Source organism: Vulpes vulpes, chromosome X (genome assembly GCF_048418805.1).
Source record: "Vulpes vulpes isolate BD-2025 chromosome X, VulVul3, whole genome shotgun sequence".
Taxonomy (NCBI): domain Eukaryota; kingdom Metazoa; phylum Chordata; class Mammalia; order Carnivora; family Canidae; genus Vulpes; species Vulpes vulpes.
The window spans coordinates 48,348,022-48,492,200 of NC_132796.1; the positions used below are offsets into that span (position 1 = coordinate 48,348,022).

The 144,179-nt window shown below is 38.9% G+C and overlaps 1 protein-coding gene across 4 annotated transcripts; it reads right to left on the bottom strand.

Moving 5' to 3' along the window:
• Positions 1 to 7,996: 7,996 nt before the first annotated feature.
• On the bottom strand, positions 7,997 to 105,196 carry HEPH (hephaestin). Of its 4 annotated transcripts, none has more exons than XR_011998113.1 (22): positions 104,985 to 105,191; positions 96,192 to 96,371; positions 94,338 to 94,582; positions 92,434 to 92,646; positions 91,572 to 91,754; positions 90,273 to 90,527; positions 88,076 to 88,244; positions 86,472 to 86,608; positions 71,514 to 71,645; positions 63,315 to 63,526; positions 62,165 to 62,315; positions 59,441 to 59,653; positions 49,453 to 49,666; positions 47,525 to 47,664; positions 46,651 to 46,782; positions 18,735 to 18,841; positions 17,556 to 17,781; positions 14,932 to 15,071; positions 13,853 to 14,015; positions 11,064 to 11,108; positions 8,253 to 8,755; positions 7,997 to 8,162 (listed from the first exon to the last, which is right to left on the bottom strand). XR_011998113.1 is itself a non-coding variant. In XM_072743463.1 (22 exons), exons 2-21 carry the CDS (start codon positions 96,365 to 96,367, stop codon positions 8,258 to 8,260), a joined length of 3,321 nt encoding a protein of 1,106 aa, XP_072599564.1. In that variant the 5' UTR covers positions 96,368 to 96,371; positions 104,985 to 105,191; the 3' UTR covers positions 7,997 to 8,162; positions 8,253 to 8,257. The 4 variants fall into 4 exon arrangements, 3 of the variants coding, with proteins under 3 accessions (XP_072599564.1, XP_025843439.1, XP_072599565.1); XM_072743463.1 differs by having other exon boundaries at positions 8,253 to 8,325; XM_025987654.2 differs by having other exon boundaries at positions 7,997 to 8,755; positions 104,985 to 105,196.
• Positions 105,197 to 144,179: the final 38,983 nt, after the last annotated feature.

Below are 144,179 nucleotides of genomic sequence, written 5' to 3' on the forward strand. Positions count from 1 at the left end.
GGACTCCTGTGGCACAGACCCACACTGATCCTCCTAAGGTCTTTCCAGACTTTTGCTTTTTGCTGGACCCACCCAGGAAAGTGGTCGCATGGCCACACAGTTGTTTGCAGTTTATGGCCATACAGAGCAGAAAGCTGGCACCTAGACTTACTGTTTTCAACTTGTTTCTACACCCCTATGCTGAATGACAGTGAAGCACTTAGATCCCACCTGTTCTTGTGACCCAGGCGATCTTCAAACCATTGTGTCATACCTGGGATTCTGCCCTCTTTGCCGCCTGTGTGCTTTTAAGCCAGACACACTCCCTCTGTAGCAAACTTCTAAGAGCTCCAGTTTTGCACTCTGCTCCTTATAATACTTTGTGTTAGCCTCCTTAACCAGGCTTCCTCCCCTCTGCTGTATCCACAGCTATATTACACAGATTCAAGTTTCCACACCTTCTACCTTCCAAAAAGTGGTCACTTTTCTACTTGTGCCCTTGCATTATTAGTTCTCTCCAATTCCAGATGTCAAATTATACTACAAAGATGTAGTAATCAAAACAGTGTGGTACTGGCACAAAAATAGACATATAAATCAATGGAATAGAATGGAAAATACAGAAATAAACCCACTCTTGTATGGCCATATAATTTTTGGCAAAGCAGGAAATATATCCAATGAGAGATAAGACACTCTCTACAACAAGTGACATTGGGAAAACTTTTCAGCTACATGCAAAAGAAAGAAACTGGACCAGTTTCTTATACCATACACAAAAATACATTCAAAATGTATTAAAGACCCAAGTATGAGACTGAAACCATAAGAATCTGAGAAGAGAGCATATGTAGGAATGTCTCTGACACCAGCTGTAACAAATTCTTTCTAGATATGTCTCCTGAGGCAAGGGAAACAAAAACAAAAATAAACTGTTGGGCCCATTTCAAAATAAAATGTTTCTGCTCAATGAAGAAAACAATTGAAAAAACCTAAAAGGCAACCTACTGAATGGAAGAAGAAATTTGCAAATGATATATCTTATAAAAGGTTAGTATCCAAGACATATAAATAAATTATTCAAATCAATATCCAAAAAACAATCCAATTTAAAAAGGGGCAGAAGATGTGATTGCACATTTCTCCAAGGAAAAGATCTAGATGGCCAACAGACACATTAAAAGATGCCCAACATTACTCATCATTAGGGAAATGCAAATAAAAACTACAATTTGATATCACCTCACACCTATACAAGTGGCTAAAATCAACAACACAAGAAACTACTGGTGTTAGCAAGGATGTGCAGAAAAATGGACCCTCATACACTCATAGTGAGAATGCAAACTGGTGCAGTCACTGCGCAAAACGGTATGGAGTTCCTCGCAAGCTAAAAAGAGAACTTCTCTATGACCATTAGTCATATTGGTTACTTACCCCCCCCCCCAAATGTAAAAACACCAATTTGAAGGGACACATGCACCCCTATGGTAATAGCAGCATTATTTACAATGGCCAAATTATGGAAGCAGGTCACGTGTCCATGGATACATGAATGGATAAAGAAGATTTAGTGTATATACACAAGAATATCATTCAGTCATAAAAAGAACAGAAAAATAATTGACATTCTTGACATTTGTAATAACATGGATAAAACTAGAAAATAAAATGTTAATTGAACTATGACAGTATAAGAAAGAAAAATGTCATATGGTGTCACTCATTTATGGAATGTAAGAAACAAAATAAAGGAGCAAAAAAAAAAAAAAAGAGAAGAGAGACAAATGTGGAAACACTCTTCCCTATTGAGAGCAAACTGATGGTTACCAGAGGTGAGTTGGGTGGGATAAGTGACATTGGTGATGGGGATTAAGGAGTGCACTTGTCATGATGAGCACTGGGTGATGTGATAAACTGTTGAATAATTCTTGTACACTTTAATATAAAACCATGTTAACTATATAGAATTAAAAGTACAAAATAAAATTAAATAAATAAAAATAAAAACCAAATGATCAGGGAGCTGTCTTGTTTTCCTGCCTGAGTGGGGTGTTAGAAGAGACTCCTCAGCTTCCCAGGTTCTCTGGCCAAGCATGAATTGGAGGCTATGCTCAGCAGTTGGGTAGAGTTGTAAGTTTGCTTTCCTACTCAGGTGGGGCAATAGAATAAGTTCCATGGGTCAATATGCTAAACACCCAATTCAGGCAGAACTTCCAATTAAGCTCATTGGACAGACAGGGTCACCCCTTGGCTCTGTAAATGAAAAGAGCTGTTGGATAGACTCTCTACTTGAGTACTGATGCAAATAGGAACACAGTCTACCAAAATTTAAGTTTGGTTACTACAAATCCAATCCCCATTCTATGTCTGTATCTGATCCCCGGTGTTTCAGCCCTGAAGATTTCACAATGATCCTCATGAGGTGAGACCTGAGTGGGCCTCCCAGGAAACATTACAACGCTGGCATAACCAGATGTTCACCTTGGACTCTCTTCTCTCACTGCTAAACCATAGACCCAGAGAGGTCCTCTCCATGGGACACCGTGCAAGACTGGGGGAATTGTGATATGAGCAAAATGAAACTCCTCCTCCTCCTCCTCCTCCTCCTCCTCCTTCATTCCTTTTCTTCTTTTTTAAATAGGCTCTAGGCCAATGTGTGGCTCAAAATCACAACCCTGTGATCAAGAGTCTCATGCTCTTCCAACTGAGCTAGCCAGGCACCCTCTCTTTTACTCTACTAATACAGTTATTCTCCATCTCTCTGATCTAGTGTGGTACTTCTGCCTCACCTCTAGGTTCTGGGATTTTCCAGTGGCATTTTCTTTATGGGTAGTTTCTAGTTGGTCTTCTTGTGAGGAAGACTTAAATTGGAATGACCTTTGTTGCCATCTTGGTGATGTCACCAGCCGTGAATACAGTTTGCAATGATAACTCATTTCAATTCTAATAATGGTGGTTTGTATATTTTCTATTACTTTTATCTTTATCAGTCTTGCTAGTTTTCAATTTTATATTTTATTGCCTTTTTTAAAGGACCAATTTTTGTTTCATTTATTTTCTCTATTATTTTTCTGTTTTTTTTTAATAATAAATTTATTTTTATTGGTGTTCAATTTGCCAACATACAGAATAACACCCAGTGCTGATCCCATAAAGTGCCCCCCTCAGTTTTTAGTTTCATTTATTTCTCTAAGCTGTATGTTTTCCTTCATTTTGTTTGCTTCAAATTTACTTTCTCTTCTATTTATAGTTTCTTTATGTATGAACTTATTTTTATCAACTTAAGACCTTTCCTCTTAAAAAAATTATTTATTTAGACAACGTGAGTGAGGGAGGGATAGGAGAGGGAGGGAGAAGGAAAGAAGCAGACTCCCCACTAAGAATGGAGCCAATGCCAGGCTTGATCTAATGGCTCTGGGATCATGACCTCAGGTGAAACCAAGAGTCAGATGCATAACTGACTGAGCCACACAGGTGCCTCTTTTATCTTTTCTAATGCACTTTATTTCTATAAGCTTCCCTCTCAGCACTGTTATAAACGTATCCCAAACATTTTGATTTATTTTGTCTTTATGTTTAATCAAGTCCATATTTTAATTGTATTTTGAGATGTCTTCTTGGTTTCATTATTTAGAAATGTATTGCTTGATTGCTGTGTGTTTAGAGATGTTCCTGTTGTTTTTCTGTTATTAATTTCTAATATGGTTCCATTGTGTTCAGAGCAAACACAGTGTATGATTTCAATCATTTTAGACTTGTTGATATTTGCTTAATTGTCCACTATGTGGTCTATCTTGATGAATGTTCTATGATGATGTGGATAAATGTATTCTGCTTTTTTACAAAATTTTTAAAGATTTTATTTGTTTATTCATGAGAGACATAGAGAGGCAGAGACATAGGCAGAGGGAGAATCAGGCCTCTGTGGTTAACCTGATGTGGGACTTGATCCTAGGACCCCAAGATCACGACCTGAGCTGAAGGCAGATGCTCAACCCCTGAGCCACCTAGGCATCCCTGCTTTTCTTGGTGAAGTGTTATATATATGTCAGATACTTCTGACTGTATTATTCAGATCTTTTATATCCTCATTTACCTTTATTTTTGCATTTTCTATTTTTCTTTCTCCCTTTCTGATGTTCTAAGATTGTCTCTTTCATCAGTTGTCTTTTCTGTTTGAACAACTTTCTTTTAGCATATTTTAAGGGTGGGTCTGCTAGCAACAAATTCTGTTAGTTTTCTTTGTCTGAGAATGTCTTTGTTTTCTCGTCAGTCCTGAAGGATAGTTTCCCTGGTTATATAATTTGTTACTTACAGTTCTCTTTTTCAGCACTTGAAAATGTAATGCTACTTCCTTATGACCTCTAGGGCTTCAGATAGAAACCCACTGTCATTCAAATTGATGTTCCACTCTAAGTAATATATTGTTTCTTGGGACAGCCTGGATGGCTTAGCAGTTTAGCACCGCCTTTGGCCCAGGCTGTGGTCCTAGAGTCCTGGAATCAAGTCCCACGTCGGGCTCCCTGCATGAAGCCTGCTTCTCCCTCTGCCTGTGTCCCTGCCTCTCTCTGCCTCTCTCTCTCTCTCTCTCTCTCTCTCTCTCTGTGTGTGTGTGTGTGCATGTGTCTCATGAATAGATAAGTAAAAAATATATTTTTTTAAAATATAAACTGTTTCTCTTTGGACATTTTAAATCTTTTCTCTTTCTTTTCACTTTTTAGAAGTTAGATATGCTATGCCATGGCATATATTTCTTTGTGTTTACCTATTTTAGGTTCACTCAGTTTTTTGAGCCTGTAGACATATCTTTTCCAGATTTGGAAAGTTTTCCAACATTGTTTCTTTGAATAGTCTTTCAATCCTATCATCTTTCTTTTCCTCTAGAAATCCTATGATAATAAATGCTGGATCTACTGCTTTTGTTGTATAAGCTCCTGGGTCTTATCAACTCAGTCCATTTTCTCATTTGCATTGAGTAACTTATACTTATTTTCCCTCAAATACACTAATTCTATCTTCTGTCATCCCTAACTCTACTATTGAGCCTATCCAGTGAAGTTTTTATTTCAGTTATTTTTTTTACAGTTATATACTTTCCATTTTTGCATGTGCATGAAAACTTTTATTGCTTTGATGAATTTTTTATTTTTTTATTTGTCTCAGGAATATTTGTAATTGTTTCTCGAAATAATTGTATAACAGCTGTTTTAAAATCCTTTTTCAGATAATTTGAACAGCTGATTCATTTCAGTTTTTGGTTCTTGTGATCATCTCCTCATTCACATTGTAATTTTTATGGTTCTTGATATGATGGGATTTTGAAGCATATTTAAACAATCTGGCTTAGGAGATACCTACCCTGTTTATATTTAGCACACAGATCCTGGCATAATTTTTTTTCCAATTATAATGTAATTTTCAGAGACTTTACTGGTATTTTGTTTTTCTTGGTTTCTCTGGTGTCATTAGTGCTTCTGTTGATCCCTGACAGAGCCACTTATTTTCTCTGGTAGGTGAAAAGGATTCTCCAGCATGCAGCAAAACAGTGTTTCCTGGGCTGGGCAGCTTGGTATGCTAAGATTCCTCTTGCAGGTCCTTCCCAATGTTGAATGAAGGACAAGGGAGTCTCTGGCCAAAATAGATGATGACCAGCTTCTCTGGGTACTTGACATCAGCAGGGCCCAATTACTCTTTTTGCCTCTAGGCCTATCTGGGTTTGTCACTAGGGCTCCTCTTTGATCTTGGGCTGTGGTCTGCTAGGCTGGGTGCTGTGAAGATGCCCAGTTGCTTTGTTGCTCTGTTCTTTTCCAGATTGCCTTCTCCTTTCTATCTTTTTTAGCCCTTCTATTATCTTTTTTTATTATTTACAGTGTTTATCTCTAAAGAGAGATGAGTTTGTCACATTTCATCTGAACTGTAAGTCTAATTTATATTTTTAAAGCATTACTTTTCTTCATGAAGAATCAAGTGTAAAGGGCTAGAGTAGATGCAACGAGAGTGATCAGGAGGCTACCATTCTTGTCCAGGAAAAAAACTGCTGATTTTTTTAATGCTGGGGTGGTAGCAATAAAGGTGGACACTTGACGGGATGAGCACTGGGTGTTTTTCTGTATGTTGGTAAATTGAACACCAATAAAAATTAATTAAAAAAAAAAGATAGAAACAAATGAATCAGTTACAGCAATTTAGGAGACAAAATAGACAAGACTTACCAATATGTTGACTTTGGGGATTTTTGGCTTGACCAACTGAATGAATACAAGTGTCACTTAATTGTCAAAAATATGTTCTACATCCCCACTAGGAGCAACCCCCACAGAAATACATTTTTTAAAAAATACATGGGCTTGGGATCCCTGGGTGGCGCAGCGGTTTAGCGCCTGCCTTTGGCCCAGGGCACGATCCTGGAGACCCGGGATCGAATCCCACATGGGGCTCCCGGTGCATGGAGCCTGCTTCTCCATCTGCCTATGTCTCTGCCTCTCTCTTTCTCTCTCTCTCTGTGACTATCATAAATAAATAAAAATTAAAAAAAATACGTGGGCTTAAATTTACATTTCCCTATCTGGAGCAGGGTTACACACTCAGAAGAAATGTACCCCCATTCCACCTACTTCTCCTTGTTTCAGATTTATGATTGACCCTGACCAAGCTAACAACCTCCAAGTTGCATGCAAATCATAGCTATTAACTGAATATGGAATCCCCAGCGTGCACTGGGTTTTAATATCCTCCACATTAACAATAGGCCACAAAGTTTTGCTGTTAAGTGTATTGATTATGTAATGGCTTAAAAGCTCTATCATCTGATTTTATAACTAGCAATTTAAACTTTCCTTCATCTCCTTCCCCTGTTATGTGTCTGTGATTTCCATTAAAGGTCTTCAGGAAGCCAACGACCACAGTCAACCAAGATGAACAATAGGCTCTGGATTGCATTTTCTCCTCCAATATTCAACACTATATGGCAACTGAATACAAGCTCTGTGGGATTCTACATTTGATCTGCAAAGAATACTTAACTGGGCAGACAAGTTGCCTGGGAAGACAAGAATTGCAGTGAATGTAAGTTTCTGTGATATATCAGGATGAAACAGGTATCTAGAGTCAGATAAATTAAGACGTGAATCCTTGTTCAACTTCTAGCTGAAGGGCCTTGGGTTAAATTACTCTATCTGATCCTTTGTTTATTCAAGTATAAAACAAAGTATCACCCTGATAGACCTAAGGTAAGTCAAATGCAATCAGGTATTGGATGCTTTGTAAAGTGTAAAGCACTACATGTTTCAGTTATCTTTATTCTGCCTCTTATGTCTTCTGTTCTCCAGCTGCTAAGTAAAATGGTATTATAGATACTATAGTGAGGATGGGTAATCTTATCTCATCTCTGCTTTATATATTGTCTGTCTGTGGTCTCTGACTAAAGTTTCAGAGAGGCTTGAACTTAGAGTTGACAAAGGAATACTGCTTTAAGGTACCAGAAAGAAGGATTCTTTCCTATTAAAAATATTCCAAAATTGCAAGTAGACTTCTAATACTCCTAATTGCCAAGGAGTCCACAAGATCTGTGACCACCTCTCCTTGCCCAGTGGACAGGTTTAAGCCTTGTCTCAGTCCTCTATTTCTCTCTGGAAAATTTTCTTAGAATACAAATGTCTTTTGGCACCTGTGGGTTAAAAGGTGATACCCACCACTCTAAGACAGCTTTTTCATTCTAAAACACAAACGTGTAGGCTCCACAAACAGGATAGGCAGACCCATATTATACTCCCCCAGTGAGTGTTATTTGTTCCTATCATGGTCACAAACTCCCAGAGGATACAGGGATCATTAAAATCACCATGTTCACTCTTCTACCAAATACTTGAATGTACAGGATTCCTTGCCTAAAATATAGAAAGGATACCCAACATTCCCTTTAGTACATCTGTCCCAGAAATTTGGGGGACTGACTTCCTGAGGAGCTTCTGGCTCCAGTGGTTGCAGGTACTCATAACAACAATATTACATCTACCCACTTCTCCAAAATAGTTTATTTTCAAAGAAAATCAAAATAAAATTTGGTCTTCAAATCCCAGCCCACCCATTCTCCATCATGCTCATTTTCTTAGTCCTTAGTATAGATGTGGAATATCTTCACAGCTCACTTAGCCTTGGATCAAAGTGAACTTGCCTAGGTCCTGAAAAGCAATAGAAATCTAATCAATGATTTTTATCTTTGGTATATACTTTGTGAGAATAATCAGTTATTAGTAATTTCTAGATCTTACTAGTGTCAGTGGTTGATATAATCCAGCTGTTGAAACTTGTGATATAGGATTTGAGGGGACTCCCTTGCCCCAGCTGCCCAAGTGAAGAAAAAAAAAGAGAACGAGAAAGTATATAATTTCCATGTAAATAAATAAGTGAAGAAACTCCCAGATGAGTTTGATTCCCTCCTTTGCATCTCTACTACCCATGCCCCTTTAACAGTGGGGTCAGTTGCCAAAGCATGGCCTTCTGGGACTGAATTCAAGATGTGAAGTCACAGGATGTAGCTGTTACTGCTTGAGGGACAGAAGCTTGAAGCTGTCATCCAGGATGGACCTCCTGTTGCGTCGTAGCTTTCTTTGCCGATGCTGATACCAGACCACACCACCAAGAGCCAGAGCAATGAGCAGGAGAATGGCACTCATAGAAATTAAAACAGAAGCCAACATATCAATATTCTTTATGGAAATATGCATGCCCAGCATCCTGACATTGCCTTCTCCAATGTCTCTGAGGAATGTTGCTGAAATGGAATAAGAGAAAAATGGGAAACCTGAGCTGAAGAGTATTATAATGGGATGCCATTTGCAACCAACTCCTGGGAAAGAAGAAGTAACTCCATCAAAACTGAACAGAGGAACTGCTCCTATCCCTAAAAAGACCAGCTGCTAAACATGGATTTATAGGTTACAGAGAATTAGTCTGGCAGGATGTCACAGCTGAGAAAGCCCTTAGGAATCACTGAGGTCTGGATACACAACCTCCCCCCCCCCCCCGCCCCGCAAGGAAAGAACTAAAACAGAGTAGAAAGAACCTTGATGTATTTCTTCAATTATATAAAAGCTTGTAATGTAAAAATAATAATAGTAAAAGGAATTGGATTTTACATGTGTGTTTCCAGGGGATAGAATCAGGAGTAATGAGTAGTCTCCAGAGAGGCGGTTTGATTCAATCATCTAGCTTATCAATGCTCAATTTGATTATTAGACCATAACAACTGCCTCTCATTGTGCTGGTCTCACTTCTTTGGGTCATGATAAAAACACTGATGTCACATTGATCTTCCTATGTGAAATGATCTGATTGTCTTAGTTCCTGGCATACAGACTTTTGCTGATTTCCAATTAACCTACAAAGTAAAGCTCAGAAACAATGTAGACATTCCAACTCTCACAGTCAGGCTCTAACTTACCTTTTTAGTTTTCTTTTCTAACTAGCCACAGGATCTCATTCTTTGTTTCCCAGAATAAGTGACTCTCTTTCCAAGACTTTCTGAACACCCTTTCACCCTCTTCATCTTTTTGTCCCCATCTTAAATGTTATACAGTTCTCTGCAAACCTTTCTTCAATTTAGCTGGTCAATTATTGGTCCTTTCTTCTGTGTTCTCAAAGTATTTCTAGTTTGTATTGCCACGATTTACCTGCCTGGGCCAAGTGAACTAATCCCCCTCACTTCTGGGCTTGTCTCCTGTTTTATAAATGGTGAAAGACCATAGTTATCTAAGAGTTTTATTGTGAGATTTAAGTGAATATATTTATAGGATATTTAGCATAGCACCTGGAAGATACCAAATGTGCAATAACTGATAGCTGTTTATTTTTGCCCCCTTTTACAATGTACGCCAGCAGTGTATTGTTTTTGTGTCTCATTACATTTATAGACACAAATCTCCTGGAGAGTAATGAGTGTGTCTTATTTGTTTTGGTGTCCCTGGAACTCAGCACATGTTTGATAAATATATAAATGGATGAGTGAACATCTTAAAGAACTAAGAAAAGATGAAATATGATGAGTTCAAATGGAAGCTGGAAAAACAGCCTAGCTCTGAGTCTGCATTCTACCAGTTACTCTTCTTGTGACCTTGGACAAATTACCTTCCATCTCTGTTTCTCATGTAGAAAATTACTGGGTTTTATTAGACCAACAGTTTTTGAAATTTGTTTTATCCCATTGCAGAACCTTTCTAACAAGTAAAAGTTTATGAGTATGTATGTACACAGAGATATGTATTATGTATATCCAAATATATACACAAAATATGTATATACACACCAAAATATGTGTGTATATATACAAATACACTCATATGTATGTTCAACATTCCACTTTTTCAGCTTTAATTTACTTTTACCCAATCCTTCCAAGACATACCCTAGTCCTCTGGTTGACAATTTATAGGATACTTTGGGAGATTATTAGTACTTTTGCAAATGTAACTGAAAAAATCTCCAGACTAAAATGATGATCTCTAACATCTCTTCTAGTTCTCATAACTTTCTGTGTCTTTCTCAGTCCAGGTACAAATGGTATGAGGGAGAGTGAAAGCGCTGTTTGGATCTAGTTTAGGTAGGACAAGAATTTTTACTTTTTTGAAGGGTAGAAATGGTTGGTTCCAAAGAGTCAATTATTTGGCATTCTATAGATGCAAGAATAAAAATAGCTGATGCATACTGGTATGTGTACTAGTTTCATACTGTCTCTGTAATTTATGTCTGTTTATAGCTCCTTCATGTCCAACCCAGTGAAACACTGAATTTTCTTCCCCTTCACACATTACATGGGAAGCTAAGATAGCAAACCTTTAACTGGAGATGAGGCTGTTTTCCTCATCATAAGAGGCTGTTTTTAGGGGCCAGAGACAATAAACCTGCTTAGGGAAGCTGAACTTTGAGTTCTTAGCTTGTAAGATTTCTTTTAGAAATCTCAGAATGCTTCTTGCTAGTACTGTAGTCCACCTTTTGGTTAGTGAATCTCATCTTCTAGAAGTACTATCTCTCCCCTCAGGTACATACTACATATAACTACCCAGTTTATGCATTATTCTTCTTACCTTTTCCAATCTCTTTGGTGGTGGTGGTGATAGTGCTTACATGTTCTGGAAAAAAAATAAGCTCATTAGTTTGTTATTCTTCCTACCAATCCACAGATTTGCTGTGGGCATTGGCATTGGTTACAATAGTTTTCTGAGGTATCCTAAGAAAAATGAAGGTACCTGGAATTAACTACCTTATAGTCAAAGTCAACATTGGTATATAGATTTGATTTTGAGTAGTGACAAAAATATAAGCAAAAACATAGGCTTACAAGTCCGTAAGTCATCCTTCTGCCATTATGTAAATATTTCTTGATATTTCCTATCCACATTCTTATTTCTTTGTCATCCATTCCCACCCTCCATTCAGGAAAGCTCCTTGGCAAAACTACATCCCTACATATTAAACCTTTTCTCAGAACACTTCTTCCTCTTCTGTTCTGGTTTTAATGAGGCTGAGCACTCTCTGAGGACTATGTTTCTTTTATATCCTCTCAATACTGCTTTGAGATCATTGTTACTCCCTTTTTTGGTAAATATATATATCTCTTTTGAGGCTTATGTTATTTGGCTAGAAAACCCACAACCATTTTTTGTCACTGTTACCTAGTAGTTCTTTTCATTCATGGAAGTCTTTGGTACCTGGCTTAGTCTTCCTCTTCCTCAATTCCCACCATTCACCACTTAAGCTTCATAGTTTCAGGATCTTTTAACTCCCAATAACTTTTGTATCTATTCTTATTCTATCAAAGACTACCATGGCAACATGGTAGTTGGACTTGTTATTCAGAACTGTTCCATCTCAGAAATATAAAATCTAGTAACAGCCTCCTATTCCTTCAATGCTTTACTGCTATTTATTCCATTTAACCAGTTATACTCATGTCTTAAAGATCTCTAGCTCCTGGATCCTTCTATTTTTTCCCAAACTATTAGCTTCATCCTGTCTTTTTTCCCCCATTCCTGGTCTGGCTAGACTCTATGGTCTATCACTTCAACTACTAACTTACCAAGAATGTTAGAATCATCTACCAAAACCACAGTAACTGTGCTTTCCCTGTGTTTTCTGATTTACTGAATATTGTTGGAGAAAAATCATGTAATTGTATCAATATTCTTTGTGTCCAACTTTAAGCCCTCAATGCTGCCTGCCAATAATTAATTTATTTTTCATCACTCAGAGTAAACTTTGTTTTCCTATCTCCCAGAATGGTTATTTCAAACCTTAGCCCACTATCTTCAAGTTCCTAATCCTACCAACTATCCTTCACTCTCAGCAGATGACTCTGTCTCCTCTCTTACAAAGGAAGCAGAGACCATAAAACTGAAATATTCTTTCTGACAAGCGCCTCACCCTAATTTAAATATTGATCATTTTCTTTTCTCCCCTTTGAATAAACAAACAAATGTAAAACTTACTCCAGTCTAACTTTTTCATTTTAGCTCCAGTTTTCATCCCCTGTTTCCTCATCAGGAACTTTGTTTCAATAATTAGTCCTTTATTCCCTATCCATTTTCAACTATTCCCTCTGGTTGGCCAGTTAGTACATATGTAGCTGGAGCAATATTGAATTAGACTATTGTGAGGTATAAACAAACAAAAATACAAATAGCTGAGCTTTATGGGTTGGCTCATTGTCAGAGGTATGAGCTGTCCTTTTCCATGGAGATTCTCTGATGATATGTATTGTGAGTCTATTATCTATTAAATCATCTAGATTTTGGATGGCTCGTTATTATACATAGATAAAAACCTGTTGTCCTGAATCTATAGCATCTCGACAACACATCAATTAATCACTTGACTTTGGTTCTAAGGACTGACAAAACACAACAAAGAATTCTGTGAACCTGTCTGTGTAGTAAGGAATAGTACTAGAGTAATAAGTTGAAGCCACATTTTAGCACTATGGGTTACTAGAGAACAAAATTTTTCTAAGATACAGGGTATCATAATGGACAGTTTCTCCTTCCCTGAGGGTAAATAGCAGAGTTGTATTCTCTATACTGGTTTGATAAGCTTGTTTGAATGCCCAAAGACATTTTCAAACTTTCTATTTCTGCTCGTAGAGTTCCAATGACTGGAAATCGTAGACTCAGGTCAAGAGGCTCTTAAACAATTAATGACCCAAAGACACAAAGTCCATGGCAGCCTAACCTTCTATGTTCTTGGTGAACAAAATTGTTTGGTAAATAAATTACTCCAGCCATTCACTCTCCATATAAAAATATAAGGCAAAAATGTTTTTTCACCCTTGGTAGCAACTCTTTCTAGGATGAGATGTAATTGAAGGCCAGTATATTCACGTAGCATTAGACCAAGTTGTTCTAAGACAGAAAGAACCTTTTCATAAGCCCCACAAAACAAATCAATTAAGAGATGACTATTAGAATTATATTTATTCTTTTTTTAAAGAAAGGACTCATTTGTCAGATCTCTTGAAACAGTACTTCTAATGAATCTTACAATAACAAATTTATTGTCAAATGAAATATATTTCAAAGGGAGCATATCTATGCTAATAATCAATGCATAGACCCTAGTGATGGGTCTACCTACGTAGACCCATCAGGTTGGGTTAACCTGTGTAAAATCAATAGGTGTCAAAATAATTAGGAGGAGGCAGGAGCAAGGGGACAATGGAAAACGAGAAATGTGAGTTGGGAGAACACCTGGGTGAGGTATCCTCTGTCTTATATCCTGGTTCTTCTGGGATCTGAAAGAAAGGTGCAATTGGTTTCTGGGGATTAATTGTAGGCTACATAAAGTGCTTGAAGTTATCCAGTCTTGGGAGGTTAGACCTTACCTTTTTGGGACAAGACAGTAAAGAGGGTTTCCATGCCAGCATGGACATGATCAGAAACATGGCAGTGCATCAGCCATGTCCCGGGGTTGCTGGCTACCATTTCCACAACCTCAAAGGTCCCTGGGAACAGATCCACCACATCTGCCCGGTAGCTCTCTCCATTCTGCCAAAAGATTGGGGGTGAAGGAGAAGAAATGAAAGGTAAAGAGATAATCTCAGGGTTTATAGAAGCTAAAAAGCTTAAATATCACAATCAGGGACATGGGACTCCAAGATTCATAGATTCATAGATTCATAGATTAGATTACTGCTCTCTAGAACAGCTTAAAGAGCTGACTTTATTCACCATCCCTATAAACCCATCCACACAAACTGAATCAACAAAAGAGACCCTCTTCCTACTTTTCCTTAAAGTGTTTCAAAGTAAAAACATTCCAGTTTCCTCTGGGAGCTAAAATTAGTATCTCATACTTTTCAGCAGGCTGAAATCTGGGGAATTTGGCTTAAGCCTTGACTCCTAGGAAGGAATCAAATATTTCCTTTAGAAACTGAACTCAATTTAGATTCCCCTCCATGCTATTACCTTTATCATACTTCTATATCTTTAATTCTATATCAGTGCCTTCAACTCTGTCCTCTTCCCCTAAGACTAAATCTTTTTCAAAACCTACATGTTGTTCCATGTAGCTCCTGAACTGAAGTTCTTCTTATAATGGATTAAGAAATTTCATAGATTCTGAGACATCACTCTGAACTTTCTTGCCCTTAGGAGCATTGTTCACTATCTCTTCAGTCCTTGTCTGAGATCCAATTACATAAAGATTTCTTCAATCTACTTATACCGTAAATGAACTACTCATTTTTTTTCTATACTAGAAGGGAAAGTTAAGGACTAGAGGGAAATAACTGACCCTGGAATACACGATCAAACTAGAATTCCCAGCACAATTCTCCATGTACAAGACCTTTCTTCTTTTAACTAATATCTTGTTCCTTAAGAAGCTGTTACCTTCTTCCTTAATGATATTCAAAGCATTCCTCTAATCACCTTTGAGGTACTCAGCCATTTTCTAGCTCACCCGATATAGGAAGCTCTCTGCATGGAAGTGGACAGTATGTAGGTCAATATCTTGGCCCATGGCTAGCATATACCAGGCCACTCGTTCTCCTTGGTACATGGTGAGCCCCCTGAGGTTGCTGTAGAGCTTTCCATTAATGGCTGTAAAAAAAAAAAAAGTCTTATATCTCTCATTTTTACACCCCATTTCCACTAGGAAGTCCCTATCATGCCTGATGATAGCAATAACTTCTTAACTTTTCTAATCTCTATTTCCTTTTGTCTCCCTAGAGTCTATCTTACACATTGGGGTTATCAGAGTGGTCTTTCTAAATAACTAATCTGACCAGGTCGTTCTACTGCTTAAAACACTATAATAGTTCCCTCCTGCTTAAAAGATCAAGACCATGGCTCCTTACTTCAGCCAATAAGGTCCTTGCAAATATAATCCCAAACCACCTTCCCATACTCATTTCCCATTATCTCACACATTTATTCAAATTAAAGTGTTTTATTCACCATCCTCCATATGTCCCCATATGCATGTTCTTTGTGTCCTTCCTCATGCTTCTGATCTTTCCCCCTAGAAATACTGCCTTCTTTCATTCATCTTTTGAAAGCCCAGTCACCTTATCCAAGAACACTTCCTTCATCTTTTTAGTACCTTTCATTCCCTGCATCACCTACTACAGAACCCCTCCAATATTGTTTGTGATACTATTTGGAACTCATCAGAAACTCCTTTCTACACTTACTTATCTTTCAACTTGTGGAAGCTTATATCCCCAACTAGACTATTGATACCATGCATAGTAAGCAGGAAGTGAATGTATGTACTATACTAATATAGTTTCCTTATATTCTTCATAGCACCCAGCAGACATCTTAGCCTATAATACATCCTAACTAAAAAAGGATTTGTCATGTTCTTGGAATTAATAATGATATTAATGCATTGTCTGTTTCTTCCCAGGCCACATCCGATGCTCTAAAGACAATGAACTACCCATAGCTATGTTAATTCACATTATCAGGACTATGTCCAGGACACGTTCTTGTTCCCCTCATGTTTTCATGGAGGAAAAGTAATTTTTATTCTACACTCCAAGAGGGGAAATAGTGAAAGGAACATTTGTAGCCTGTCTCTGTGTTTACCCCAACCAAATTGTGAATTTGATAAAAAGGAACTAAAATTGCTCAACTCCACCCCCTCCAAATATTTTGTCTCTTAAATCAGTCTGACCACATAAAAGAATACAAATGGATTTACTACTCCATTATAGAGAAGATTCTACCCCTGCAAAGGGGAGGGAAGGTGTTATTTATGTCAATGTCAGGGTAGAAAATCTATCCACTGCAGGGGCAGTATTAGCAAGTCCATTTAGTTTCAGAAATAATTCAGTTTTCTAATTAACCTTCTTAGTAACCTCATATTTGATTTCAGAATATCTATCTTTTAAAAAAATTAATTGCTCTAGGAATCTGGAAGAGAAGGGAAGGATATATTATTTATTTTCCCTCAGACCCCAATATTGCCTTTCTGTCTCCAGTACCAGCATTCAGAAAGTGCTAAACAAATACCTGATAAGTAAGTAGATGGACTGATACCTGAAGAGTTTGGATGAATGAACACATAAACAGATAAAAATTGGCATTAGCCAAACAAATGGTTATGTGTAAGGTGTAATTGTGCTCTAATTCCCTTTTACTCCTGAGAAACTTATTTCTCTGATTTGACAGGAGCTAAAAAGTTCACATTGTCATTTGTGACAATTGAAAGCTTCTATTCCAACATGAATCACTTACAACTCCATCAAGGGGAAATAGCTAAAATCTATGTGACAATGAGATACTAATTTTGAGTTCCTTTGGAGTCACTATCAAAGCTGCACCTTATTCTCAGTTGAGGTCAAAGAAATATTGCACTAGAAAGGATGGTGAGAAATCACTTTATACATTTCAATATATTTAAGTTCTCACTCTTATTTGAGATTTTCTCTTGTTTGTGAAATGATACACAGATCTCTGAAACAAAGGAAGGCATGGATGTAAAATTTCCTTCCCAAATCCATTCATGCATCAAAAAGCTCTTCATTGTATGTAGTATAAATCCAGCATTCTATTCTATGAGGCTGTCTCCTCCAATGCTTCCATTTGTAAATTGAAACTTTGTTTTTAATATCAACTAAAAGACAAGTTGTCCTTCATCTATCTATATTGGAATCTATTGAGAAAGTAGATCCCAGATCCAGAGTGGTAAAGAAATACTATGATATTGAGAAATTAAACTCAGGATTTTAAAGCAAAGGAGTCATTAGCAGCCAACTCACAAGGTACATTGAAGGTCATAAATGTCCATCTTCCTTTTCTAGTGTGTTAAGATATGCTGGTATCACCACAATAACTTTACAGAGTTAGCCTCTTACTTTATGGGCAACCTGATCCAATATGGACTACTTATCTGCTTTTTGTATATAAATGCACAATAATAGGAGACACTTCTTTTAATTTGTCACTTATCACCTTACTACTTTCCTTCCATCCTTTCAAGAATTATGCTGCCTTAGGTAGTGATGGGCCTATCATATACCCCCACGCAACCTATGGGGAGTTCTTTGGAAGAGGGATAGGTTCTTTTCTACAGACCATGCATTTTATTGCTCTCCAGAAAAGTATCATCCTGTAGGTTAACATGGTCTGGCTCCTGGGGCCCATGGGTTGCTACATTCTCTTCCAGATACCAAGACTGGTTCTCATCAAAGATCAAGAATAACAAAGCAAATTCTCGGTCCATGTCATTCCGTCCTCCATAGGGCTCCAGGGTGCCCTTTCGGCAGATGGTCAAGGGTCCAACCAAGCCACTATACATGTCCTGAAAATGGGAGAAAGGAGGATATAGTAAACAACATGGAGTTACTGCTGAATAGCAGTGCTTTATAGGGTGCCAGGCTGGCATCCAAGTCTACTGTGCTCAGTAATTTTTCATAACGTCTTACATTTTTAAGGATCTCCACTATATAAAGTACATGCACATTCCATTGTGGTGCCTTCCCTAGGTACCCTTTTTTTTATGATAGTTACAGAGAGAGAGAGAGAGGCAGAGACACAGGCAGAGGGAGAAGCAGGCTCCATGCACCGGGAGCCCGACTTGGGACTCGATCCCGGATCTCCAGGATCGCGCCCTGGGCCAAAGACAGGCGCCAAACCGCTGCACCACCCAGGGATCCCCCTAGGTACCCTTTTATCATCTCCTCCAAGGAGAAGTAATCACTCTATCATAGATCTCCCATAGCACTTTCTATTATATAGCTCTCTCTCTCTCTCCCTCTCTCTCTCTCTCTCCATAGAGAGTGTATATATATATATACTCTTTGAATATATATATTTTTTCTTTATCATCTAAAACACCAGGTAAAATGTCTAAAATATAGTAGTCTTTCAATAAATGATTGCTGACAACTGGCTGTGAAGAGTTGGCTAGGTAAATAAATTCATTTTTCAGATGAGTAAACAGGGAGATAATGACTCATCTAAAGTCACTCCAAAGGCAAAAGTGAACCAAATTTGGGGCTAAAACTTCAATCTCTTGACAACCAATCTTAGACTTTTTAAATGAGAGCATACTGACTTACAGGATCCAAGAAAAAGAAACTAAGAGGAAACCTTTAAGACAAATATGCGGTGTTACCTATTCCCTTCATCCCTCCCTCTATTAAAATAAGCCCCATATTTGAGAAATTTTCCCCAAACTCTGGGATCCAGTATTTCAGGACTGGGCTCTGCCATTTATGAGACTCACCTCCAGGAAACCAATATTGTCTTTACCTTGATGGGATCCACTGCAGAATAATAGATCCAGGAAACACAAGCAGAATCATTGGGCCCTGGGCCAGATCTTTCTGGGATGTTCCATTGGTAAGTGAGAACCTCACCTAGGAAGGGTAATAGGGATCTCCAGTTGGGCCACATCAAATTTTTTCCCAACTTTCAGGTCCCCCAAGGGCCTGTGGTGGGTAAGCCTCAGGATCTTAAAGATCTTTTTCCATTATTTTCATGCCAAGTCTCCATTTTATTTTTGTGACTTTGCTTTTCTTCCTCCTGAGACACTCTCAGCCTCTATTCTACCATCCATATCTGTAAAAGCCCAGATCCAATCCTTTGGTAAAACAGTTCTAAACCTCTTCTCTCTGCTTATAATGTCCTGCCTCCTTTCTTTTTTTGGCTCTGTTTCGTTATCCTTTTCCTGTTGCTGCCTCCTACGTTCAACTGTTTCCCCAAGGCTCTGTGTCTAGTCCCCTCTTATCTTTTCATACTCTCCCCATGGAAATTTTTAATTACCTTCTGGTGTTAATTATGATTTATACATTGATGACTCTTAAATACTTAACCAGACCTCCCTTGCCATTAAGCTCCGATCTGAAATTTTTAATTAGATACTGGGCATCTTTTGAAGATTGTTCTGACAACATATCAAAAACTGAATTTTTTCTGAATTCACCTCCCTCCTTTGAAAAAAGAACCTGTTTACTTAATCTGTGCTCCCAGTATCTAGTACCCCATCAATACCTTCCTACTTATCCAGACTCAAAACTTTAGTCTTCTTTGTCTTCCCAGGTTTGCACACTCCAAATGCAACTAAATAATAAATTCCACTGATTATACCTCTACAATATATTGTATTGCCATGCTCTCCTCTTTCCAATTCCCAATAATACTACTCTAGTATATACCCTTATTTTCTCAAAGGGACTATTACAAAACCTCCTAACATGTTTCTCTGCCTCCAAATTTTGTCCTAATTGTCTTCTAACTGATGCCACATTAATTTTTATAACAGTTTGAGATATACTTTTCATACCATGCAGCTCACACATTAAAAGTGTACAATTCAATGAGTTTTAGCATATTCACAGGATTTTTTAAATCACCACAATCAATTTTTGAAAGATCATTACCACTAAAAAATAAAATCTCTTCACTCTTTAGCCGTATTTAAAAAGTGTAGGAAGTATCTTACCTATATCATCCCAGTCTGGCACAGATGGCACCAAGGGGGAACACCCATGGTGGAAAAGAAAAGGTGGACCCCAACAGCCCTCACCACCACCAGGGAGTCTTTTCTTGGCACTGACCCCAGCCAACTGAGTTACATGGAGTCCATGCCATTCTGCCATTTCTACAAGAAAGAATCATTACCACTCAACCCAAGAGGTTGTAGCTTATCTGTCCCGCCAGAGGAGCTGCAATCATCTTGTCTCCCAAGAAGGAGCCTCCATTGCCCTACCCTTAAGGAGCCACTGCCAATCTTCCTTCCTCACAAGTAGTCACAGGCTATTTGCTTCCAATTCCACAAGGAGTAATTGTTGCTGTGTTTCCTTAGAGAAGGAGCTGCTACTGCTATACTCCCCTAGGAGACACCAGCATTGCATACCCCCAAGAAGAAGCTGCTACCATTCTAGGACTCACACCCAGAAAAAAAATGCTGCTCTTCTGGTTTATCCCTCGGAGGAAGAACCATCAGTTTTGCATTTTCCAGGAAACAGAGCTGTTGTTTCTCTGTCTTACCCTAGAAGGAGCTTCTAGTGCTCCACAAACCCCACCAAGAAGAAACTGCTTTAACTCCCCACCTTAAGAGCCATAGGCACTGTTCTCCCAGAAGGAGCTACTAAAATCCTCAAAACACCTAAGAAGGATCCACTTATGGCCTGTCTCCCCACAATGAGACACTATCTCTGTGTTCTCCCAAAGTAGGAGCCACTACTGCCCTGATCCTCTACAAAAGGAGCTGCTATTTCTGAGCCCCCAAAAGTAGCCAGCTCTGCTACGGCTACCTTACTCAGAAGGAACCATTGCTGCTCCACTCCATCTAGAAGTAGTTGCCACTTTTCACTTTCTTAATGGTGCACTGTGAAGCAGATTTTTTTTTTCAATTTCGAGGAAGTCCAGTTTATTTATTATTTAGTCACTTGTGTTTTTAGTGTTGTATCTAAAAAATTATTTTCTAATCAAGGTCACAAATTTTCATGTTTTCTTTTAAAATTTTTGTAGCTTTGGCTCTTACATTTAGATGTTTGATCCATTTTGAGTTAGTGTTTTTATATGGTGAGAGGTTGGGGGTCCCACTCCATTGTTTACCATGTATATATCTATGTCTCAACACCATTTCTTGAAAAGACTATTATTTCTCCATTAAAAAGTCTTGGAACCCTTGTTAAAAATTGACCATAAATAATAGTGAAAGGGAATACAGGGGAAAGGAGGAAAAATAAGTGGGAAATATCAGAAAGGGAGACAGAACATGGAAGACTCCTAACTCTGGGAAACGAACTAGGGGTGGTGGAAGGGTAGGTGGGCGGGGGTGGGGGTGACTGGGTGGCGAGCACTGAGGTGGGCACTTGATGGGCTGAGCACTGGGTGTTATTCTGTATGTTGGCAAATTTAACACCAATAAAAATAAATTTATTATTTAAAAAAATAAAAGTAAAACAAATAAAATAAAATAAAATCTTTAACAGGGAAAAAAATAAAATAAAAAAATAAAATAAAAATTGACCATAAACAGACGCTGGGACACCTGCACCCCAATGTTCCTAGCAGCAATGTCCACAATAGCCAAACTGTGGAAGGAGCCTCGGTGTCCATCGAAAGATGAATGGATAAAGAAGATGTGGTTTATGTATACAATGGAATATTACTCAGCCATTAGAAATGACAAATACCCACCATTTGCTTCAACGTGAATGGAACTGGAGGGTATTATGCTGAGTGAAATAAGTCAATTGGAGAAGGACAAACATTATATGTTCTCATTCATTTAGGGAATATAAATAATAGTGAAAGGGAATATAAGGGAAGGAAGAAGAAGTGTGTGGGAAGTATCAGAAAGGGAGACAGAACATAAAGACTCCTAACTCTGGGAAACGAACTAGGAGTGGTGGAAAGGGAGGAGGGCAGGGGGTGGGGGTGAATGGGTGACAGGCACTGAGGGGGGCACTTGACAGGATGAGCACTGGGTGTTATTCTGTATGTTGGCAAATTGAACACCAATAAAAAATAAATTTATTATAAATAATAAATAAATAAATAAATAAATAAATAAATAAAATTGACCATAAATACAAGGGCCTATTTCTGTACTCTCAATTCTATTTCATTAATTTATGTATCTTTGTGCCATTTCCACACAGTCTTGATTATTGTAGCTTAAAAATAAGTTTTGAAATTGGTATGTGTAAGTTCTCCAACCTTGTTACTCTTTTCGAAGGTTGTTTTGCTGTGTGATATCAATCTTTCCCAAACCTGTCTTTGTTCATGTAATTATTCTGTTCAAAATTTTAATGGGTCCCTTAAACCTAAAGAATGGAGTCCAAACACTTTATCCAAGCAACCAAGCCCTTTCTAACTCAGCCCTGGCTTATCTTTTAGTCTTATTTCTTACCTTTCCTACTTCTACAAAACAGACACTGGACAAACTTTACTAATTATTTACCTTTGAGCATATCCCATACTTTCACAGCTCTGTACTTTGATCATGTTATTCTCTTTACCTAAATCATCCTCCAATCTCTCCATTGGGTTTTAGACTACTTCATTCAATGGTCTACCTGACACTTAAATTTGTCTAATTTTCATCTCAAACTCATAAAAATGTATATCTTTGACTTCTTTCTCAAATGTCCTCCTCTTATATCAGTAAATAATGAAACCAGTTGTTGAAGCCAGAAGTCAAGATCTATCTTTTATTATTTTCTTCCATATCCATCATCAAGTTCTGAAAGATCTACCTAAGAAATATATCCCTTATCCATCCATTTCTATTTGTCTCCATTGCTACTATCCTAATCTAGACCATTATCTTCAATCACCTAAATAGATATCACCAGTAGATATCTAAATGGTTCCTCTCATAACAGATGCTCCACATAAAAACAAATGTAATATTTTAAAATATAAAGTGGACAATGACACACCCTGTAAAAGCTTTCCATTATAATCAACAATGAAATAAAATCTCTTGATTACTATGGATTGTAATGCTTTATGTAATATTTTCGTTGATCTCTCCAAACTCATTTCCTACTTTTATCCATATTACTCAGTATTCTACAACTATAATACCTCCTTCTTACTCCTCAAACATACTGAAATTATTCCTATATCAAGCTATTTTTACATGTGGTTCAAGCTGTTCTGAACTTTTCTTAATATGTCTCATTTCCATGTATCATTCAAGTATTAGTCCAAACATCACTTCTTCAGAAGGGCCTTTTCTGACCATAGTAGCCAAGCTTTCACCTTTGTAACCAAAATACATAAAGAAAACTCAAGTCAACAATATGGAAACAAAGAACCTGGGCAGCCCGGGGTATGATCCTGGAGACCCGGGATCGAGTCCCATATCGGGCTCCCTGCATGGAGCCTGCTTCTGCCTCTGCCTGCATCTCTGCCTCTTCTTTCTCTCTCTGTGTCTCTATGAATAAATAAGTAAAAAAAAAATCTTTAAACAGAAAAAGAAGAAAATAAACAACCTAATTAAAAAATGGGAACGTTTTTGAAAAGAAACTTGACTCCTTTGAACTTTAAGGAGCAGGAAGGTGGTGGTGGAATAGGAGAATCAGCCCATGAACACAATGAGATAACTATCAAATCAACATAAATAACCCAGACAATGACCTGAAGTCTGACATAATAGAATCCACAACTAAAAGGAGAGAAGAGGCCACATCAAAGAAGGTAGGAAGTGTGGAAATGAGGTTAAGAGGAAAACTGGATCACCGCTGCTGTGGAGGTGGGAGAAGGATAAGACAGAGAGGAGCACATAGGGAATTAAAAGGAGAATATTTCCCCAAAGCCATTGACTTGGAAAATGAAAAGGGTTGAATTTACTTATTTATTTATTTATTTATTTATTTATTCATTCATTCATTCATTCATTCATTCATGAGAGACATAGAGAGAGGCAGAGACACAGGCAGAAGGATAAGCAGGCTCCCTGTGGGGAGCTGTGGAAGCCGAAAAAACTTGGAGCCACTCCACTATGAGTTTAACATTGGCACGAGCACAGCCATTTTAATTTCAGCAGCCATCTCAGGTCACAATGACCAGGAACTGAACTCCAAGCTACTCTAGTTACAGACAAAATCACAAAGCACGCCCTTATCAGAATAAGGAAGCAAGAGCTTGTGAAACCACTTTACTGGAAATTCTCACACCCCCTCCGTTACTTAAAAACCCCACCTTACCCCTAGACCAGCCCATAAAAAACGCCGCTGTAACCCCCCTCAGGGTCCAAGTCCCTGCTCCGCTGTGATGGGTATACTTGGACCCAAGCTCGAGCTTGTTAATAAACCCTTGTGTGCTTGCATCAGTGTCAGCTCCTTGGTGGTTTCTCAGATTTGCAATCTTGTACACAACATTTGGGGGCTTGTCTGGGATCCAAGATACCCCCAGGGCTCCATCCGGAGGGTCCCACGCATGGTGAGTGCACTCAACTTTTTCCACCTTTTGTGCACATATTTTCTGAGAGCTCTATATTGTATTTTCACCTGTAGGGATTCCAATCTGTATTAGGTCAACATTGGCTTAGGCAGACGTGCTGGTAGGCCATCGACTGGAGGTCTTGAGGAAACATCCCTTGCCACCGCCAGGACAGAGTTCTCATCTGTAAGGAGGGCTGACTGCCAGCCCTTTGGTTTACATTCTGTTTTGTTTCCGCAGCCACACTGGAATGTTTGTGTTATTGTGTCTTTGTTAACTGTCATAACTGTCTGTGCCTTGGTGTGGACTGGGGACATAATGGGGCAGACACAAACCACCCCCGTCTCTTATGCTCTCCCACTTCTCAGACATTAGGGAAAGAGCTCATAATCTGAGCATAGATATAAGGAGAGGGAAATTTCAGACTTACTGCATATCAGAATGGCCAACCTTTGACGCAGGATGGCCCCAAGAAGGAAATTTCTACCTACCTATTATCTTACAGGTTAAGGCCGTGATCTTCAGGGATAAACCAGAGGGCCACCCTGACCAGGTGCCCTACATCTTGGCTTAGCAGGACATGATGGAGAATCCCCCTTCTTGGCTAAAACTATTTTTACCCCCTAAAGCAGGACCTACCAAGATTCTAGCCCCGTGAAAGGCCGAGAAGGAGACCGACTCTAAGACCAAAAAGCCCCTTTTTCTGGTCTTGCAAGATTCCTCCCTGAAGGACCTGATTCTCCCACCATCCTACCCAACACCCTCTCGCCCTTCCACCACCCCCCCATCAGAGGCACGGGGGGCTTGCGAAGGGGCGCCACCCCTCCCTGACGAGGGAGTTCCTGTGTACAGCCATCAGCAGGGACTCGCAGATGGACCCACTGGGCAGCCCCACCCCCTAATGTGGGGCAGCGGACTCCACCGCCCTTCCCCTCCGTGCCATGGGACCCCCCAATGAGACTGGAAGACAGCCATTGTTATATTGGCCATTTTCCACCAGTGATTTATATAATTGGAAAACCCAGAATGCAAAGTTCTCTGATAATTCAAAAGATCTAATCGGGCTTTTAGATCCTGTTCTCTTTACCCACCAGCCTACTTGGGATGACTGCCAACAGCTCCTGCAGATTCTCTTCACCACCGAAGAGAGAGAACAAATTCAGTTGGAAGCTCAAAGTCTGTCCTGGGAGAGGACAGACAGCCAACTCAAAACCCGGACCTCATAAATGCTGTCTTCCCCTTATCCCGCCCTACCTGGGACTACAACTTGACTGAAGGTAAGGAGAGACTCCGGGTCTACCACCAGACTAATGGCAGGTCTCAAGGCTGCCACGTGCAAGCCTACAAATCTGGCCAAGGTATATGATGTAAGACAAGGAAAGAATGAGAGTTCAGCAGCCTTCTAAGAGAGAATCATAGAGGCTTTTAGGCAGTACATCCCCATGAGCCCAGAAGCCCCAGAAACAAAGGCCGCAATTATCATGGCTTTTGTTATCCAGGCCACACCAGACATCAAAAGAAAATTGCAAAGAGTAGAGAGACTAGGAGAAAAGAACTTGCAGGACTTAATAATAGTAGCAGAAAAAGTTTATAATAATAGAGAAAGTCCTGAGGAGCAACAAACTAAACTAAGCAACTGGCAGACCTGAAGCCTGGCCAAGATCCTGCTGGCCACAATCATGGATGACCCACAGGAAAAACAAAGGCACCTCAAGAAGCTAGCTTCAGGGACAGCTTGCCTTTAGCACCCAAGAGCCAAGACCTTTTCACCTTTGAATGGACGGACAATCACCTGGACAGCTCACCTGGACTCGACTGCCACAAGGATTCAAAAATTCACCACCCATCTTCAATGAGTCCTTACATGAAGACTTGAGTGAGTTCCGTTCTGAGCACCCTCATTTGACCTTATTGCAATATGTAGATGATATCCTATTGGTGGTGGAGGACCAGGACACATGCCTATGAGGCACCAAGGACTTGCTCCAGAACATAGCAGCTCTAGGATACCAGGCCTTAGCTAAAAAAAAGCCCAGATCTGCAGAACAGAGGTGAGCTACCTAGGATACAAATTAAAGGATGGACAAAGATGGTTGATGGATGCACGGAAGGAAACCGTCCTAAGGATCCCAGAGCTGCAAACTGTTCACCAGGTATGTGAATTCCTGGGGTCAGCAGGGTTCTGTCAATTATGGATTCCGGGTTTTTCCAAGATGGCCAGACCCCTCTATGAGGCCACCAGGCATCAGCAAAATTTTAAATAGACAGAGGCCATGAACAAAGCTTTTAATGACCTTAGACAGGCATTGCTGTCTGCCCCGGCTCTCGGGTTGCCCAACCTAACCAAGCCCTTCTACCTGTATGTGGGCAGGAAAGACGGGGTGGCAAAAGGGGTCCTTGTCAGTACATAGGTCCCTGGAAGAGACCCATAGCCTATCTCTCAAAAAAGGTGGTCACAGTGGCTGTTGGATGGCCCCCATTCTTAAAAATTATTGCTGTGGTGGCCACTACGTTCAAGGACGCAGACAAGCTGGCCATGGGGCAAGAACTGCATGTTACCACCCCACATGCTATTGAAGGGGTACTCAAACAGCCCCTAGACCACTGGATCAGCAATGCCTGTCTGACCCATTATCAGAACCTACTGTTAAACCCCACCAGAATTTTATTCAAACCACTGACAACCCTAAATCTGGCAACGCTACTCCCTAACCCAGAATGGGATCCCCCTCTGCATGACTGTCAAGAAATTTTGGCACAGGTACACGGAATCAGAGCTGATCTCCAGGACCAGCCACTGCCGAATGCAGATGACACGTGGTATACAGACGGCAGCAGTTTTGTCCGAGAAGGAATCAGATAGGCGGGGGCAGCCATAACCATGGAAACGGAGACCATCTGGGCAGAGCCATTGGCAGCCAAAACATCAGCCCAACAGGCAGAAATGATCACACTGGCCAAAGCGCTAACCATGGGAGAAGGTAAACAAATAAACATTTACACAGACAGCAGGTACGCTTTCACCACTGCTCATATCCACAGAGCCCTTTACAGAGAGAGAGGGCTTCTGACAGCAGAAGGAAAGACTATTAAAAACAAAACAGAAGGGATTAGACTTAGTCTTCCAAAACAGGGAGGGTTATATGCTGTTTTAAATGAAGAATGCTGTTTCTACACTGACCACTCAGGGATAGTCCGAGAATCTATAGCAAAGGTCAGGGAAGGTTTGGCTAAGCAAAAACGAGAACAAGAACAACAACAAGGTTGGTTCGAATCCTGGTTCAATCATTCCCCCTGGATCACTACCTTGTTGTCCACCTTAGCCAGGCTCCTCATAATCCTATTCCTTCTCCTCACTTTCAGGATCTGCATTATCAACAAGTTAATAACATTGGTCAAAGACAGAATCAGAACAGATCAGCTAATGATACTTAGGAATACCTACCACTGGACCTTGATACTGAAACCAACCTGGACCCATGATTGGGTCCTTCCTTAGGTTCCTCTGAGAGGGGGAAATATGGAGGCTAAAAAAATTGGAGCAACTCCACTAGGAGTTTAACATTGGCACGAGTACAGCCATTTTAGTTTCGGCAGCCATCTCAGGTCACTGTGACCAGGAACTGAACTCCAAGCTACTCCAGTTACAGACAAAATCACAAAGCATGCCCTTATCGGAATAAGGAAGCAAGAGCTTGTGAAACCTCTTTACTGGAAATTCTCACACCCCCTCCCTTACTTAAAAACCCCACCTTACCCCTAGACCAGCCCATAAAAACCCAGCTGTAACCCACCTCAGGGTCCAAGTCCCTGCTCCGCTGTGATGGGTATACTTGGACCCAAGCTCGAGCTTGTTAATAAACCCTTGTGTTCTTGCATCAGTGTCAGCTCCTTGGTGGTTTCTCAGATTTGCAATCTTGGGCACAACAGAGCCTGAGGCGGGAGCTGATCCCAGGACCCCAGGATCATGACCAGAGCCGAAGGCAGACGTTCAACCACTGAGCCACCCAGGTGCCCCAAGAAGGGTTGAATTTTGTGAGCTTCAGCAATCACTCAGGCATACAGCCTTGTGCTTCAAAGGTCAGTGGGCTTAGTGGGGGTAGAGCCTGGAGGGCACTGCACTGATCCTGCAAAGAAAGGAAATTAGCGGAGGCGGGGGCAAGATGGTGGAAGAGTAGGGTCCCCAAGTCATCTGTCCCCACCAACTTATCTAGATAACTTTCAAATCATCCTGAAAACCTACGAATTTGGCCTGAGATTTAAAGAGAGAACAGCTGGAATGCTACAGGGAGAAGAGTTCACGCTTCTATCAAGGTAGGAAGAAAGAAAAAATAAAGAAATAAAGAAGCATCCAAAAGGGAGGGGCCTCCACAAGGAAACGGGCTAAGACCGGGCGGTGAGAGCCCCCAGGACAGGAAAGCCCAGTCCCAGAGATGCAGGAACTTTACAAATCTTCCCAGAAGGAAAGGCGCTCACACAGAGCTCGGGCAGGATCCCAGGAGGGGCAGTGATGACCTCAGGCTACCAGGGGAACTAACAGAGGAACTGCGCCCTGGGGAGAGCACCTGCAGGCCCAGCTCCCTAAAGGGCTGAAGTGCAAGCCCAGCAGGGCCTAGGGAGCAGCTTGGGTAGTGGCCAAGGCGGCAGCTCCCCGTGGAGGGAGCTGTGCTGCCCCAGGAGCAGCTCAAGCAGAGGCTCCCTGCACAGGGAGCTACACGGCCCCAGTAGCACGATTTCAGCAGTGCAGGCCCCTGAGCCAAGGGTGCCAGGGGACACAGCCCAAGATCCGGCGCTCCCCCCGGGATAGGCAGAGGCCAGGAGGACACAGGGCAGCAAGGATGCTCCTGCCACCTGGCGGGCCCAAGCTGTGTGAATCAACCCCCCTGCCCTGGGAGCATCCAGGCCCCTGCAGACTGGGAGCTGAAGTAGTTACTGTGGGAGCTGACTCTAGGGATGGAGAGCTGGCCACCGTCACTGTTATTGTTCCTCCTGGTGTCACCTTCTACCTGGGACTGAGCAAGGGCCTTACAGGATAAACAGCTCCCACTGAGCTGTGCACCTGGTAGGAGGCTGGGCAGCTCCCCCAGGTGCACACACCTGAGAATCAGCACAGTAGGCCCCTCCCCCAGAAACCAGCTGGAAGGAGAGGGCAAAAGCAAGTTATTGACCAAGCAGCCCAGAAACTTCCAGAGAAAGTCCAGGGATTTACAGTATATAGAATCAGAGGATACTCCCCCTTGTATTTTCTGTTAATCCCCCCGCCTTTTTTTCCTCTCTTTTTCTCCTTTTTCCAGAACAACATGTTTTGGCCACTCTGCACTGAGCAAAATGACTAGAAGGAAAACCTCACCTCAAAAGAAAGAATCATAAACAGTCCTCTCTCCCACAGAGTTACAAAATTTGGATTACAATTCAATGTCAGAAAGCCAATTCAGAAGCAAAATTATAAACCTACTGGTGGCTCTGGAAAAACGCATAAAGGATTCAAGAGACTTCATGACTGCAGAATTTAGATCTAATGAGGAAGAAATTAAAAATCAATTGAATGAGATCCAATCCAAACTAGAGGTCCTAACGACGAGGGTTAACGAGGTAGAAAAATGAGTGAGAGACATAGAAGACAAGTTGATGGCAAGAAAGGAAGCAGAGGAAAAAAAAGAGAAAAACAATTAAAATATCATGAGGATAGGTTAAGGGAAATAAATGACAGCCTCAGAAGGAAAAATCTATGTTTAATGGGGGTTCCAGAGGGCGCTGAAAGAGAGAGAGGACCAGAAAGTGTATTTGAACAAATCATAGCTGAGAATTTCGCTAACTTGGGAAGGGAAACAGGCATTCAGATCCAGGAGATAGAAATCCCCCCCCTAAAATCAATAAAAACCATCATCAACATTTAATGGTGAAACTTGCAAATTCCAAGACAAAGAGAAGATCCTTAAAGCAGCAAGAGACAAGAGATCCCTAACCTTTATGGGGAGAAGTATTAGGTAAACAGCAGACCTCTCCACAGAGACCTGGCAGGCCAGAAAGGGCTGGTGGATATATTCAGGGTCCTAAATGAGAAGAACATGCAGCGAAGAATATTTTATCCAGCAAGGCTCTCATTCAGAATAGAAGGAGATATAAAGAGCTTCCAAGATAGGCAGAAACTGAAAGAATATGTGACCACCAAACCAGCTCTGGAAGAAATATTAAGGGAGACTCTGTAAAAGAAAGAGGAAGTCCAATGGAACAATCCACAAAAACAGGGACTGAATACGTATCATGATGACACTAAATTCATATCTTTCAATAGTAACTATGAATGTGAATGGGCTTAATGACCCCATCAAAAGGCGCAGGGTTTCAGACTGGATGAGAAAGCAAGACCCATCTATTTGCTGTCGACAGGAGACTCCTTTTAGATGTAAGTACACCTAGAGCCTGAAAATAAGAGGTTAGAGAATCATTTACCATTGAAATGGTCCTCAAAAGAAAACAGGGGTAGCCATCCTTATTTCAGAAGAATTAAAGTTTATCCCAAAGATGGTAATAAGAGATGAAGAGGGACACTATATCATACTTAAAGGATCTATCCAACAAGAGGACGTAACAATCATGAATACTTATGCCCCGATTGTGGGAGCTGCAAGTATATCAATTAATAACCAAAGTTAAGAGAAACTTAGATAATAATGCACTTATACTTGGTGACTTGAACAGAGCTTTTTACAATCGACAGATCTTCTAAGCACAACATCTCTAAAGAAACAAGAGCTTTAAACAATACACTGGACCAGATGGATTTCACAGATATTTACAGAACTTTATATCCAAACGCAAATGAATACACATTCTTCTCAAGTGTACATGGAATGTTCTCCAGAATAGACGACATATTGGGTCACAAATCAGGTCTTAACTGATACCAAAAGATTGGGATTGTCCCCTGCAAATTTTCAGACCAGAATGCTTTGAAACTAGAACTAAATCACAAGAAGAAGTTTGGAAGGATTTCAAAAACATGAAGGTTAAGGACCATCCTGCTAAAAATGAAAGGGTCAACCAGGAAATTAAAGAAGAATTAAAAAGATTCATGGAAAGTAATGAGAATGAAGTTACAACCATTCAAAATCTTGGGAACCAGCAAAAGCAGCCCTGAGGGGGAAATACATCGCAATACAAGCATCCATCCAAAAACTAGAAAGAACTCAAATACAAAAGCTAACATTGAACCTAAAGGAGCTAGAGAAAAAACAGCAAATAGATCCTACACCCAGCAGAAGAAGAGAATTAATAAAGATTCGAGCAGAACTCAAAGATACAGAGGCCAGAAGAACTGTGGAACAGATCAACAAAACCAAGAGTTGGTTCTTTGAAAGAATAAGAGATAAACCATTAGCCAGCCATATTAAAAAGAAGAAAGAAAAGACTCAAATTAATAAAATCATGGATTAGAAAGGAGAGATCACCACCAACACCAAGGAAATACAAACTATTTTAAAAACTTATGAACAGCTATACGCTAATAAATTAGGCAACCTAGAAGAAATGGACGCATTTCTGGAAAACCACAAACTACCAACACGGAACAGGAAGAAATAGAAAATCTGAACAGGCTGATTACCAGGGAGGAAATTGATGCATTCATCATAAGCCTCTAAAGACACAAAACTCCAGGACCAGATGGCTTCCCAGGGGAATTCTATCAAACATTTAAAGAAGAAACAATAGCTATTCTAGTAAAGCTATTCGGAAAGATAGAAAGAGATGGAGTATTCCAAACTCATTCTATAAGGCCATCATCACCTTAATTCCAAAACCAGACAAAGACCCCACCAAAAAGGAGAATTATAGACCAATACCCATGATGAGCACAGATGCAAAAATTCTCAACAAGATACTAGCCAATAGGATCCTACAATACATTAAGAACATTATTCACAATGACCCAGTTGGATTTATCCCCATGATGCAAGGCTGGTTCAACACTCCTAAAGCAATCAATGTGATTGATCTTATCACCAGATAAAAAACAAGAACCATATGATCCTCTCACTAGATGCAGAGAAAGCATTTGACAAACTCAGCATTCTTTCCTGATCAAAACTCTTCAGAGTGTCGGGATAGAGGGAACATTCCTCAGCATCTTAAAAGCCATCTACGAAAAGCCCACAGCAAATAGCATTCTCCATGGGGAAACAGTGGGAGCCTTTCCCCTAAGTTCAGGAACACGACAGGGATGTCCACTCTTACCACTGCTATTCAACATACTACTAGAAGTCCTAGCCTCAGCAATAAGGAACTAAAAGAAATAAAAAGCATTCAAATTGGCAAAGAAGAAATCAAACTCTTCCTCTTTGCAGATGACGTGATCTGTACATAGAAAACCCAAAGCCTCCACCCCAAGATTGCTAGAACTCATACGGCAATTTGGCAGTGTGGCAGGATACAAAATCAATGCCCAGAAATGAACGGCATTTCTATACACTAACAATGAGACTGAAGAAAGAGAAATTAAGGAGTCAATCCCATTTACAATTGCACCCAAAAGCATAAGATACCTAGGAATAAACCTAACCAAAGGATCTATACCCTAAAAACTATAGAACACTTCTGAAAGAAATTGAAGAAGACACAAGGAGATGGAAAAATATTCCATGCTCATGGATTGGAAGAATTAATATTGTGAATATGCCCATGCTACCCAGGGAAATTTACACATTCATTACGATCCCTATCAAAATACCATGGACATTCTTCAGAGAGTTGGAACAAATCATCTTAAGATTTGTGTGGAATCAGAAAAGACCCCTAATACCAAAGGAATATTAAAAATGAAAACCAGAGCCGGAGGCATCACAATGCCAGATTTCAGGTTGGACTACAAAGCTGTGGTCATCCAGACAGTGTGGAACTGGCACAAAATCAGACACATAGATCAATGGAACAGAATAGAGAATCCAGAAGTGGACCCTCAACTTTATGGTCAACTAATATTCGACAAAGAAGGAAAGACTATCCACTGGAAAAAAGACAGTCTCTTCAATAAATGGTGCTGGGAAAATTGGACATCCACATGCAGAAGAATGAAACTAGACCATTCTCTTACACCATACACAAAGATAAACTCAAAATGGATGAAAGATCTAAATGTGAGGCAAAAATCCATCAAAATCCTAGAGGAAAACACAGGAAACACCCTTTTTGAACTTGGCTACAGCAACTTCTTGCAAGATACATCCATTAAGGCAAGAGAAAGAAAAGCAAAAATTTGGGGGACTTCATCAAGATAAAATGCTTCTGCACAGCAAAAGAAACAGTCAACAAAACTAAAAGACAACCTACAGAATGGGAGAAGATATTTGCAAATGACCTATCAGATAAAGGGCTAGTATCCAAGATCTACAAAAACTTATTCAAATCAACAGCAAAGAGACAAACAATCCAATCCTCAAATGGGCAATAGACATGAACAGAAATTTCACAGAGGAAGGCATAGACATGGCCAACAAGCACATGAGAAAATGATCCGCATCCCTGGCCATCAGGGAAATAGAAATCAAAACCACAATGAGATACCACCTCACACCAGTGAGAATGGTGAAAATTCACAAGACAGGAACAACAAATGTTGGAGAGGATGTGGAGAAAGGCTGACCCTCTTGCACTGTTTTTGGGAATGTGAACTGGTACAGCCACTCTGGAAAACTGTGTGGAGGTTCCTCAAAGAGTTAAAAATAGATCTGCCTTATAACTCACCAATTGCACTGTTGGAGATTTACCCCATAGATACAGATGCAGTGAAACTCTGGGACACCTGCTCCCCGATGTTTATAGCAGCAATGTTCACAATAGCCAACCTGTGGAAGGAGCCTTGGTGTCCATCAAAAGATGAATGGATAAAGAAGATTTGGTGTATGTATACAATGGAATATTCCTCAGCCATTAGAAACGACAAATACCCACCATTTGCTTTGACATGGATGGACCTGGAGGGTATTATGCTGAGTGAAATAAGTCAATCGAAAAGGGCAAATATTTTATGGTTTAATTCATTTGGGGAATATAAAAATTAGTGAAAGGAAATAAAGGGAAAGGAGAGATAATCAGTGAAAATATCAGTGAGTGTGACCAAACATGAGAGACACCTAACTCTTGGAAATGTACAAGGGGTAGTTGAAGTGGAGGTGGGCAGGGGGTTGGGGTGACTGGCTGATGGGCACTGAGGGGGCACTTGGCAGGATGAGTACTGGGTGTTATGCTATATGTTGACAAATTGAACTTCAATAAAATAAATATGCAAAAAAGTAAAAAAGAAAGGAAAACTTTTCTGCGGCAGCCATCATGGAAACAGATATCTGAATAATGCCTGAGGCACATAGTAGGGATATAATTCGCTCTTCCTAGAGTGTGTCACTGAGAGGCAATGTTCAGGGAGACACCTCTCTAGGAACACAGGCGCTGGCCAGCACCATGTTCCTCTCCTACCTCTCAGTATAAACCCAGAGCCACCTGTGGGAAGCAGCATAGTACCATTATTGGTTCTCTACATGCTTACAACAAGGCCTATCACCTGCGCTCTAGTGAAACTTCCCTCCTTCACAGTCACGTGTGCCTCAGTCCCAGTGTGGTGTGCACTTGCCCAAGAAGAGTGGCACAAGCACCTGCACATACCATGTCTCTGGACCAGAAAGTTTGCAGGGCCTCACTTCCTGCAAAGGTGATGACAAGGTTCATTTCACAAGCAGAAGATTGCACCCAATTAAAACTCACCACATTTAGGCCAGAACCAATCACTGCCCACAACAGGCAAGGAGAACCTCTATAGACTGGCCCGAAGGAAAGAACTGCCAAAACACAACAGCAGAGTGTATGCAGCACACACCAGAGAAACTCCCTGAAGCACCAGGCCCCAGGAAATACATAACATCTTCATAAGGACATTACTTTTAGAGGCAGAAGACATAACTGGCTTTTCCAAAACACAGAAGAAGGCAAACAGACAAAATATGAAGAAGAATTTATCCCAAATGAAAGCAAAAAATAGGCCACAGCCATAGGTCTAAGTAACATGGTGGATGAAGAATTTAAAATAATGATTATAAGGGTACTCACTTGGCTTGAGAAAAAAATAGAAGACATCAGTGAGACCCTTACCACAGAGATAAGAGTTAACAAAGAATCAATCAGAGATGAAGACTGCAATAAACAATGTTTCATTTTTGATGCATGAACAGCAGGCTAGAAGAAGCAGAGGAATGGATTTATGACCGAGGAAACAAAGTAATCAGAAGTAATGAAGCTGAACAAAATAAGAAAAAGAATAATTATGAACACGAGAATGAACTGAGGGAACTCAATGACTCTATCAACTGTAATAACATTCCTATTATAGGAGTCCCAAAAGAAGACAAAAAAAGGGTGCAGAAAAATTATTTGAAGAAATAATAGATGAAAACTTTCCTCATCTAGGGGAAATAAACAGATATCCTGAGAACTCCCATCATAATCAACTAAAACAGGACAACACCAAGACATATTGTAATTAAATTGACAAAATATAATGATAAATAAAAATGTAAAAGCAGCAGGACAAAAGTTTTTACTTACTAGGGCAAACCCATATGGCTAGCTAGAGGTTTTTCAACAGAATCCTGGCAAGCCAGAGGATGTGGTATAATATATTCAAAAGGATGAATGGGGAAAATCTGCAGCCAAGAATATTTTATCCAAGAAGGTTATCATTCAGAATAGAAAGATATATGTATGTCTTCTTTAGATAACTGTTCATGAAATGCTCAATACTATTTAGCATCAGGGAAATACAAATCAAAATGAGATAATCACCTCAAACCAGTCAGAATTGCTAAAATTTACAACTCAGGAAACAACAGATATTGGCTAGAATGCAGAGAAAGGGGAACCCTTTTACATTGTTGGTAGGAATGCAAATTGGTGCAGCCACTCTGGAAAACAGTACAGAAGTTCCTCAAAAAGTTAAAAGTAGAACTACCCTATGATCCAGTGATTATACTACTAGGTATTTACTCAAAGGATGGAAAAACACTAATTAAAGGGAAACATGCACCCCGATGTTTATAGCAGCATTATCTATAATAACCAAGTTATGGAAAGAGCCTAGATGTTCATCGACAGATGAATGTATAAATAATTCTACTTTATGGTATTCTGTATTATTCAGCAATCAAAAATAATGAAACCTTGCCTTTTTCAGTGACATAGATGGAACTAGAAGGTATTATGCTAAGTGAAATAAGTCAGAGAAAGACAAATACAGTATGATTTCACTCACATGTGGGATTTAAAAAGCAAAAGATATGAACACGGGGGAAGGGAAGGAAAAAATGAAATAAGATGAAAACAGAGAGGGAGGGAAACCATGAGCGACTCTTAACTATAGGAAACAAACTAAGGGTTGGTGGAAGGGAGGTGGCTGGAGGGATGGGGTAATTAGGTAATGGGGTAATAGGGTAATGGGAATTAGGGAGGGCACTTGAAGTAATGGGTACTGGGTGTTACAAGCAACTAGTAAATCACCAAATTCCACCTCTGAGACTAATAATACAGTATGTTACTTAAATTACATTTAAATTAAAATTTAAAAAAAAATTAAATGCAAAAAAACTTTAAAAAATAAAATGAGAGATAAAGAGCTTCCCAGACAAAAATTAAAGGAGTTCAAAACCACTAAACTAACCCTGTAAGAAATATTAAAGGGGACACTCTGAATACAAAGGAGAAACCAAAAATGACAGTGTAAAGGCAGGAAACACAAAAGCAGTAAAAATGAATATTTCTGTAAAAAATCATTGAAGGAACTGACACACACAGAAATGATATAAAATACAATAACACTTACCTGAAATGTTTGGAGAAGAGGAGAAATTAATGGGTTCAAACTTGAATGACCATTACCTTAACATAGACTGCTATTTCCAGAAAAGGTTATATACAACATAATGGTAACAATATATCAGAAACCATTAATAAACTTGCAAAGAATCAAGAGAAAAAATCCAAAAATATAACTAAATAGAAGCAGCAAAACATGAAAAAGATAAAGACAAAAAAGGATCAGAGAACATCTCCAGAAACAACAAAAGAAATAATATAATGACAATAAACACATATCTATCAATAATTACTTTGGATGTCAGTGGACTAAAGACTCCAATCTAAAGATATAGGGTGCCAGAATGGATTAAAAAAAAACCCAAGACCCATCTATATGCTGCCTACAAGAGATTCATTTTAGATATAAAGACATCTATAGATTGAAAGGGAGGGGATGGAGAAACATTTATCATAAAAATTAATACAAAAAGGAACCAGGGGTAGAAATACTTCTATTGGACAAACTAGACTTCAAAACAAAGACTATAACAAGAAATGAAGAAGGGCAGTATATCATAATAAAGGGGGGAATCCAACAAATATATGTAACAATTTTAGATATTAAGCACCCAACACAGAAGCATCCAAATGTATAAAACAATAACAAAAATAAGGAACTAATTGACAATAATACAGTACTAATAGGGAATTAACACCCACTTAAACCAATGGAGAGATCATCTAAACAGAAAAATGAACAAGGAAGCAATGGATCTGAAGGACACACTAGACCAGATGGCCATAACAGATATATTCAAAACATTCCATCATTAAACAGCAGAATACACATTATTTTCAAGTACACATAGAACATTCTCTGGGATATATCACATATTAGATTGCAAATAAGGCCTCAACAAATACAGAAAGACTGAAGTCATACCATGCAATTTTTCTGACCACAATGCTATGAAACTAGAAGTCAACCATAAGAAAAAATCTGGAAAGACCACAAATACATGGAGGCTAAACAATATGCTAATAAACAATGAATAGGTTAACCAGGAAATCAAAGGATAAATTTTTAAAAATACATGGTAACAAATGAAAATGAAAAACATGATAATCTGACAGCTTTGGGATGCAGCAAAAGTGGTCCTAGGAGGTATCTAAGAGATCCTAAGAGGGTCTATAACAATACAGGCCTACCTACCACAAAAAACAACCAAAATGTCAAATAAACAACCTAACTTTGCACCTAAAAGAATTAGAAAAAGAACAGAAAACAAAGCCTAAAGCCAGTAGAAGGAAGGATATAATAATGATTAGAGTGGAAATAAATGATATAGAGACAAAACAACAAAAAGAACAATTAACAAACAGTTGAACAGATGAATGAAACCAGGGGATGGTTCTTTGAAAAATTAGCAAAAGTGATAAATCTCTATTCAGACATATCAGAAATAAAAGACAAAAGAACCAAGTATTTAAAAATCACAAAGGAGAGAGAAAAAGTAACTAACACCACAGAAATACAAATAAATATAGGAAAATATTATGAAAAACTATATGCCAACAAATTGGACAACCTGGAAGAACTAGATACATTTCTAGAAATATATAAATTATAAAAACTGAAAAAGGAAGAAATAGAAAATTTGAACAGACTGATAACAAAAGAAATTGTATCAGTAATCAAAAGACATCTAACAGAGTGTTCCTGGATGGCTCAATTGGGAAAGCATGCAACTCTAGATCTCAGGGTTGTAAGTTAGAGCAGCACATTGGGTGTAGAGATTACTTAAAAATAAAACCTTGAAAGAAAGAAAAAAACTCCCAAAAAATAAAATCTGAGGACCAAATTGCCTCATAGGCAAAGGCAAATTCTACCAAACATGTAAAGAAGAGTCTATATCTGCTCTTCTGGGGCAGCCCGGGTGGCCCAGCAGTTTAGCGCCACCTTCAGCCCAGGGCCTGATCCTGGAGACCCGGGATCGAGTCCCACGTTGGGCTCCCTGCATGGAGCCTGCTTCTCCCTCTGCCTGTGTCTCTGCCTCTCTCTCTCTCTCTCTCTCTCTCTCTCTCTCTCTCTCATGAATACATAAATAAAATCTTTAGAAAAATATCTACTCTTCTGAAACTATTCCAGAAACTAGGAAAGGAAGGAAAACTTCTCAATTTATTCTATAAGGCCATTATTACCCTGATACCAAGCCAGATAAAGACACCGCTTAGAAAGAAAACTACAGGCCAGTATCCATGATGAACACAAATGCATAAATTCTCAATAAAATACTAGCAAACTAAATCCAGTAATACATTAAAAAAAATCATTCACCACAAGCAATTGGGATTTACTCCTGGGTTGCAAGGGTGGTTAAATATTCACAAAGCACTCAGCGTGATACATCACATTAATGAAATAAATGATAAGAGCCACATGATCATTTCATTAAATGAAGAAAAAGCATTTGACAAAGTACACCATCCATTCACAATAAAGACCCTCAGCAAAGTTGAGTTTGAGAGAACAAACCTCAAAATAATAAAGAGCATATGTGAAAAATCCACAACTAATATCCTCATTGTGGAAAAACAGAATTTTTCCTCTACAGTCAGGAACAAGATAGGGATGTCCACTCTCACTGCTGTTATTTAACATACTACTGGAAGACCTGGCCTCAGCAATCAGACAACAAAGAGCAATAAAAAAGCATCCAAATCAGTAATGAAGCAGTAAAACTTCCACTACTTGCAGATTTCATGATACTACACATTAAAAACCCAAAAGTTTCCACCAAAAAACTTCTGGAACTGATAAACAAATTTGGTGAACTCATAGGATTCAAAATCAAGGTACAGAAATCTGTTGCATTTCTATATGCCAATAATGAAACAGTATAAAAAGAAATTAAGGAATTAATACCATTTACAATTACACAAAAACAATAAAATATTTAGAATAAATCTAACCAAAGTGGTGAAGTACTTTACTCTTAAAACTATAGAGAAATTGAAGATGACACAAAGAAAGGGAAATACTTTCTATGCTCATGTATTGGAAGAATAAGTATTGTTAAAGCATCTCTACTACCCAAAGCAATCTAAATGTTTTATGCAATTCCTATCAAAATTCCATGAGCATTTTTTCACAGAGCTAGAAAAATCAATCCTAAAATTTGTATGAAACCACAACAGACCCCAAATAGCCAAAGCAACCTTGAAAAAGAAAAGCAAGGCTGGAGGCATCACTATTTCTGACGTCTATATTACAAAGCTGCTGTAATTCAAACAGTATGGTACTGGTACAGAAATAGACACACAGTTCAATAGATTAAACTAGAAAGCCCAAAAATGACCCCACAACTATATGGGCAGTTAATCTTCAACAAAGTAGAAAAGAATATACAATGACATAAAGAATGTATCTTCCAAAAATGGTGTCGGGAAAATGGATAGTAACATGTCAAAAATGAAACTGGGCCACTTTCTTAAACCATACACAAAAATAAATTCAAAATGAATTAAAGACTTTAATGTGAGATCTAAAACCATAAAAATCCTTGAATCCAGAGCAAATCTATATTGGCTGTAGCAACTTCTTTCCAGATATATTTCTTCAGACAAGGAAAGCAAAAGGAAAAATAGACTATTAGAACATCATCAAAATAAAAAGCTCCTGCACAACAAAGAAAATAATCAACAAAACTAAAAGGCAACCTGCTGAATGGGGTAAAATATTTGCAAATAACAACTGATAAAGGGCTAGTTTCTAAAATATATAGCGAACTTATAAAACACAACACTAAAAAAAATCCAACTAAAAATGGGCAGAAGACATGAATAGGCATTTTTCCAAAGAAAACATCGAGATGACCAACAGATACATGAGAAGATGCTTATTGTCACCTATTATGAGAGAAATGCAAATCAAGACTACAATGAGATATCATTTCATACCATTCGGATTGGCTAAATTCAACAACACAACAACAAATGTCAGCAAGGATGTGAAGAATGAGGAACCCTCTTAAACTGTTGGCAGGAAAGCAAACTGGTACAGCCAATCTGGAAAACAGTATGGAGGTTCTTCAAAAGTTAAAAATAAGGGGCACTTGGGTGGTTCGTTTGGTAAAGCATCAGAATCTTTCTTTTGGCTTAGGTCATGATCTCAGGGTTGTGAGCTCAAGCCTCATGTCAGGCTCTGAGTTGGGCATGGAGCCAGCTGAAGATTCTCTATCTCTCCCTCTGTCCCTCCCTCTCTCCCAAATTAATTAATCAATCAATTAATTAATTAGTTAATGACGTTAAAAACAGAACTACCCTAGGATCTTGCAATTGAGCATGGATCTCACAACTGAGAGATCATGACCTGAGACAAAACCAAGAGTCAGATGCTGACTATGCCACACAGGTGCTGTTTGTTGTGAGATTTTTGATTACTGATTCAATTTCTTTGACGGTTATTCTAGTGTTTGAATTTTCTATTTCTTCCTGTTTCAGTTTTGGTAGTTTATATGTTTCTAGCAATTTATTTATTTCTTTCAGGTTGTCAATTTGCATATAATTTTCCATCAATATTCTCTTATAATTGTATTTCTGTGGTGTTGGTTGTTATTTCTCCTCTCTTTTTGTGATTTTATTTATTTGGGTCCTTTCTCTTTTCTTTTCGATAAGTCTGGATAGACTTTTATCAATTTTATTAATTATTTTAAAGAATCAGTTCCTGGTTTCATTGATCCATCCTATTGTTTTTTTCAGGCTTGGTTTGGTCTTTCATTCTTGTTGTTTTATCTTCTATGTAATTTATTTTGCTCTAATATTTATTATTTCATTTCTTCTGTTGGCTTTAGGTTTAATTTCTTTTTCCTTATATGTAATGTTAGGTTGTTTATTTGAGATTCTTTGTTTTGTTTTGTTTTGTTTTTTGTTTTGAGACAGGCCTCTACTGCTATATACTTCCCCTTTATGAGTACTTTTGCTGCACCACAAAGTTTTTGGAGTGTTGTGGTTTCATTTTTATTTGTTTCCATGTGCTTTTTAAAAATTTCTTCTTTGATATCCTGATGATCCACTCATTCTTTAGTAGCATGTTGTTTAACTTCCATGTATTTGTGGCTTTTCCAAATTTTTTCTTGTGGTTGACTTCAAATTTCATAGAACCATGATAAAAAATATGTATGGTATTGTCTCATTTTTTTCTACAATTATTTGTGATCTAGTATGTGGTCTATTCTGGAGAATATACCATGTGCATTTGGAAAGAATTTGTATTCTGCAGCTTTATGATGAAATGTTCTGAATATATCTGTGAAGTCCATTTGGTCCAGCGTGTCATTCAAAGCCATTGTTTCCCTGTTGATTTTCTTCTTAAATGATCTGTTCATTGCTGTAGGCGGGGTATTAAAGTACCCTATTATTATTGCGTTATTATCAGTAAGTTCCTTTATATTTGTTACTGTTTAATATATTTGGATGCACCCAAGTTGGAGGCATAAATATTTAGTTTTTAGATCTTCTTGTTGGATAGTCCCCTTTATTGTGACATAGTGCTCTTCTTCATCTCTTGTTACAGTCTTTGTTTTAAAGTCTAGATGTCTAAGTATTGCTCCTCTAGTTTTCTTTTGATATCCATTTGCATGATAAATGTTTCTCCATCCCCTCTCTTTCAATCTGCAGGTGACTTTAGGCCTAAAATGAGTGTAGGCAGAATATATATATATATAAACTATATATATATAGTTTTTTTTCCATTCTCACACCCTATGTCTTTTGATTGAAGGTTTAGTCCATTTACATTCAGAGTTATTATTGATAGATATGTGTTATTGCCATTTCTCTGGAGATTTTCTCTGATTATTTACTTTCTTTTCACTTTTGGTCTTTTCTTCACACCCAAAGTGTCCCCTTTAATATTTCTTGCAGGGTTGGTTTAGTGGTCATAGTCTCCTTCAGTTGTTGTTTGTCTGAGAACTCTTTATCTCTCCTTCTATTCTGAATGATAACATTGCTGTATAGAGCATTCTTGGCTGCAGATTTTTTTTTCATTCAACACTTTGAATATATCATACTCTCTGGCTTGCCAAATTTCTGCAGAGAGATGTGTAGCTTAGATGAGTCTTCCTTTTTAAGTTACAGATTTCTTTTGTCTTTCTGCCTTTAGGAGTTTTTTCTGTATTACTATATTTTTTCAAATTTAATTACAATGTATGTTGATATTGGTCTACTTTTGTTTATTTTAATGGGAGTTTTCTGTGCTTCTTGGATTTGGATGTCTGTCTCTTTCCCTAGTTTGGGGAAGTATTCAGCTATAATTTCCTCAAATAAATTTTTCATCCTCTTTTTCTTTCTCTTCTCCTTTTCCTTCTTATGATATAAATTCTTTTATGGTTGATGGCATCACTGATTTCTGTAATCTATTCTCATGTTCCATAATTATTCTTTCTCTCTTTTGTTCAGCTTCATTATTTTCCAATATTCTATCTTCTATATCATATATTTGTCCCTCTGCTTCTTCTATCATTGTGTTCATTACATCCAGTCTGTTTCAAATCTTAATTATTGTGGTTTTTTTTTCATTTCTGGCTTATTCTTTGTTAACTCTTTTATCTCTGCCTCTTTAATCCCTCTCTTTAATCCCTCTTAAGGGATTCCCTTAAGTTTTCCATTTTTTCTCAATTCCAGAGAGTATCCTTGTGGTTGCTTTAAATTCTCCATCAGGCATGTTAATTTTTTAATTAATTAATTTTACTTTTTTAATTTAAATTCAATTTGCCAACATATCGTATAACACCCAGTGCTCATCCCATCAAGTGCCCTCCTCAATGCCCATCACCCAGCTACTCCATTCCCCCACCCACCTCCCATTCTGCAACCCTTTGTTTGTTTCCCAGAGTTAGGAGTCTCTCATGGTTTGTCTCCATCTCTCATTTTCCCACTCAGTTCCAGGCATGTTAGTTATATCTGTTTTGATTAGATCTCTGGCCATGATCCTATCTTGTTTCATTTGGGATAAATTCTCTCATCTTGGTATTTTTGTCTAAGTTACTATCTTCTCTGTGCTATAAAATCCTGGTATGTTTCTTATTTCTGAGAATAATGGCTTTATGAAGAAGAGGCCATATAGTGTCCATGGCCTGGAACTTCAGAGTGTCTCTTGTGTGTGCTGCGTTCACTCTGCTGGTGTGTTTTGGTTGCTCTATTCTTCAGGACAGTCCTCTGCAGAGACTTTCCTTGCCTGCTTATGGCAGTGTTTGGACCTTAGACAGAATGCAGTGAGGTTTATCTAGGTGTGCACAGATCTGCGTGTTAAATGAGACCTAATACTTCTTCTGCTAGCATTGAAGTCTTGCATATATCTCCATTTGGGAGATATGGTGTGGTTGGGGGTTTCTGCTGGTCTTCTGGGGAAGGGTCCTGCTCACTGGGAGTTACTCAAGCTTGACCAAGAAGGGCAGTACTGGCAGAATGCATGGGTATGAGACTTGGTGTAAGCAGGTTAGGCAGCCAGTGTCAGTGCTGTGCTCTGTGTAGACACTACTGCAGGTGGTTCTGTGCTTATGTTGAGGTAGGGCAATGGCAACAGCCAGTTCCTTTGTCCCAGCAGAGGTGTTTATTTTCTTGTTGCTTTCAGGAAATCACTTCCAGAGGAGAAAATAATTTCCTCCTGTGCATTCCAGGTGTTTTTCAGATTGCTGTCTTCATGTTGTATGTCTCTAGGTTTTTTTTCCCTGACTTCTCTCTAGGAGCATCTCAGTGCCTTCCAGGCTCTATTCCATCCATGCCTGCTGACATTTAAAACTAAAAACTTTAGGAATGTGATATGGGGGCAGGGGGACCTACACTGGTTCTTCTTGGAAGGGTCTTCTTGTGCTGGAACTAATGCAGATTTACTCAAGACAGGCAGTTGCACCAGAACACAGGGGCATGGGACTTGGAGCAAGCATGCTAGGCAGCATGTGTTGGGCCAAATTGCCCTTGGCAGGTGGCTCTGTGCCTATATGAAGGGGCAGGGGAGGGATATGGCACCTGCTGGCTCTTTTATCACCAAAGAGGCATCTCTATGAACACCATCTCTTACAGATGTGCTCCAAGAAGAGCAATCTCCCCCCTGAATGCCTTAGTTGCCTGTTGACCTTTAAAACTCCAGTCTTCAAGTCCTGCTTGTTACAAAAACTCATGAAAATCAGCTCTTATAATTTTTCCAGCTCATGGCTTTGAAGACGTGTTCTCCTTTTTCATTACCCTCTGTGCCCCACTTTCATGTGTCTTTTCTTGTGACCAGGGCTCCCTCCCCTCTGCAGCACCCACAATCCATTTCTCCCCTAAACTATGTCTCTATATTTCTTGACTTCCTCAGTGTGGCTCTTCTCTTCCTCTATTTGTGGAATTTGTTTTGTCCATTCATAGGCTGATCTCTTAAGTATTCAGAATGATCCAAATGTTATCTATTTTTGTTCAGTGGACAAGAGGAGTCCTGGGTCCACCTACTATGCTACAATTTTAGATGTCCTTTCTAGGTACCCTTTTTAAATACCTTTCCAGCACACATTAAGAACTGCTACTAACACGTAAGACACTGCATTACAAAAATAAGTTTACTTGTATCTCGATCATAATAGCCTTTTTTTTAAAAAAATAACATCCATTTGTTCATGAGAGACACACAGAGACATAGTTAGAGGGAAAGGCAGGATCCCCATGGGGAGCCTGATGTGGGACTCAATCCCAGGACCCCAGGATCATGCCCTGAGTAGAAAGCAGACATTCAACCACCGAGCCACACAGGCATCCCAATAGCCTATCTTTTTAAAAGTAGGAACATGTATTATTTCTCACTACATCCATAACTTGTAAAATTGTCTCTTCACCAACTAGGCTGCCAGTAAGCATTTATCCAATAAATAAATGGATGGAAATCAATGTGATCCAGATTCTGTCCATCCTACGTTTCAGTATTAAGAACTCAGTATATGACTGGAGTTAAAATTTAGTCTGTAATAAGAGGACAATATCCTTATCAATAGCTGAGGTTAAGGATCAATTTGTGGTCTGGGACAGGTCACTCTCTAGCCATGATTAGATGCTCAGACCATAGCCAAGGTTAACTTCATATCTAGATTAGAATATCAATCTATATCCAGGTTTAAGTCCAGGATAAGGTTCCATGTGTGACCAGTATAGCGATGTCTGGTAAAACTAAAGACCTAAGTTATGTACCCTATTGTGAGATTGAAAATGAGTATTTCATAGACATAAACTCAGGCTGTTAAAAAACTAATAATAAAAAATAAATAAATAGACTCAGGCTGTGATTAATATCCTTGTTTAAGCTCTCTAAGAGCAATGAAAAAAAAGGGACAAGCCAGAGGGCTGAGGCAGAGGTACTACATATCCTTTGTCCCTTCAGCTAAGTGTTTTCACTCACCAGGTGCAGCGGCTAGTGGCCAACCAGTGCTAGATTCTAGCACTCCATGGGCATGCACAGAGTAGGGGCGGCTGGCATTATTCTTGAACACCACAGTTAGGATATCACCAATCTCTCCTCTGAGAAGTGGACCTAATATATGCAAAAAAAAGAGGAAAGTCTTTTGTGGGGTAGTGGGAGAAGGATACTAATGGCATTAAAGAAAAGGACATTCATAGGAGCTCCCTTTTTTAAATTCAGAGGCCCTTAAACTGATACTAGTACCTACAGGATGAGGGTACTTCAACAAGAAGATTGTGCTTCTAATTATCATTATTTTTTCACACCAAATCTATCATTTATCTATCTACATACCTATCTATCATCTATCTAATATCACAAGGATATCTCAGGAATCTGTGGAATCACTGTCAGTAAGGACTGAGAGTTTCGCACAGAGTTAAAAAAAAATAAAAACGGGCTCTCTGCAAGGGCCAATATAGGTTTCTTCTGTGTGAAAAAAGAGTGAAGAAACTCATTGGCCCCTACAAAATGAAGAAACTGCATCAATAATTAAACTGGGGTACAAAGGTAATAATGATTCCTTGTAGTTTATTTCTTACTCTTTCATGTTCCTGAGTTCCCCTGACTTCAGTATTTTTAAAAAATCTATCACTGTCAGAGATCCCTAGAGAGATCCTGGAAAAAATATGGTTCACATTGCAGCAGAATCCTCCCCCACTTTGATTGCTTATTTTATGGCTGAGTTTTTTAGATTACTATAGTTCTATTGTATCATAAGGAAAAACTAATAGAAATAAAAATGCCCTCTTGATATTACATTGCCTTTCTAAGAGAAACATAAATCTCTAGATTCCAGGAGGAACTCACTTACCTAATATTCCTAAGTGTTCCTCTGGTCCAGTTCTTGGCCGAGGGATCTTGAATGTACCATCAGTATATTCTCTGAATACAGCTTTCTTGTATCTGGAACCAAGGAGCCCATTCTGGTTGCTCAGGAAAATGTGACCATAACTAGAGGAATCCAAATAGTGGTATCAGCATCTGGTCCTTGACCCCTCATTTTCAGGTATGAGAAAGCTAAGTCAGACCAAACATATCACAGACAGAAGAAAGAGAAGACATATTCCTTCTAATGTCAGATTTCCCACCATATTAGCTATATAACCACAATAAAGATGCCAGATTTAAATATCTACTTATGTAATTAATATGACCAGAACACTGGAATAAGAATCAGAAGCCCTGATCTTTAACTCTAGTCTTAGTGATGTCTCATATGGAATTAGTTTGACAAAAGGACATGGTATAGGGTAAAAGGAGAGCACTAACTGCTGCTGCTGATGGAGAGTAAGGAATGGGAAGAGGTAAGGAGGAAATGGAATTTTACAAATTCCTCCCTGGAGATTATTTCTTGTTTACAAAAACCCTTATTATTTATTTTATTATTTGACATCTCCAACAGGCTAATTAGTTAGGTAGAGGTAGAATCAGTGGCCCAGAAGTGACAACTTATCTTTATTGATACTGTCAGCTAGAAAGGGAACTAGCACTTGGACGCAACTGTGCTGCTTTTTCCTTATTTCCTTCTAATCAATTTATTTCAAGTGTACAACATCACTTTAAAGATAAATAAACTAAGTCCCAGGGAAGAAAATTCACTTTCTCTAGGTTTCAGAACAAGTTCGCAAGAAGACTTCAACATCAACAACCAACATAAAAGACAAGAATTGCTAAAGAGTTGTAAGAACAACAAAAATAAATTGTAGTGGAAATTGCTAAACTGTTCTTCAGTTTCCATTCTCCTTCTCTCTTGGTAGTAATATAATCATGTAGATTTTAGCTGAGTGCATGGCCACCTAACTGTGGATTGTAGATTATATTTTCCAGGCTTTATTTTTTCTTAGAGTAGACATACAATGTTACATTAGCTTCACGTGTAAAACATAGTGATTTGATAAATGTATACATTTGTGCTATGTTCACCACAAGTATAGCTACCATCTTCCCCAGTACATCTCTATTACAAAATCATTGACTTTATTCCTTATGCTGTGCCTTTTATTCCATGACTTATTTATTGCATAGCTGGAAGCTTGTATATCCTACTACTCTTCATTCATTTTGCCTAACCCTCAACCCCCTCCAAGTCTCAGGGTTTCTTGCAGCTAGGCATGGACACATTAATAAGTTTAGGATAATGGGTTATGAAAGAAAGTGGTTTTTTTTAGGTTATGTCTTTACAGATACTGCTGCTTGCCCTGGACTGAGTTTCTCTTTTGTAATTGCTGGGAATGACTAGAATAGGCATCTTAGTTTCAGAGATGAAAAAAAGTATTATGAGTGATTAGTTTACCTACTATCCCTGGGCTGCTCATATATATACTATTATTTGAGCAAGAAATAAAATTCTAACTCACTCAAGCTACTCTATTTTTTCTGCTATACAGATTAGCCTATACATTGGTGACATTTTTCAAGTGACAGGTAAGCTTGGGTGTTTAGTCCTTTGAGTAAGACCTCTGTAAAATTTAAGTTCTGCTGTAGGTGCTACTGGCAACCAGAGGAAAAGAGGCAAAGATAAAGACCATGAAGATGTGGGTAAGGTCTTTTACTTCAGACCCACAGTACAACAATATAGAAGAATCACCGAGTTCCAGCTTATCTGCATTCCAGCACCTGTTTCAGATTTGCTGGTATCTTATTAGGTTCCTTTAGATAAGTGTTTCCTTTTCTCAGTATTTCAATATCTTCCTTATCCATGAAATGGTCCAGAGTCTCTGAATTTTCTTTAAGCCTTACCTGTCCTTCTCAGACTGGTTGTGCCATTCCAGTTCCCAGCTCCTGTCAGGGCAATAGTCCCACTCTACCTCTTCTGCCATGATGTAGTAGATTCTTGCAGCCTGGTATCGTTGGTGATGGTTGGCTTGGTTGCCAGGACACTGGGAGACATTATAGACTGCCTTCATCCCTGATTCTCTATGGCTGCCTGCCTGGCAGTAAATCTCAAACATCCCTGAGGAAGGAATAGAGAGAAAAAACTGAATCTGAATATCCCTGTGTAGTATCTGGAGTATTTCCTGTATCTTTCTCAGCATACTGTATAGAGTGGATAATTTCAGATAAAGATGTTTTATGCATTGGATAAAAAATGATTACAAGTTTATTGAGAGCAGTGAGCACAGAAGTTAACAGCTCTGGCTCCAAACCTACATTGTTTGGATTTAAAACTAGACTCTTGCCACTAGGATGGCCAACCATTCCCTGTTAACCTAGGACTTTCCTAGTTTTAGCACTGAAAATCCCATATCCCTGTGGAAACTGCTCAGTTCTGAGCAAACTGGGATAGTTGGTCACCATATGACACTTGTTAGCTATATGATCTTGAAGTAATTTTTAAGCCTTTGTATGTTTCAGTTCCTTCATGGTACAATGTGGATCATTTTACTTGTTTCACTGGGTTGCTTTAAAATTAAACACAATAAGATGTACACATTGCTTATCATAATGCATAGTGAATTGTAATAAGTAAAATTATAAATAAGTAAATCATGCTGTAATAATTATTATTCCAAAAAATGCATTGACCAGTTGTCTCTCATTTCTACCAAGTGCCAAATAAATAAAGGCTTAAGTAGATTAAAAAAAAAACTTGACTATCAGGATGCTAATATCAGAAGGCTTTGAGATGGCTTTCCCTCAGTTTTTACAATGAGATTTTTGGATATCAGTCTTAAATATCAGAGTTGTGGAGCTAGCTGCCTGGAACTGACATCAAGCTACAGGATTCTGTCAAGGACATTAAGACATTTGGAATGTGGATCAGGAGAAGCTGACTTTCCTAGGACATTTATTTTCATCATTCTTTCACTTGATGCCCACTGCCTATCCCATCACTACAAACATTTTATTGGCTTTTAAAGGCCTCTATGAGCTGGCTCCAAACCATGACTCAGTCCCAAATTCAACCAGTGATCCAACTAAATTTGTCCCTTGCTTTCCTTATCACATAGCTCATTTCTATCTTGGAATTTTCATTCATGTTATTACTCCCTTTTGGAATGTACCTGCCCATCCCTCCCACAAATATCTACAAGAGTTCACTCATTCTCCAAGACCAAATTCAGATTTAATATCTTCCAGAAACTTCTCTATGACTATTCTGGCTCATACTGACCTCTACATTCTTGCCTATCTACTCTTAACACACTACATCTAAACCGCATGATTAAAGAGTAAGTGATCCTCTTTACAAAACAGTCTTTCCCACTACTTTATAGACTTCTTGAAGGAATCTTTTCCTTTCTTTCCACAAAAATTTCCCAACTCTTCTATTTCCCCTACCCTTCTACATCTGTTCCATCAGTAAATCCTATCAGCTCTTCCTTCAAAATTATCCTTCATTTTCACTCTTCTTCCCTAGTCAAAACCACCATCATCACTAAAATGGATCCTGACTGTCTTCTCTGCTTCTTCTCCTTCCATCTTCAACCATTTGTCACACAGGATTCAAGGCCCTCTTTAACAAATATGATCCAGAGCACATTGCTACCTTGCTTTAAATGCTTCATTCATACTCAGAATGCAATCCAAGCTTATAACTATGATTATAAGGCCTCACATAATATGAATCTTGCCAACCTCATTTCATGTCACTCTTTTTCTTTGCTTACTACAGTCCAACCCTACTGACTTTTCACTCTGACTCTTGAAAAACCATGCTTGTTCCCATATTTGGACATTTGCACTTATTGGCCCCTCTGTTTGAAATGTTCTACTTAGAAATCTTTATATGGCTCATTGATCCTCATTATTTAGGTCTCAATATAAATATCACATTCTTGGATTGGCCTTTCCCAAACATCCGCTCAAAATTAATGCCCTTTTCATTTTATCACATCACCATATTTTATTTCCTTCATGATATATATCACAATAAAAATTATCTTATTGTTTTTTGAATGTGTTTTGGTGTGTTTTAATGTGTCTACTGTGGATCTTTGCAGAGAATAAGAATCATTCTTTCTTTTCACTTTTCTCCAGTCTTAGCACATTGAAGATGTGCAATAAATATATTTTGAGTGAATGAATATGTGTGCAAATGAATGGCTCCATATGCTGCTCAAAACTCATAGCTCAGGGGTTGGTGTGGATAATAAAGTCTGATGGTTACTGAAGAGGATAGATAATAAAAAGAAGACATTCTGGGAAGTCATGTGCCTTTGGACTAGTACATCATCTAAATTTTCTCATATGGACATTATTATCCAAGCCACTCTCTCAATGCTCTTTAATACATTGCTTAGCATAATGCATATCCAAGCCACTCTTACAATACTGTTCTTGGAATCATAGTATCCTCCTAACTCTTTGACCAATTCTTTTCTGTTTCCTTATTTTGACTTCTCTTCTTCCTTGTACCTCTTAAATGTTGATTTATGCTTTACGTTTTCTTTCCTATCACTTTACAGCTTATGAACTTGAACTATGAGAACACTCAAACTTGCTAGCCTGGACTACTTCTCCTGTCTTTACATTTCTACCTAGTTACCTACTGTGAAATTCATACCACCTGAATTTCACCAGGAGCTTAAAAATTGACATACTCTAAAATGAGTACTTTCTACCCAAATCTTACTACCCTGTCCTTGTTTTTATACTTGCTAATTTGGTTAAACATATATATACATATATATTCCTGAAGTTTCCAGTTTCTATATATATTACAGAAACTGGAAACTTCAGGAATATTTTCTTCTTGCTCAGCCCCTCAGAAAAGTTCTGTAATTTCTCTCTCAAATATCCCTCATTGCTACCCCTTCTCTCTATCCCTATTGCTTCCATTCATTGGCAGGCTCTTATTGCCTCTTGCAATAGCCTCCTACTTTGCCTCCTCTTAAGCCTTACTTCTCATTATTCCTTCACAGAGATGCTATTAGCATTTTGTGTGGGACTATTCTTCATTGTTTAAGACTGCCCTACACATTGCCCCACCATCTAAATAATAGTATCACCTCCTCTATATCACCAGTCATTGTGACAAGTAAAAGTACCTCCACACAGTTCCAAACACTTTTAAGCATACCACCTTCAGTTGAGGGTCACTGAATAAAATCAGTTTGTGTTAACTTCTTCAGGCAAATTCTGCTTTTTTAAAAAATTATTTATTTATTTATTTATTTATTTATTTATTTATTTAATGGAGAGAGAGAGCACAATCAGGTAGAGTGGAAGGTAGAGGAAGAGGGAGAAGCAGGCTCCCCACTGAGCAGAAAGCCCAATGTGGGGCTCAATCCCAGGACCCTGGAATCATGACCTGAGCTGAAGGCAGACACTTTACTTATGGGGCCACCCAGGAACCCCCAGATGCTGCTTTCAAGTCACTACCCATAAGCGTCCTATTGCCTATAATAATGATCTCTTCACCACCCATTCCATTTCTGTGCCTGGTGACAGTTTACTCTTCTTCAAATGTTCATTTTGAATGCCTGCTTCCCTATAAGAGCTTTACTACACAAGTCAGGCAGAAATTGTTAGTTTTCTGTGTGTTACTTTAGCTCTTGGCAAGACGGTACCATCATCTCTCCTTCATACTAACTGTGAGCTGCCTAATTCATCCTCGTATCCTCAGTATCTAGACCGCTTAGTGGAAGAAAACAGAGATTTACTGTTTTGTGAAAATGTTATTGTAAAATGAAGGGAAAATAAAAAGAAGTGAGGAATAAAAGAGAAGGAAAACCAGAGAAAAAGTCAAAAGAGGAAAGAAAAGATACAGATTGAAGGAAAAAGTAAAAGAAAATAAGAGGTAGGGAAAAGGAAAAAATCTAAAAAGAGAAAGGAAGACAAAGAAAGAAAATTAAAGAAGTGATGGAAATGGAGAAAAGGGAAACCAAAGAAGAGGGAAAAATTAAAGGAAGAAATAAAAGGAAAAAAAAAGGAGAAAAGAGAGGGGAGAGAAGGAAAAGGAGAAAGAGAAAAGGAAGATAAAAAGAAGAGAGATAAAAGAATGAAAGAAGAAAATTAAAAAGAAGAAAGGACAAAAATAAGATGGAGAAAAAAATAGATGGAAGTAAAAGAAGGAAAGAATGAATGAATAAAGAAGAAATGAGAGATAAAAGGAGATAAGAAGAAAAGGAAGAAGAAAAATGAGAGAGGACAGGAAAAAGGAGTGGTGGAAAGAAAATAAGATTAAAAGGTGTGGGGAGAGGGGGATAATGAATAAAGAAAGCTCCAATGGTGAAAAAAAAGAAAAAAACCCTGAGAGACTAGGGCAATAATAAATAATAAATGCTCTCTTGCTTGTTGAGAACTCTAACATGAGTTTCATGGAAAATAACACATTACAAGCCCTAGTTCTTTTCTGTCGCTTTTCCTATCCATTAAAGCTCTAGAATCATTAGTTCTACTGGAAGAACTGAGGTATGTAAGATAATATTTTTAAATACAGTTGTTCATTTCTATTAAGTGTGGTATAAACTTATTAAAATCTAAAACAAGGGAAAAGAATATTAAAGCAAATAACCAATAAACCCATAGGATTCAAAATTCTTAACACTTTGCTGAATTTTTCTGGACATTTGTTTTTCTAGTTTGTTAAGCATAAATGTAGGCATTCAGTACACAAACTGTTGAATATTCATGGTGATTTTTAAAAAGATTTTATTTATTTATTCATGAGAGACAGAGAGACAGGGGCAGAGAAAGAGGCAGAAGGAGAAGCAGGCTCCATGCAGCGAGTGGGACTCGATCCCAGGACTCCAGGATCATGCCCTGAGCCAAAGGCAGACACTTAACCTCTGAGCCACTCAGGCGTCCCCATGGTGATGTTTTTAGGTCATCTGCAAAGCTGCTTAATTACATATGTGTATTTACCACCTCTCATCACTAGTTACTCTAAAGAATTCCAATGCCAAATTCTGGTCCTGGCTTTTCCATTAACTCAATAATTTTGTCCTGTGTTTGGAGACTACTTCTGAGGGTTTCTCTCTATCTTAACTGGAGATCAAGTGCCCAAGGGAAGAATGAAGGAGACTTCAGATCCAAGAATCATCTAAGGAGTAAGAATAAATAGGACTTAATGGGGAAGGGTCAAGATAGTAAGAAAAAATTGAGAGCCAAGATATTTAATCTGGGTAAATCACACACACACACACACACACACACACACACACACACACACACACACTTCTGTCTTTTCTTCCCATTAATAAAGTAAATTGACATTATCTCAAAGGGGCTCTACCACTTCCAACATTCTAGTATTCATGAAATCTTTATAGAAAAAAGAGTTTACATGTGGATGTCCATACATTTCAGGGTCCACAAACTAAGGGGGATTTGAAATATTAAAAAAAAAAAGAAAAAAAAAAGAAAAAAGAGTTTGAAAGGCCGGAGAAATGCAAAGGTAAAAAGAGTCTGGGCTTTTGCTAATAAAGAAATCCAGGAATCTTTAATGGGGGAACAGAAGACTAGCTGAGGACAAAGCACAATCCCAGGGCAGCACATTGACAAGTCCTTGAAACAGGCAGAAGGACATTCCTCTACAGACTCAAAAGCCTCGATGGTAATACTTTGCTAAGGGCAAAAGGCAATCTTAGCCCGACCCCAGGATCCTGTAAGTCTACTTTATTTTTTTCCAATATTTTACTCATTCATGAGACATACACACACACACACACACACACACACAGAGAGAGAGAGAGAGAGAGAGAGAGAGAGAAAGAGAGAGAGAGAGAAACAGAGAGGCAAAGACACAGGCAGAGGGAGAAGCAGGCTCCATACAGGAAGCCCGATTTGATACTTGATCCTGGGACTCTGGGATCATGCCCTGAGCCAAAGGCACATACTCAAACTGCTGAGCCACCCAGGCATCCCTCTGATCATCTTTAAAATAATATTGCTTGCCTAAGCTAGACAACTTGAGGTAACCCTCAGAGAAATTTCCACAATAGCTCATGTATAGACAATCTTCTTGTTATTCTGTGGGGATAACAAGAGCCCGTGAGTATATGATTATTTAAACAACCAAAGAATGGAATTCCCCAGCAATTGCATATACAACTAGCACTTTGAAAATTCTGTATGGCTGGGATGACAAAATTGTTCCCCTTTTTAAAGAAAGATATTTTATTTATTTATTCATGAGAGATACAGAGAGAGAGAGAGAGGCAGAGACACAGGCAGAAGGAGAAGCAGGCTTCATGCAGGGAGCCCAATGTGGGACTCGATCCGGGGACTCCAGGATGATGCCCTGAGCTGAAGGCAGGCGCTAAACCACTAAGCCACCCAGGGATCCCCCAAAATTGCTCCTTTAGAGCCAGAGCATACCCTACCACATGGGGTTAAATATGGACTTAATGGAGATGACCACACTTTCTTTATGATTGGATTGGATGATACATTTAGGGATGCCCAACATTGTATGACTGTCTTCTAATGTGATCCCAATGGCTATGCCACTCTGATTCATGGTCACGGCTTTGATAGACCATGGCTGGATAAGTCACTGTAATCTGGGCTTTGCCTGGATGCACATATATATCATTACCATTACCAACTCAGCCAACCTTACACATTTAAAACAGTGGACATGTTTTATGTTTCATTGTTATGATTGCCTAGCATCCATTTTTCTTCCCTCTTTGAGACCAGATGATGTTGTTTGGAACATGGAACCTCTTCGTAAGTACATGGTCAAAGCCCTAAATGACACTCAATGTAGAACGTCTCTATTAAATACTAAAGCAACACAAATGTGTTGAAGCATTTTTACAAAATGGAATGACATTAGATGTTTTAACTGTTACACAAGATATGTTATCATTTAAAAATGCTGTATATACATTCCAGATGACCACAAAAATATTTCTGGGTTTCTACCTAACATAAATACTCAAATTGGTGCTTTAAATGATCTCTCTCTAGCAATTGCTTTGAACTCCTGGACTAAAAGAAAATTACCAAAGTTCAGCTATCAAAGGTCTTCACTTTCTCATTATAATGTTAACCTTAATTTTCTTATTTCTGGTGTCTCCCTGCCTACTGAGACTCCTTCATTGCCATAATTTTCAGCTGACAGATGATCCTGTCTACTCAAGAAGGTTCATGTGTTGTCCTCATTGGATTCAGCTGCCTTCTCCTTTTTATAATTTCCCAATATGTTCCCCAACTGACCAACATTGACCCATTGGTATGGACATCTCTACGCCCCTACTCAGCAGGAGGAAGTTACAGAAGATGACACCTTCCACCTTCAACAACCTTAAAGATTTAAGGGTCAAAATTGTTGGGGGGTGGGGAATGCCTGTGTGGCTCAGCGGTTGAGCGTCTATCTTTGGCTCAGGGCATGATCCCGGGGTTCTGGGATCGAGTCCCACATCAGGCTCCCTGAGAGGAGCCTGCTTCTCCCTCTGCCTGTGTCTCTGCCTCTCTCTGTGGGTCTCTCATGAATAAATAAATAAAATATTTTTAAAAATTGTTCAGGGGGGAAGTGTTGGGGGAACAGAGGATTAGTTGAGGACAAAGCAGGATCCCAGCACAGTACATTGACAAGTCCTTGAAACAAGCAGAGGGACATTCCTCTACAGATTCAACTGCCTTGATCATAATACTTTGCTAAGGGCAAAAGGAAATTTTATCCCAACCCCCAGGATCCTGTAAGTCTACTTTAATACACAAAAATTCCTTTAGAAATTTCCTTTATCTCTAAACCCCAAAGATATGTGTTGGCAATCATTCTCCAAGCACATAGCCCACCATACATCTGAAGGGTCTCATTACTCAGGTTTTATTAGACGGTAATAAGTGACCTTTTCCCAACAATAGATAGCCCCCTCAAGGTCCTGGAAACCTTGCTTCCAAAATTCCTTAGAGACTACACTATCCTTACCGCCCCCCCAATCCCATGTGTATAATCAGCCACTGCTCACAGGCCCAGGGCAGCAGCTCTTTCTGCTTTAATAAAATCACCATCTTGCATCAAAGACATCTCAAGAATTCTTTCTTGGTTGTTGGCTCCGGACCTCACCCCACCAAACCTCACTTATATTCCAAAACTTCATCAATCTTGACCAAGAGTAACCTTTCAAATCTTTACTCTAATAAACCTATCACTCCCGCTTTCCCCATATCACCAATCAGAATGTTTTTAAGCCATCTACAGCAACCCTCTTTGGGCCTCCTTTTGAGTGGCACAAAAATAATTTCATTTATCCAAAGTAAGAGTGAGCATGTGGAGGCATATAAACTTGACTGAGGAGGCTAATTTTGCAGGAAGAAGAGTAAACAAACCTAGGGGTATTTTTGTGACCAAGGCTAGAGAAGAGTGTCTTTTTTTCTTCCTCTTCTTTTACTTCCTCCTCTTCCCCTACCCCTTCTCCTCCTCCTCTTCCTCCTTCTCTCCATCCCTCCCTCCCTTACCACCGTCCTCTGCTTGCTTTCTTTCTTTCTTTCTTTCTTTCTTTCTTTCTTTCTCTTTCTTTCTTTCTTTCTCTTTCTTTTTTCTTTCTTTCTCTTTCTTCTTTCTTTCTTTCTTTCTTTCTTTCTTTCTTTCTTTCTTTCTTTCTTCTCTTTCTTCTTTTTCCTTTCTTTATTTCAAGACTTTCTCATCTAGAAGTTCCCTACCTTATGCCCAAGAACTTGTGTCTGTTGTTATTTTAATCTCCATAAACTGCTGTTCCTAATTTGCTAACAATAACTCTGTCTAACCAAGAAAGTATCCCAAGTAGATGGACAGAAATGAAGTCCCAAGAAGTCTGTGGAGACCAACTTTATGTCAAATATTTTTCAAATCTAGTGCCAAGATGTAATTATTAAGTTGTCAAAGAGACTTGTTTGGTTTGCAGATTTATTTCTAAATATGAATGGAATTTAAAGAACTAAAATAAAAGCTTAGTGGAGACTGCATGGAACTGCCAGATTTTTCTGACAAATACTATTGCCACCTACTACCTGAAATAATAAGGCATCCTAGCGATTGCAAAAAAAGAAAAATACTGCTAAGTGATAAAATGTCAGACAGTAATGGAATTTAAAGAAATGTTCTAGTCAAATTTTTTCATGAAATAAAAATAGGGAAATTAGAGGAAGGGAGACAGAAAGGGATGAGGGGACGGGGTGGGAGGGTGGGAGAGACAGAGGGAGAGAAAGGAAAGGAAAGGAAGAGGAGGGAAGAAAGGGGAAAGATAGGAAAGGAAGGAGAGGGAGGGAGGTGGGGGGTGGGACAGAGAAATAAAAGAAGGAAGAAATCTAGCCATAGAGTGGGGGTTGGTTAGACCAAAATTAAATAGCAAATTAATGAAAGAACTTAAACTAAAAGCTTTTATGCTCGATTCCTGGGCTGAAACTATCACAGTACATCCCCATTCTGTTCCCACCAGCAGTTTGCAGAAATCCTCACAAAATATTAGAGTTGAAAGCACTTATAGGTGTATCTTATGAACCTCCCTCCAATGTAAGGACTATATCTATAAAATCTCTACATAGCCATGGGACTACACATCCAAGTCCACCCTCTACCTATATAAGAATTGCCTTGACGCTGGGCAGCATCCTTGCTTCTTTCCTGTTGCTCCAGAAAAGATCTTCTCCAGATCTTTACTTTATATCTGCAGCTAAGAAAAAAACCCAAATAACCAGAACATAGGAGTACACATTGAGGAGAGAGAAGAAAGAGTGTTTTGAAAACTTCCATGTACCCTCAACATGTCTTCTTTTCTTTTCACTAGCCCCCCTCACCCAGTGCCATGCCCAATAGAGCTCTAAGCCTAGGGCCAGCCATTAAGGCACTTACCAGCATTGTCAGGCTGCATGATGGCCATGACAAAGGTATGAGGAAAGAGCATGGCTGCGCTCTTCCTCATGCCCTGAAGCTTCACTGTGTTGCCCTGGAATATGACTCCATGCACGTCAGTCTCTGTGCCCAAACCAAGCAAATGCCAGGCCACTGTGTCACCCTTGCACATGTTTAGGCTGGGCAGGTTAGAGAAAAGAAACCCATTAATGGCTGGAAAACAAAAACACAAGACAGAACAGGAAGATGAGATCAGACTACTCAGGCACTGACCAGAAGCATAGCATCATCTCTGTACTATGGTTTCCAACAACTTGAAATTTCTGGGTTACATGAAACTCTTATGCCTTCTTCTCTAAACCAATTTAGTTGTCCTTATGAAGATATGCCTCTTTGGAATGAGGGTCCAACTTGTCTTTCTGACCTCCCCTCCTGCCCCTCCTCTACTACACTTCAAATTCTTGTAAAACTGAACTACTTTCCACTACCACAACTCCTTCACATATACACATACACAAGGATATCAGCCTCTACTAATTCCACTCTCCTGAAACTCTCCTCCCTTAGCTTCTATACCACCACACTTTCTTGGTTCTCTTACATTCTCTCTGATTGTTCCTCCTTCGTCTTGTTCTTTTTCTCCATTCCTCCATAAATTACTGGGGTCCCCCCAAATTTCCATATTCATCTTTCAATCTGTCTCTTTTTCTTCACTTCACTGTTACTGCCTAGGTTCTGGCCCTCACCATTTCTGGTCTGAACTTCTGCAAAAACCCTCACTCTGGCACCCCTGCTTGCAGTCTATCCTCCCATGCCTCCTCACACACAGGTACACAACATTGTTGCGAGTTCTATTTGTTTCTGCATCCCCACAGCCTTAAACATGCTAGATGTCTACAAAACATATGTTGAGTTTTCACATGCTGTTCTTTCTGCCTAGAATACATTTTTCCTCCAGTCTTTCTACAGAAAACTACTACTCATCCATCATGCTCCAGCTCAAATGTCACCTCCCATGTGCAGTTATCTCTCTCTCTCAATCTCTCTCTCCCTCCCTCTCCTCCCTCTCCTCCCTCTCTTTCTCTTTCTCTCTCTCTCATTTCCATGAAACATCCCCCACACATACACAAAATTCTTCCATATCACTTACCACAGAGTCAAATGATTTACTTAAAAGTCCATCTCCCACACTAGATTGCCCTAGCAGGACAATATCAGTATGACTGCCAAATCACCTGGCATGTATGCTTGTACTACTCAGGTGCTTCATTAAGTTCAAAACTGAAATGAACTTGGTTCTCAGGATTGGTTTCCTAGTTGATATAACTTACTGGTGATGAGAACCAAGAGATGGAGTCATAAGACAACACATTCATGACTCCCTCCCATCCTCCACACTCCTCTTGAAAATACAGGGAGACCTGATTAAAGCTGACCCCTTTTCAATGTCCCCACACCCACTAGAACTATCTTTAATAAGTAGCCCTGTTTGGTAATTCCCCAAAATGCTTATGAGAACATTGCTAATCTGATTCTGCTTCCTTTGCCTGTAATGTTTAATTGCAAACCTATTTAGCCTTTGAACCCTAGCTCAAGCTCTCTCTTCTTCCAGGAATCCTTTAATTCGATTGTTCCTCATTAATGTTCTCCTCCTATGAACTCCATATCACTTGAAAGCTGTTTCACACAATTAAGCATTTAATTATAGTTGATCTTGGATTGTTCTATAATTATTTCATGTGTGTTAATAGTCTCATTGCCAGCATGGCAAAATGCTGGGAGCTCTTTGCAAACTGGGGACCATGTCTTCCCATTCACTCACTCACCCATCCACCTACATGGCTACTCATTAATTTGTTAGTTCGCTTGTTCAATAAACATTTGCTATGTATTAGAAAGTGTAGACAATACAGAAATAAGCAATAAACAGTACTCACCTTTAAGGAGACTACACTCTAGCAGAAGTCAAAAACCATGCAACAAATAACTATATAGAACATGCTATTAAAATAGTCTGATAAATTGCAACAGTGGTTCAGATGAGGGTGTCATCATCCTGGGGTTGGGTGACAAAGAATGGTTACATGGATGAAGTAGCTTTTGAGTAGAATGTTAGAGAATGAAAAGAATTTCAACAGGCTAAGGGCGAAAATGTAAGGAGAGGCCTTTCTTTTTGTTTTATTTTATTTACTTATGTTTTTTAAATTTTTAAAATATTATTTTAATTCAAGTTGCCAACATATAGTATAACACCCAGTGCTCATCACATCACATGAGGAGAGGCATTTCAACTAAAGGGCAAAAACATTGTAAAGGCATGAAGTCAGAAAAGTACAAGATATATCTATATAAGAGAAAAATAGCTCCATTTGGATGGAGTATGGAGTTGAAGAGCAAGGGTAGTGGTCAGTAAGGAAGAAGGAGATAAGACAGGAAAGGTATCATTCCAGCTTTCTCTCCTCACTTTCTAGTGGATTCCTTGTCTGCAATCATTTCGCAGCACATTTTTCCAGTGTCCCCCATTCTGTGTAACATAGGACACAGCACAACCAGGTGTTAAATATAAGATCTGTTGCCTTAGATTTAATTCTTCAATCTAGCTCATGTCTTGGGTAGAACTGACCAATTGGGTCAGTTCTTTCAAGGATGGAACATGATTAATGTTAGGTTAGATTTTTACTTGTAACCTCCCAACTGCAGCTGGGGGCAAAAGCCTTCCCATACCATGCATCTGATTGGAATCTTGGAAACCCTTGACATCCTCTGAGAGCAGTCGAGAATCCAACATAGCAGCTGCTTGATTGGCATTGCTGTACCAGCTCTTGTTCTCATCCAACACAGTAAAAAGGAGAAAAAATTCCTTATCCACTCCTTTCTGTAGATCCATGGAAGAGAACATAGGAAAGAATGACAATGGTTTCAGCAGTTGTGGGCTGTGCAAATCCAGACCCAATGAGCTCTGATTCTTTCCTATTTATTTTTTTAGACACAGAAACAAGCCCATACCTCCTCTCTAGAGTTGTAGTTGTTGCTAGGCAGTTTTTCCTCAGCTGATTTCAAATTGAAGGTGGGTGAAAGAGGTCAGAACTATGTGACAAGACAAGAGAGGAGGAATGCATGAAAGGGGACAGGGAAGAAGCACAAGGTGGGGATTGTGGAGAAGTACAGAGAGTGATAGAAGAGACCTTAGAGTTAGCTGGGGAAAGGAGTGGGGAAATGTGGCTAGCAGATCAGGAAAGGACTCTACATGGAGGGGATTAAAAAATAAAAGAAAGGATGTGTAATTGCTATTGATATATTATGCAATTGCTATTAATATATTATTTTATTATTATTTATTATTTTCATTATTATTATTACTTCTAACTTTTACTGAGTGTTTACTATGCAATCTAGACACTATGATAAACACTTCATATGGATTATTTTAATTAATCATCATAAAAACCAAAGATACTTCTTTCATTGTCAACCCTTTACTACAGATGAAGAAACTGAGGCAAAGAGAGCTTAAGCAACCTTCCCAGGGTTATACAGCTAGAAATGGTGAGCTGTACATGAAAGAATACAGACCAATATTAAAAGAGATTTAAGAACATAATCTCAAGTGTTAGGGGGCATTGAAGTTTTTTTTTTTTTAAGAGATGATGAGAAGATACAAAATAGAAAGGAATGGAGACTAAGATATTTATGAGTGAAAGAATAGTATGCAAAATAGCATGAGATCACCAACTGTTAATTTCTGATTAAATACCTTGGTTATTTTTTTCTGTTCCCACATCTCTTGAACCCAGTTCCATTTTCAACTCCTATTTAGTAACATAGCCTTCTCTTCCTCCCAGCAGGCTTTCCAGCTAAAAACCTTTGTAATAACCTGTTTGCCATCTGCATCCAAGGCACCCGCCCTGCACACCAACAGGGGGCCCACCAGACCGGAATTTGTATCTCTTATGGGATCTGCAGCAGAGAAGTACATCCAGGTGAGACAGGCTGGATCCTGAGCAGCAGGTCCAGCATGGGAGGGGACTGTCCAGCGGTATATTACTTTCTCAAAGGGCCTGGCCACCAAGCCAGTGTAGGACGAGCCTGCAGGGGGAAAAAATAGGACTCGTCACATTAGCTAGAATGAGAATCATCAGTTCCTAACTGTGAGGTACATTGATAAACTACAAGGCATTTGGAGCAGCAGCAGTATGCAATACAGAATATGAAAAAGTATCCCAGAATACGAGTGAAGACATCTAGGTGGTTCAGGGGTTGAGCATCTGCCTTTGGCTTTGTTGTGATTCCGGGGTCCTGGGATCAAGGCCTGCATTGGGCTCCACACGGGAAGCCTGCTTCTCCAACTTTTCCTATGCCTCTGCCTGTCTCTATGCGTCTCTCATGAACAAATAAATAAAGTCTTTAAAAACGTAAACTTCCCAGGTTTCAGTTTTCTAAGCTCATAGCACCTAAGGATTAAAAGGGCCTTTAAAACTTATTTGTAGAGGGAGGGGCAAGATGGTGGTAGAGTAGGGTCCCCAAGTCACCTGTCACCACCAGAGTACCTAGATAACCTTCAAATCATCCTGAAAATCTACGAATTCGGCCTGAGATTTAAAGAGAGAACAGCTGGAATGCTACAGTGAGAAGAGATCACGCTTCTATCAAGGTAGGAAGGTGGGGGAAAAAGAAATAAACAAAAAGCATCCAAGGGGGAGGAGTGCCACAAGGAGCCAGGGTAAGGCCGCGGCGAGTGCCCCCAGGACAGGAAAGCCCCATCCCGGAGAAGCAGGAGCTGCACCGATCTTCCAGGGCAGAATGGCACTCGCAGGGAGTTAGAGCAGGACCCCAGGGGGGGCGGGGATGCCGTCAGGCTCCCTGGGACACTAACAGGCACCTGCACCCCAGGAGAGTGCGCCGAGCTCCCTAAGGGCTGCAGCACGCACGATGGGACCCGGGAGCAGCTTGGAGGGGCTCTGGCGGCGGCTCCACGTGGGAGGGGATTTGCGACCCCCGGAGCAGCTCGGTGGGGCTCAGGTGGCACCTCGGCAGAGAGAGGGCTGCAGGGCTGGGAGCACGAATCCAACAGCACACGCCGGGAGCACAGGACGCCAGGGACACAGCCCAGGCTCCGGCCTCCCCCCAGGACAGGCAGAGGCCAAGAGGGCACAGAAGAGCAAGGACACTCCTGCCCCAGCTGAGCAGATCAGCTGACCCACACCTGGAGCATACAGGCCCCTGCAGACTGAGAGCTCCCTAGTTGCTGCAGGAGCTGAATCCAGGGCTCCAGGGCTGGCCGCCTCCACTGTGGTTGTTCCTCTTGGGGCCTCACGGTAAACAAGCCCACTAAGCCTCACAGTGGCCTCATCAGATAAGCAGCTTAAACATCACTCATGGAGCCCTGCAATAGGCAGGGGGGTGAGCAGTTCCCCCAAGTGCTAACATCTGAAAATCAGCACAACAGGCCCCTCTCCCAGAAGACCAGCTAAACGGATAGGGGGAAAACAAATTATTGACCAAGCAACACTGGAAAGTTCCAGGAGAAGTAAAGGGACTTAATACAGAATCAGAGGATACTCCACCTTGTTTTGTTTTTGTTTTCTTTAATACAGAATCAGAGGATACTCCACCTTGTTTTGTTTTTGTTTTTTGTTTTGTTTTGTTTTGTTTTTGCTTTTTCATTTCTGTTTGCTTCCCTTCTTTTTTTCTTTTTCTTTTCTCTTTTTCTTAACTTTTTTTTCTCTTTTTCTCTTTATTCTTCCTTTTTTCTTTTTATCTTTTTATCTTTTTCTTTCCTTCTTTCTCTTCTCTCTTTTTCTCCTTTTCCCAATACAACTTGTTTTTGGCCACTCTGCACTGAGCAAAATGACTAGAGGGAAAACCTCACCACAAAAGAAAGAATCAGAAATATTCCTCTCTCCCACAGCATTACAAAATCTGGATTACAATTCAATTTCAGAAAGCCAATTCAGAAGCACTATTATACAGCTACTGGTGGCACTAGAAAAAAGCATCAAGGACTCAAGAGACTTCATGACTGCAGAATTTAGATCCAATCAGGCAGAAATTAAAAAACAAATATCAGATTAACAGCAGACTTCTCCACAGAGACCTGGCAGGCCAGAAAGGGCTGGCAGGATATATTCAGGGTCCTAAATGAGAAAAACATGCAACCAAGAATACTTTATCTGGCAAGGCTCTAATTCAGAATGGAAGGAGAGCTTCCAAGACAGGCAGCAACTGAAAGAATATGTGATCTCCAAACCAGCTCTGCAAGAAATTTTAAGGGGGACTCTTAAAATTACCCTTTAAGAGGAAGTCCAATGGGACAATCCAAGGAAACAGGGACTGAATAGATATCGTGATGACACTAAACTCATATCTTTCAATAGTAACACTGGACATGAATGGGCTTAATGACCCCATCAAAAAGCACAGGGTGTCACACTGGATAAAAAAGCAGGACCCATCTATTTGCTGTCTACAAGAGACTCATCTTAGACAGAAGGACACCTCCAGCATGAAAATAAAAGGTTGGAGAACCATTTACCATTCAAATGGTCCTCAAAAGAAAGCAGGGGTAGCCATCCTTATATCAGATAAACTAAAATTTACCCCGAAGACTGTAGTGAGAGATGAAGAGGGACACTATATCATACTTAAATGATCTATCCAACAAGAGGACTTAACAATCATTAAATGCTCCAAATGTGAGAGCTGCCAAATATATCAATCAATTAATAACCAAAGTTAAGACATACTTAGATAATAATACACTTATACTTGGTGACTTCAATCTAGTGCTTTCTACACTCGATAGGTCTCATAAACACAACATCTCCAAAGAAATGAGAGCTTTAAATGATACACTGGACCAGATGGATTTCACAGATATCTACAGAACTTTACATCCAAACTCAAGAGAATATGCATTCTTCTCAAGTGCACATGGAACTTTCTCCAGAATAGACCACATACTGGGTCACAAATCAGGTATGAACTGATACCAAAAGATTGGGATTGTCCCCTGAATATTCTCAGACCATAATGCCTTGAAATTAGAACTAAATCACAACAAGAAGTTTGGAAGGACTTCAAACACGTGGAGGTTAGGGACCATCTTGCTAAAAGATGAAAGGGTCAACCAGGAAATTAAGAAAGAATTAAAAAGATTCACGTTAACTAATAAGAATGAAGATACAACCATTCAAAACCTTTGGGATGCAGCAAAAGCAGTCCTGAGAGGGAAATACATCGTAATACAAGCATCCATCCAAAAACTGGAAAGAACTCAAATATAAAAGCGAAACTTACACCTAAAGGAGCTAGAGAAAAAACAGCAAATAGATCCCACACCTAACAGAAGAAGAGAGTTAATAAAGATTCGAGCAGAAAACAATGAAATCGAGACCAGAAGAACTGTGGAATAGATCAGCAAAACCAGGAGTTGGTTCTTTGAAAGAATTAATAAGTTAAATCAACCATTAGCCAGCCTTATTAAAAAGAAGAGAGAGAAGACTCAAATTAATAAAATCATGAAAGAGAAAGGAGAGATCACTGCCAACACCAAGGAAATACAAACGATTTTAAAACATATTATGAACAGCTATACACCAATAAATTAGGCAATCTATAAGAAATGGACGCAGTTCTGGAAAGCCACAAACTACCAAAACTGGAACAGGAAGAAATAGAGAACCTTACAGGCCAATAACCAGGGAGGAAATTGAAGCAGTCATCAAAAAACTTCCAAGACACAAAAGTCCAGAGCCAGATGGCTTCTCAGGGGAATTCTATCAAACGTTTAAAGAAGAAGCCATACCTATTATACTAAAGCTGTTTGGAAAGATAGAAGGAGATGGAGTACTTCCAAATTCGTTCTATGAGGCCAGCATCACCTTAATTCCGAAACCAGACAAAGACCCCACCAAAAAGGAGAATTATAGACCAATATCCCTGATGAACATGGTTGCAAAACTTCTCAACAAGATACTAGCCAATAGGATCCAACAATACATTAAGAAAATTATTCACCATGACCAAGTAGGATTTATTCCCGGGACACAAGTCTGGTTCAACACTCGTAAAACAATCAATGTGATTCATCATATCAGCAAGAGAAAAACCAAGAGCCATATGAATCTCTCAATAGATGCAGAGAAACCATTTGACAAAATACAGCATTGATTCCTGATCAAAACTCCTCAGAGTGTAGAGATAGAGGGAACATTCCTCAACATCTTAAAAGTCATCTACGAAAAGCCCACAGCAAATATAATTCTCAATGGAGAAGCACTGGGAGCCTTTCCCCTAAGATCAGGAACAAGACAGGGATGTACACACTCACCACTGCTACTCAACAGAGTACTAGAAGTCCTAGCCTCAGCAATAAGACCACAAAAAGACATTAAAGGCATTCAAATTGGCAAAGAAGAATTCAAACTCTCCCTCTTCGCTGATGACATGATACTCTACATAGAAAACCCAAAAGCCTCCACCCCAAGATTGCTAGAACTCATAGAGCAATATGACAGTGTTGCAGGATACAATATCAATGCCCAGAAGTCAGTGGCATTTCTCTACCCTAACAATGAGACTGAAGAAAGAGAAATGAAGGACTCAAGCCCATTTACAATGGCACCCAAAAGCATAAGATACCTGGGAATAAATCTAACCAAAGAGGTAAAGGATCTATACCCTACAAACTGTAGAACACTTTTGAAAGAAATTGAGGAAGACAGAAAGAGATGGGAAAATATTCCATGCTCATGGATTGGCAGAATTAATGTTGTGAAAATATCAATGTTACCCAGGGCAATTTACACGTTTAATGCAATCTCTATCAAAATACTATGGACTTTCTTCAGAGCATTGCAACAAATTATTTTAAGATTTGTGTGGAATCAGAAAAGACTCCGAATAGCCAGGGGAATTTTAAAAAAGAAAACCATAGCTGGGGGCATCACAATGCCAGATTTCAGGTTGTACTACAAAGCTGTGGTCATCAAGACAGTGTGGTACTGGCACAAAAACAGACACCTAGATCAATGGAACAGAATAGAGAATCCAGGAGTGGACCCTCAACTTTATGGTCAACTAATATTCGACAAAGGAGAAAAGACTATCCACTGGAAGAAAGACAGCCTCTTCAATAAATGGTGCTGGGAAAATTGGACATCCACATGCAGAAGAATGAAACTGGACCACTCTCTTTCACCATACACAAAGATAAACTCAAAATGGATGAGAGATCTAAATGTGAGACAAGATTGCATCAAAGTCCTAGAGGAGAACACAGGCAACACCCTTTTTGAACTCAGCCACTGCAACTTCTTGCAAGATACATCCACGAAGGCAAAAGAAACAAAAGCAAAAATGAACTATTGGGACTTCATCAAGATACGAAGCTTTTGCACAGCAAAGGATACAGTCAACAAAACTAAAAGACAACCTACAGAATGGGAGAAGATATTTGCAAATGACGTATCACATAAAGGGCTAGTTTCCAAGATCTATAAATAACTTATTAAAGTCAACACCAAAGAAACAAACAATCCAATCATGAAATGGGCAAAAGACATGAACAGAAATCTAACAGAGGAAGACATAGACATGGCCAACATTGCACATGAGAAAATGCTCTGCATCACTTGCCATCAGGGAAATACAAATCAAAACCACAATGAGATACCACCTCACACCAGTGAGAATGGGGGAAATTAACAAGGCAGGAAACCACAAATGTTGGAGAGGATGCGGAGAAAAGGGAACCCTCTTACACTGTTGGTGGGTTGTGAACTGGTGCAGCTACTCTGGAATACTGTGTGGAGGTTCCACAAAGAGTTAAAAGGAGACCTGCCCTACAACCCAGCAATTGCACTGCTGGGGATTTACCCCAAAGGTAAAGATGCAATGAAACCGCAGGACATCTGCACCCCGATGTTTCTAGCAGCTATGTCCACAATAGCTACACTCTGGAAGGAGCCTCGGTGTCCGTAGAAAGATGAATGGATAAAGAAGATGTGGCCTATGTATACAATGGAATATTACTCAGCCATTATAAATGACAAATACCCACCATTTGCTTCAAGGTGGATGGAACTGGAGGGTATTATGCAGAGTGAAATAAGTCAATTGAAGAAGGACAAACATTATATGGTCTCATTCATTTGGGGAATATAAATAATGGTGAAAGGGAATAGAAGTGAAGGGAGAAGACATGGGTAGGAAATATCAGAATGGGAGACAGAACATGGAAGACTCCTAACTCTGGGAAACGAACTAAGGGTGGTGGAACGGGAGGCGAGCGGGGGGTGGGGGTGACTGGGTGGCGGGCACTGGGTATTATTCTATATGTTGGCAAATTGAACACCAATAAAAAAATAAATTTATTATTAAAAAAACTTATTTGTATTACTTCTCACTTGAAAACATATTCCTGATTACTGTTTAAAATGTACAGAGAGGGGCAACCAGGTGGCTCAGCATTTTAGCACTGCCTTCAGCCCAGGGCCTGATCCTGGAGACCTGGGATCAAGTCCCACCTCGGGCTCCCTGCATGGAGCCTGCTTCTCCCTCTGCCTGTGTCTCTGCCTCTCTCCCTCTTAAAAAAAAGAAAAACACAAGCACTAAGGTTGAAATTCCTTAAGTGGACACAAGCTATGGTCAAGAGATGCATAGAAATTATATTTAAAAAATTTAAACCTCGTTGTAAAATTTCTGGGTCATAAGGTAGTTCCTTTTTTCACTTTTTGAGGAACCTCATACTATTTTCCATAGTGCCTACACCAGTTTTCATTCACACTAGAGGAAAAGAGGGTTCCACATTCTCCATATTCTTGCCAACACCTGTTGTTTCTTGGTTGCTAATTTTAGCCATTCTGACAGGTATGAAATGATATCTCATTGTAGTTTGCTTTGTATTTCTCTGATGAAGAGTGATGATGAGCATCTTTTCATATCTCTGTTGGCTGTCCAGATGTCTTATTTGGAGAAATATCTGTTCTGCTCATTTCTTAACTGGATTATTTATTTTTTTGGTGTTGAGTTGTGTAAACTGTATATATTTGGGATACTAACCCTAAAGGCTATATATGAAAAAAACCCACAGTGAACATCATACTCCATGGGGAAAAACAAAGCTTTACACACAAAGTCAGAAACAAGATAAACATATCCATTCTCAAAACTTTTATTTACCATAGTACTGGAAGTTCTAGTCACTGCAACTAGACTACAAAAGGAAATAAAAAGTATGCAAGTTGGTAAAGAAGAAGTAAAATTTTTTCTATTGCAGATGACATACTATAGCAATATTTATATTTATATTTATATTTATATTTATATTTATATTGCAATACATATAACATCAAAATCTACCGGAACTGATCAATTAATTCAGTAATCATAGGATGCAAAATCAATGTGAAGAATTCTAATGCATCTTTATACGCTAATAATGAAGCAGCAGAAACAGAAATTAAGAAAATAATCCCATTTATAATTGCACCAAAAATAATAAGAACCTAGAAACAAACCTAACCAAAGAGGTGAAAAAAAAACTGCTCTCCAAAAACTATAAAACACAAATGAAAGAAATTGAAGATGACACAAAAAAATGGAAAGACATTCCATGCTCATAGATTGGAAGAACAAATATCATTAAAAGTCAATCAGGACTGCACCTGGGTGGCTCAGCTGGCTAAACATCTGACTTTGGCTCAGGGCATGATCTCAGGGTCTTGGGATTGAGCCCCATGCCAGGCTCCTTGCTCAGTGGGGAGTCTTCTTGTCCCTCTGCTCCTCCCCCACTCATGCTCTCTCTTTCTTTCAAATAAATAAATAACATTTTTTAAATGGTACAACTTAAAAAAATAACATAAAATGTCAATCATCATATATTTAAATATATTTAAAGAATGTGTCTCTTATTGAGCCCAGTTCTGCTTCATTATATCATGCATTCATTTAATAACATCCTTGCAGGACAATCAATTCTGTTTCCTCTCTCATTCCTCCCTTATTTATTTTTCCTCTAGAGCTACCTGTTATTACCTGCAGCTCACATTAGTTGGAAACCCTGCTTGCTCACCATCATTGTAAACAGTTCCCTCGTAGTCTTTTTCATAGAAGACTCCATGAGGCTGTATGCTGAATGGTTGGGAAGCACGGTTGTAAAAGATCACCTGGATGGTGTCACCCACCTCAGCCCGGATCACTGGCCCTACAAGATAGGAAGGAGAGACAATGGAAATAAAAACAGGGATGACCAGGGAGGATGGAAACAAAGCAGGAAGGAGGGGAAGAAAGGGGAAGATAAAAAGATAAAGAAACCCTCTCTTTGCAATAATAATAATCCCTTCCAAGTGTATTACAATTTATGTTTATAAAAAGCACCTTAAAATTCATTATCTCATTTTGATTTTCAAACATCATACACAAGGCAGGAGATATTTTTATTTTACAAATAAGGAAACTGCAGCTCAGAGAAGTGGAACTGATTTTTCCAAATTCAAATAGCTGGTTGGGAACAGACTCAGGACATAAATCCAGGGCTTTCTCCCACCTCTCTCTCAGGTTCAATTCCATTTCCCCTACATTTATTTATCCTCGCCCCATAGCTACATTTTCTGATAGGATCCACCTAAATATCTGATATTGCCTCAATCTTAAATCAATTCTGAACACATAAAATTATTATGTCTATATACAGTTCCTGAACTCGGTAGTTGAGCCATGATTCCTGGAGTTATCTTTGTTCCACAACTCAGCACTTCTGACCTATTTTGGGTCACCTTTGAAATTAACCAGAAATATTAAGACAATACAATACCCTGAGCATTTATGCTGGCCCAAATCCTACTTCAGTTTTTTTGGCTTGTTTTCTACTCAATTTCCATACCTAATGCTTTACCTCTGATCCAAAAAGCAAATGAAAATGAAAACATAGCATAGCAAAACATGAGATGTCATAGAAAATGTGTTAAGGGAGAAATTTATAGCTATTAATATTCACATTAAAAAAGATCTCAATCAATAACCTAACTTTAGGACTTAAGGAATTAGGAAAAGAAATACAAAGTAAACCCATAGATGGAAGGAAATAATAAAGACTAGCACAGAGATAAATAAAATACAGAACAGAAAAACAATAAAGAAAATCAATAAAACCAAAAGTCGGTTCTCTGAAAAGATCAACAAAATTGATGAACTCTCAGTGAGATGGACTATGAGAAAAGAGAGAAGATTCATATTACTGAAATCAGAAATGAAAAGGAGGACAGTACTACCAATTCTACAGGAATAAAAAATAAGATAGTTTGAAAAACTATACACCAACAAATTGGATAACCTAGATGAAATGGACAGAGTCCCAGAGTAGAAAACCTACCAAGACTAAAGAATAAAGAAACAGAAAATCTGAATCAAATTGTAACTAGCAAGGAGATTTTTTCTTTATTTTAATATTTACTTCATAACAGTGTAGGTAACATACAGAGTTATAATAGTTTCAGGGGTACAATATAATGATTCAACACTTTCCTACATCTAGAACTTATCACAATAAGTGTCCTCCTTAATCCCATCACTTATTTCACCCATTCCCCACCCCCAACCTCCCCTATGGTAACCATCAGTTTGTTGTCTACAGTAAAGAGTCTGTCTTGTGGTTTGCCTTTCTCTTTCTCTTTTACTTTTCCTTTGCTCCTTTGTTTTATTTCTTAAATTCCACATGAGGGAAATAATATGGTATTTATCTTTCTCTGACTGAACCTTTTTCATTTAGTATTATTTTCTCTAGCTCCAACCATGTTGGTGCAAATGGCAAGATTTCATTCTTTTTTCTGGATGAGTAACATTCCATTGTGTATATATACCACCTCTTCTTCCATTGATGGACACCTGGGCTTCTTCTTTAATTTGGCTATAATAATGCTTCTATAAATTTACAGGTGTGTGTAGTCCTTTGAATCAGTGCTGTATTTTGGGGATAGATACTGAGTAGTGTGTTTACTGGATTGTGGGGTAGTTCTATTTTCAACTTTTTGAGGAAACTCAATAGTCTCTTCCACAGTATCTGCACCACTTTGCATTTCCACCAACAGTGCAAAAGGAGTACCTTCTCTCCAAATCCTCACCAACACTTGTTGTTTCTTGTGCTGTAAATTCAGCCATTCTGACAGGTATGAGTTGCTACCATATTGTAGTTCTTTTTGTTACTGTTTTGCCTTTTTACTTTAATTTTTTTTAGTTTTAAATTTAAATTCATAAATAAATAAATAAATTTCAATTCAATTAACATATAATGTATTATTAGTTTCAGATGTACAGTTCAATGATTCATCAGTCTTTCATATAATTCCCATTGTTCATTATATCACTGTAGTTTTTAAAAAGATTTTATTTATTTATTCATGAGAGACACAGAGACAGAGGCAGACATAGCCAGAGGGAGAAGCAGGCTCCGTGCAGGGAGCACAATGTGGTACTCAATCCTGGAACTCCAGGATCATGACCTGAACTAAAGCAGATGCTTAACTGACCAACCCAGGTACCCCTATTATGCCCATTTTTAATTGGCATCTTTGTTTTTTGAGTTTTGAATTGTATAAGTTCTTTATATATTTTGGATACTAATCCTTTATGGGATAAATCATTTCCAAATATATTCTATCATTCTATGAGTTTCCTTTTAGTTTTCTTGACTGTTTGCTTCATTGTGCAGAAGCTTTTTATTTTGATGTAGTCCCAATTGTTTATTTTGCTTTTTTCTCCCTTGCCTGAGGAAACATATGTAGAAAGAAGTTGCTACTGGAAATGTCAAAAAGGTTACTTCCTGTGTGCTTCTTCTAGGATTTTTATGGATCTAGGTCTCACATTTAGGCCTTTAATCCACTTTGAATTTATTTTTGTGTATGTTGTTAGAAACTTGTCTGGTTCCATTCTTTTGCTAATACCATTTGCTGAAGAGATGGTCTTTTTAAATGGGGAGAGTCCTTTAAGCAAATGGTGCAGGGAAAACTGGGTTTCTACATGCAAAAAAATAAATAAATAAAGCTGGACTCTAATTTAATACCACATACAAATTTAACTCAAAAATTATTAAAAACCTGACTAGAAAGAATTCACCATAAAAGAAAGAATCAGAAACAGTACAATTACAGTTACAGAATTTGGATTACAATTTGATGTCAGAAATCCAATTCAGAAGAACAATTATAAAGCTACTTGTGGCTCTGGAAAAAAGCATAAAGGAATCAAGAGACTTCATGACTGCAGAATTTAGATTTGATCAGGCTGAAATTAAAAATCAATTAAATGAGATGCAATCCAAACTGAGGTCCTAACAACAAGGGTTAATGAGGTAAAAGAAAGGGTGAGTGAATAGAAGACAAGTTGATGGCAAAGAAGGAAGGTGAGGAAAAAAGAGAAAAACAAATTAAAGACCATGAGGAAAGGTTAAGGGAAATAAATGACAGCCTCAGAAGGAAAAATCTACATTTAATTGGGGTTTCAGAGGGCGCCAAAAGGGACAGAGGACCAGAAAGCATACCTGAACAAAATATAGCTGAGAATTTCCCTAACTTGGGCAGGAAAACAGGCATTGACATCCAGGGGATAGAGATATTCCCCCATAAAATCAATAAAAAACCATTCAACACCTCGACATTTAATAGTGAAACTTGCAAATTCCAAATATAAAAAGAAAATCCTTAAAGCAGCAAGAGACAAGAGATCCCTAACTTATATGGGGAGAAATATGACTAACAGCAGACCTCTCCAAAGAGACCTGGCAGGCTAGAAAGGGCTGTCAGGATATAGTCAGGGCCTAAATGAGAAGGACATGAAGCCAAGAATACTTTATCCAGCAAGGGTCTCATTCAGCATAGAAGGAGATATAAAGAGCTTCCAAGATAGGCAGAAACTGAAAGAATATGTGACCATCAAAACAGTTCTGCAAGAAATATTAAGGGGGGGGATCTCTGGGTGGCTCAGCGGTTTAGTGCCTGCCTTTGGCCCGGGTGCGATCCTGGAGTCCTGGGATCGAGTTCCCCGTTGGGCTACCGGTGTGGAGCCTGCTTCTCCCTCCTCCTGTGTCTCTGCCTATCTCTCTCTCTATTTATATCCTGAATAAAAAAGAAATATTAAGGAGAACTCTAAAATACAGAGGAAGTACAAAGAAATAATTTACAAAAACAGGGATCTGAATAGGTATTATGATGACACTAAATTCATATCTTTCAATAGTAACTCTGAACATGAATGGGTTTAACAATCCCATCAAAAGTTGCAGGGTTTCAACTGGATAAAAAAGCAAGAGCCACCTATTTGCTGTCTACAAGAGATTCCTTTTAGACCTAAGGACACATATAGCTTGAAAGTGAAAGGTTGGAGAACCATTTACCATTCAAATGGTCCTAAAAAGAAAGGAGGGGTAGCAATCCTCAGATCAGAAAAATTATAGTTTATCCCAAAGTAAGAGATGAAGAGGGACATTATATCATACTTAAAGCATCTATCCAACAAGAGGACCTAACAATCATCAATATTCATGTCCCTAATGTGGGATCTACCAAGTATATCAAGAAATTAATAACCAAAGTAAAGAGATACTTAGATAATAATACATTGATGCTAGGAGACTTTAATACGGCACTTTCTGCAAATGACAGATATTCTAAGGAAAACATCTCCAAAAAACAAGAGCTTTAAATGATACACTGGACCAGATGGATTTCACAGATATTTACAGAAATTTACATCGAAACGCAACTGAAAACACATTCTTCTCAAGAGCACATGGTACTTTCTCCAGAATTAGACCACAGACTGAGTCACAAATCAGGTCTTAACCAATACCAAAAGATTGGGATTCTCTCCTGCATATTTTCAGATCATAATGCTTTGAAACCTGAATTCAGTTACAAGAAGAAATATGGAAGAAATTCAAACACATGGAGGTTAAAGGCCATCCTGCTAAAAATGAAAGGGTCAACCAGGAAATTAGAGAAGAATTAAAAAGATTCATGGAAACTAAGGAGAATGAAGATAAAACCCTTCAAAATCTTTGGGATACAACAAAAGCAGTCCTCAGAGGTATATATATATCACAATACAAGCATCCCTCAAAAAACTGGAAACAACTGAAATACACAAGCTAACCTTGCCCCTAAAGTAATGGGAGAAAGAACAGCAAATAAACCTACATCAAGCAGAAGAGAGATAATAAAGATTCAAGCAGAATTCAATGAAATAGAGACCAGAAGAACTGTGGAACAGATCAAGAAAACAAGGAGTCGGTTCTTTGAAAGAATTAACAATATAGATAAAACATTGGCCAGCCTTATTAAAAACAGAAGAGAAAGGCTCTAATTAATAAAATCACAAATGAAAAAGGAAGGATCATCACCAATACCAAGGAAATACAAATGATTTAAAAACCATACTGAGGGGGGCACTTGATGGGATGAGCACTGGGTGTTATGCTATATGTTGGCAAATTGAACTCCAATAAAAAATATGTATAAAATAAAAAATTAAATTAAATTAAAAAAATAAAAACCATACTATATGCAGCTATATGCCAATAAATTCGGCAATCTAGAAGAAATGGATGCATTTCTGGAAAACTACAAACTACCAAAACTGGAACAGGAAGAATAGAAAACTTGAACAGGCCAATAACCAGGGAGGAAATGGAAGCAGTCATCAAAAACCTCCTAAGACACAAGAGTCCAGGGCCAGATGGCTTCCCAGGGGAATTCTATCAAACGTTTAAAGAAGAAATCGTACCTATTCTACTAAAGCTGTTTGGAAAGATAGAAAGAGATGGAGTACTTCCAAATTCGTTCTATGAGGCCAGCATCACCTTAATTCCGAAACCAGACAAAGACCCCACCAAAAAGGAGAATTATAGACCACTATCCCTGATGAACACAGATGCAAAACTTCTCAATAAGATACTAGCCAATAGGATCCAACTGTACACTAAGAAGTTATTCACCATGACCAAGTGGGATTTATCCCTGGGATGCAGGGCTGGTTCAACACGCATAAAGCAATCAACGTGATAGATCCTATCAACATGAGAAAAAAACAAGAACCATAAAATACTCTCAGTAGAGGGCAGAGAAAGCTTTTGACAAAATACAGCATACATTCCTGATCAAAACTCTTCAGAGTGTAAAGATAGAGAGAACATTCCTCAGCATCTAAAAAGCCATCTATGAAAAGCCCACAGCAAATATCATATTCAATGGAGTAACACTTGTTGCCTTTCCCCTAAGATCAGGACTATGACAGGGATGTCCACTCTCACCTCTCCTATTCAACATAGTACTAGAAGTCCTAGCTTCAGCAATCAGGCAACAAATTAGAAATAAAGTGCATTCAAATTGGCAAAGAAGACGTCAATCTCTCCCTCTTTGCAGATGACATGATTCTGTACATAGAAAGCCCAAAGACTCCGCCCCAAGATTGCTAGATCTCCTACAGCAATTTGGCAGTGTGGCAGGATACAAAATCAATGCCCAGAAATCAGTGGCATTTCTATACACTAACAATGAGACTGAAGAAAGAGAAATGAAGGAGTCAATCCCATTGACAATTGCACCCCAAATCATAAGATACCTAGGAATAAACCTAACCAAAGAGGTAAAAAATCTATACCCTAAAAACTACAGAACAATTCTGAAAGAAATTGAGGAAGACACAAAGAGATGGAAAAATATTCCATCCTCATGGATTGGAAGAATTAATAGTGTGAAAATGTCAATGCTACCCAGGGCAATTACACATCGAATGTAATCCCCATCAAAATACCATGGAGTTTCTTCACTGAGTTGGAACAAATAAACTTAAGATTTGTGTGGAATCAGAAAAGACCCCGAATAGCCAGAAGACTATTGAAAAAGAAAACCATAGCTGGGGGCATCACAATGCCAGATTTCAGGTTGTACTACAAAGCTGTGGTCATCAAGACAGTGTGGTAGTGGCACAAAAACAGACACATAGATCAATGGAACAGAATAGAGAATCCAGAAGTGGATTCTCAACTTTATGGTCAACTAATATTCAACAAAGTAGGAAAGACTATCCACTGGAAAAAGGATAGTCTCTTCAATAAATGGTGCTGGGAAAATTGGACAGGCACGTGCAGAAGAATGAAACGAGGCCATTCTCTTACACCATACCCAAAGAGAAACTGAAAATGGATGAAAGATTTAAATGTGAGACAAGAGCCCAACTAACCTCTAGAGGAAAACACAGGTAACTCCCTTTGTGAAGTTGGCCACAGCAACTTCTTGCAAGATACTTCTATGAAGGCAAGGGAAACAAAAGTGAAAATGAATTACTGGGACTTAATCAAGATAAAAAGCTTCTCCACAGCCAAAGAAACAGTCAACAAAACTAAAAGACAGCCTACAGAGTGGGAGAAGATATTTTCAAATGACTATTAAATAAAGAGCTAGTATCCAAGATCTATAAAGAACTTATTCAACTCAACAGCAAAGAAACAAACAATCCAATCATGAAATGGGCAAAAGACATGAACAGAAATCTCACAGAGGAAGACATAGACATGGCCAACAAGCACATAAGAAAATGCTCTGCATCACTGGCCATCAGGGAAACACAAATCAAAACCACAATGAAATACCACCTCACACCAGTGAGAATGGTTAAAATTAACAAGCCAGGAAAGAACAAATGTTGGAGAGGATGTGGAGTTAGGGGAACCGTCTTGCACTGTTGGTGGGAATGTGAACTGGTGCAGCTACTCTGGAAAACTGTGTGGAGGTTCCTCAAAGAGTGAAAAATAGAACTACTCTATGACCCAGCAATTGCACTGCTGGGTATTTACCCCAATGATACAGATGCAGTCAAACGCTGGGACACCTGCAACCCAATGTTTATAGCAGCAATGTCCACTTTAGCCAAACTGTTGAAGAAGCTTCCAGTGTCCATCGAAAGATGAATGGATAAAGATGTGGACTATGCATACAGTGGAATATTCCTCAGCTATTAAAAAAAAAACAAATACCCACCATTTGCTTCAACGTGGATGGCACTGGAGGATATTATGCTGAATGAAGTAAGTCAATCAGAGAAGGACAAAAATTATATGTTCTCATTCATTTGGGAAATATAAAAAATAGTGAAAGGGAATAAAGGGGAAAGGAGAGAAAATGAGTGGTAAATATCAGTGAGGGTGACATAACATGAGGCACCTAACTCTGGGAAATGAACGAGGGTTGGCGTAAAGGGTGGTGGGCCCTGGTGGGCAGGGGGTTGGGGTGAAGGGAGAAGCAAGCTCCATGCACCGGCAGCCCGACATGGGATTCAACCCCGGGTCTCCAGGATCGCGCCCTGGGCCAAAGGCAGGCGCTAAACCGCTGCGCCACCCAGGGATCCCAACATCTAACAGTTGTAAATATTGATGCTCCCAACATGGGATCAGCCAAATATACAAACAAATTAATAAGAAAATTAAAGAAACACATTAATAACACAGTGATAGTAGGGGACACTAGCACCCCACTCACAGCAATGGACAGATCATCTAAACAGAAGATAAACAAGAAAACAAGGGCTTTGAATCACACACTGGACCAGATGGACTTAACAGATATATTCAAAGTACATCCTAAAGCAGCAGAATATATATTCTTCTTGAGTGCCATGGAATATTCTCCAGAAAACATCACATACTGGGTCAAAAATCAGGTCTTAACCAGTATAAAAAACTGAGATTATACCATGCATAAATTTCAGAACACAATGCTTTAAAATTTGAAGTCAATCACCGAAAAAAAAAATTGGAAGGAACACAAATATATGGAAATTAAATAGCATCCTACTAAAAAATGAATGACTCGAGCAGGAAATTAAAGAAGAATTTAAAATATACATGGAAGCAAATAAAAATGAAAATCTGATAGTTCAGATCTTTTGAGATGCAGCAAAGGCGGTCCTAAGAGGCAAGTATATAGCAATATAGGCCTTTCTCAAAAAACAAGAAAAGTCTGAAATATACAACCTAACCTTACACCTAAAGGAACTGGTAATAGAACAATAAAGTCTAAACCCAGCAGGAGAAGGGAAATAATAAAGATTAAGGCAGAAATCTTAGATAAATAATTTTTTTAAAAAGTAGAACAGATCAAAGAAACTAGGAGCTGGTGCTTTGAAAGAATTAATGACATAGATAAAACTCTAATGAGCCTATCAAAAAGAAAAGAGAAAGGGCCTAAATAAAATCATGAATGAAAGAAGAGAAATCATAACCAACACTGCAGAAATACAGATAATTATAGGAGAATATTATGAGTTATTATGTACCAACAAATCAAATATGGAAGAAATTTATTCATTCCTAGAAACATATAAACTATGAATGCTGAAACAGAAAGAAATAGAAAATCTGAACAGACCCATAACCAGCAATTAAATTGAATTAGTAATAAAAAATCCCCAGCAAATGAAAGTCCAGGGTTGGATGGTTTCCCAGGGGAATTCTAACAAATACTTAAAGAAGAATTAATATATATTTTTCTGAAGAGTTTTTAAAAAATAAGAATGGAAGGAAAACTTCCAGACTCATTCTACTTGATCCCAAATATCCCCACCAAAAATGACATATCCTCTGTCCATATCCCTTATGAACATGGATGCAAAAATTCTCGACAAGATACTGGCTAATAGCATCCAATAGTACATTAAAAGGACTATTCACCATGACCAAGGATTTATTCCTGGGCTGTAAGGTTGGTTCAACATCCACAAGTCAATGTGATTCACTACATTACTAGAAGAAAGGACGGAAACACGATCCTTTCAACAGATGCAGAAAAAAACACTTGACAAAATACATAATCCTTTATTTTTTAAAAATGTATTTATTCATGAGAGAGAGAGAGAGAGAGAGAGAGGCAGAGACAGAGGGAGAAGCAAGCTCCACACAGGGGGCCTGATACAGTACTCGATCCTAGGACCTTAGGATCACACCCTGAGCCAAAGGCAGATGCCCAACCCTGAGCCACCCAGGCATCCCTACAATTTCCTTTCTTGATAAAAAAACTCTCTGCAGTGCAGGGATAGAAGAAACATACCTCAATAACATAAAAGCCATATATGAAAAGCCTACAATGAATATCATTTTCAATGGGGAAAAATTGAGAACTTTTCCCCTGATGTCAGGAACACGACAAGGATGTCCACTCTCACCATTCTTACTCAACATGGTACTGGAAGTCCTAGGCTTAGCAATCAGACAACAAAAAATAAAAGACATCTAGACTGGCAAAGAAGAAGTCAAACTTTCACTCTTCACAAACAATATGATACTCTATAGAAAACCCAAAAAACTCTACCCAAAAATTCCTAGAACTGATACAGGAATTCAGCAAATCACAGGATATAAAATCAGTGCACAGAAGCCAGATGCATCTCTATACAGTAACAATGAGGCTGAAGAAGGAAAAATCAAGGAATGGATCCCATTTACAATTACAACAAAATCCATAAGATACCTAGCAAGAAACCCAACCAAAAACGTAAATGATCTGTACCCTGAAAACTACAGAAAAATTATGAAATATTTTGAGGAAGACCCAAAGAAATGGAAAAATATTCCATGCCCATTGACTGGAAGAACAAATACTATGAAAATATCTATGCCACCCAAAGCAATCTACACATTCAACGCAATCTCTTTCAAAATACCATCAGCATTTTTCATAGATCTGGGGCAAACAGTTCTAAAATTTGCATGGAACCACGACAGACCCCACAGAGTCAAAGCAATATTGAAAAAGAAAAGCAAAGCTTGGGACTCCTGGGTGGCTCAGAGGTTGAGCGTCCATCTTTGGCTCAGAGCATGATCCCAGAGTCCTGGGATCGAGTCCCACATCGGGCTCCTTGCATGGAGCCTGCTTCTCCCTCTGCCTCTCTGTCTCTGTCTCTGTCTCATAAGTAAATAAATAATCTTAAAAAAAAGAAAAGAAGAGTTAGAGGCATCACCGTTCTGGACTTCACATTATACTACAAAGCTGTAGCAGTCAAGACAGTATGATGCTGGCACAAAAATAGACACATGGATCAACAGAATAAAAAATCCAGAAATGGACTCACAACCATAAGGTCAACTAATCTTTAACAAAGCAAGAAAGAATATCCAATGGAAAAAAAGACACTCTCTTCAACTAATGGTGTTTGAAAACTGGACAGCAACATAAAAAAGAGTGAAACTGGATCACTTTCCTAAACCATACACATAAACAAATTCAAAATGGATGAAATATCTAAATGTGCATGAGGAAACCATCAAAATTCTAGATGAGAACACAGGCAGTAACCTCTTTGACAATAGCTATAGAAACTTATTTGATGTGTTTCCTGAGACAAGGGAAATAAAAACTAAAATAAGCTATTGGGACTTCATCAAGATAAAAAGTTTTTGCTCAGTGAAGGAAACAACAAAACTAAAAGGTAACCTATGGAATAGGAGAAGACATTTTCAAATGACATATCAGATAAAGGGTTAGCATCCAAAAATCTATAGAGAACTTATTAAACTCAACACCCTAAAAAAATCCTGTCAAGAAATAGGCAGAAGACATATAGATATTTCTCCAAAGAAGACATACAACTGGCTAACAGACACGTGAAAAAAGGTTTAATACCACTTGGCATCAAGGAAATATAAATCAAAACCACAGTGAGGTACCACCTCATATCAGCCAGAATTGCTAAAATGAACAACTCAGGAAACAACATCTATTGGTGAGGATGTGGAGAAAAAAACCTCTTACACTGAATGCAAACTTGTGCAGCCATTCTGGAAAACTGTGGACATTCCTCAAGAAGTTAAAAATAGAGCTACCCTATAATTTATCAACTACACTACTAGGTATTTATCCAATGGATATAGACCTAGTAGTTCGAAGGGGCACATGCAGCCCAACATTCATAGCAGCAATATCCAGAATAGCCAAAATATGGAAAAGCCCAGATGTTCATCAATGGATGAATGGATAAAGAAAAAGTGGTATGTAAACAATGGAATATTGCTCAGCTATCTAAGGAATGAAATCTTGCCATTTGTAACATTATGTTTGGAACTAGAGGGTATTATGCTAAGTGAAATAAGTCAGTCAGAGAAAGACAAATACCATATGATTTCACTCATATTTGGAAGGAATTTTTCCTTCTGGAAAAATAAAAGGAAAGCAGAGAGGGAGGCAAACCATAAGAGACTCTTAACTTTAGGAAAGAAACAGGTTTGCTGGAGGGGAGGTGGGTGGTAGAATGGGATAATTGGGTGATAGGCATCAGGGGAGGCACTTGAAGTAACAAGCATTGGGTGTTGTATGCAATTTATGAATCATTAGATTCTATCTCTGAAACTAATAGCACAGTATATATGTTAATTAAACTGAATTTAAATTAATAATATATTAAATACCTACACTTAAGACCTAAAACTATGCAACTCTGATAAGAACATATATGGCAAAATCTTTCCAACATTTGCTTTGGCAGTGATTTCTTGGATATGACTCTAGACACACAGGTGATAAAATAAAAATATAGACATAATGAAGTTCATTATTTTTAATTGTGTATCAAAATACACTATAAAGGGAGTTAAAGGACCACCCACAGAATGGGAGAAAATATTTGCAATTCATAGGTTTGATAAGGGATTAATATCCCAAATATATAGAGAACTCATACAACTCAACAACAAAAATTAAACAACACATTTAAAGATGTGCAAATGACTTAAATAGGCATTCCTCCAAAGAATAAACAAATGACCAGTAGGTACATGGAAGGATGTTCAACATCACTAATTATTAAGGAAATGCAAATAAAAAATACAATAAGATACCCCCTCACCCCTATTAGGATGGCTACTATCAAACAGAAACAAACAAACAAAAAAAAAACAGAAAACAATGGGATGCCTGGGTAGCTCAGCAGTTTAGTGCCTGCCTTTGGCCCAGGGTGTGGTCCTGGGGTCCCGGGACTGAGTCCCACATCGGGCTCCCTGCATGGAGCCTGCCTCTCCCTCTGCCTATGTCTCTGCCTCTCTCTGTGTATCTCTCATGAATGAATGAATGAATGAATGACAGAAAACAAGAATTGGCAGGTATGTGGAGAAATTGGAACTGTTCTGCACTTTTGGTGGAAATATAAAATGGGACAGCTACTGTGGTAAACATTATGATGTTCCTTAGAAAATCAAAATAGAGTTACCCTATCATCCAGAATTTCCACTTCTGTGCATATACTGAAAAGTATCCAAGGCATGTGTCAAAGACATATTGCATGCCTATATTCATAGCAGCATTATTCCCCATAGCTAAAGTGTGGAAGCAACCCAGGTGTCCACTGATGGATTTGTGGATAAACAAAATATAATATATGCATAAAATGGAATATTATTGAGCCATGAAAAAGAATGAAGTCTTGCGATTTGCACCAACATAGATGGAGCTAGAGGGTATAATGCAAAATGATATAAGTCAATCAGAGAAAGACAAATACCTTATGATTTCCCTCATATGCAGAATTTAAGAAACAAAACAAAGGAACAAAGGAAAAAGAGGAAGAGAGAGAGAGAGAAACAGACTCTTACCTATAGAGAACTGATGGTTACCAGAGGGGAGGGATTCGGTGGATGGGTAAATAGGTGATGGGGATTAAGGAGTTGCCTTGATGAGTACCAGATGATGTTGAATCACTATTGTACATCTGAACCTAATATAACACTGTATGTTAACTATATCGGAATTAAAATTTTTAAACTTAATAAAAAAGAAAGGCATAGGAATGAGAGATATCAAGAAAAAAAGGAAATTCTGTGTAGGCTGCAATATGATGAAACTTGAAAACATTATGCTAAGTGAAATCAGCTGGTCACAGAAAGACAAACATTGAATGATTACTCTTATATGAGATACTTAGAGTAGTCAAAATCATAGAGACAGAAAGCTGAATGGTTTTTGCCAGGGGCTAGGATAAAGGAAGGATGATAAGTTATTATTTAATGGGTATAGAGTTTCAGCTTTATAATATGGAGTTATGAAGATGGATGGTGGTGATAGTTACAGAGTATTATGAATGTATTTAATACCACTGAAGTGTACACGTAAAATGATTAAGATGGCAAATTTTATGTTATGTGTATTTTACTCCAATAAAAATATTGAAGAACAGAAAAGACTGATACTCATACTGAACAACAGCTAATGATAGCTTCTTTAATACTCAGTGCCTGTTGTCTTTCCGAAAGTGGTTTCTGCTCTTTGTATCTTCCTGTCCAGCAGATGTAAGGCCTATTACCCATATGCAGATCTCCTAGAATCAACTTCACACACTTATCCCCAGAACATGGTCAATTGCATTACTTTCATTACCAAAATTTTCTTCCTAAAATCTAACCTATTTTGTTTCCTGGCTCTACCAAGTGGCTAACCCACACTGAACTTTGCTATATCATTTCAATACTGTGCTTTACACAAATTTGTGCTTCCAGATACTTTATCCAAGATCAGGTTTTAAGCCTTGTACTGAATCCTTCACCGTAGCAAGCATGTCCATGTGTAATATCAATCTGTTCCTGGCCTCATATTACCAAGAACCTAGACAGTCTTACTGCCCTTCAGAAATACATCTTTAGAAGCACTTCTAAAAGTGTGATCTATATAACAGTGCTACCAAAAGATGTTCACTAATAAAAGGTTCAGTAATTAAGCATGATAAATTCTACATACTCTATTCCTGTCTTGGATATTTTTGGTAAACAAAAAGAAATACAAGGCTCTGAGAAGCTCTGTAGCAAAGAATACTATTTGACCATGTTTAACCTAGTGTTTTGCAAACACATTCAGACTCATGACCACTTTTTCACCAAACTGGGACTCAGTTTGAGAGATGCTTGTTTTGAGTACCTCTGAGGCACCCCCCAGCCTCCATTTTCTAAGTCCTCCCCAGTTCTCAGGTTCCAGTCAATGAATTTCATAAGTTAAGGATTCCTCACCCAGTATTCCAAGATGCTTATTTTCTTCCAGCTGCACCTTTTCCTGGAATGTCTCATCTTGGAAGGCTTCATATCGGACTTTCCAGTAAGTGCCCCCAATCCGACTGGAGCCCTTCTGGAAGAATTTTTCTGAGCCACTGGCATATAAAAAGGCAAATGTCACATGATTTAATTGTGTATCAAATAGATCCCCATCTCACCCTTGGTCTCATCAAGTTATGGATACTTATATTTAGGAAGAATCTCAGAGATCATTCAGGTTAAATTCCACCCAGTGAAGGTATCTCCTTTGATGACAGCACTAATAAATTAAATACAGCTTCTGCCTGCTTGAGTCTTTCAAAGGTCAGGGGACCTACTTTAAGAGAAAACAATTCCTTTTACTGTTGGATAGTTTTAATGGTTGGAGTTCCTCTATATAGTAGGCTAAAATCTTCTCTTGTAAGTTTCAGACAATGGGACTAGTTATGCCCTCTGACTTACATCTTTGCCCATAGACTTACATCTTTCCTAATCATTCTCAGGTACTTAAGACTCATTCTGACCTTAATCAAAAATATTCTTTATTTTGGGGAACCTGGGTGGCTCAGTCAGTTAAGCAACTGACTTTGGCTCAGGTCATGATCTCAGGGTCCTGGAACTGAGCTCTATGTCAGGCTCCACACTCAGCAAGGAGTTTGATTCTCCTTCTCCCTCTGTCTCTCCTCCTGTTTGTTCTCTCTCTCTCTCTCTCTCAAATAAATAAATAAAATATTTTAAAAAATATACTTCATTTCAAAGTGAAAGCCCACTAATTTAGCAAGCATAGTTGGAGATTCAAGAAGCTATGCTGAGACTCAAGTTCCTATTTTCTTATGGTTTCTGCAGATTCATTCCATTATTTATTACTAGAAGAGTAAACATGACAGGTGCCCTAGAACTCAAAACTCTCCTAGTCATTTACTAAGTATCTCTTCTGTAAAAGACCTGGAATCATGATAGCCCAGTGAGTCAATATAACTAAAGACCTAGAATCTGAATAGGGAACTAACCTTCTGCCCTATTTTGCCTATACCTGAGATATGAATGAGGCAAGAGGACTTTGAGAAACTCTTCCAAAGGGATAAGAATGGAATGGCTACAAGGTAAGTTGCCCCCACTCTTCTATATTTCTCTGAGTGCTTTTTACACTCTAGCTCAAATGCCTCCTTCAGACTATAGAAGAGAAAGGAAGGGACAATGAGGTAAACAATGAGTAAAATAAAGAAGAGTTGGATAAATGTCATTTCAAATGTTCTGGGTTTTTTTTGGGGGGGGTTCATTTTCTGAACACAGATTGGGATCATAGCAGAAGCAATCTCAAACTCTGCTTGGACCCTTTGCTGAGTATGTGACACAACCCAACAAAAAGCTTTGTGGCTTCCCAAGAGTGAGTTCTCCAGGGGACCACAAGAATTTGGCTAACAATTGTGTCATGTAATTTTAGCTAGATAATGATTGTAACCCCCAAGTGAAGTGAGAGATTTCTGAGAGAGAGAGAGAGAGAGAGAGAGAGAGAGAGAAAGAGAGTAATAGGTGTTAGCCTGATCCCAGAAGCTGTGGGGGGGGGGCTCACTGCCTCTTACCTGCCTGGTTCCCTCAAATTCTTCCCAGTACTTCCATCATGCCCCATCGGGCCATAGTCCCATAGAATCTCATGGGCCTCAATGAAGTACTGCCGAACTTTGCCTGTGAGTTGGTTCATAGGAGGGGTCATAGAGCAAGACTTGACCTTGTAGAGTGCTTGCATGCCATCTAGAGGAAGAATATCATAGCTGACTTGTAGGCAGATGACCCACCTTCCTCCCTTCTAATGTTTTTCCCTCCCACCTTTCACTAGGCCACTTTCTCTCACTCCTCAAGAACCTGGCTGGAAGAAAGGGATCCTATGTGAGAATTCAAGTACCTTCACCTGTTAACCGCAACTGAATCATTTACTAGATCCTCATCCCTGCTTCTGCAAAAGGCTTACATTATAGCAACATCACAGAGTTTGAAGTCAGAATACTTGAGTTCCTGTCTAATCCTTATCACTTTCTGTAGGGCTTTTTGGCCAGTCACTTCCTAGATCTGAACTGTAACCCCTGTTTTGTAAATGAGAATAGGGGTATCTAACACACTGGGCTGGTGGGAGCATCACATTTTTAATAAGAAGAGTAAGCACTGGGTGTTATACTATATGTTGGCAAATCGAACTCCGATAAAAAAATATACAAAAATTAAAAGAGTAAGAGAAAAAGGAGGAGCAAGTTATGTGTAATGTGGGAAGATTCCAAAATAACGGAATATCTATATGTGGAGATGAAGCTTCAGACTTGGAAAGGTCCAGAAAATTTAAATTCTAAATAGTATCTCCAAATGTGGAAGAATTTACACTGAGGCATAGTAATAATGGATGATATTGCTTTATATTTGCTTGACAACTTATAGAGGTCATTCAGGTATACTATCACATTTGAGCCTCACATCATCCCAAGGAAATTTGAAATTTGTAAATTAGAAATTTGAAGTAAGAAAAAGGGGGAGAAATAATATTAATTTTAATATGTATTATATCCAAGCTTTGTGCCAAGTGCTTTAAATATGTTACATCCTTCAATCTTCATAACCACCATGTGAAACAGACTTTTAATGTCCCCTTTGCACATGAAAAAACTAAAGATCAGAGAGGTTAAGTAACTTCCTCAAGATTGCACAGCTAGTCAGGGGTGAAGATAAGACTAATCTATCTTTTAACTATAAATTTGAATGTTCGTTTTATTCTTTCAGAGAAGTTATATGAATTATCAAAGTTAAATAATTGGTAGAACCAAAATTTGAATTCAGGCTTATCTGGTTGGCCCTAATGCCCATACTTATTTCATTCTTATGCTGCATCCATAACTTCCATCCATATTCATTCGTACTCTCTTATTCAGGTAACTTTGGGACCAAGGGCAGGCCCTGGATGATGGAACATGGGTAAGTGGCCTCTATTGGTCAAACCTATCACCACAGACTCATTATCCTATTAGTCTATAACTCAAATATACTTTCATATACTCATAATACTTTCCTGACATCTACCTAATTTATCATATATCAAATAATTCTAGAAAGTTAAGAGCTGACAAGGACCTTAGAGACTATTTAGATTAAACCCCTCAATTTATGGATGTGGCAAATTAGGTCTATACATGGGAAGGGACTTTTTCAAAGCCCTATTTTTTCACAGAGCTGAGACAATAACTCAAATTTTCTAATCACTTGTCTAGTACTCTCTTCATTGCCTCATATATTCCTCCTCTCTTCTGCTGCTCCTCAATATACTATGCTATTACTGCAATAATTTTCCCTCTAAAAACCAAAATTTCTACCTCAGTTACTATTGGGTCCCAACTGGAGTGTCACTACTTGCCCACAATACTCTATGATCTCCCAAATAAGCTTTATACTTTAATATCTCCTTTACGTCCTGTTAAATAAGCTGCAAATACCTCCAGGTCTTAATTCCTTAGAATTTGGAGCAAAGAAGGACAATTTAAAAGTCTGCTTATCCATCTCTATAACATCTTATGTTAGAGATGGGGAAGATAAAACCCAGGGAGATGTCCCTGAGGTCACCCTGAAAATTAACAGCTCAGCTGGGAAAAATCTGGCTAGGTCCCAGAATTCCAAACTAGTATTTGATACCTTATACCTAGGTGTCTCATCTGAAAGACATATCTTATGGCTCCAGGCTCCTGATGATCATTAATGTCATCTCCCTTCTCTACCTCAAGGGTCAAAGATGTTGGATCTCACCTCGAAAGTGACTATTCACTTGACAGCTAATCAACCAGGTGCCAGGTTCCCGGGGCACCATCTCAGCTGTCACAAAAGTGGCTGGAAAGATGTGAGCCACATCAGTGCGGTGGCCCCGGATAGTTAGGATCTGTCCATGGAAGAAAGCTGTGTGGACATCTACTTCATTGCCCATGCCAAACAAGTGCCAGGCCACACGCTTCTGTGCACACATGCTTAGATCTGGTAAGTTCCCAAACACAAAGCCATTGATTGCTGCAAAAGAAAATCCAAAGAAAATATCAGAATTAGAAAAGTAAAGTGTGATGAGAGAAGATTTGCCATCTGACAATATTAATAGGTGACATTTAGATGAATTTTTTAAAAGCACACTGTGCTGATCATATACCTTATTTTATTTAAGATGCCATAAACAGCCCTGGAAAATAAGCAGATGTCATTTATCTCAAGCAAACAATGAGAAGACCAAGGCTCAGAGAAGTGAAGTTACTTCTCTCCTAAGCTCACAGAGCTGTTAAGTAGAAGAATCAAGATTCCAACCCAGTAATCTGAGGAAGCTTTCTAATGAATGGGGTCTATTTTGCAAGCAATTCTTTACTTCCAGGCCAAGTTCCTTCTGAAATTTCCACAGGACAATTTTCAAGTTAGCTAATTACCATGGTTATCAAAGGTAATTGGTGTAAAACCTAAGAGAAATTTTAACTGTCCAAGCCATCCCTACATCTTCCCTCTGAGTTTCCACATTCCCTTGGAACTGCCTGGCTTTGAGACCATCTCTAGCACCAAAGGGCATTAAATCCTTTTCTTAATTAAGCAAAAATAAAATTTACTTGATTTTATTACTGAAATCAGTTATCTGCTCATGCCTCAGGGCTTTTATGTTCTTAGTTTTTTTTTTAATTTAATTAAGATGATCAACTTCCTTATAGCCAACCATTTTTCCTCACAAAGTGGGTAGTTTTCCCATCCTTTTAGGACAAAGAAATGTTGACTAAATATATCAGTGGGCAATCCTCACCCTGAGAGACAGCATAAAGTATGTGGCTTTAGAATCAATAACTTAGACTATTACACATTAGGAGGCAAAGTACCTAATGGCAAGAGCACAGCCTGTGCGGTTTATCTGTTATGTAATCCAGAAGCCTCACTTCCCTCATAGGTAAAACAGAGAAAAGGTATCTACTACTCTTAGTTCTTCTGAGATACATGAAATTACTCACCAAATGCTAAGCCCAATGGAAACCCTTCATCACTCTTTACTGTCATGGTGTGACATGTAAGTCAGCTCCCCCAGCTTACCATGCATCCTATTGCTTTCCTGAAAGGCCTCATCTTCTTTATCTACCGAGGTAGGATCTGAGCAGTAAGTGGCAATGTTCTCATCAATATGCCAGCTAAGGTTCTCATCTACCACACTGAAGAACAGGAAGAAATCATTATCCACATCCTTCCGCTGAGGAGGGGAATTCCCATCCAGCGTTCCTAGAGTAAATAAGAAAGGTGCCCTTGAGAGCCTTCTCTCCTTAACAACAGTAACCTGCAAGGTGTACTCATAAAAAATAAATAGGAAGAGAGGATTCCTTAAGAGTCTGTTGGCAACAGCAAAGAAAATAAGGCCTTATGCTCCTAATTTCTATTTCCAAATGTTTATTTCCCCAGTTAAACCCAATTCAGTTGAGCCTAGGACTAGAAGATTGGACATACGGGATCTAGAATAATTCCCTCCCCCCATCTTTGCTTGTGTCATCAACCCAGAGCTTTAATGGGACCACACTCTTGTAACACCCAGGTCTTCCAGGTCTGACAATACTTAAACATACCATATTTCGAAGAAAGTCCCCAATTCTCCCCAAATCCTGATGGGTACACTTTTGATCCTAACCACACTTAAACTCCAATTATATACCTTATTTTTTTGTGATTTGACTCCCATCATTATTAATTCAAGATTTTAAAATAAGAAAATATTAAAGTTTTAAAAGATAATGAAATAAAAAAATAGTGGAAAAAAGTTTAGCAGGGTTTATTCCTCCTAATAAACAAGGGAGCTGAATGAATACCTCTTCAGGTTGTTGCTTAATATGTAGGTGATTCAATTATATCACTTTTTCCTGTAGATATCCCACCCTGCATCTCAATAGCTCACTCATGGGGCCTGTACCTCTTTTACAAGTGATAAGGGGTCCAATGAGGCCAGTCGCAATGTCTCGTGGAGCATCTACATGAGAATGGTAGATCCAGGTGAGGCATGCTGGGTCAGCATCAGTGGGTGCATGGCCTTCTGGAATGGTCCAGTTGTAAATGTGGCTGCCTCCCGGGGGAACAGAGTCATCAGCTTTTAGTTGACCAGAGGAGCCATCTGGGTATAGGGAGCCTAGAAAGTGAAATTGCACATGCTCAGTCTGAGTTAGTGAGAGGGAGTCTGGCAGACAGAGAAGCCAAGAGGAGGCTGACATGTGGCATAGTGTTCCTCACAATCTGAAGACAATGCAGTCAGGTAATATCCAGCCAAAGAACCCCAGACTCACATCAATAATGGGTGGAGAGGTGACAGCCATTGGAAGAGCTGTGGCCATGGAAAATGCGTCAATAGCCCAATCTAATAGTATGCTAGTACAAAACCAGTGGCATAGAAGTGAGAAAGAAAACAGAATTCCCCCCTTCAAGCACTAACTTTGGAAAACAGAAAGCAGACAATTATAGAATTCCAATCTAAAGCCAACTTAGTTCCTCTGAACAGTAAAAATACAACTACCCTGTGATTCAGTAATCATATCCCTGGGTATCTATGCCAAAGAATACAAAAATACTAATTCAAAAGATACATACAATCCTATGTTATAGCAACATTATTTACAATAGCCAAATTATGGAAGCAGTCCAAATGTCCATTCCTTGATGAATGGATAAGGAGATGTGATCCATCAATGAATGGATACTTGGGCTGCTTCCATTATATATGTGTGTGTGTACATTATTATTATGTACACACACATATATAATGTTTATAATAATGTATATATACATATGTATATAAAATGTGTATAATAATGTATATGTATGTGTGTGTATATATATATATACACACATTATTCAGCCATAAAAAAAGAATTAAATCTTGCCATTTGCAATGACATGAGTGGAGCTACAGAGTACTATGCTAAGCAAACTAAGTCAGTCAGAGAAAGACAAATACCATATAATTTCACTCACATATAGAATTTAAGAAATAAAACAAATGAGCAAAGGGAGAAAAAGTGACAAACAAGAAACAGACTCTTAGCTATAGAGAACAAACTGATGGTTACCAGAGGGCGGGTGGGTAGGAAGATGAGTGAAATAAGTGGTGAAGATTAAGGAGGTCACTTATCAGCACCGTGTGAGGTATGGAATTGTTGAATCACTATATTGTATATCTGAAACTAATATAACATTGTATGTTAACTATATTAGAATTAAAATTGAAAAAAATGAAACCAACTTAATGATCAATTGGTCCATGTATCCATTTTATGGAGGAGAAAACTGAGGAAAAAATAACTTTTCCAGGGCTATTCAGGGAATTAGTGGCCCAGTCAAAACCTGGATTCCCTTTCTAATCCTGCCACTCACTGTTGTGTCATTATTATAGGCCATTGGATGGGAGATACAAATTAGTAAACTGAATTTCCTCTTAAGGAAAGAAATGGAGTGTCAGAAGACTGTGACACTAGAATAATATTTCCTTACATTCATAGCACACTCTTCTCTTTCCAAAGCACAATCTAATATTTTATGGAAATGTCTTTCAAGTAATTCTTTGTGATAAAAGGCAGATTAAATCTCCATATACCTATTGAAGAATATGAGGCCCAGAGAGGGGGAAGTGGCTTGCCCAAAGTCACAGTGGATGAATAGCAGGAGTGATAACATTAGTTACCCGTTTTTCTGGGAGTGCCCCTGCCACCTCAGATCAATAAGGAGAAAAAAAGACTATTCTCATTCCCAGCTCCTCTCTCTCAAATTATAGTAAAAGAAATGTAATATTTGTTGCAGACAGGAGGAAAAAAGCCTGATCTGATTTACCTTCTGAGTCCTTTTCATAGAAAACACCATGGGGATGGATGGTATAGGGACGAGTGGCAAAATTCTTCAGGTGGATAAGGATGACATCTCCCACCTCAGCCTGCAACACTGGCCCCAAGAAGCCCAACCAAGCAGGCTGGACCATTTCATCCATGTATGAGCCATCTCTGTATTCCTTGTAAATGGTCTTCTTGTAGTTGCTCCCTATCCGGTTCTTGTCAGATTTTAGGAAGCTGGAAGCTACTCTAGGAAGGAAGAAAAGAAAGACTGACAATTTTCTCACAGTCTTCAAACCTTTGGAGAGCTATTTTTCTAGAAGCTGACAAAAAATATATATTTTTGTTTAGGGCAGAACAAAGGAAAATGAAATTGTACTGATCAAAACACAAAAGTTTAGAAGCTGTTAGAAAATGAGAAGAATTAAATTAAGGCATATAAAATTGCTGATATTTGACCACTTTTCACCTACAAAAAAGACAATTTTACACAGTTCAATCTAATATATAGTAATGGGGAGACAACCAAATATGGACTGACTCTTTTTAAGTGATCAACTTCCAACCCATATAGCCTGACCTTGTATCATCTTGCTATATATGAGAGATCTTATAGCATAGTGGTTGAGATCACCAGTTCTGGAGCCAGGCAGACTTGATTAAATGCCCATATTGTCACTTCCAAATCTGTGGGACTTGAAGCAAGTTACTTAACTTCTTTATGCACAATTTCCCCATCTGCAAAATGGACATAATCATGGTACCAAGTTCAGATAATTGATACTGGTGATTTAAAAAAATTAAAATACATAAGGAGCTTAGGACAGTGCCTGGAAAATAGTAAAAGCTTAAAAATGTTAACTATTATTTCAAAGTATTAGAGATGGAAGATAATTAAGTTATTCCTCAAGGACACCTTTAATAAAAAGACTCTGTTACTCCAAAATAGATGGATAGGAAGGTAATTTGTCAATAAAAGATAGCTGCTTTCCTACTCTAATTCTTCCTAGAGAGCTCTGAGATACTATAGTCAACTTTGGAAAATTCTGAGGCTTTAGGGACCAAAGTAATTCAATATCTCAAAAGATCCTTTAATACATTATTTTTGTTTTCAACAGACATTTGTGGAGCACCAGGAAGGCTCTAAGATTAAGAAAGGTTGAACTTATGGAATCTGTGAAAGGTAGAATGGTGAGGACAGTACCAGCTTATCAACATTACCCAGGTTTAAATTCCAGCTTTTCCATTTACTAGCTGTAGGACTTGGGCAGGTCATTTGATCTCCCTGAATCTGTTTTCTCATCTATAAGATGAGGATATCATACTCACCTCCTAGAGCTTTTGTGAGAATTAGGCAAGCCAAAATATACGAATTTCTAATATGGTGACTGTCACGGAGAGAATATTATGTAAGTGGTGGCTATTACTGTTACTTCCTTGATTCTGAGGCTTACCATATTTTTTCACATTTTCACATATCCAAAATCAATGTAGTTCCACTCAACTATGAGAGCATGGCTCCATCACACACATCTTATAAATACTGTATATATTTCACATTTCTTTCTTTTTTGAAATCATTGTAGATAACATTTTAGAATCAAGATAATATGGAATTACCTTTAGGACTCTAAAGATGCTAAGGCACCTCAGTTGGAAAAGTAGACTCCAGGAAAAGTTGCTGTCTCCTGAGTTGACTATCCCTCTTACCAGCAAGTGTGCCATTGGATAAATGGCCATGGAGATCAAGAGCTGGCTGCTAACACATGCTGAGAAAAGGTCTTTAAAACGCTACCCTCTGACCTCAAGAGTGCCCCCCTCCAACTCCGGTTATAGTTCTACAAATGATTAAACATACGTGTCATTGTCCAGAGGCTTGTCCATGATGACATTTCTTCCCTTGGGAGCATAGTTCCACTGCACATCCTGGATGCCCAAGTAGTAGACTCGAGTGGCTCCGTCTGTCCATTGGGGCCACAAAGGTTGCATCAACAAAAGAGCCCAGAAGAGATGTCCTGGTTCCATGGCCCACATTACCCTGGGAAACAGGGAAATGAATAGCTGCTGATATGAAAGAAAGAAAACAAAAGGGCTTTGCATATGTCTGGAAAACTAAAGAAGCAAGAGCCAAACCAAGTGCCTGAGAAAGAAAAAAACAATTAGCCCAGAATCTCTCTCTTACCTGACCCCTTTCAGTTCAAGAAACATTCAATTATCTGTACATTGGACTTTGGAGAGCAATGTTAAAAAATCACTTATAATTATGCATCATTTCTTTCAGATTAGAAGTGTGGATATAGTTCCTTCAGCATTGTAAAAGTGAGAATGTATTCTGGGAGCACTTGGGTGGTTCAGTCAGTTAAGTGTCTGCCTTCAACTCAGATCATGATCCCAGGGTCCTGGGATAAAGCCCCCGGTTGAGCTCCCTGCTCATCAGGGTAGTCTGCTTCTGCCTCTGCCTCTGCCTCTGCTCCTGCTCATAATTGCTCTCTCTCTCTCTCTCTCTCTCTCTCTCTCTCTCTCTCAAATAAATAAATGAATAAAATATTTTCCTTTTAAAGGAAGAATGTACTCTGACCCAAGAATCAGGAAACAGGTACCAGAAACCTGATAAGGCCACTGACTCACTCGGTGCCTAAAACAAGTCACCAACTCTTCCAGTGCCTCTTTTTCCTTTGTTGTCACTTTCCATGCTCTATGAATTAAAAACAAATGAGAGCTCACTGAAACATATTTATCAGACTGTTCATAGACCTAAAATGGAAATAGCCAAAATGTTCATGAACACTAGGATGAATGACTAAAATGTATTTTATTCATACAATGGAATGCTATATATCAATGATGATGAACAAAGTACAACTACAAATAAACATATAGATGTCTCTCACAAATGTAATATTGCAGAAAGAAACATGCAAAAGAATACATACATACTGTATGATTTCATTTGTGTAGAGGACAAAATCAGGCAAAACTAATCTATGCTATTAGAAGCCAGGATAGTGTTTGCCCTTTAGGAAGGGATTAGTGACTGAGAAAAGAAGAGGATAAAGGCTTTTAGGTAATGTTATGTTTCTTGATCTACATACTGGTTACATGGTGTATTCAGTTTGTGGAATGTATTGGGCTATGAACTTAGCATTTGTGCAATTTTCTTCATGTGTTTTATGCTTCAAAAAATGAATAATGAAACAAAAAAAATGAGAATATGTGAGGGAAATATTAACTTCTCAGAAGAAATATTCTCTGCCGGCTCTCTGCTATGCACAAACCCATTTTATTAGGCCAATCCTGAGTCAGAGTCAGAATTAAGTCTCTAGCCTCTCACTCCAGTACATCAGCCAAAAGGTTAGATCTGTTGGGGATGGGATGAAGTATTCAGTCAATCATACACAGAGTCAAACCCAGAAACATGGACTATTATATAAATACACATATACATAAGTGCATGTAGTCTTATCTAAAAGCAGACATAAGTTCATGTAGTCTTATTTAAAAGCAGAAATGCACACACCTGCATCCACACATAAAAACACACTGTCACACAGAGCCTTATTACTTTAGTCATCATCATTGTAATGATAAATCAATATTACTGTGTGTGCATGGAAGCCAGACACTATTCTATGTGTTTTATATAGATTAAATCATTTAATCCTCATAACCACACTATGAAACATTGGCCATTATTATCCCTATATTACAGAAGAAGAAACTACAGAACAGAAGTGTAAAGTAATTTTTCTAAGGTGACCACATTAACAATCAGTAGAATTGGGTTGTTGCCCAGAAGGTATAACTTCAATGTCTATGTTCTTGATCACAGTACTACGCCACCTTCCACAAAATAAACTTGCACACTCACATACATATATACACAGAGAACATGCATATGCATAACCTTAGCTATATCTGGGAAATCCACATACACTCTGAAACATGCAATCACATGTAGTTATAATCACTTCTAGAAACAGACATACATACTTATATAGGAAGAGATACACCAAATTGATATTATCCATGATGGTGATAATAATTATGGAAGCTACCATTCATTGATAGATCACTATATACCAAATACCATGTTCAGTGATTTATACAACTTATTTCACTAAATCCCAGTCCTAAACACATGAGATAAGAGACTATTAATCAAAAATAGAAAGTCAAAGATATGCATAGACTCACATATGGATAAGAAATTCCCGGATATTTATCCTGGCTAGGTCTAGATATTTACCTTGGTGAATAAATAGACTTCCCTACAAAGCCTCAGGCCTTTCTACACACACAGCAGTGGCCCAAGTACTAATCCCCTGTCTCCAGATGACATTTGGTGGAAAGCCCTTGGTATAGAGGAGGACCCGTGCCAGGGTTTTTCTTTCCAAACCTGGATCTCCAATTGACCAGATGTGCAGCCTTGGGTAATACTTAACCACTCTAAACTTGTTTTCTTACTTATAAAATACATATAATAATGTCAATCTTGGAGAAGTAAATTAGAAAACTTACATGAAAGGATCCCAGTACAATTAGTGTTTAGAACATAACAGAAAATAACTGTTGATTTCCTTCTCCTTCTCCGACCTGGCTAGAGTTTATTTATCTTTACTGTCTCCCCACATTGTATGTTCTATATTTCTACTCTAAGAGCTAACTTAAATCCTAACTGCATCAGAAAAGCCCTTGTAGGTTCTCCATACCAGTATCCTCTGAAAGACTACTTACTCTCTATAACACCCAATTACATTAAGTCAGATTTTGTATTTTTGTTACCTTTTTGTGAGCTGTCTTATGAACTGTCTTTATTTCCCAGATTGGACTATAAACTCTTTGAAGTTGTATGTCTTAACAGTCTCTGTGTATCTAATGCCAAAAATGGTTATGGGGGCTCTGTAGGTATATCATAAACAGCTACTGCTTGGAATGCCATAAAGTGACATAAACATACATTTTCTCACCATTTGACTCTGGTTCAAGTTTGTCACTGATTCAAAGAGTGACTTTAGGCATTCACTTTAGTGAGCCTGAGTTTCCCTACCTATAAAATAATAGAGCTGCCCTATAGAGTTCTTACTTTTGGGGGGTTATGAATGTTTGAGAATATAATGAAATTCAAGAATGCAGAACTACAAAAAATGTTTTATATAAAGAGCTCTCAAAGAATCCATTTAAGTTTCAAAACCTGTCAATATTCACATTCAATGATGAAACACAGGTGCATTTATTTACATGCATCTTCATAGAGTCCCACATAAAGTAACACAAATGCCTTGGAACCCTCGACAGGAAAGGGATGTCCTTGATTCAATAGAAGTCTGGATATAACATAGACCTTGTTTAAGCTTCCCTTTCAGAAAGATGCCAGAAAAGTCATTGTGCCTTAAACTCACTTAATTAGAGAAAAATCTGTCCCAGGTAAGAGTTTCGTTATTAGAGAAGCTCATAATAAATGTGAAAATATTGTATAAATAAACCAGTATGGACCTTTAGCATACAATGAACAAGCATTCAAAAGCGGTGAGTAATGACCAGAAGAGCTAGACAATAAAACCTGGGAAAAAATACTACCTAGCATTTTCCTAGTACTTCCCACTATACAGTATGATTCTGCCATCTTTTTAATTCTTAAACCTTTGGGAGATAAAGATTGTCTTCTCCTTTTTGCATCCAGGGCACAGGGTTTGAAATCAGACTACCTAAACCAGTCCTGGCCCCACTATTCTTGTGTGACTTGATAAACTGCTTCATTTCTCTAGACATAGTGTTTTCATCTTTGAAATCAAATTAATACTATTAGCTATATTTCATAGTAGTTTTGAGGATTAAATGAATATAAATCTATAAGTGCATAGGACACAAATAAGTGCCCAAGTGCCCGAGTGAGCGATCAAAAAGTATTAGTGGCTATTATTATAACAGATGGGAAAAAGATTTAGAAATGAAACTTGTCAGGAATACAAAGCTTTAACATTTTATAGATAGCCACATGTACACACTCACAAGTTCCTATATACAGTAACGCATACTAAGCATACAGGTACATGTATATAGCTGAGTTTAGTCTCTTTGGAAGCAACATGATATAATGAAAAAAAATCATAACTTTTAAGTCAGATAAACTTAGGTTTGAGCACTGTTTTCAGTTGTATTTTAATGAGATAGCATTGAGGATTTAATAGCCCCCTGATAAATATTAGTTTTCTTTGTTTCTAATTACTGACTTTCTCTTTTTCTTCCTAAACCTGAATTTGTTGTTGCTATTATTGTTATTATCGTCATTTTTTATTTGATTTTACAATACACTATAAGAACAGAAGAAAAGGAAAGCCCATAAAATTCCTTAAGGATCACTTGGGTATTTAATGGTAAAACTGAAAATTTTCAGACCATAGGAAAAAATGGGTTCTAGTTCTGGAATCATCATGTATTAGTTGCATGTCATTGAGCAAGTCAGCTAATAGCCTGAGCTATACACGGAGACGATCTCTTAAATGGTGTAATCTCTGCTTTGGGTCTCTCATTAGTTTGCTATGAAAATTTGATGAGCTAAAGGATGTAAATCCTTATGTAAACTTTTCATTTGGGCAGGGCTATTTTCTTTCAGCTGAGTCTATAGGAGGAATTCTTAAAAGGCAGACTGAAATGGAAAAGATAAAAAATAATAAAATAAACAAAGTAGGTAAGGTAAGCAAGAGTCCTAGAGGAATGTAAAAAAAAAAAAAGGAAGAAAAGAAAAAAAAAGAAAAAGAAAAGAAAGGCAGAATGAAAAGGTGCCCAAAGGAGGAGAGGAGGAGATAGAGATAGAGAGGGAGAGATGGAGATGAGAAAGGGAGAAAGAAAGGGTGAATGAATTTATGGGCTACTTGAAATTAGACATAGTTTAATTATACTTGAAAATAACCTTAGCAAGGTCAGTTAGCAGCCAGTCAAGCCTCTCCTTCCTTTACCTCATCTTCCTCTCATCAAAATGTCACTTTAGCCTGGCCTCCATTACCCATAACAATTTGCATTTGCTGTTTTCCCTAGAATTTGCAAGTTGTTCCTTTAATGCAACAATGCTCTTTTCTCTCCTTCCATCTCTCTTTCTGCATTGAGCTACACTGGGCTGGACAGGCTCATTCTAGACAAAAGATCCCTCAACTGAACATAAGAATGCTGAGCTAATCTTGGGATCCAGTATCTAATTCTGGCAGCCTTTCTAATAGAACTCTTCATCAAGATTGACCTTTTGGTTCTCTGTTTTCTTAATGATTTTATGCTCTGTGACTCAAAACAAAATAAGCAAAGAGGAAGAGAGAGAGAGAGAGAGAGAGAGAGAGAGAGAGAGAGAGAGAGAGAGAGAGAGAGAGAGAATAGCAAACCATGATATAGACTCTTAACTATAGAGAACAAATTTAGTGGTTACCAGAGGCGGGGTGGGTGGATGGATGAATTAAATGGATGATAGGGATTAAGGAGTGCATTTGTGATGAGCACCAGGTGTTGTATGGAAGTGTTGAATCCTTATATTGTAAACCTGAAACTAATATAATGTATGTTAACTAACTGGAATTTAAATAAAAACTTTAGAAAATAGATTCCATATAGGGATTTTCTCACCGTCAGTAGGTATAAGCCTTTCTTTTCTGGGAGGGAAAATGGAGAGTGTTAAAAGCCCCAAAGGGTTCTAGATAGTACAAGTACAATTTATATTATTATTTAATCATTATTACTGTGTCTTAGCATGCCAGAGGTGAGAAAATTGAGGCCCAGAGGGGAAGGGGCTCACCTGAGGTCCTGAGAGCTAGTACTAGAACCTAAGATTCCTGATCTCTTGGCTTGGCAATAATGTTCAGCATAACACCACCATGTCATTCCTGAGACAATATGATTCCACTATATATTGGTATTTGTAGTAATAAGAATGCTTTATTTCCTCATACCCCAATTGTGGTATCAATGAAAGCAAACTGATTTCAGATTAGAATACCTGGACTTAAATCCTTCTTCTTGCCTGTAATAGCTATGTGATCTTTCAATAAATCACTTTTACCTAAGTGAGCCTCAGTTTTCTCATCTAAATGCAAATATTTATCTCACAGGATTGTTTGAAGTTCAAACAAAATGACAGATTTGAGCCCATAGCAAAGATCTTGGAATACAATAGATGCTTAGTGTAAAGATCGAAAGTGTTATAGATTCATACATCCATAAAGACTTTCAGAAATCATCTTTTTTCAACTCCTTGATGTGACATATAGAAAACTGAGGCAGAGAGGTAAAAGGATTTGCTCAAAGTCAATCAGCCAGTTACTGGCAAAGCCAGAATATGAACCCATGTTTTCTAAAATATATCTGCTATTTAGACATTAAGCATGATAAATAATTTAGATTCTAAGCTGATAGTTTGGTTCAGCTATCATTTATTGGCTTATTCTATGCCAATTTGGATCTTAAAACATGAAACCAAGTAGTTGTTTCTAAGTGTTTGAGGTTCTCTTTTATGTAGTCCTCAGATCCATAATCTCAATAAATTCTTCAATTTGTGAGGCAGAAAATGAGCACATTATTTCAATAAGAAAATTAACTACTGAAAAAAAAAATTAACTACTGTACACAACTCCATGAGTATCTGAAGCAGTTAAACCAGTGTGGTCCTGGGCATTTTGGTGAGAGGAATGAAAGGAGCCTATTGTTCTGTTCACTTTAACTTCCCTGCACACCCAGCCAAGCTTCCTCCACCCTCTCTGACACTCACTTTCCCAGTGGCCTAGGACTCCCCTAAGCCCAGCCAAATACAGGTTTTCTTTTCAAAGAAATGAAAGCAAAGTAGGGCTTGGAAAGCAAGGTTAACTTTGCTAGAATAAACACTTCCTATTTATGTCAGCAGCCTAGTGATGCTGATCTGCAGACCACAGCATGAGTCAGCCAACCCTGCTCAGTCAGTATCCTGAGTTGCAGAGTCTTTCTCATAAAGCCCAACGTTCTAATCTGATTGGTGTTACTGCAGTGGAGTGAATAGAAGAGGGTGGTACTGGGTGCCTTTTTTTCCCCCAAACCAAACTATTGGAATACCTTGTTTGGCCTGGTTTGGTACAAAACCTGGGATGGTTCTTTTACCATATCCAGGTATTTTTCAAATCCCTGTTACGATCTCAGGAGGAATTACAGGGGGGTGGGCTACATTTTTGCTTATCAAAGCTTGATAGTTGGTCTTTGCTGAAAGGGGAAGGAGAATGTACTGTCAGTGTGGTCAGCCAAAGCTCACAGACAGATTCCAGCAGCTCTGTTTAAGAAATGGGGCCCTTTGCAAGAGTTATTAGATGTGGGAAGGGCCCTCACCCCCATCAATTTTTTTTTCCTTTTGCTGTGAAGCACAGTTATCAGTCCTTCCTGTTATTCTAAGGCCATGGTTTCTTGGTAATAGAGAAGGATGAAACTGGCAATAAAATGAAGAGCTTTCAGGCAGCCAGCATGGCTCAGTGGTTTAGTGCCACCTTCAGCACAGGGCGTGATCCTGGAGACCCCAGGATCAAGTCCCATGTCGGGCTTCCCTGCATGGAGCCTGCTTCTCCCTCTGCCTGTGTTTCTGCCTCTCTCTCTCTCTCTCTCTCTCTCTCTCTTTCTGTATCTCATGAATAAATAAATAAAATCTTTAAAAAATGAAGAGCTTTCTACATACCAGGCCCTATGCTATAAACTTTACATACATTCTTTAAGTCTCATGACCACCCAGTGAAACAATTATTCTAATTCTTCTTATTTTACACCTAAAAAAAGCAGGCTCTGAGACAGAAGGAAACTTATTCAAGGTCACATTGTTAGGAAGTAAAAGGGGAGGGGGCATTTTACTGGATCCATCTAGACTTTTAGCCACCACATTACCATACTGTGCTATAGGGAGACATAGAGAAATTTTTTGAGATAAGGAAAATGACTTCAAAATTATGTGCCCATTGTGTGCCAGTCGCTGCTAGATTTTTTTTAATGTACATTAAATCTAACTCTGCCATTTCTAGCAACTCCTAGAGTGAAAACCCAGGACTGTATTCCCAGCATTTTACATCAAGGAGACCAAAGCTAAAAGATAGTCTGGATTAACATAGGTCAGTAGCCTAAACCTAAGAAGACCCAGAAGAATTGGAAATATTAAATTAAAAAATAAACTGAAAAAAAGGCAAATGGGCCCTAAAATTTCTGAGTAAAACTGGAGTCTGGATTTTTTTAAACCAATGTTTTTCCTTATTCTTGCTGAAAGAGAAGGTAGTGAAAAATGACTAGTCTGAGTCAAATGACCTAGATGCCAGCCCTGGTTTGCTCTGGCAGTAACCAACCATGTGCCCTTGACCCAGGCTCTTCTTTTTTCCTGTCTTCAGTTTCTCCATTTGTACAATGAGGGCCTTGAACTAGATATTGACCTTCTCAGATCTATAAATTTACATAACTGGTATTCCATGGAAACAACATATTATTTACATGAAGAGTAGAAGAGAAAGAGGTTTCAAAACTTATACCAAAGTATAAGTAAAAAATGGGTACAGACTAATTTTGGAGAAAAGGTATAGAACTCTATACTTCTTTGGAAAGGACTGCATCTACCCACCAGACCCAGGTATAGGAAGGAGACAGGTATGATAGCGGTTCCACCACCTAATATCCTTACTTTGTGATGAGATCTTGGCTAGAAGTGAATGCTCTTCTCTAGGCAGGCTTGATACATTTTTCTTTCCTGGATTTAAAGTGTCTGGAGCAGGGTCCAGAGAGGAGAACCTTCAAAGACTGAGCTGGTGGGGCAAAGTCTGGGTTATAAACCAGTGTAAGTACTTAAGGGTGCCTAGACACAGGAGCTTCCCCCACAGACTGCACCCCAGGCTTAGCCAAGTAGAAGCAACAAACAGGGAGAAGGGAGGAGCCACAAGCTACAGTTTCCTCAGAAATGCTTAGTGATCAAAGGAAGCTGGATCAGGCCACAGCAGCCCTTGGAGTTATCTCCCTCTTCCCCTACTTGGCACAGATGTAGACCTTGAAGTTAAAGGGGGAAGGTGGGGATAAAATCCATTAAGCTGAGATCTAAGTCCAGGCTCTAAGGCATTTATGACAGGGAGTGGAGGGGATAAGGTCTCTGTTCTGACTCATAAAAGACAACAGGAAACAAGTCATATAGTCACTTAAGTCAACACAATGAAGGCTTCAGGAGGCCAGTGAGGCTAGGTTTCTTAGCTTGTATTATTAATTCAGCAATTTTAAGAGAGCATGCAATACCTACCTCTTCTACAAATCCTGGACATATTTCTGGTGCCCTTCCTCAGGAGTCACCTAAGAAATGTTTAAGTCAATGCCTATAGAACAGCAGTTGGTAAACTATTTCAGTAAAAGGCCAGTTAGTAAATATTTTATTTGGGAACATATAGCCTCTCTCTGTCATATCCATTAAAATACGCCATTGCAGAACATTAGGTGTATCTATGAACAAATGAAAGTTAATTTAAAAAACAAGAAGCAAGACATATTTGCCCCACAAGCTATAGTTCAAACACCCCTGCTGTAGATTGTTTTGCAATATAAATGCTGGCAAAATGGCAACTTATCAAGAGCAGAGAAACTAGAATCAGACATCATGGATACAAATTTCAACTCTATGACTTCCTGAGACAATGACCTTGGAGAAATCATTAAATCCTTCTAAACCTCAGTTTTACCACTGTAAATTCCAAAAATAAGTTATTATTTCAAATTTTTCAATAAAGAAATTAATCTAATTTCTCCTTTCTCATTCTTAGAAAACAAGTTGTAATAATTCATGTTTAAAAAAAAAGAATATTTCCAGAATCTTGGTTTTAAGTTCTACTTATATTACTAAAGTAAGCACAGATAATATTGGGAAAGCCATTTTGCCTTTATGAGACTCAATTACTTCAAATGTAAAATTAATAAGGTGATCTACATTTATAATTTTTCAAAATTATTTTTGACAGCAAAACTGTTTCCCAAAAAGAAACTTATGATAAACCCTCACTATCTATGGAAGATGAAGGTGGAGCTTTTCTGGTAAGGCTAGGAGAGAGAGAGAGAAACTGTGCAGGGTTAAGGGCACCCACGAACCCGTCCACTTGTATGGCTGCCCACCCAGGCAATATGGTTAACCCTGGAACACCAGCAAAGAATTTTGATGGCTCTAAAAGCACTTTGGAGAAACACGGGACCAGAATGTATTTGTAAGTACTTTAAGACTCAAAACAAAAAGGCAACCTCCTGAATGGGAAAAGATATTTACAAATGATAAGCCCAATAATGGGTTAATATCCAAAATATATAAAGAATTTATACAACTCATGGGGTACCTGGGTGGCTCAGTTAGGTGTCCAACTCTTGATTTTGGCTCAGGTTATGATCTCAGTGTTCTGAGATTGAGCCTTGTATGGGGCTCTGTGCTCAGCAGGGAGTTTCCTGGAGATTCTGTTTCTCCCTTCCCTTTGCTCCTCCTCCTCCTCCTTCTTCTTTTTCTTCTTCTTCTTCTTCTTCTTCTTCTTTTTCTTCTTCTTCTTCTTCTTCTTCTTCTTCTTCTTCTTCTTCTTCTCTCTCTCTCTGTAAAATAAATAAGTGAACCTTAAAAAAATTTATAGAACTCAAAACCAAAACCCAAAATCAAACAAATAATGTAATTAAAAAATAGGCAGAGCACCTGAATAGATATTTTTTAAAAGAAGACATATAAATGGCCAAAGACACATGAAAATATACTCAACATCACTAATCATCAGGAAAATGCAAATCAAAACCACAATGAGATACCACATCACACCTATCTGAATAGTTGAAATAAAAAAAAAAACACAAGAAACAAGTGTTGGGGAGGATGTGTAGGAAAAAGAACCTTCATGCACTGTTGGTGGGAATAAAATTGGGTGCAACCACTATGGAAAACAGTATGGAGGTTCCTAATAAAAATAAAAATACTGTATGATCCAGTAATTTCACTACTGGGTATTTACCCAAATAAAATGAAAACACTGGGGATCCTTGGGTGGCTAAGCGGTTTAGTGCCTGCCTTTGGCCCAGGGCATGATCCTGGAGTCCCAGGATCGAGTCCTGCATCAGGCTCTCTCTCTCTCTCTCTCTCTCTCTCTATCTATCTATCTCTCTCTGTCTCTCATGAATAAATAAATAAATAAAATCTTTTTAAAAAGAAAATGAAAACACTAATTTGAAAAGATATATTCATCCCTATGTTTATTGCAACATTATCTACAATAGCCTAGATATGAAAACAACCTAAGTGTCCATCAATAGAAGAATGGGTTAGAAAAATGTGTTATGTATATACAATGGAATATTATTCAGCCATAAGACAACGAAATCTTGCCATTTGCAGTAACATGGATGGACCTAAAGACTATAATGCTAAGTGAAGTAAGTCAGCCAGAGAAAGATAAATACCACATGATTTCTTTCTTACGTGGAATTTAAGAAACAAAACAAAGGAAAATGATTTTTAAAAATAAGCTCTTAAATACAGAAAAGAAACTGGTGGCTGTCAGAGAGGAGGTGAGTGGAGGGAAGGATGAAATAGATAAAGGAGATCAAAAGTACACTTATCTTGATGAGCATTGAGCAATGCATAGAATTGTTGAATCATTACAGTACATTGAAACTAATATAACACTGTATGTTTTTTCAAAAAGATTTTATTTATTTTTTCGTGAGAAACACACACACGGAGAGAGAGAGAGAGAGAGAGAGAGAGAGGAGCAGGCTCCATGCAGGGAGCCCAACGCGGGACTCAATCTCGATCCCAGGTCTCCAGGATTACACCCTGGGCTGCAGGCAGCGCTAAACCACCGCACCACCAGGGCTGCCCTATAACACTGTATGTTAATTACACTTCAATAACAATGACAAAAAAGAAAGAATCCTTCTTGTTTCAAATTCTGTCACTAATTTATTCCTTTATTAATTCACCTAATCAACATTTCCAGGTTATAACTGTGTATGGACAACCACAAGGGCATGGCCCTGGGATGGCTAGATGAGAGATTCACAGAGTTCCTCACTATCTAGTGTGGGAAGTATATTGTTTGAAGTCAGATAGACTAGATATTTTATCATGTCCAGCTTTTTCTGAACTATGTTATTACTTAAGCTTTCTGATCCACTGGTTTCTCATCCAGTGGATGAAATTGGAACAATAAAACTTCCATGACTGAAATATTTTGAGGGTTAAATAAGCTTGTATTGGCATGAACCTTGAGCATGGTGCTCAATACCTAAGGAAACTTCAATAGATGTTTTAATTTTCCTTCCCATCTTCCTTACAATGAAATTTAATGACAACATAAGGTACTTAGTGGAAATAAAATCCATGGGCAGCACCCTGGCATAGCCAGCCTGCTTGCTTTATCTCAGGGTCATTTGATGAGTTTGCCCTTATTCTTTCTTTTTAAGACCTATGGGGAAAAGTGGAGAGGTGCAAGGAGGAAGGAGTTCTCCCCTAGAGACCACATCTCTTCTTTTTTGTATATTTTTTATTGGAGTTCAATTTGCCAACATATAGTATAACACCCAATGCTCATCCCGTCAAGTGCCCCACTCAGTGCCTGTCACCCAGTCACCTTATTCCCCCACCCACCTCTCCTTCCACTATCCCTTGTTCATTTCCCAGAGTTAGGAAGAGACCACATCTCTGAAGCCACTGTCCTCCCTTTATATTCCTCCTCACCACTTCTGTCCAGCAGGCTTCATCATGCTTTGAAAGGATTTATCTACATGTAACTGTCCTGGGCTCTCTCAAGGAGCGCTGTCTGGTCCTTGAGCTCTGGTTCTTGAATTTTACATGCTGCTTTATCAGTCCTCCGAAGCAATGGATCTCACACTTGAGTATGCACCAGATTTCCTTGGAAGGTTTGTTAAGGAGTGTTTACTTCAGTAAATATCAGATGAGGCCTGATAATCTGCATTTTCCACAAGTTGCCAGGTGATGCTGATATTACTGGACTGAGGACCACGTTTTGAGAACCACTGCTCAAATATAAGGGACTCTTGGTTTGAAATTCACCCCAGTCCAGCTAACTTGAATATGCAGACTGATTCTTAGGCTCTTGACACTCCTGGTCTTCAATACCCATCTATGTATCCAGACCAAAGATATATTTCCTTTAGCTTTTTCATAGTTTATTCATGTAGAGTTTCCCTGAGCATCCTCTCAACACTTATTTGCCCATTCCCTTTATCCCAGATACTTCCTGCCTGCCTTGGTGAACCTCTCTTTTCCCTTCATGCTCAGTTAACATGTCTTATTTTCTGGCTGCTTTCCTTGAACAGCTCTATGAATGGCATCAACTCCTACTTTACTATTTTTTACATTATCATATGGTTTCCTGATCATGGGTTTTGGGTGTGGACTACTCTGGTTTGAATTTTGTTTCTGCCTCTTCCTGAAGTGTGTGTGATCTTGGGGAAGTCACTTGAATTCTCTGAGCCTCAATTTGTCACCTGTAAAACAAGGTTGTAAAAAAATGGAAAAATGTCTATAAAAAGGACCAGTACAATAAAAAATAAATTTATTATAAAAATAATAATATTGCACTGTATGTAACCATCTGGAATTTAAAATGTGGAGAATAAAATAAAATAAAATAATTAAAAATAAAAAAAGGACCAGTAGAGCATCTATCACAAAATAAGCTATCAGTTAATACTAGTCTCTTTTGCTTCACTCCTTCTACTTTCCTTATCCTATCTATCCCCCTCTACTAAGAAGAGGGCAGTAAATAAGGATTGAATAATGCAGGAATAAAGTGTTTCATTAGTATAAAAGAACATGGTAAGTGAGAAAGGGAGGCCCATACAAAGTAACATATCATTTAAGAGAAAGGAGAGGTCATTTTCAATAGATGGGAATCAGATTAAGCTTCAGTAAGATGATAGCATATTCCCTCCCACTCCTATTTCTCCAGCTAGAAACCTGAATGTCATCCAAAATTCTTCTTTTCTCTCTCACTCTCCACACACATTCCATTGACAAATCCTGTCATATTTATTATATTCTAAACATATTTTTATGAGAGAGAGAGAGAGAGAGAGGCAGAGAGAGAGAGAGAGAGAGAGAAAGGGGTGAGGGTTAGAGGGAGAGAGACAGAATCTTCAACAGGCTCCACACCCAGCATGGAGCCCAATGCAGAGCTCAATTTCATGACCCTGAGATAATGGCCTGAGCCAAAATTGAGAGTTGGATGCTTAACTGACTGAGCTACCCAGGTGCCCCCTAAATATATTTTGAATCTAATTACTTCTCTATTTCTCCACTGTCATGGGCTTGGTCTGAGCCATGCTCATCTCTTAATTGGATCACTGTAATAACCTCCTCACTGTTCTTTTTGCCTTAATTCCTGCCCTGCACATTCTGCTCTTCAAATAACAGCCAAAACTATTTCCCCAAATCACAGAAGTGATTATATTTCCTCCTTACTTAACACCCTCCAGCAGTGTTTGCTGTATTGACTGAAATTGGAATATAGAGTGCAGCTAGGACCGCAAGGTAAGGGTGATATTCAAACTGGCAAAATGTGTGTGTATACACATATATATGTATATGTGAGGGCACATATGGAAATATTCACAAGATATACCATTAACTAAAATGCAAGGTACAAAAGAGGGAACATTTTGTGTTTGTTTTTTTTTACAGTGGGGAGGGGAAAAGGGGGGAAAAGAATCTTAAGCAGGTTCTACAACTAGGGTGGAGCCTGACTCAGGGCTCTATCTCACAACACTGGGATCGTGACCTAGCCAGGCAAGGGTCAGACACTTAATGATTGAGCCACCCAGGTCATCCCTCACATTTGCTTTATAGATACACACTGGCACACATCACTCACACACATCTATGTGTTTGTATATACTTATATGGTAAAATAAGGAAAATTTTTTTCTGGAAGTCATCACAAAAAATATATATTTTTATTTTTTTATATTTTTAATAATAAATTTATTTTTTGGGATCCCTGGGTGGCGCAGCGGTTTGGCGCCTGCCTTTGGCCCAGGGCGCGATCCTGAAGACCCAGGATCGAATCCCACATCGGGCTCCCGGTGCATGGAGCCTGCTTCTCCCTCTGCCTGTATCTCTGCCTCTCTCTCTCTCTCTGTCTCTCTCTGTGGCTATCATAAATAAATAAAAATTTATAAAAAAAAAAAATAAATAAATAAATAAATAAATAAATAAATAAATAAATTTATTTTTTATTGGTGTTCAATTTGCCAACATACAGAAGAACACCCGGTGCTCATCACGTCAAGTGACCTCAGTGCCCACCTCCCAGTCACCCCATCCCCCACCCTCCTCCCCTTCCACCAACCCTAGTTCGTTTCCCAGAGTTAGGAGTCTTCCATGTTCTGTCTCCCTTTCTGATATTTCCCACCTATTTTTTCTCCTCTCCCCTTTATTCCCTTTCACTATTATTTATATTCCCCAAGTGAATGAGACCACATAATTTTTGCATACGAGAAAATGCTCTGCATCACTTACCATCAGGGAAATACAAATCAAAACCACAATGAGATACCACCTCACACCAGTGAGAATGGGGAAAATTAACAAGGCAGGAAACCACAAATGTTGGAGAGGATGTGGAGAAACGGGAACCCTCCTGCACTGTTGGTGGGAATGTGAACTGGTGCAGCCACTCTGGAAAACTGTGTGGAGGTTCCTCAAAGAGTTAAAAATAGACCGGCCCTAGGACCCAGCAATTACACTGTTGGGGATTTACTCCAAAGATACAGATGCAATGAAACGCCAAGACACCTGTAACCTGATGTTTCTAGCAGCAATGTCCACAATAGCCAAACTGTGGAAGGAGCCTGGGTGTCCATCGAAAGACGAATGGATAAAGAAGATGTGGTTTATGTATACCATGGAATTTTACTCAGCCTTTAGAAACGACAAATACCCACCATTTGCTTCGACATGGATGGAACTGGAGGGTATTATGCTGAGTGAAATATATTTTTTTAATTTTTTTCTTATTGCACTTCCTTTATTGCACTTTGCAGATATTGTTTTTTAAAAAATTATTTATTTATTTACAAACTGAAGGTTTTATTTCTTTTTTTATAATAAATTTATTTTTTAATGGTGTTCAATTTGCCAACATACAGAAAAACACCCAGTGCTCATCCCATCAAGTGCCCCCCTCAGTGCCCGACACCCATTCACCCCGACCCCCCGCCCTCCTCCCATTCCACCACCCCTAGTTCCTTTCCCAGAGTTAGGAGTCTTTATGTTCTGTCTCCCTTTCTGATATTTCCCACACATTTCTTCTCCCTTCCTTTATATTCCCTTTCACTATTATTTATATTTCCCAAATGAATGAGAACATACAATGTTGGTCCTTCTCTGATTGACTTACTTCACTCATCATAATACCCTCCAGTTCCATCCACATTGAAACAAATGGTGGGTATTTGTTCTTTCTAATGGCTGAGTAATATTCCATTGTATACATAAACCACATCTTCTTTATCCATTCACCTTTTGATGGACACCGAGGCTCCTTCCACAGTTTGGCTATTGTGGAAATTGCTGCTATAAACATCGGGGTGCAGGTGTCTCGGCGTTTCATTGCATCTGTATCTTTGGAGTAAATCCCCAACAGTGTAATTGCTGGGTCGCAGGGCCGGTCTATTTTTAACTCTTTGAGGAACCTCCACACAGTTTTCCAGAGTGGCTGCACCAGTTCACATTCCCACCAACAGTGCAGGAGGGTTCCCCTTTCTCCATATCCTCTCCAACATTTGTGGTTTCCTGCCTTGTTAATTTTCCTCATTCTCACTGGTGTCAGGTGGTATCTCATTGGGGTTTTGATTTGTATTTCCCTGATGGCAAGTGATGCAGAGCATTTTCTCATGTGCATGTTGGCCATGTCTATGTCTTCCTCTGTGACATTTCTGTTCATGTATTTTGCCCATTTCATGATTGGATTGTTTGTTCCTTTGCCATTGAGTTTAAGAAGTTCTTTATAGATCTTGGAAACTAGCCCTTTATCTGATACGTCATTTGCAAATATCTTCTCCCATTCTGTAGGTTGTCTTTTAGTTTTGTGGATTGTAACCTTTGCTGTGCAAAAGCTTCGTTTCTTGATGAAGTCCCAATAGTTCATTTTTGATTTTGTTTCTCTAGCCTTCATGATGTATCTTGCAAGAAGCTGCTGTGGCCAAGTTCAAAAAGGGTGTTGCCTGTGTTCTCCTGATGATTTTGATGGAATCTTGTCTCACATGTAGATCATTCATCCATTTTGAGTTTATCTTTCTGTATGGTGAAAGAGTGGTCTGGTTTCATTCTTCTGCATGTGGATGTCCAATTTTCCCAGCACCATTTATTGAAAGGACTGTCTTTCTTCCAATGGATAGTCTTTCCTCCTTTATCGAATATTAGTTGACCATAAAGTTAAGGGTCCACTTCTGGAATCTCTATTCTGTTCCATTGATCTATGTGTCTGTTTTTTTGTGCCAGTACCACACTGTCTTGATGAACACAGCTTTGTATTACAACCTGAAATCTGGCATTGTGATGCCCCCAGATATGGTTTTCTTTTTAAAATTCCCCTGGCTAGTTGGGGTCTTTTCTGATTACACACAAATCTTAAAGTAATTTGTTCTAACTCTCTGGAGAAAGTCCATGGTATTTTGATAGGGATTGCATTAAATGTGTAAATTGCCCTGGGTAACATTGACATTTTCACAATACTAATTCTGCCAATCCATGAGCATGGAATATTTTTCCATCTCTTTGTGTCTTCCTCAATGTCTTTCAGAAGTGTTCTATAGTTTTAGGGTATAGATCCTTTACCTCTTTGGTTAGGCTTATTCCTAGGTATCTCATGCTTTTGGGTGCAATTGTAAATGGGATTGACTCCTTAATTTCTCTTTCTTCAGTCTCATTGTTAGTGTATAGAAATGCCATTGATTTCTGGGCATTGATTTTGTATCCTGCGACACTGCTGAATTTCTGTATGAGTTCTAGCAATCTTGGGGTGGAGGCTTTTGGGTTTTCTATGTAGAGTATCATGTCATTGGCGAAGAGGGAGAGATTGAATTCTTCTTTGCCAATTTGAATGCGTTTAGTGTCTTTTTGTTGTCTGATTGCTGAGGCTAGGACTTCCAGTACTATGTTGAATACCAGTGGTGAGACTGGACATCCCTGTCTTGTTCCTGATCTTAGGGGAAAGGCTCCCAGTGCTTCCTCATTGAGAATGATATTTGCTGTGGGCTTTTCTTAGATGACTTTTAAGATGTTGAGGAATGTTCCCTTTATCCCTACACTCTGAAGAGTTTTGGTCAGGAATGGATGCTGTATTTTGTGAAATGCTTTCTCTGCATCTAATGACAGGATTATATGGCTCTTGGTTTTCTCTTGCTGATATGATGAATCACATTGATTGTTTTATGAGTGCTGAATCAGCCTTGTGTCCCGGGGATAAATCCTACTTGGTCATGGTGAATAATATTCTTAATGTACTCTTGTATCTTATTGGCTAGTATCTTGTTGAGAATTTTTGCATCCATGTTCATCAGGGATAATGGTCTGTAATTCTCCTTTTTGGTGGGGTCTTTGTCTGGTTTTGGAAATAAGGTGATGCTGGCCTCAAAGAACGAATTTGGAAGTACTCCATCTCTTTCTATCTTTCCAAACAGCTTTAGTAGAATTGGTATGGTGTGTCCTTTAAACGTTTGATAGAATTCCCCAGGGAAGCCATCTGGCCCTGGACTTTGGTGTCTTGGGAGGTTTTTGATGACTGCTTCAATTTCCTCCCCGGTTATTGGCCTGTTCAGGTTTTCTATTTCATCCTGTTCCAGCTCTGGTAGTTTGTTGCTTTCCCGGAATGCGTCCATTTCTTCTAAATTGCCTAATTTATTGGCCTATAGCTGTTCATAATATGTTTTTAAAATTGTTTGTATTTTCTTGGTGTTGGTAGTGATCTCTCCTTTCTCATTCATGATTTTATTAATTTGAGTCTTCTTTCTCTTCTTTTTAATAAGGTTGGCTAATGGTTTATCTCTCTTATTAATTCTTTCAAAGAACCAACTCCTGGTTTTGTTGATCTGTTCCACAGTTCTTCTGGTCTCGATTTAGTTGAGTTCTGCTCGAATCTTTATTAAATCTCTTCTTCTTTTGGGTGTAGGATCTATTTGCTGTTTTTTCTCTAGCTCCTTTATGTGTAGGGTTAGCTTCTGTATTTGAGTTTTTTCCAGTTTTTGAATGGATGCTTGTATTGCAATATATTTCCCCCAGAGGACTGCATTTGCGGCATCCCAAAGATTTTGGACGGTTGTATCTTCATTCTCATTAGTTTCCATGAATCTTTTTAATTCTTCCCTAATTTCGTGGTTGACCCTTTCATCTTTTAGTAGGATAGTCCTTAACCTCCAAGTCTTTTAGGTTCTTCCAAACTTCTTGTTGTGATTTAGTTCTAATATCAAGTCATTATGGTCTGAGAATATGCAGGAGACTATCCTGATCTTTTCTATCGGTTCAGACCCGATTTGTGATCCAGTATATGGTCTATTCGGGAGAAAGTTCCATGTACACTTGAGAAGAATGTGTATTCAGTTGAGTTTGGATGTAAAGTTCTGTAGATATCTGTGAAATCCATCTGATCCAGTGTATCATTTAAAGCTTTCATTTCCTTGGAGATGTTGTGCTTAGAAGACCTATCGAGGGTAGAAAGAGCTAGATTGAAGTCACCAAGTATAAGTGTATTATTATCTAATTATTTCTTCACTTTGCTTATTAATTGATTTAAATATTTGGCAGCTCCCACATTCAGGGCATATATATTGAGGATTGTTAAGTCCTCTTGTTGGATAGATCCTTTGATTATGAGATAGTGTCCATCTTCATCTGTCACTACAGTCTTCAGGGTAAATTTTAGTTTATCTGATATAAGGATGGCTAACCCTGCTTTCTTTTGAGGACCATTTGAATGGCAAATGGTTCTCCAACCATTTATTTTCAGGTTGTAGGTGTCCTTCTGTCTAAAATGAGTCTCTGGTACACAGCAAATAGATGGGTCCTGCTTTTTTATCCAGTCTGAAACCCTGCGCCTTTTGATGGGATCCTTAAGCCCGTTCACGTTCAGAGTTACTATTGACAGATATGAGTTTAGTGTCATCATGATATCTCGTCAGTCCCTGTTTTGTGGATTGTTCCACTGACCTTCTTCTTAAAGGGGAATTTTCAGAGTCCCCCTTAAAATATCTTGCATAGCTGGTTTGGAGGTCACATATTCTTTCAGTTCCTGCCTGTCTTGGAAGCTCTTTATCTCTCCTTCCATTTTGAATGAGAGCCTTGCTGGATAAAGTATTCTTGGTTGCATGTTCTTCTCATTTAGGACCCTGAATATATCCTGCCAGTCCTTTCTGGCCTGCCAGGTCTCTGTGGAGAGGTCTGCTGTTACCCTAGTACTCCTCCCCATAAAAGTCAGGGATTTCTTGTCTCTTGCTGCTTTAAGGATCTTCTCTCTATCTTTGGATTTTGCAGGCTTCACTATTAAATATCGAGGTGTTGAACGGTTTTTTTGATTTTAGGGGGGGATCTCTCTGCTGGATCTGAATGCCTGTTTCCCTTTCCAGATTAGGAAAATTTTCAGCTATGCTTTGTTCAAATACATATTCTGGACCTCTGTCCCTTTCGGCGCCCTTGGGTGCCCCCATTAAACGTAGGTTTTTCTTCCTCAGGCTGTCGTTTATTTCCCTTAATCTATCTTCATGGTCTTTTAATTGTTTGTCTCTTTTTTCCTCAGTTTCCCTCTTTGCCATCAACTTGTCTTCTCTGTCACTCACTCGTTCTTCCACCTCATTAACCCTCATTGTTAGGACTTCTAGTTTGGATTGCATCTCATTCAATTGATTTTTAATTTCTGCCTGATTGGATCTAAATTCTGCAGTTATGAAGTCTCTTGAGTCCTTTATGCTTCTTTCTAGAGCCACCAGTATCTGTATAATAGTGCTTCTGAATTGGCTTTTTGACGTTGAATTGTAATCCAGATTTTGTAACTCTGTGGGACAGGGGACTATTTCTGATTCTTTCTTTTGAGGTGAGGTTTTCCTTCTAGTCATTTTGCTCAGTGCAGAGTGGCCAAAAACAAGTTGTATTGGGAAAAGGAGAAAAAGAGAGGAAAGAAGGAAAGCAAAGAGGAAAAGAAAAAACAAAATAGGAAGAAAAAAGAAAAAAGAGAAGAAAAAGAGAAAGAAAAAGAAAGAAAGGAAAAAAGGGTGGGAGAAGCAAACAGAAATCAAAAAGCAAAAAATAAAAATAAAAACAAAAAAACAAAAATAAAACACGGGGGAGTATCTTCTGTTTCTGTATACTTTAAGTCCCTTGACTTCCCCTGGAACTTGTCTGTCTAGCTGGTCTTCTGGGGGAGCGGCCTGCTGTGCTGGTTTTCAGGTGTTAGCACTTGGGGGAGGTGCTCTGCCCCCAGCCTGGTGCAGGGCTCAGTGGAGGTTGTTTACCCCCTGAGGCCCCAGGAGGAACAACCGCAGTGGCGGGGCCAGCTCTGGACCCCTAGATTCAGCTCCCACAGTAACTACAAGAGCTCTCAGCCTGCAGGGCCTGGATGCTCCAGGGGCGGGGTCGCTGATCTGCTCAGCTTGGGGCAGAAGTGTCCTTGCTGTCCTGTGCCCTCCTGGCCTCTGCCTGTCCCGGGGGGAGGTCAGATCCTGGGCTGTGTCCTGGCGCCCTGTGCTCCCGGGGCCTGCACTGTTGGATTCGCGCTCTGGCCGCGCAGTCCCCTCTGCGCGAAGCCTCTGCCCGAGCCCCTCTGAGCTGCTCCTGGGTCAATGCGTGCGCGCTGCAGCCCTTAGGGAGCTCAGCACACTCTCCTGGGCGCGCAGGTGTCTGTTAGTGTCCCAGGGAGCCTGAGGGCATCCCCGCCCTCCTGGGGTCCTGCTCTAACTCCCTGCGGGCGCCTTTCCACCTGGGAAGGTTGGTGCAGCTCCTGCTTCTCCTGGATGGGTCTTTCCTGCCCTGGGGACACTCACCCCGGCTTTAGACCCACTCCTCGCGGGGCCCCTCCCCCTTGGATGCCTTTTGTTTCTTTAATTCTTTTTTCCCCGTCTTCCTACCTTGATAGAAGCATGAACTCTTCTCACTGTAGCATTCCAGCTGGTCTCTCTTTAAATCTCAGGCCGAATTCATAGATTTTCAGGATGATTTGAAGGTTATCTAGGTAATTTGTTGGGGACAGGTGATTTGGGGACCCTACTCTTCCGCCATCTTGCCCCTCCCCTCGTGATTGCTTATCTTTTTGTTAAGAGTCTCACTTATGTCTTCCATTATTTTGTCAAGTCCAGTGAATATCCTTGTGATCATTGTTTTAAGTTTTCTAACAGGCATATTACCTATATTTGTTTTACTTAATTCTCTGGCCATGTCCTTGTCTAGTTCTTTTCTTTCTGATAAATTTCCCATCTCTAATTTTGTCCACCACTCTATGCCTGTTTCTGTGTGTCAAAAAAATCAGAAGTCTTCTGCTCTTAAAAGCAATGACATTTATTATCATCATCATTATTATTATTATTATTAAGATTTACTTGTTTGGGGCACCTGGGTAGCTCAGTCAGTTAAGCATCTGCCTTTGGCTTAGGTCATGATCTCAGGGTCCTGGGATGGAGCCCCACATTGGGCTCCCTGCTCAGCAAGGAGCCTGCCTCTCCCTCTCCTTCTGCACTCCTCCTGCCTGTGCACTCTTACTCACTCTAATAAATAAAAAAATATTTTAAAAAGACTCATTTTAGAGACAGAGTGTGTGTTTATGAATGAGGGGAAGGGCAGAGGGAGAGATTCCTTAAGCAGACTCCCCACTGAGTGTGGAGCCTGACACAGGGCTCAATTCCACAACCCTTGAGACCATTACCTGAGCTGAAACCAAGAGCTGGATGCTTGACCAACTGAGCCACCCAGGTGCTCTGAAAGTAGTGGAGGTCCTAGAGTGTCCTGCAATGCAATGTTCTCTGTTACCAGAATCTGGCACTTCAGTAAAGTATTCTATATGTTTTGCTTATGTCCCTGTCTTCTGTCTACGTCACTTTCCCTTTAGTGCAGTCATCTGCACTTACTCATTGTCAGTTGTGGTCTATAGTGCTGTCTGTGATTTTAGTGAAATGCTGGCAGGCTAGCTCTGTGGGTACATAACTGTCCTGGTATTTGGGAGAAGGGTGGTGGTGTTTGCAAAGTTTTAATTGAACCACTAGTCCCATGCAGATTACCCTGAAGTATTGCAGTGGCTGTGGTCTGTGTGCTGGGCCAGCCAGGGCATGAGGCTCAGCATGGAACAGGATGATCACAGAACACACATGGGCTTATTGCACAATGGTGGCTGTGTGACTGGTTGTTGTGCTACAGGTGGCAGAATGTAAGGAGGCAGCTGTGCACCTACCTATTGGTTGGGAAGGGCAAGCATGCAGCATTAGCAAAATTTGCCTGAGTCCTGGCCAGAGGCTACAAGTGTCTGTGTAGTCCCACCTCCTTCAGGTGGCTCTGTATTTATGCTTGGGGGTGAGGAAAAAAAATGGTGTCTGCCCTCTCTATCATTTTAAACGAACCCTCCAACACCTTCCAAAATCATTATGAACTGATATGCGCCATATTCTCCAGCATTGTATAAACTGTTATATTTATGTTGCCTCACTATGAAAGCTGCTGTCTCCTTAAGGACAGCCACCCAGCTATGACTTGTGCACTAGGTTGACTCAAAGCTGAATCAGCTGACTTTTACAGCTTCAGGCTCCAAGTCTACCTGGCTTTATACAATCACAGAATTCAGAACCTCTGGTTTTTAAAGCCAAATGTTATGGGATTAGTCTTCCTTTTGTGAAGTCCCTTATGTGAGAACCCATCCCTCTGCCCTCTTTGGGCTGCAGCTCCGTCCTTCCTGTAGGAAGCCTCCCTCTGCCTTTCTGACCTTCTTAAATTTTCACATGAAGCTTCTTTTCTATATTTAGTTGTGGAGTTTGTCCTGCCAATCTTTGGATCACTCTCTGGTTTATTCACTTAGATGTGATTGATATACAGTTGTAAATTTGGGATTGGGTGAGTTCAGGATCCTTTTACTATGCCATCTTCCCAAGATCCTCTACAAATTTATTTTTAAAAAAATACTCACTCTTGGGACAGCTGGGTGGCTCAGTGGTTGAGCATCTGCTTTTGGCTCAGGTTGTGATCCTGGGGTCCTGGGACCGAGTCCCACATTGGGCTCCCTGCAGGGAGTCTGCTTCTCCTTCTAACTATGTCTCTGCCTCTCTCTGTGTGTCTCTCATGAATGAATAAATAAATAAAGTCCTCTAAAAAATTACTCTTTTTTTTCTATTTTAAAAGACTTATTTATTTATTTTGGAGAAAGAGAGTCACGAGTGGGAGGGGCAGAGGTAGAGGGAGAGAGAATCTAAAGCAGACTCCATGCTGAGTATGGCTCAGACACAGACACTGAGTGCCTGGGGCTCAGTCTCATGACCGTGAGATCACAACCTGAGCCAAAATCAAGAGTTGGATGCTTAACTGACTGCACCACCAAGGGGCCACTTTTTCTTTTTAAAGTAAATGAAAAACATTTCTGCTGGCTTTTTGTTCAGATTTCCCAAGGATCTCTCAGCTGCACAGTCTGCAGAGAGTGATATTCAGCAATTACAGTATCTAAACCAACTATATCATCTTTTGGGGGAAGAATTTCCTGTCTCCCACAGGAGAAAACAAAATTTAATAGCATTCATCAGAGAATCCACACAAACAAGGAAATTTCATAGAGTTAAGCAATAGGATGCTTCTTTGAGCTAAGGGGAAGGGTATGGTCTATGCAGCAGTTTAAATGAAGTAAAAATATTAAGATGGATTGATGGATGGATAGAAGAATATATAGGTAAGACATATTATCAAACTAGCATAATAAAATATTAATAGTAGAATCTAGTTTGTTAGATATATGGATAAACTCTGTAAAATTCATTCCAGTTTGCTGTATGTTTGAAATTTTCAAAATGAAACAATGAAAAACTATACTAGTAATTAGATTTAAAAAAAACAACAAAAGATAATAAGTCATATTTGTTTTGTTTATTTTTATTTGAGTATAGCTGACATTAGATGGATATTTATTGCATATTGAGTAGGTATAGAATGATGTGATACTTCTGTTCAAAAATATACTAACATGACAATATTGTGCATTTTCTTTAGTTAAAACATATTCATTTGTACAGTTATGAAACCTTATATACATTTACATAAATTTCACATAATCCTACAGAAGATAAGTCACTTATGTAAAACACACTCATTCAAACTAATAAAATTATAGCAGTGACCTAGAAGGTAGAGGACAGCATATGTATACCAGTATGGTGATGATGGTCAAGGAGACATTAGCCTAATCTTGTAATGCTTTAATATTTTACAAATAATGTTATCAGAAGTTACTGTAAAATAAAACTAAAAATAATATTAAAATATATTTATATTCTCATTCTCACTATTAAGGATCCAAGCTATCTGTGGCAATATGGACTTTGAATACTTACTGCTCTTACCACAAAGCCTTGCCCAAAGGGTCTTTCTTTTTCTGGGGCCTAACATTTTGTCTCAGCTCTCAGAAGACTATAGCCCTCTCCCCATTTAAACCTCATCAAGCATATGAAGTGATTAAGTGTGAAGGCTATGGAGACAGCCATCCTGGAATTGAATCCTCCAATACCATTTTCAATTCTTTTCCACTTCCTAGATATAGACTTTAAGTAGGTTACTTGAAGCAAATTGTGCTTTCAGGTCCCTCATCTATAAAAAAGAGAATAATACCTCATTTGTTGTTGTGAGGATTACATGAATAAATACATGCTAAGTATGTAGAATAGCTCCCAGCACATAGAAGATTGTTAATAAGATTGACAATTGACAATTGAAGATTGTTTTCTAGTATTACTTGTGAAATCTGCATAATTTTCACTAATAGTTCTCTTATGTTTTAGTCAAAGTAAGTTATAATTACAGTTTCCCTGATTCATTTAAATTTTATAAGAAATTTAAATAATATTTTTCTTTCTGAGGCAATAGTTAGACTTTAAAATATTGCAAGGCAAAAAAGGTTATGAATGTCAAACGAATATGTCAGTTTATAACCAAAGCCTAGTTTAAGGAGTATAAACATGGGGTGCCTCGGTGGCTCAGTCAGTTAAGTGTTTGCCTTTGGCTTGGTCATGATCCCAGGGCCCTGGGATCAAGCCCCACATTGGGCTCCCAGCTCAGTGCAGAGTCTGCTTCTCCCTCTCTGTCTGCTCTTCCTCCCCACTCATGTTCTCTCTCTCTTTCTCTCTCTCTCTCTTTCTCAAAAAAATAAAAAATCTTTTTTTTTAGAAAAAAAGGGGGGATAAATATCTCCCCAAACACTTGAAATGCTTTTCATTTCACTTTCCACTAATCAGCTCTGCCCTATTTTTCAAGGACAAGTTGAAATCGCACCTTGTTCCAAAAGTCCTTCTTGAATATAGCTAGCCTTCATTAATTGTTTTCTCCTCCAAACTTCTGGAACATTTTTCATTAGTACCAAGCAGTGTAGTTCTTAGCTCAATAGTGTCTCATATCACTTTCTAGTAATTCAATGTTTAGTCTTAAATATGAGAATGAGATATATATCACCTCCTTAACAACCAGGAGTGGGCCACATTACTCACATGGCATATTACCTTCCTTACTAAGCCTAGTGATAAAAATAAATGCAGTAGGCATTGCAGACACATAAGTTCTGATTGCCACATCTAATGTAAATAAAAGTGTATGGTGATACTAGGTTTACCGGTTTCATCACTGGGATCTCTTAGAACCTGGCATAATGTTCTGCACATAATAAATATCTGTTGAATGGAGACGTCAAGGAACAGTAATGCTGACACAGACTACAAAAGTATAAAATGAATCTACTAAAATCTAATGAATTAATGAATACTTAGATTAATATGACTATTTTGGCAAGAATCTTTTAAACCAGGGAAAGAAAATACTTCCCTTCAATTTATTAAAAAAAAAACAAAACTTTGTAGTGGCTAAATCTTCAACAGATAAAAGGTTTTGGTAGAATTCATTTTGAAGCTATCTGGTTCTGAGCTTTTATTCATTGGTAGGTTTTTGATTACTGATTCAATCTCTTTCCTCATTATTGGTCTGTTCAGATTTTCTATTCGTGATTACATCTTGACAAGTTTTTTTTCCAAGGAATATACTCATTTCTTCTAAATTTTCTAACTTTGGGATATAATTGCTTACAGTGGTTTCATTATTTTTGTATTTCTGTGGTATCAGTTATAATGTTTCCTCTTTCATTTGTAATTTTATTAATTTGAGTCATTCTTTTTCTTGGTCTAGCTAAGCTTTGACAACTTTATCTTTTCATTAACCAATCCTTAGCTTGCCAATCTTTTCTATTTTCTTTCTAGTCCTAATTCATTTTTTTCTACTCCAATCTTTCTTCTGCTAAATGAAATAAGCCAGTTAGAGAAAGAAAAATAAAAAGAATGTATGGTACCATATTTATGGGGAATCTTTTTTAAAAAGCCAATTTCATGAAAACAGAATAGAATGGTGATTTCCAGGGGCTGGGGAAAGAGGGAAATAGGGTTATGTAGGTCATGGTTACATATTTTCAGTGTAAGTTCTGAGATCTGCACAATATAGTGACTATAATTGATAAGATCTTATTGTATACTTCGAAGTTGGAAAGGGTAGACCTTAAGAATACTTACTGCACACAAAAAAAGTTGACTATGTTAACTATGTGAAATGATGGATGGATGTGCTTATTATACTGACATTGGTAATGTTGAAAGTCTATACTGTATGTCAAATCAACACCTTCCACACTTTAAATATATTCAAGTATATTTCAATTATCCATCAATAAAGTTAAAAAACAGTCTGTAAGAAAAAAGAATAATTTTTATCAATAGAGAAAGTTTCTGGAAGTAAGGCTGTTATTTGATAATTTTGATAAACTGAGATATATTTCTGGAAAGAAGAGTCCTGTTCTGTGATCTGAAATAGGAAAAGATATCAGTTAAAATATGGAACCCAAATTCTCATCAATCAAATAAATGACTTAGTACTAAACAAACACCTCATTATAAGACTGGAGAGAAAAGCATTGATATAATTCTTAAATGCATAGAACTGTGATATGTATTTTGATACCAGTTTCTTTAAGAAGATCCCTGTCAATTTACTTTTTCTATCATTGTTCTCAACTAAAAGAGAAAAAGGAAAACGTTATAAATTCTTGGGGTCCTAAGTAAGTCATTTCTATGAAATAATGTGTTTGAGGGGCTTTGCAAATTTTAAAGTGATAAAGTAATAAATGAACACAAGGGACTTCTGTTAGTATCATCGCACTTTTTTACCACTTCCAGTCACGTATATGCCATTTTATACCATGACTATGACCATATTTTGGTGCCTAATTATACAACTCTGTGTCTGGAATGCATTTAAAAATCAAAATGAAAATGATGAAAATTATTTCTTTTTTGTGTCTTGTAGATCTCTTTTCTTTTTTAAATATTTATTCATTTATTTGAGAGATGGTGAAAGGGAGAGAGAGAGAATGTAGGAGAGGGGCAGAGGGAGAGAGAATCGCAAGCAAGCTTCCTGCTGAGTTCAGAGACTGATATAGGGATCCATCCCAGGACCCTGAGATCATGACCTGAGCAACAATCAAGAGTCAGATGCTCAATGGACTGAGCCATCCAGATTCCCCAATCTATTTTTTTCAAAAATATTTTCCTCCTCCTTTTCCAACTGTCTCCTCCCATTTCTCACTCATTCCTCTACCTCACTAATTTCATGTCCTTGTAACTCCTCTACCAATTTTTGTCTTTTCTATCTATATTGTTTCTTTCTCTTCTCTTTCACTCATCATTTTCATTTTCTCCCTATACTTTTGCCTTGTTTGCTCTGTCACTGCTTTCTTTGACCTCTATCATGACTCTCTCCTCTCTTTGTCCCTAGCATCTGTGTGTGTCTCCCTGTCTTTGTAATTCTATCTTTTGCCAAAGTTTTCTTTAACATACCACAATTAAGCTAAAATCTTTCTAAGGATAGATTATTCATAGTAACTGTAATCTAAACTTTTGACATGTTAACTTTTCATCAGTTGATAGTATGTCATGGGAATCTCCACCCCTCATAGAACTGCATGCTTTTATTTATGGTTATTTTTAAGAGTTTCTCTGCTGGGGGGAAGTTGGAAGATGGTAGCACAATAGGAAGACCCGAGGCTTGCCTTGTCCCTCAAATACAATTAGATAAACATCAAATTATCCTAAATACCCCAGCAATTGATATGAAGACTGACATAACAAACTTCACAACTAAAGATAAAACAAAAAAGGTTACACTGGAAAAGGTAGGAAGTGCAGAGATGCAGATAAGAGAGAAATGGATCATGGCTGCTGCTTTGGGAAGGAAGTTGCAGTCATGGAAAAAAGTGAAAGAGTAACACAGGGGTGTGCACAGGGAAAATGCACCCTAAAAGTAATTGGCTTGGAAAGTGAGAAGAGCCATATTTCATGAGTTCTGACAACAAGTAGGGCTTAAGACCTGGAGTTTTAGTCAGCAAGTTTGGATGTGAAAGAACCCTGAGGGCATTGCACTGCTCTTGGAGAAAAGGCAAGCAAACAACCCATGGGCATACAATGTGGAAACAGCAATCTGAAGAGTGCCTAGGATACATAGCGGGGAGATCGTTCATCTCAGAGTACATCCTAGAGAGGCAACATTCACAGATAGACTCCTCTGAAACAAAGAAACTGGTCAGTAACATTTTTCTCCACCACCTGTCAGCACAGGACCACCTGTGGGAAGCAACCCAGCACCCACCCTAGCTACCTAACTTGCTTACACCAAGCCCTGGCCCCATATGCTCTGGTGGAATGGCCCTTCCTAAACAAGTTTGCAGGTGTCCCAGAGCAGCAGGACTTGCCCAAACCCCTGCTCACACTGAAGCTCCCAACACTGGAGTTTTGTGAAGCATCAGTTCCAGCAATGATGACAACAGGTCTCATTTCACAAATAGATGAGAACACACCCAGTTAAAATGCATCACATTCGGATCAAGGACCTAATATCACCCATGACAGGCAAAGAGAGCCCCTGCAGATGACTTGCCTGAAAGATAAAGTGGCCAGAATAAAACTGAAGAACACACAGTACACAACTGAGACATTCCTGGAAGTGTCAGACCTTGAAGAATAGAGGACACAAAATGGCAAGGTACAACAGGACCTCTTCTTCATAAGGCCATTTCCCTCAATAATAGGATATGTAAGCTGACTTTCCTAAAACACAGGAGCAGGCACAGAGACTTAGACAAAATGAGAATACAGAGAAATTTATCCCAAATGAAAGAACAAGACAAACCATGGCCAATATCTAAGCAAAATAGATATAAGTAACATGGTTGATAGAGAATTTTATGTAATGAGGAAAGGATGTGGAGAACGGGAAACTGTCTTGCACTGTTGGTGGGAATGTGAACTGGTACAGCCACTCTGGAAAACTGTGTGGAGGTTCCTCAAAGAATTAAAAATAGAACTGCCCTATGACCCAGCAATTGCACTCCTGGGGATTTATCCCAAAGATACAGATGCAGTGAAAAACCAAAACACCTGCACTCCAATGTTCATAGCAGCAATGTCCACAATAGACAAACTGTGGAAGGAGCCTCAGTGTCCATAGAAAGATTAATGGATAAAGAAGATGTGGTCTATATATACAATGGAATATTACTCAGCCAGTAGAAATGATAAATAGCCACCATTTGCTTCAACGTGGATAGAACTGGAGGATATTATGCTGAGTGAAGTAAATCAACTGGAGAAGTACAAACATTATATGGTCTCATTCATTTGGGGAATATAAAAAATAGTGAAACGGATTAAAAGGGAAAGGAGAGAAAATGAGTAGGAAAAATCAGAGAGGGTGACAAAACATGAGAGACTCCTAACTCTGGAAAATGAACAAGGGGTAGTGGAAGAGGAGGTGGGAGGGGCATGGGGTGACTGGGTGATGGGCACTGAGGGCGGCATTTGGCAGGATGAGAACTGGGTGTTATACTATATGTTGGCAAATTGAACTCCAATATATATATATATATATATATATATATATATATATATATATATATAATGAAAAATAAAAACTACTAAAAAAACCACAAATCAACATATTCCCTGTATGAGTAAAACCATATAATGATATAATGAACTGGCTGTACCAGTTCACATTCCCACTAACAGTGTAAGAGGGTTTTGTTGATTTGTTGTATCATTATATTGTACCCCTGAAACTGATTTAACACTGTATGTTAATTACACTTTAATTAAAAATAATAATTCTAAATTAAAAATAAAATGAATAAGTCATGGGGTTGTAATTTGCATCAGGGTTAACAATGCTATATTGCATTTTTAAAAATACCTAGGAATATAGACCTTGAAATTTTTCATCATATGAAAAAAATGTTGTAAGTATCTATGGTGATGTATATATTTTTTAAAGTTTTTTTTTAATTTTTATTTATTATTTATGATAGTCACACACACACACACACACAGAGACAGAGAGAGACAGAGACATAGGTAGAGGGAGAAGCAGGCTCCATGCACCGAGAGCCCGACATGGGATTCGATCCCGGGTCTCCAGGATCGTGTCCTGGGCCAAAGGCAGGCGCTAAACCGCTGCGCCACCCAGGGATCCCTGGTGATATATATTAAATGGACTTATGGTGGTAACAATTTTGCAATATATACAAATATCAAATTACTACATTGTACATTTATAACTAATACAATGTAATGTCAATTATAGGTTAATAATGATAATAATAAAAATAAGCAAGGATGAAAGAGGCAGCATGGCTTAGTGAAAAGGACTAGGACTTCAGGCGCTAAGTTTCTAGTTCTGGTAGAATTATTTTTTCTTTTTTAAGTTTTTATTTAAATTCTAGTTAGTTAGGATGCCTGGATGGCTCAGTGGTTGAGCATTTGCCTTCAGCTCAGGGTGTGATCCCATGTCCTGGATCGAGTCCCGTGTTGGGCTCCCTGTGACGACCCTGCTACTCCCTATATCTGTCTCTGACTGTCTCTGTGTCAAAAAATAAAACCTTAAAAAATTTCAGTTAGTTAATATACAGTGTAATATTAGTTTCAGGTATAAAAATCAGTGATTCAGCACTTCCATACAACACCTGTGCTCATCATAAGTATCTTCTTTAATCTCCAGCACCTATTTAACCCATCTTCCCACCCAACTGCCCCCTGGTAACCATCAGTTTGTTCTCTATAGTTGAGAGTCTGTTTCATGGTTTGCCTCTTTCTCTCTTTATTTTCCCCCTATGATTTTTTCCCTTAAATTTCACATATGAGTCAAATGATATGGTATTTGTCTTTCTCTGATGGACTTATTTTGCTTAGCATAATATTCTTTTTTTAAAAGATTTTATTTGTTTATTCATGAGAGACACAGAGAGGCAGAAACAGAGAGAGAAGCAGGCTTGCTGCAGGGGGCCTGATATGGGACTTGATCTCAGAACCCTGGGATCACGACCTGAGCCAGAGGCAGACCCTCAACCACTGAGCCACCCAGGCATCCCTAGCATAATTCTTCAGCTCCACCTACATGATTGCAAATGGCAAGATTTCATTATTTTTGATGGCTGTGTAATATTGTAATATTTCATAGATAGAGAATAGATGATAGATAGATATATAGATAGATCACTTCTTTAACCATTCATCATTGATGGCTGCACAATCTTGAATTCTTAACAACAGTGCAGGAGGTTTCCCCTTTCTCTACAACCATGCCAACACCTGTTTGTTGTGTTATTGATTGTAGTCATTCTGACAGTTGTGAGATGATATCTCATTTTAGTTTTGATTTATATTTCCCTGATGATGAGTGATTCTTTAGTTGCTGCATAAAATAGAGCTATTCCTATCATCTTTCTGAGCCTTGGTTTCCTCACTATAAGATGAGAAAGTGAGACCATATTATCTAAAAATCTCTTTAGTCTTGGATTTCTATGATTTAATGATTTAGATGAGGCATTTTAATTAAGCTTTTAAAAAAATTCCTTTCAGGGGAGGAGGGGCAAGATGGCAGAAGAGTAGGGTCCCCAAATCACCTGTAGCCACCAAATTACCTAGATAACCTTCAAATAATCCTGAAAATCTACTAATTCGGCCTGAGATTTAAAGAGAGAACAGCTGGAATGCTACAGTGAGAAGAGTTCGCACTTCTATCAAGGTAGAAAGACAGGGAGAAAAAGAAATAAACAAAAGGCATCCAAGGGGGAGGGGCCCCTCGAGGAGCTGGGCTAAGGCCGGGGCGAGTGCCCCCAGGACAGGAAAGCTCCATCCCAGAGAAGCAGGAGCTTCACCAATCTTCCTGGGCGGAAAGGCACTCACAGGGAGTTAGAGCAGGACCCCACGACACTAACAGAGCAACTGCGCACCAGGGAGAGTGAAGCCAAGCTCCCTAAAGGACTGCAGCCGAGGCACGCATTGACCCGGGAGCAGCTCAGAGGGGTTTGGGCAGAGGTTCTGCACAGAGCGGGCTGCACAGCCAGGAGCGCTAATCCAACAGCACAGGCCCTGGACACAGGGTGCCGGGGACACAGCCCAGGATCCGGGGCCCCCGGGACAAGCAGTGTCCAGGAGGGCCCAGGACAGCAAGGATGCTCCTGCCCCAAGCTGAGCAGATCAGCGGCCCCGCCCCTGGAGCCTCCAGGCCCCAAGAGATGGAGAGTTCCATAGTTACTGCCGGAGCTGAATCCAGGGCTCCAGAGCTGGCCGCCACCACTGGGGTTGTTCCTCCTGGGGCCTCACAGAGTAAACAACACCAACTGAGCCCTGCACCAGAGGGGGCTGATCAGCTCCCCGAAGTGCAAACACCTGAAAATCAGCACAACAGGCCCCTCCCCCAGAAGACCAACTAGACGGACCAGTTCCAGGGGAAGTCAAGGGACTTAAAGTATAGAGAATCAGAAGATACTCCCAGTGTTTTTCGTTTTGTTTTGTTTTGTTTTTGTTTTTTTGTTTTGTTTTTTGTTTTTTGTTTTTTTTTGTTTGATTTTTGATTTCTGTTTGCTTCCCCCACGCTTTTATTTTCCTTTCTTTCTTATTCTTTCTCTTTTTCTTTTTTTCTTCTTTTCTCTTCTCTTCTCTTTTCTTTTTTCTTTTTCCCTTTTCTTTCCTTCTTTCTGTCCTCCTTTTTCTCCCTTTCCCACTACAACTTGTTTCTGGCCACTCTGCACTGAGCAAAATGACTAAAAGGAAAACCTCACCTGAAAAGAAAGAGTCAGAAACAGTCCTCTCTCCCACAGAGTTACAAAATTTGGATTACACTTCAATGTCAGAAAGCCAATTCAGAAGCACTATTATAAAGCTACTGGTGGCTCTAGAGAAAAGCATAAAGGACTCAAGAGACTTCATGACTGCAGAATTTAGATCTAATCAGGAAGAAATTAAAAATCAATTGAATGAGATGCAATCCAAACTAGAAGTCCTACGACGAGGGTTACCGAGGTGGAAGAACGAGTGAGTGACATAGAAGACAAATTGATGGCAGAGGAAAACTGAGGAAAAAAGAGACAAACAACTAAAAGACCATGAGGATAGATTAAAGGAAATAAACGACAGCCTGAGGAAGAAAAACCTACTTTTAATTGGGGTTCCTGAGGAGGCCGAAAGGGACAGAGGGCCAGAATATGTATTTGAACAAATCATAGCTGAAAACTTTCCTAAACTGGGAAGGGAAACAGGCATTCAGATCCAGGAAACCGAGAGATCCCCCCCTAAAATCAATAAAAACCGTTCAACAACTCGACATTTAATAGGTAAACTTGCAAATTCCAAGCATAAAGAGAAGATCCTTAAAGCAGCAAGAGACAAGAAATCCCTGACTTTTATGGGGAGGAGTATTTGGGTAACAGAAGACCTCTCCACAGAGACCTGGCAGGCCAGAAAGGACTGGCAGGATATATTCAGGGTCCTAAATGAGAAGAACATGCAACCAAGAATACTTTATCCAGCAAGGCTCTCATTCAAAATGGAAGGGGAGATAAAGAGCTTCCAAGACAGGCAGGAACTGAAGGAATATGTGACCTCCAAACCAGCTCTGCAAGAAATTTTAAGGGAAACTCTTAAGATTCCCCTTTAAGAAGAAGTCCAATGTAACAATCCACAAAAGAAGGACTGAAAAGATACCATGATGACACTAAACTCATATCTTTCAATAGTAACTCTGAATGTGAATGGGCTTAATGACCCCGTCAAAAGACTCAGGGCTTCAGACTGGATAAAAAAGCAGGACCCATCTAGTTGCTGTCTACAAGAGACTCATTTTAGACAGAAGGAAACCTACAACCTGAAAATAAAAGGTTGGAGAACCATTTACCATTCAAATGGTCCTCAATAGAAAGCAGGGGTAGCCATCCTCATATCAGATAAATTAAAATTTACCCCGAAGACTATAGTGAGAGATGAAGAGGGACAGTATCTCATACTCAAAGGATCTATCCAACAAGAGGACTTAACAATCCTCAATATATATGCCCCGAATGTGGGAGCTGCCAAATATTTAAACCAATTAATAACCAAACTGAAGAAATACTTTGATAATAATACACTTATACTTGGTGACTTCAATCTAGCTCTTTCTACCCTCCATAGGTCTTCTAAACACAACATCTCCAAAGAAACGAGAGCTTTAAATGATACACTGGACCAGATGGATTTCACAGATATCGACAGAACTTTACATCCAAACTCAACTGAATACACATTTTTCTCAAGTGCACATGGAACTTTCTCCAGAATAGACCACATATTGGGTGGCAAATCAGGTCTGAACCAATACCAAATATTGGGATAGTCCCCTGTATATTCTCAGACCATAATGCCTTGAAATTAGAACTTAATCACAACAAGAAGTTTGGAAGGACCACAAACACGTGGAGGTTAAGGACCATCCTGCTAAAAGATGAAAAGGTCAACCGGAAATTAAGGAAGAATTAAAAAGATTCATGGAAACTAATGAGAATGAAGATACAACCGTTCAAAATCTTTGGGATGCAGCAAAAGCAGTCCTGAGGGGGAAATACATCGCAATACAAGCATCCATTCAAAAACTGGAAAGAACTCAAATTCAAAAGCTCACCTTACACATAAAGGAGCTAGAGAAAAAGCAGCAAATAGACTCCACCCCCAGCAGAAGAAGACAGTTAATTAAAATTCGAGCAGAACTCAATGAAATCGAGACCACACGAACTGTGGAACATATCAACAAAACCAGGAGTTGGTTCTTTGAAAGAATTAATAAGATAGATAAACCATTAGCCAACCTTACTAAAAAGAAGAGAGAGAAGATTGAAATTAATAAAATCATGAATGAGAAAGGAGAGATCACTACCAACACCAAGGAAATACCAACAATTTTTTTTAATTAATTTTTATTGGTGTTCAATTTACCAACATACAGAAAAACACCCAGTGCTCATCCCGTCAAGTGTCCACCTCAGTGCCCGTCACCCATTCCCCTCCAACACCCGCCCTCCTCCCCCCTTCCACCACCCCTAGTTCGTTTCCCCGAGTTAGGAGTCTTTATGTTCTGTTAAAAACATATTATGAACAGCTATATGCGAATAAATTAGGCAATCTAGAAGAAATGGACCCATTCCTGGAAAGCCAAAAACTACCAAAAATGGAGCAGGAAGAAATAGAAAACCTGAATAGGCCAATAACCAGGGAGGAAATTGAAGCAGTCATCAAAACCTCCCAAGACACAAGAGTCCAGGGCCAGATGGCTTCCCAGTGGAATTCTATCAAACATTTAAAGAAGAAATCATACCTATTCTACTAAAGCTGTTTGGAAAGATAGAAAGAGATGGAGTACTTGCAAATTCGTTCTTTGAGGCCAGCATCACCTTATTTCCAAAACCAGACAAAGACCCCACCAAAAAGGAGAATTACAGACCAATATCCCTGATGAACATGGATGCAAAAATTCTCAACTAGATACTAGCCAATAGGATCCAACAACACATTAAGAAAATTATTCACCATGACCGAATAGGATTTATCCCCGGGACACAAGGCTGGTTCAACACTGGTAAAACAATCAATATGATTCATCATATCGGCAATAGAAAAACCAAGATCCGTATGATCCTCTCATTAGATGCAGAGAAAGCATTTGACAACATACAGCATCCATTCCTGATCAAAACCCTTCAGAGTGTTGGAATAGAGGGAAGTTTCCTCGACATCTTAAAAGCCATCTACGAAAAGCCCACAGCAAATATCATTCTCAGTGGGGAAGCACTGGGAGCCTTTCCCCTAAGATCAAGAAAAAGACAGGGATATCCACTCTCACCACTGCTATTCAACATAGTACTGGAAGTCCTAGCCTCAGCAATCAGACAACAAAAAGACATTAAAGGCATTCAAACTGGCAAAGAAGAAGTCAAACTCTCCCTCTTCGCCGATGACATGATACTCTACATAGAAAATCCAAAAGCCTCCACCCCAAGATTGCTAGAACTCGTACAGCAATTTGGTAGCGTGGCAGGATACAAAATCAATGCCCAGAAATGAACGGCATTTCTATACACTAACAATGAGACTGAAGAAAGAGAAATTAAGGAGTCAATCCCATTTACAATTGCACCCAAAAGCATAAGATACCTAGGAATAAACCTAACCAAAGGATCTATACCCTAAAAACTATAGAACACTTCTGAAAGAAATTGAGGTAGACACAAAGAGATGGAAAAATATTCCATGCTCTTGGATTCGCAGAATTAATCTTGTGAAAATGTCAATGTTACCCAGTGCAATTTACACGTTTAATGCAATCCCTACCAAAATACCATGGACTTTCTTCAGAGAGTTGGAACAAATTATTTTAAGATTTGTGTGGAATCAGAAAAGACCCCGACTAGCCAGGGGAATTTTAAAAAAGAAAACCATAGATGGGGGCATCACAATGCCAGATTTCAAGTTGTACTATAAAGCTGTGGTCATCAAGACAGTGTGGTACTGGCACAAAAACAGATACATAGATGAATGGAACAGAATAGAGAATCCAGAAGTGGACCCTCAACTTTATGGTCAACTAATATTCAATAAAGGAGGAAAGACTATCCACTGGAAGGAAGACAGTCTCTTCAATAAATGGTGCTGGGAAAATTGGACATCCACATTCAGAAGAATGAAACTGGACCACTCTCTTGCACCATACACAAAGATAAACTCAAAATGGATGAGAAATCTAAATGTGAGACAAGATCCCATCAAAATACTAGAGGAGAACACAGGCAACACCCTTTTTGAACTTGGCCACAGTAACTTCTTGCAAGATACATCCACAAAGGCAAAAGAAACAAAAGCAAAAATGAACTATTGGGACTTCATCAAGATACGAAGCTTTTGCACAGCAAAGGATACAGTCAGCAAAACTAAAAGACAACCTACAGAATGGGAAAAGATATTTGCAAATGACATATCAGATAAAAGGCTAGTTTCCAAAATCTATAAAGAACTTATTAAACTCAACACCAAAGAAACAAACAATCCAATCATGAAATGGGCAAAAGACATGAAGAGAAATCTCACAGAGGAAGACATGGACATGCACATGAGAAAATGCATCATTTGCCATCAGGGAAATACAAATCAAAACCACAATGAGATACCACCTCACACCTGTGAGAATGGGGAAAATTAACAAGGCAGGAAACTACAAATGTTGGAGAGGATGCAGAGAAAAGTGAACCCCCTTACACTGTTGGTGGGAATTTGAACTGGTGCAGCCACTCTGGAAACTGTGTGGATGTTCCTCAAGGAGTTAAAAATAGACCTGCCCTATGACCCAGCAATTGCACTGTTGGAGATTTACCCCAAAGATTCAGATGCAATGAAACACCGGGACACCTGCACCCCGATGTTTCTAGCAGCAATGTCCACAATAGCCAAACTGTGGAAGGAGCCTCGGTGTCCATCGAAAGATGAATGGATAAAGAATATGTGGTTTATGTATACAATGGAATATTACTCAGCCATTAGAAACGACAAATACCCACCATTTGCTTCGACATGGATGGAACTGGAGGGTATTATGCTGAGTGCAGTAAGTCAATCGGAGAAGGACAAACTGTATGTTCTCATTCATTTGGGGAATATAAATAATAGTGAAAGGGAATAGAAGGGAAGGGAGAAGAAATGTGTGGGAAATATCAGAAAGGGAGACAGAACATAAAGACTCCTAACTCTGGGAAACGAACTAGGGGTGTTGGAAGGGGAGGAGGGCGGGGGGTGAGGAGGAATAAGTGTTGGGCACTGAAGGGGACACTTGAGGGGATGAGCACTGGGTGTTTTTTTGTATGTTGGTAAACTGAACACCAATAAAAATTAATTTATTAAAAAATGCAATCCCTATCAAAATTTACACGTTTAATGCAATCCCTATCAAAATACCATGGACTTTCCTCAGAGAGTTAGAACAAATTATTTTAAGATTTGTGTGGAATCAGAAAAGACCCCGAATAGCCAGGGGAATTTTAAAAAAGAAAACCGTATCTGGGGCATCACAATGTCAGATTTCAGGTTGTACTACAAAGCTGTGGTCATCAAGACAGCGTGGTAGTGGCACAAAAACAGACACATAGATCAATGGAACAGACTAGAAAACTCAGAAGTGAACCCTCAAATTTATGGTCAACCCCATTCCTTCTAGATATTCGATAAAGGAGGAAAGACTATTCACTGGATGAATGTCTCTTCAGTAAATATTGCTGGGATAATTGATATCCAAAAGCAGAAGAAAGAAACTAGACCACTCTCTTTCACCATACACAAAGATAAATTCAAAATGGATGAAAGATCTAAATGGGAGTCAAGATTCCATCAAAATCATCAGGAGAACACAGGCAACACTCTTTCTGAACTTGGCCACAACAGCTTCTTGCAAAATACATCCATGAAGGCAAGAGAAACAAAAGCAGAAATGAACTATTGGTACTTCATCAAGAAACGAAGCTTTTGCACAGCAAAGGAAACAGTCAACAAAACTAAAAGACAACCTACAGAATGGGAGAAGATATTTGCAAATGACGTATCAGATAAAGGGCTAGTTTCCAAGATCTAAAAAGAATTTCTTAAACTCAATGGCAAAGAAACAAACAATCCAATCATGAAATAGGTAAAAGACATGAACAGAAATGTCACAGAGGAAGACATATACATGGCCAAGAAGCACATGAGAAAATGCTCTGCATTACTTGCCATCAGGGAAATACAAATCAAAACCACAATGAGATACCACCTCACACCAGTGAGAATGGGGAAAATTAACAAGGCAGGAAGCCACAAATGTTGGAGAGGATGCGGAGAAAAGGGAACCCTCTTACACTGTTGGTGGGAATGTGAACTGGAGCAGCCACTCTGGAAAAGTGTGTGGAGGTTCCTCAAAGAGTTAAAAATAGACCTGCCCTACTACCCAGCAATTGCACTGCTGGGGATTTAACCCAAAGATTCAGATGCAATGAAACGCCGGGACACCAGCACCCTGATGTTTCTATCAGCAATGTCCACACTAGCCAAACTGTGGAAGGAGCCTCGGTGTCCATCAAAAGATGAATGGATAAAGAAGATGTGGTTTATGTATACAGTGGAATATTACTCAGCCATTATAAATGACAAATACCCACCATTTGCTTCAAGGTGGATGGAACTGGAGGGTATTATGCTGAGTAAATGAGTCAATCGGAGAAGGACAAACATTATATATTCTCATCCATTTGAGGAACATAAATAATAATGAAAGGGAATATAAGGGAAGGGAGAAGAAATGTGTGGGAAATATCAGAAAGGGAGACAGAACATAAAGACTCCTAACTCTGGGAAACGAACTAGTGGTGGTGGAAGGGAGGAGGGCAGGTGGTGGGGTAAATGGGTGATGGGCATTGAGGGAGGCACTTGACGGGATCAGCACTGGGTGTTATTCTCTATGTTGGCTAATCGAACACCAATAGAAAATAAATTTGCCACTAAAATAAATTCCTTTCAGGTCCTGATGCCATCCCATAGTAAAGTTGTAATTATTTTTCCCCTGAAAATGGTACCTTCCTGATCTGCCAAAATAAAGCAACCCCATTCCTTCTAGATGTTCTCACTTACAACTATTAAATCCTGGATATAACAACAAACAAGCAAGGAAGGGTTTAAAAAGTAGGGGGCAAAAGAAAGTTTCTGAAGGTCCATGGGGCTTGAGCAACACCACAGGACTTGATGGTGTATTTCCTGAGTTTGCTGTTTGTCACCCCCCACATCTTACATAAAGCCTTCCAGAAAGAAGCTTTCTACAAACAACCACCCAACAGCTAGATAAAAATGAAACAAAGAAACAAAAACTTCAAGTAAAGTTTGTTTTTCATAGTTAAAGGATCTAGGGAAGGGTGTACTAACAATAGAAGATATTTCTAGCAATTACCACCCTACTCTAGCCAAACATCCATAGAAAAAAAAAAAAAACTACAGCCATATCCACCATTTGTTCTTTAATCCTACCTCATTCCCTCCACCCCCATCTAAAGGAAACAAAGGGCACTATCTCCCACTGGTTGATGTCAGCAGGGCCAAGCAGGAAGTTCATCTTTAATCCCCTAAACATGGAACAAAGATTTAGTCTCCTACCTGGCAGCAGCAGAGGTGCTTGGATTCCCTTACTTGGTGGTGCAGTAGGGTCACAGAAGGGAATTGGCCTTTCACCCCTTACTGAATTAAGCTGGCAGACAGTGTTCCTATTCCCCAACCAGGGTAGTGTTGTGGGTCCCAGAAGCTGTTAGGTAAATTAAAGCATGCAGTGGTGAAGTGAACCTCCACTTCTACCCAGAAGCAATAAGACTTAATGAAGTCATCATTAGACTTTACCCTCAGCCCAACCCCAGAGGAGGGAAGCTGAACCTTCATACCCATCCAACGTCAACAAGGCAGAAGAAAGTAGTATATATTAGGTCTAGTAAGCACTCCTTTTTCCTCCCAATGTCAGTAAAGCCCAGTAGGGAGCTGAATCTGTACCCCTAGATAGCATTGATGGGCACAATAGGCAGTGGAAGGTGGATAGCAATAAACAAGCTGAAAATTAATTAGAACATAATTCCATTTATAACAAAATTGAAAAGAAATATATACGTGTATATGGAATAAATTTATATGAATACATTTAACAAAAGAGCAGAACATAACCTAAAATTAAAATATATTTAATAAATTAAGAAGGCCTAAATAAATGGAAAGAAGCCTCATGCTCTTGGATCACAATATTTAATATGTTAAAATAGCAATACTCCCCCAAATTGACCTATGGATTCAACACTATCTATATCAAAATCAGAGCTGACTTCTTTACAGTTACTGAAAGACACAGAAGACGAGCTACATGGACAGGGGAAAGGAAATTATTGACCAAGCAGCACTGGAAAGTTCCAGGGGAAATCGAGGGATATTCAAATTTATATGGAAATTTAAGGAAATACCCTCAAACAAAACAATCTTTAAAGAGAAGAACAAAGTTCATGAAATTACACTTATCCATTTAAAAATTTACTACTAAACTACAATAATCAAGACTGGAACATACTGGTGTAAGGATAGACCTATAGATTGATGGAATATAATTAAGAGTGTGGATATTCTCTCTCTCTCTCTCTCTCTCTCTCTCTATATATATATATATATATATATATATATATATATATATATATAAAGAATATATATTATTCTTTCTCCATTGAATCTTCTTGGTACCCAGTTGAAAGCCAAGTGGCTATACCCTAGAACTAGGTACCAAGTTCAACTGGGTACCAAGAAGATTCAATGGAGAAAAAATAATATTTGCAATAAAAGGTGATGGGACAACTGGATATTCAACTGTAAAATAGTTAATTTAATACTCTACCTTGCACCATATGCAAAAACTAACCCAAAATAAATTGTAAAAACCTAAGTGTAATGGCTAAAGCTATTTACCACTAAAATAGGCATAAATCTTGGATTAGTCAAGAATTTTTTATATGTGATACCAAAAGCACATGATAAAAAATGGGAAAAAATAGATAAATTTGACTTGACTTAAATGAAAACACATCTATTTTCAAAGAATATCATCAAAAGAGTGAAAAGATACCCCATAGGGGGGCAGGGCAAGATGGCTGAAGAGTAGGGTCCCCAAGTCACCTGTCCCCACCAAATTACCTAGATAACCTTCAAATAATCCTGAAAATCTATGAAATCGGCCTGAGATTTAAAGAGAGAACAGCTGGAATGCTACAGTGAGAAGAGTTCATGCTTCTATCAAGGTAGGAAGATGGGGGAAACAAATAAAGAAACAAAAAGCATCCAAGGGGGAGGGGCCCCACGAGGACCTGGGCTAAGGCCCCCAGTCGAGTGCTCCCAGGACAGGAAAGCTTCGCCTGTAGAAGCAGGAGTTTCACCAATCTACCCGGACAGAAAGGCGCTCGTGGGGAGTTACAGCAGGAACCCAGGAGGGGCCGGGATGCCCTCAGGCTCCCTGGGACACTAACAGAGCACCTGTTCCCTGGGGGAGAGCGCACCACACACCGCGGCTGAGCTCCCTAAAGGGCTGCAGCTCGTGCACGGCTGAACCCGGGAGCAGCTCGGAGGCGGCTCGGATGGCGGCTCCACGCGGAGGCTGTGCGGCCCTGGGACCAGCTCTGGGGTGGCTCCAGCAGAGGATCTGCATGGAGGGAGCTGCGCTGCCGGGAGCACGATTGGAACAGCACAGGCCTGGGAGCACAGGGCGCCGGGGAAACAGCCCAAGATCCGGCGCTCCACCCGGACAGGCAGAAGCCAGGAGGGCACAGGACAGCAAGGACACTCCTGTCCCCGGCTGGCCACGACCTGTGGAGATCAGCTCCCCCCCTCTGGAGCATCCAGGCCCCTACAGACTGAGAGCTCCAGCAGTTACTGCAAGAGCTGACTCCAGGGCTAGAGAGCTGGCCTCACAACTGTTGTTGTTCCTCCTGGGGCCTCATAGGATAAACAACCCCCACTGTGCTTCACTGTGGCCTCACAGGATAAACAGATTGAACAACTTTCACTGAACCTTGCACAAGGCTGAGCAGCTCCCCCAAGTCCTCACACCTGAGAATCAGCACAGCAAGCCCCTCCCACAGAAGACGAGCTACATGGACAGGGGAAAGGAAATTATTGACCAAGCAGCACTGGAAAGTTCCAGGGGAAATCGAGGGATATACAGTATACAGAATCATAGGATACTCCCTCTTGTTTTTTATTTCTGTTTGCTTCCCCCCCTTTTTTTCCTTTGTTCTCTTCTGGTTTTTTTCCTTTTTTTCCTTTTTTTCTTTTTCTTTTCTTCTTTATCTTCCTTTTCTCCTTTTCCCAATACACCTTCTTTTTGGCCACTCTTCACTGAGCAAAATGACTAGAAGGAAAAACTCACCACAAAAGAAACAATCAGAAATAGTCCTCTCTCCCACAGAGTTACAAAATCTGGATTACAATTCAATGTCAGAAAGCCAATTCAGAAGCACAATTATAAAGCTACTGGTGGCCATAGAAAAAAGCATAAAGGTCTCAAGAGACTTCATGACTCCAGAATTTAGATCCAATCAGGCAGAAATCAAAAATCAATTAAATGAGATGCTATCCAAACTAGAGTTCCTAACGAGGAGGGTTAACAAGGTGGAAGAACAAGTGAGTGACATAGAAGACAAGTTGATGGCAAGGAGGGAAACTGAGGAAACAAGAGAAAAAAAGTTAAAATATAATGAGGATAGATTAAGGGAAATAAATGACAGCCTCAGGAAGAAAAATCTACGTTTAATTGGAATCCGCGAGGGCGACAAAAAGGGCCAGAGGTCCAGAATATGTATTTGAACAAATCATAGCTGAAAACGTTCCTATTTTGGGAAGGGAAATAGGCATTCAGATCCAGGAAATAGAGAGATTCCCCCCTAAAATCAATAAAAACCGCTCAACACCTCGGCATTTAATAGTGAAGCTTCCAAATTCCAAAGATAAAGGGAAGATCCTTAAAGCAGCAAGAGACAAGGAATCTCTAACTTTAATGGGGAGAAATATTAGATTAACAGCAGACCTCTCCACAGAGACCTGGCAGACCAGAAAGGGCTTGCAGGATATATTCAGGGTCCTAAATGAGAAGAACATGCAGCCAAAAATACTTTATCCAACAAGCCTCTCATTCAGAATAGAAGGAGAGATAAAGAGCTTCCAAGGGAGGCAGAAACTGAAAGAATATATGACCATCAAACCAGTTCTCCAAGAAATATTAAGTGGGACTCTGTAAAAGAAAGAGGAAGTCCAATGGAACAATCCACAAAAACAGGGACTGAATATGACACTAAATTCATATCTTTCAATTGTAACTCTGAATGTGAATGGGCTTAATGACGCCATCAAAAGGCGCAAGGATTCAGACTGGATAAAAAAGCAAGACTCATCTATTTGCTGACTACGAGACTCATTTTAGACATAAGGACACCTCCAGCCTTAAAATAAAAGGTTGAAGAACCATGTACTATTCAAATGGCCCTCAAAATAAAGCAGGGGTAGCCATCCTTATATCATAAACTAAAGTTTATCCTGAAGACTGTATTAAGAGACAAAGAGGGACATTATATCATACTTAAAGGATCTATCCAACAAGAGGACTTAACAATCCTCAATATATATGCCCCGAATGCGGGAGCTGCGTAGTATATCAATCAATTAATAACCAAAGTGAAGAAATACTTAGATAATAATACACTTATACTTGGTGACTTCAATGTAGCGCTTTCTACAATTGAAAGGTCTTCTAAGCACATCTCCAAAGAAACAAGAGCTTTAAATGATATACTGGACCAGATGGATTTCACAGATATCTACAGAACTTTACATCCAAACACAACTGAATACACATTCGTCTCAAGTGCATATGGAACTTTCCCCAGAATAGACCACATACTAGGTCACAAATCAGGTCTTAACTGATAACAAAAGATAGGGATCGTCCCCTGCATACTTTCAGACCATAATGCCTTGAAATTAGAACTAAATCACGAGAAGAAGTTTCGAAGGACTTCAAACACGTGGAGGTTAAGGACCATCTTGTTCAAAGATGAAAGGGTCAACCACGAAATTAGGGAAGAATTAAAAAGTTTCATGGAAACTAATGAGAATGAAAATACAACCATTCAAAATCTTTGGGATACAGCAAAAGCAGTCCTAAGGGGGAAATACATCGTAATACAAGCATCCACCCAAAAACTGGAAAGAACTCAAATACAAAAGCTAAACTTGCACCTAAAGGAGCTGGAGAAAAAAAAAACAGCAAATAAATCCTACACCCAGCAGAAGAAGAGAGTTAATAAAGATTTGGGCAGAACTCAATGAAATAGAGACCACGAGAACTGTGGAAGAGATAAACAAAACCAGGAGTTGGTTCTTTGAAAGGATTGATAAGATAGATAAACCATTAGCCAGCCTTATTAAAAAGAAGAGAGAGAAGACTCAAATTAATAAAATCATGAGTGAGAAAGGAGAGATCACTACCAACACCAAGGAAATACAAATGATTTAAAAAATATATTATGAGCACCTATACGCCAATAAATTAGGCAATCTCGAAGAAATGGATGCATTTCTGGAAAACCACAAACTACCAGAACTGGAACAGGAAAAAATAGAAAACTTGAACAGGCCACTAACCAGGAAGGAAATTGAAGCAGTCATCAAAAACCCTCCAAGACACAAAAGTCCACGGCCAGATGGCTTCCCAGGGGAATTCTATCAAAGGTTTAAAGAAGAAACCATACCTATTCTACTAAAGCTGTTCGGAAAGATAGAAAGAGATGGAGTACTTCCAAACTCGTTCTTTGAGGCCCGCATCACCTTAATTCCAAAACCAGACAAAGACCCCATTAAAAACTAGAATTACAGACCAATATCCCTGATGAACATGGATGCAAAACTTCTCAACAAGATATTAGCCAATAGGATCCAACAATACATTAAGAAGATTATTCACCATGACCAAGTAGGATTTATTCACGGAATGCAAGGTTGGTTCAACACTCGTAAAATTATCAATGAGATTCATCATATCAGCATGAGAAAAACCAAGAACCATAGGATCCTCTCCTTAGATGCAGAGAAAGCATTTGACAAAATACAGCATCCATTCCTGATCAAAACTCTTCAGAGTGTAGGGATAGAGGGAACATTCCTCAGCATCTTAAAAGCCATCTACGAAAAGCCCAAAGCAAATAACATTCTCAATGGGGAAATACTGGGAGCCTTTCCCCTAAGATCAGGAACAAGACAGGGATGTCCTCTCTTACCACTGCTATTCAACATAGTACTAGAAGTTCTACCCTAAGCAATCAGACAACAAAAAGAAATTAAAGCCATTGAAATTCCAAAGAAGAAGTCAAACTCTCCCTCTTTGCCGATACATGATACTGTACATAGAAAACCCAAAAGACTCCACCGCAAGATTGTTAGAACTCATAGAGCTATTTGACATTGTGGCAGGATACAAAGTCCGTGCCCAGAAGTCAGTGGCATTTCTCTACACTAAAAAAGAGACTGAAGAAAGAGAAATTAAGGAGTCAATCCCATTTACAATTGCACCCAAAAGCATAAGATACCTAAGAATAAACCTAACCATAGAGGTAAAGATCTATACCCTAAAAACCACAGAACACCTCTGAAAGAAATTGAGGAAGAC

Bases quoted from the DNA above. Each gene is read 5' to 3' on its own strand.
- HEPH (XM_025987654.2), bottom strand. From the start codon at position 96,367: ATGTGGGCCATGGAACCAGGACATCTCTTCTGGGCTCTTTTGTTGATG. The intron at 86,609-88,075 runs GTAAGAGGCAGT...TTTATATGCCAG, and splicing joins AATTTGAGGGAACCAGGCAG to TGGCTCAGAAAAATTCTTCC. The intron at 8,756-11,063 runs GTAAGAAGAATA...ATTCCATTTCAG, and splicing joins CACCAAAGAGATTGGAAAAG to CAACATTCCTCAGAGACATT.